Source organism: Petromyzon marinus, chromosome 35 (assembly GCF_048934315.1).
Source record: "Petromyzon marinus isolate PM22_M1 ecotype Great Lakes invasive population chromosome 35, UKy_Petmar_22M1.pri1.0, whole genome shotgun sequence".
Lineage (NCBI taxonomy): Eukaryota > Metazoa > Chordata > Hyperoartia > Petromyzontiformes > Petromyzontidae > Petromyzon > Petromyzon marinus.
Window position 1 is genome coordinate 9,805,934 of NC_133701.1, and position 115,584 is coordinate 9,921,517.

General features: G+C 48.7%; 1 protein-coding gene and 1 pseudogene across 1 annotated transcript; both read right to left on the reverse strand.

The window, feature by feature from the left end:
• Positions 1 to 2,075: 2,075 nt before the first annotated feature.
• LOC116948990 (U6 spliceosomal RNA) lies at positions 2,076 to 2,152 on the reverse strand (annotated as a pseudogene).
• A 30,707-nt stretch (positions 2,153 to 32,859) lies between these two features.
• TRABD2B (TraB domain containing 2B) lies at positions 32,860 to 99,826 on the reverse strand. Its single transcript, XM_032966245.2, has 8 exons — positions 99,338 to 99,826; positions 74,808 to 75,074; positions 72,952 to 73,305; positions 63,183 to 63,323; positions 61,994 to 62,180; positions 58,111 to 58,201; positions 39,753 to 39,950; positions 32,860 to 39,350 (listed from the first exon to the last, which is right to left on the reverse strand). Exons 1-8 carry the CDS (start codon positions 99,431 to 99,433, stop codon positions 39,101 to 39,103), a joined length of 1,584 nt encoding a protein of 527 aa, XP_032822136.1. The 5' UTR covers positions 99,434 to 99,826; the 3' UTR covers positions 32,860 to 39,100.
• Between the last annotated feature and the right edge of the window lie 15,758 nt (positions 99,827 to 115,584).

Here is a 115,584-nt window from a genome sequence, read left to right on the forward strand (position 1 = left end):
TCGGCTCTTGAATCGGGTGCAACCGCAACAAACAAAAACATGAACAAGAAAACATCTTAAAGTGACGATGCGCAACAGAAAAATCCAGGAAAAAACAGCAAAGTCTTCCAGAAAGAGCACCGTTTATCAACGCTGTGTGCAAAAATCCCAGTGGGATGCAAGTCAAACAATAACAACCATAAGACAATTTAGATTAAAGTTATCAGTCTTACTCTGTACTACAACAAACAAATATGGCTAAACCAAAACGTTTTAGATATCACCAAAATAAAGCTATAAAAACAATTAACATATTCTTGGTTCTTTCGGTAAAGTCACGTAGAAGGGAAATAATAAAATGAAACGTAATTTAATACAATTCTCACAACGTTTCGGCCACAGAGCAGTGTTCATTAGGACGCTGTCTTTCCAACAGCTCTGTTCTTCACCTGAGGACGGCTGCTTGCGTTGTGACCGAAACGTCGTGAGAATTTTATTCTATTCTGTTGAATTTTTATTATTTTATTATTTCTCTTCTACGTGACTTTACCGAAAGAACCAAGAATATGAATCCCTGCAGTCACGAAAGCTTTAAATGGAAACAATGTAACAGTGATCACATTAATAATTACCTGATCTAACCCAACAAAAATAACTTTATTATGAACAATATTTTTTCACGAAAGCCTATTCTACTAGGTGTAATGACGACTTGTTTATTCTCAAATGGACGAAAGCAAAGAATAATATTTTAGCCTCTCAACTTCACGCTCGTTTGCTGCATTGTCTCTTGAGCATCGCAGTTGCTCAAGAGACAATCGCTTCCTTGACCGAATTAATTATCTGAAATGCCACCTTCGACACGAAACTGCTGGCAAGAGCAGCTGGCGCAGCATTACAGATGCGCGTGCAGTCTGCTCGTCTGCGTTACAGCATCAGGAATTGCCTTCTTACCCCCAGTATAAGAATATTGTGTGCTGTGAAGAAGAGTCATTGCACGAAACGTCGCCAGATATATGTGTTTCCTTTCAGGCAAGTGTCATTGGGCGCCGCAGTGGCGAGGAGACGTTATCTCACTCGACTGGTAAGCAGGAAGCCGAGGGTTCGATCCTGATCTCTGATGATGGTGCCTCTTGTTGTATATTTGGAGTCTGCGTGATCTCTCTCTCCCGTCGTGGTGGTCGCTTGGATAACAACGAGGACGACGAGGACGACGATTACGCCGGACGGCACACCACAGACACGCAGAGTAAAACCCCCAAACAACAAAAAAAGTGGGAGAGCAAAAACAAAAGCCGAGAGGTCAGAAGGTCACTTCCGAGGGTTTCTACTTTGCCCCACCACCCGTGACCTCTGGGGGGCTTGACGCGCCGCTGAATCTGTATGCCGCGACACAGCGCGGTCAAGTCAACTTAACCTTCAATTAGACTAATGTTTAATGTTTAAGCGGGCTGATGCTGCCCGCACTCGCCAATTTGGGATTTACACAGCGGAGGCCCCGGCGAACGCGAGGTGGATTAGAATGAGCACACAAATAGTGACAAAGTTCCCCCGTATAGCCTTCAGCAGCCACTCGGGGCAAGTGCCGTTCGCTTCTTCTTCTTCTTCTTCTATCATATGGCTGCTGATGTCGAAGGCAGAGCAGCAGCTACAATCTCACATTCAGGTGCTCAAGCCCAGATAACCGCGTCAGGAGCAGTGGAGCGTATCGCCGCCGTGATGTCTCCTTCTTCGTGTTTGTGGATCGGGCCATTGCGTTGTTATAATGTTGTACTGTTCTAGCGAGCGGAATCTATCAACTCCGGCACGGCATACCACGGGGGTAGGCGACCAGCACCACGCCCGGCCGCCTTTGTCTCCCGCGGTGGCGAGTTTTACGCACGGCAGCAGGTGCTCATTTAAGGCCAAGTCGACCACGGGGAGGCCCAGGACCGGTTCAGATATTCGTCACTGATGTGGGCCGTTGAGCGGGGATGGAACTGGCGCGGTTTGGCCGGCGTCGTAGCGGAGTGCGCTTCCGTGTGATGTCGCCGTCGCTGTGGTTCGGGAGCGAGCTGCCAATGTCGAGGTCTGCTGCTGGCCACGACGAGAGGGCCGCGTGTCATCCTTGCGCAAGGGCCATGCTAATCTTCTCTGTATCGTTCGAATTTTAGCATATGTACTGCCGGAGCAGGGGGGAGAGAGAGAGATAGTTGGTGGAGTTCTGCCGCTCCTCCTCCGTTGAAGGATCTCAGACCACAGTGGTTTACTCGATGGTCCGTATAATACCGCGGACGATATATACTCCCACCGAAAGACCCCCCGTATAGCCTAATCAGGCTGTTGGAGCAAGTGCTTTTAGCAAATAGCACCTATGAAGGCCGGCACGGTACACGAGGGGGTGGGTGGCCAGCACCACGCACGACCGCCTTTGTCTCCCCAATGGCGATGTTCACACATCAGACCAGGTACTCATTTTGAGGCTGAGTCGACCTAGGGGAGGCCCAGGCCAGGTTCGAATATTCGCTACTGTTCTTGGTCGTGAGCGGGAATCGAACTCGTGTGGCCGGGTTCGCGGCACAGCGCGCTACGCTTACCACACCCTGGACACAAAAACAACGATCCCCAACATAGCCTTCAACAGACTGTTAGGGTAATTGCTGTGAGCGAGCACCTATGAAGGCCGGAGAACGTGGGTGACCAGCACCACGCCCGACCGTCTCTGTCTCCCCAGTGGCGATGTTTACACACCACACCAGGTACTCATTCGAGGCTGCGTCGACCTAGGGGAAGCCCAAGATCGGTCGTGAGTGGGAATCGAACTCGGCTGGCTTGGTTCGAAGCGCAGCGCGCTAAACCGCCACGCTCTGGACACGCGAACACACTCGCCTCCCTGTCTCTCGCCATCAGTTCGCCCACCCCATGACTCACTCAACCCCTTGTCCTCAACGAGCGAGCGGCGACGGCTCCTCTACCTTGACGTGGAGAAGCCCTCGCGTTAACAATCTCACCCCCCCTCGCGTCAACAATCTCACCCCCCCTCGCGTTAACAATCTCACCCCCCCTCGCGTCAACAATCTCACCCCCCCTCGCGTTAACAATCTCACCCCCCCTCGCGTTAACAATCTCACCCCCCTCGCGTCAACAATCTCACCCCCCCTCGCGTTAACAATCTCAACCCCCTCGCGTCAACAATCTCACCCCCCCTCGCGTTAACAATCTCACCCCCCCCTCGCGTTAACAATCTCACCCCCCCTCGCATTAACAATCTCCCCCCCTCGCATTAACAATCTCCCCCCCCCTCGCGTTAACAATCTCACCCTCCCTCGCATTAACAATCCCCCCCCTCTCGCGTCAACAATCTCCCCCCCACCCCCCACGCCGCTCCCCGCGTGAACAATCTCCCCCCCCCACGCCCCCCCACGCGTCAACAATCTCTCCCCCCCCCCGTCGCGTGAACAATCTCTCCCCCCCCCCGCGTTAACAATCTCTCACCCCCCCCGTCGCGTCAACAATCTCTCCCCCCCTCGCGTGAACAATCTCTCCCCCCCCCCGCGTCAACAATCTCTCCCCCCCCCTCGCGTTAGCAATCTCTCCCCAACCCCCACGCGTTAACAATCTCTCCCCCCCAACGCCGCCTCTCGCGTTAACAATCTCCCCCCCCCCACGCGTCAACAATCTCTCCCCCCCCCTCGCGTTAACAATCTCCCTCCCCCCCACGCGTCAACAATCTCTCCCCCCCACCCCCCACCCCCCAGGCCGCCCGCTCTTCCGCGAGTAAATAGCGGCCGCAGGTGTCCGCGCTCCGATGCCTTCACGAAGCGCCTCTGTAGACGCATTCAGAGTCCGTTTGCGTCGAGCCTGCTGCACCCGTGATTGCAATCGCACGGCGCGCGCACCGTGCTCACACAGCGTCCGATTGATTTCCCCTTTTTCGTATTAGCTCCGCTCCCTCCTCCTCCTCCTCCTCCCTCCTCTTCATCATCATCCCTCCGACAAAAAGACAAAGGTAAAGTTCCCCCGTAGAGTCTTAATAGCCTGTTGGGCGTGTTGAGGGCAAGTGCTGTTGGAGAGGAGCATCTAATAAGGCCGACGCGACACACCGGGAGGGTATGGGTGGACAGCAACCGCGACCGGCCGCCTTTGTCTCCAAAGTGACGATGTTTACACACAGCACCAGGTGCTCTAGGGGAGGCCCAGGACCGGTTCAGATAATCGTCGCTGGTGTTGGTGGGCGTGAGCGGGAAACCAACTCTGGTCGCCGGATTCATAACGCACTTGCCCCCATCGTTCCGTGAAGGCTACACGGGGGATTTTTGTCTTTGCTGGTGGTGGTGATACTGCTGGTAAGGGTGCATTTTGTGAGTTGAAAGTGCATTTATGTACACACACAAAACAAACTTTCAAAATAATAAATTGATAAAATAAAATAACACAATAATATTCTCACGACGTTTCGGCCACAACACAAGCGGCCTTCATCAGGTGAAGGGACGAGACTGTCTAGTAGGACAGCGCTGGAGTGAAAGAGCCACGTTCAGATCACGGCCTTTAAGCTGTGTGAGAGGAACAAAGGGCATTGACAATGGAATTAGCATATAATTTAGCATTGAAATGGCTGAATGATTAGCTTGTGACTGGTCACAGAAATAGCTATGTTAAAAGTTAAATCATACACATCCGCAGAGGCACCCCTTGATAAAGGAATTAGCATAGAATTTAGCATTGAAATAGCTTTATCAAGGGGTGCCTCTGCGGATGTGTATGCTTTAACTTTTAACATAGCTATTTCTGTGACCAGTCACAAGCTAATCATTCAGCCATTTCAATGCTAAATTATATGCTAATTCCTTTGTCAAGGCGCTTTGTTCCTCTCACACAGCTTAAAGGCCGTGATCTGAACGTGGCTTTTTCACTCCAGCGCTGTCCTACCAGACAGTCTCGTCCCTTCACCTGATGAAGGCCGCTCGTGTTGTGGCCGAAACGTCGTGAGAATATTATTGTGTTATTTTATTTTGTATCAATTTATTATTTTATTCTCATTCTACGTGACTTTACCGAAAGAACCAAAGAAGATTAATCTTTGCAGTCACGAAAGCTTTAAATCGAAATTTAAACTTTCAAAACGTTCGTCAATGATCCTGTGTGTGTGCCCCAAATGATATATAGACATACGCAATAGGCGACTTTTCGGGAATTGGCCCTTCTTCATAGCGCATGAATAAGAGAGACAAGTAGAGAGACAGAGTGGATGATAAGAATTGGAGACTGCACTTGTTAACGTTATGGGGGGTGGGGGTTGTTGAGAATAACAATTTAAAAATGTTTCTGATTCCCAGTTTTTTTTATTTGCCATTTGATCAGTTACACATTTAGAGTAGCCAATGTGTTGCTGCTAATTGTGGTTGTGCATCACTACCAACGCAGCAGCAACAGCATCGCCGAATTATTTGTTTGGAAAAACTAAAGGCGCAGCCCTGCAACTGCTCGCCTAGGTCACTGCTGGCGGAATGGGCCTCCATTGGAGGCGGAGCTCTGGGGTAGCCCCTCTAGAGGGTGTTTGGCCTACTCCTCCACGCTGACCAGGCGTCTCAGAAGAGGTGGGAGTACCCACACGTTACCCCACCACTCGCTACCTGCCACGCCACAAGCCTGTGGTGTTATCCCCGTTTTCAATTCTGGGTGGACAGTGGCATTGTTGCATCTGCCGCGCCAGGAGATCGATTAAGAACCAGCGGACATCTGGATTGCAAGTCCACAGGACGGCAGCATCCCACGTTTGTGTGTTCTTTGGAACGTTTTTATGTTAAAGTCTAGAAAAATTATTACGGAGAGAAATTGTAAGATATAATAACGTAAGCTATATAGAAATGTGGAGTAAACCCATACTTACCAAACCAGGCTCGCATTACCACCCCCGTTTCCCCACAGTTAAATCATCGCCCACGGTGGCTTGATGTGATCTCCCTCGTCTGGTATGCAGGAGATCGTGGGTTCGATCCCGACCCTGACGCCTGCTGCTGCTGCTGTATATTTGGAGTTTGCGTGTCCCTCTCATCATCATCACAGTGGCTAGGAGATGTTAACTACCTCGCCTGGTATGCAGGAGATCGTCGGTTCGATCCCGACCCTGACGCCTGCTGCTGCTGCTGTATATTTGGAGTTTGCGTGTCCCTCTCCCAGTGGTCGCGTGGATGTTTTTCTCCGGGTCCTTCGGTTTTTCCCTCCAGCTTCCACGTGATGGGCCACTTCGTTGGGCTGTCGTTTGTGGCCAGGTCGTTTCTGAAAAATGAGCTAATAGCTCATTGCGCCTTGCCAGGGGCGGAGCCAGGGGGTGACAGGGCAGACAATTGTCACCCCCGACAAAAAAAAATCGAAAATCTGAAACATTCTGCGTATAAGTGTACGACACTCGGTCTGGCGGACTCCGTGCAACTGCATTGTTAGAGTGTGTCGCCAACCGATGGCGTCTAGTTCAACAGCCTGACTCTCTAATCATTCTTGAAATTAAAATTTGTTGAATGTCACCCCGGGCTGAAAATCCTGGCTCCGCCCCTGGGCCTTACCTGGTAAAATAAAATCGTTTATATGAATTTGTAAAGTTACTTAATTATCTTTCCTATACGTTGCACTCCTATCGTGTTTTAATTTTGTTTGTTGTTCTAACGTCTTGACCTGCCCCGGCTGGACATCTGTAAAGAAGAGCTTGATACTTCATCCAATTCCTCCAGTATAAATAAATATTCCGAGTCTGTTATTAAGCAGGGACAATTATTGCAGTGATGCGTGCTGCAAACGAGTGGGTTGTTATCATTTTTTTTTTTGGGGGGGGGGTGATGAGGATGGAATCCTCAAGTTTAAGGTCCGAAGAAAAAACGGGACGTTCAAAAAAATACTAGGAACAAATCAAGAAAACCCTTGGCAAATCTTGAGACGGATTATCTTGAGACGAGCGGAAGGAAACGCACAGCCATGTAGGGGTTCATTTAAGGATGGATATTTTTTTGTTTACCAGAAACGCTTGGAGCACCGTCACGGGAGCTGATTCAGATTGCCCAGTCTCAGACTTTATTTCAGCTGGTAATTTCCCAATTTAGCTAACCAAACTCAACAACACGTTAATTTATAACATTGTGGCCTGGATAGAAAATGCAATCCTTTAGAACTGCTTTTTTTGTTGAGTTTGTTGTCCTTCCCACGCACCTCCGATTGGATTGTGTACGGTGCGAAAGAAGTTCAGCATACATAAATACATATGAATACAATATATAATAGGCGACGTTTCGGGCAATGATCCTTCGCAGCACATTATGTGGACAACCACAGATAGACAGCCCAAGACTAAACTAAACATTTTTTTTTATTTTACCATGTAAGGTCCACTGAGCTATATAGCTATTTTTCAGAAGCGACCTGGCCACAAATGATAGCTCAACGAAGTGGCTTAACATGTTGGAATTCATAGCAGCTAAACACTCTAAACGCTTGTTGATTCTAAATATGGAGAGAAAAACCGGAAGATCCTGAGAACAAAATCTACGCGACCACGGGGAGAGAGACACCACAAACTCCAAATATTCAGGCGTCAGGGTCGGGACCGGAATCGGGATCGAACCCACGACCTCCTGTATGCCAGGCGAGGTAGTTAACATCAAGCCACCGAGATGTTGACATGACATCACAACAAACAGGTCCTTGTAATTCATTGTCTCCACATGTTTTGTTTGATTCCCATATCACACACGCTATTTGCGAGGCATAGTATACAGGGCGTGGACCCCATGTGGACGAGAAGACAAACTGAGAAGTTAATTTAGAAGTCGTTCCATGACAACATTTTTCCGGCCGGTTCTTTTTGTCGTTTATTTTCTTAAAATCAATTATTACTCTACTGGAAATCAGATGAGAGAGAGAGAGAGGGAGGGAGAGAGGAGCCCATTGAGATTACAAGTGTCCATTTCAAGGGAGGCCTTGGTTTCAAAAGCGATGCCGGACGCACGAGATGAGAGATCAAAAACACCTGTGTGTTACATTCATAAAACATCCCAACGCTGAAGGACTCCAAGCAAATTACTCAATTGGGATTACACATCATAGTCAATGCCGGATTATGCTTGTAGCAATAGTAGCATATGCTACGGGCCCCACACTTTCAAGGGCCCGGCTCTAAATGCTTTCAATTCCGGTTCAGTGATTCTGCACTTTCTCTATTACTATAGTACTATACCGCGTTCAACATTTATGAACGACTGGGTGTTTAAGTTTAGCGATTTGTCGTATTATCTGGCTGTATAACAAATGAAAAAAACATAATTACTTTGCTATGCAAGTAAAAAAATTGTGTTTTAATATTTATGTGTTTTTTTTTTTATTTAGAACCCCTTTTATAACATACTAGCGGGAAGTACCTGGCGTTGACCGAGCGAAAAAGACAGACACACATCGACTTAGACACACACACAGACATCGAACCACACACACAAACACATCGACTTACACACGCATATCAAACATCCCCCATATAGCCTTAACAGACTTTAGGGGCAAGTGCTGTTAGCGAGCACCTATGAAGGCCAGAACGGTACACGAGGGGGTGGGTGGCCAGCACCACGCCCGACCGCCTTTGTCTCCCTAGTGGCAATGTTTACACACCGCGCCAGGTACTCATTTGAGGCTGAGTCGACCTAGGGGAGGTCCGGGACCGGTTCAGATAATCGTCACTGGTGTTGGTTGTGAGCGGGAATCGAACCCGGGTCGCCAGGTTCATAGCGCAGCGCGCTAACCGCTACATTTACTTTAGATACACACACATGAGTTACACACACAAATCGACGTACACACATACAACGACTCACATACACACATACGTAGACTCTCATACATACATCGACCTAAGCACACGTATGGACTTACACACATATCGACTAGGACACACACACATGGACTTACACACACTACATGGACCCACGCACACACATCGACTTACACACACACATCGACTGCCACCAGACATATAGACTTACATACACATATGGACTAACTCACATACACATATGGACTAACTCACACACACATCGACTGACACACATAGCCACACACAGAGTGGCTTACACACTCACATGGAGCCATGCACACACATCGACTAACACACACACACAGCGACTGACACACACTCTCAATGTTGGCATAATCATCGACAACACACTGGTAAAAGAGGTTGGCGCACCATAATATGTGGTTTCCTCCTCTGTCCATGATCACGAAGGAATAGAAGTTCTTTTTGAGGAGACAGTTTTGTGAGGATGTCTTTGCCCTGCAGCTTTGTAATGGTAGGAATCTTGACGTGATACCCTTCTTGGCCTTGCGACAGTAAAATGTGTTATCGTAGGGGATCGTATGCCCTGTTTGTCTCAGGAAATCGCGCGATGGTGTTTTCTTGGTATGGAAGAACAATGTCTCTATCACAATGTTCCTCACCCACCGTAAGAACAGCAACGTCAACAATATTTGGGGCATTGAACCTCCCTGCGTTCTCCCTGCTTTGGTGGAAATAAAAGGTGCGGTATGCCAAAATTTAAATGGTTGATGTTCCCACCAATGTAACTAAACGATAGACGAAATGTAATCGGCTGTAGCTAAGAAAGTCCAACGTATTTAGCAGTATAACATAGTAATCAGCATCGCAGCACTACGTATCAGTAAATAGTGTAACGTGACCAATCGAAACAATAGAAATGCATTGAAGAAATAAGCTGAAATAAGTCAACATTATAGAGCAGCAGTACGCACAGGTAAGTTGAGAAGCAGGCTGCAGTCTCAATTATAGACTGCCAGTACGCCGACTCAATGACATAAGCATTGCTACAGTCGCCATAATAAGCTGGAAATACGGTCTGCGGCTGAAAAAGCAGGATAAAGTCTACATGAATGGGTGGCAGTATACTGAGTGAGGTAAAGAAGCAGGCAACTGAGTATAGACTGGGATACTCTCATAATGCCCAAAAGCAAAATTAACAGCGTAGATAATAAGAGTGTCAGTGCACTGACGTTAATTAATCAGCAGGCAGCAGGTCACAGCACAGACTGCCAGTACACTGGCGCAACGTCATAAAAACACACCTAAATAAGTAAATATTTAGCAACCTAATATTCAAATATTTCGTTGTCTGCACACAAACATTATTATTGTAATATTTGCTAACTTGTTTGTTTCATAATAGTAAACAATCTACGTGATTTCTTTGTGAAAGAAGCAATAGAATAGTAATTTGCATTGCAGGGGTGAGGCCTAGTCCCGTGCAGAGCCCGCGGCCTCGCCTAGATTGCCCAGCCGGCAGAGGTGGCACCTTGCCAGGCTGGGGGCTGGGCTACTCCCTCCACAATAATGCTAAGCGCTATAATATTAATATCTACGGATTTTAAAGCAGTAACTGCACGCATTCAGGTGGGTGGGGGGGAAGAAGACATAACACTGAGCAGAATGAACTCCAGCGTTGTGTGTATTTTTTAAGCATTTTTAACGCGAATGAAAATTTATTGCGATCGTTTGTGCGTTGCTAGGGGCAATCCCTGTCAGCGTTTCGCGCACGCGCAAATGCGTGCTTTGTCCTGCGCCAAATGGCGAAACTAGATAAATAAAGTTTTATCGCGCTAAATCGCTAATTCAACTAATTTAAAGGTGACAGACGTGAAAAAGGAATAGCGCTTGCCAACCGCGGGTCTTATGGCGTGGTACCTGGCACATTTTTTTACGTAAACCTCACCGTTTGAGAACCAAATCCTTCGCAAGCGCGTGAACACACAGACAGACAAAAAAATGACATTTATATTTAAGATGCTGCAGGCCTCGCACTAGCTTAATCCGGTACCGATCATAGTAGGAGCAACATCGCCCCCACCGTCCACCCCTCACCCACCACCCCACGAGGGTGAAAATTAACAAACAGCGTGGGAGAATTCTCCTCCTGAAAATGAACCCCGAGACTCATTTTGAGGCTTTCGTGGACAAACAGTAAATAAATCAGGAATACTCTTGCGGATTGGGAAATGTGATCATCTGTCCAATGTTGTTGTTGTTATTGTTGTCCTCGTCGTCATGAAATCCTCCACCACCCGACACAGCCAAACAAATGATAGTGTTACGTGGTCAAGCATAATTTTTTTTCAGATTATCAGTATGGTGATATGAATAACAATTTTGTCCGATTAAATATGTAGTGATTACACTGCGTGTGTCTCTCTCTCCGTGGTCATGTGGATTGTTCTCCAGGTCCTCCGGTTTTTCCCTTCACATTTAAAATCAACATTACGCGTTTAGAGTATTTGACTGCTGCTATACATTTCAACGTGATAAGCCACTTTGATGAGCTATCATTTGTGGCCAGGCCGCTTCTGACAAAAAAAGCTATATAGCTCAGTGGGCCTTACCTGCTAAAATAAACACAATTATAAACATTACACAAAAGATGTATGCATGTTGAACTTATTTCGCACCGTACATAGCCAACCGTGCTAATATATGTAGTGACATAAATGGGGCCACTATGGCGGTTAGCGCCAGCGACTGTCACAACAGTGGAGCTGTGGGTCTTGGGCCTCTCTCGGGCACCAGAGTGGGCATGCCATGGAAGCGGGCCCTAGGGGGCTTAGTCTTGGTGACAGCGAGGTCGATTGAGGTCATGACAGTCTAGGTGACCCCGAGAGGGCACGTGACCGGACGAGGTGGCAAGGGGGGCCCAAAAGGGACACGTGATGTCGGGGCCGGAGCCTTTGGGTAGGATCTGGAAGGGGGCGTGGCCAAGGGCAGAGCCTGGCCAAGTCCTGAGCCCTGACCGAGGCTGTTCTCTGGAATCAACCCTCGGTGCTACGTCTCTCCGGTCTTCGGTCTCCGCTCGGCATCGTGGGTCAGTCAGAATGTGACTGTCTGACCCGGTTATGTAGTTAACCCTGTTGGCTGTGAAATGAACGTGTTGCCTCCAAGTCAAGTGTGTGCCTTCGTGAAGAACACTACATATATACACACGAGGGTCACCCAGAAAGTAATGCTCCACTGGAAAGGAATACACTGCTCTAGATTCTCGATCGAGTAAAGCCATTGGAGGTGGAAGGGGATTATCGTGGGAAAGTATTGAGCATGTAAGCAATACATCTGCTCATGAATATATGGGTAGGGTTTACATTTTCTGCAATACATGTTTGGCCAAGCAAACAAATACAAAGTGGGGATGCATGGCTTTCTGGGCGACCCTTGTAAAATGAGAAGCCTCCAACGCAATCTAACGAGAGCACGTGGCGAGCACGTGACAGCAACCTCTGCACGTCACAGTCCCTGTGCCACGTGCTGTTGTTAGCCCAGGGGTCGGCAAACCTGCGGCTGCGGAGGCGCATGTGGCTCTTTGGCTTCCCCCTTGTGGGCAGCCGTTTAATTTGTTTTTTTTTTTTATCTTAAACGTAATTTAACGTAACGATTATTTAACATATTCCTGCGGAGGGAGCTGGTATGAACGTTGGGTTGCTCGGTCAATGGCCAGGGTCAACGGCGGCACCACGTGGTGTATTCCGCAAATATGCCCGACTGTGAGGGCGGGCACAAGCCGGCGTGAGTAGGTTAAACGTTGAGTTTTATAAGGGCACCACGGGGTGACCAGCCCCTTTCCACCCAGCCCCACCCCTCCCACCCCCCACCCAGCCCCACCCTCCCCACCCAGCCCCACCCTCTCCTCCCCACCCAGCCCCTCCCCACCCTCCCCTCTCCACCCAGCCCCACCCCTCCCATTTTTGGATGCACGACGGACGGACACAATAATCCCCTGGGGGCTGGTGGTGTAACCAGGAGGTTCCTACCAGTATTAAATATGGTAGGGAATGGGTCTCAATGGAATGTCCTGGTGTTAACAAAATGTACAACAGTCAAACTATATCGTTAAAGAATAACTCAGGGTGGCAAAAAAAATAATAGACGCGGTTCATTCCATCACCTATTTTATTTATTTAAGTCAGAAAGTTGTTTGTCATCTTGCTGTATACCTGCTGCTGTGTCTGTGTACAAGTGAGTTGTGTGGAGCGCCGGGCGGCTAAAACACAGCAAGTTGGCACAGTAGGAGGCACAGATGGTGCATCGGCCAGCAGTCGTCTCAGTCAGTCGACCCGTGACATCTGGGTCTGCCCCGTGACCTCCTGCCCAGCGGGCGTTCGACACTTCACGTGGTCTCAACGTGCACCTAGCCTGGCACAGGCGCCGTGGTGACGTCACCGCCACTTAGTGGCGAATGGCGGTTGTTGTTGTGCGTGTGATGCGGCTCTCGAACTATTTTGGATCAAAGACAAAAACAAACTATAAAACTATATATGGCTTGTCTTCTTCTTCATCTTCTTCTTTAAACGCTTGCCCGACCGCTTGTTGTTGTTAGCCGAGGCGCGTGTAAGCTCGATGACGGGGCTCTGCCCGTGCTGGTGGACTTTGTCCGTGGCAGGGTTAGAATGTCAAGCTCCTGCTATCTTCTCCGCCAACTCCTCTGCAGAGGGTTTATTTTTTATTTCCCCCCCCCCCCCCCCGTCAATCAGTAATTGGCGTTTGTAGGAATTTCTGTCATCGAAGTGCAGCGCGTTTTTCGGAATCTTTATTGATCCTGGAGAAATCCGATGAGCTACCAAGCTCTTTTGCTCGGTCGCTCCAATAAGAGGCCGGGTCAGAAATGTTATAACGACCCGGAGTTTGGCTTCAATCGATTCGTTGCTTTGTAAATGTCAGCGATTTTGAATGTGTTTTTGTTCACTCTGTGTTTAGGTCGATTTCTTGAGCGATATTTCATCTTATTAGGTTGTGCTTATTATGAGCCAATTTGGAATATGGCAACTGTGGGGTGAAAAATTGCAACAACGAAGACGCCACCCCCGATCTTACCTTCGTTAGCGACATGCTGCTGCTGCTGTATATACAAGTACTGTACCGACCGGGAATCAAACTATAGCACGGTTGGATACGTACGGTTGCCAAAGAAATTCAACCACACACATACACACACATACGCACGCGTATGTGTCCATGCGTCTCTGCGTCAGGGGAGCGGTGGCGAAGCGGTTTCGTGCACTGCGGCGCTATGAGCCCGGCGACACGGAGTTTCGATTGACCGCTCACGGCTCACATCCGACCCGGTCCCGGGCCTCTGAACGGAGGTCGACTCCGCCTGAGTTATGATCACCTGGTGCGGTATGGGGGAGAGGTGGGGGGGGGGAGGTGCTCGCTCTTGCCCCGACAGCTTGTTCAAGGCTATTTAGGGGAAGGAAGGAGGGGTGGGGGGCGGGCAGGTAACTTTGTCATTGCATCTCTGCGCGAGTGTGTCAGTGGTGTGAATGCTTGTGCGTGTGCGCGCGCGTTTAAAAGGCGCTCGCGTCTCGCGCATGCATAAGCGGCCGCGTCAAATAATAATTAGCTGAGCCAATCAATGAGGCAATCAAGCGAGAAATCGACTGTTAAGTGGGCAAACATGCTGCGGTGTGCGGGCGTAACTCGGGTGTAAACAAACACCACCACCCCGTGTCGTCTCGACAGACCTTTTTGTGGCAAGTGCTGTAAACACAAAGATCGCCACCCTCCCTCGCATAGCCTGTAACAAGACTGTTGGGGCAAGTGCTGTTAGCGAGCAGCACCTGTGAAGGCCGGCACGGCACACGAGCGGGTGGAGTGGCCAGCGCCACGCCCGGCCGCCTTTGTCTCCCCAGTGGCGATGTTTACACACCGGATCAGGTACTCATTTGAGGCTGAGTCGACCTAGGGGAGGCCCACGACCGGTTCAGATAATCGTCAGCAGTGTGGGCCGTAAACAGGAATCGAACTCGGATGGCCGGGTTCATAGCGCAGCGCGCTAGCCGCGACGCTATCGATCCCCGCGCACACACACACGCGCACGCGCACACACACGCGCACACACACAATGAGTGTAATTAATGCGCACCGTGATTAGCCTCAGCGCGAAGAAAACCAATTAGGGGTTTGGACGACAATCCACCCGCCGCTCCACGATTCCAAATTCTCACGGATCAAGGTCACGATCCGAATGACCGGATCCGCGAATATATCGGGCGACGGCTCAATCCACTCAATTGCAGGCCACCTATCGCGGCCGTGAAGAAGAGCAGTTGCTCGAAACGTCTCTTTTGAAGCAGTGCCGTTAACAAATGTGAACTTAATCTTGATTTGAAGCTTTCGAGACTGCAGGAATCCATACTCTTTGGTTCTTTCGGTAAAGCCACGTAGGTATAAAATACAAATAAATCACGACGTTTCGGGCGCAACACAAGCGTCCATCATCAGGTGGGAAAGCGTGGTCCTGCTGCTGTGAACTTGCAAGTGGAATTTATTATTGTCCATAATAAATATCTTTTTTGGGTTGGATCGCGTAAATATAAAAGTGTCGTTAAGCCACCACCACCACCCGACACAGCCAATTAGTAAGGGCTGTCATGTGAAGAAAACGTGCCGGTTAGTTACTACTTCAGCCCACACATTTACATGTATGCGATTTGACTCCCCAGAAACTCCGTTTATTATGGATAATATTGGTCGCGAAAGCGGACGTGTTAAACTGATGTATCCTTGGTTTGTGTAATATTTAACTCTTGCTGATATTTGTAACTATATTATATGTATAACTATATTATTATTATTCGTGTGATTCCGCTGGTTCCACTGCGTCTCCAACAGCCTGAGCCGAATTTTAATCGTCGCATAAAAGCGTTCAAATCAGGGAGAAACATGAGCGGGATGAGGGCGCGACATACACAATACACACACACAAAACACACACAACACACACACAACACACAATACACACACAACACACACACACAAAAACACACACACACAACACACACTACACACACCACACACACACCACACACACACAACACACACAACACACACACACACAACACAACACACACCACACACACACAACACACACCACACACACCACACACCACACACCACACACAACACACACAACACACACAACACACACAACACACACACACTACACACACCACACACAGCACACACAACACACAAACACACACAACATACACAAGACACACAACACACACACCACACACACACAACACACAAAACACACACACAAAACACATACACCACACAAACCACACACACACAAAACACATACACCACACACAACACACACAACACACACACAACACACACAACACACACACCACACACACACAACACACACACAACACACACAACACACAACACAGACACAAAACACACACACCACACAACACACAACACACACAACACACACAACACACACCACACAACACACACCACACAACACACACCACACAACACACCACACACAACACACACCACACACACCCAATACACACAAAACACACCCACTACACACACCACACACACAACATACACACCACACAACAAACCACACACACCACACAAAACACCCACAACACACAAAACACACCCACAACACACACCACACACACAACACACACACAACACACACAACAAACTACACACACCACACAAAACAAACCATACAAAACACACACAACACACACCACAAACCACACACACCACACAAAACACACACAACACACAAAACACACCCACTACACACACCACACACAACACACACCCAATACACACACACACACACACCATACAAAACACACACAACACACAAAACACACACACCACACACAACACACACACCACACAAAACACACACAACACACAAAACACACCCACTACACACACCACACAACACACACCCAATACACACACACCATACAAAACACACACAACACACAAAACACAACCACTACACACCCCACACACACACCATACACACACACCATACACACACACACCACACACACAACACGCACAGTACACACCTAACGCACACCACTCACACCACACAACACACACCGCACACACACCACTCACACCACTCACACCACACAACACACACCACACATGACTCGCACACCACACACCACACTCCCAATACACACAACACACGACACACACACCACACAACACACACACCACACACACACCACCCACACACACGACACACACACCACACAACGCACTTAGCACGCATACAACACAACACACACAACACACACAGACCACACACACACACACCACTCATACCACACACAGACCACACACAACACACACACACCACACACAACACACACACAACACACACACACACCACACACACAACACACACCACACACACAACACACACACACCACACACACAACACACACGCGCGCGCGTGGAACAGGCACGGGCGTGCGGACGACGGCGCAGGCCCCGGGTAAATATTTGTCTCGGCGATCCAATCCCCGGTAAATATGTCGAAGGAAGGCAGGGGTCGATCCGTTTAATTCGCCCGGCAATTTACGTGTAATTGCCGAGGACGAGGCCCGCGACGGGGTGGGTGGGGACCGACAGACGGAGTGATGGGGCCGCGCCGCCTATGCCTGAGCAAAGCCGGGGAGATTGAGTCAGCGGGCGGACACCGAAGGGCAGGGCAATGGTAAGTGGGGACAGAAGGGACGATGGTGGTGATGGTGGCGGCGGCGATGGTGGTGGTGGTGGTGATGATGATGGGTTTGGTGGTGGTGCCAGTGGCAGTGATGGGTGACGGAGGTCAACGATAGATGGGGAACGGCGGCGCGTCGCTGACACCAGCGACGATTATCCGAACCGATTATGGGCCTGCCCTAGGTCGACTCGGCCTCAAATGAGTACCTGGTGCGTGTGTGCTCCTAGGTAACCCCCCCCCCCCACCCCCTTGTGTGCCATACCGGCCTTGAGAGGTGCTCGCTAACAGCACTTGCCCCAACAGTCTGTTCAGGCCGTACGGGGGATCTTTGTCTTTTTGGAGGTTAAAGCATGAGGAGGGGGTGGACCGGTGGTCGTGCAGACTGCGATACGAAACCTGTTCACCTGAGTTCAATTCCTGCTCGCGATCAATAACAGTGGCCGAATATTTGAAGCGGTCCCGTGCCAACCCTAGGTCGACTCAGCCTGAAATGAGTACCTGGTGCGGTGTGTAAACATCAGTACTGGGGTGACAAAGGCGGCCGGGCGTGGTGCTGGCCACCCACCCCCACGTGTACCGTGTTCACCAACAGCACTTGCCCCAACAGTATCTGAAGGCAATACGGGTGACCTTTACCTTCCGGAGGTTAAAGCTATCGAGGTTTGGCGGATGGCATAATTGGCCATGCGAACTCACGTCGTATTTTACAACGTGACAATGATCGCAAGTATAATTTGTCCACAACAATGCAATTGTATTTCGCATTTCCGTTGTTGTTGTGTTTCCATGTAAATCCAGTACGAATAAAATATCACTCGAGAGTGTAACCAGCTGCAGTTCACTCAACATAAACCTGCCACGAGACGTTCTAATCTTTACAACCGATAACGCTCATCATCGCCTACGCGACGTTACTTGTAATGGAAATTATTCAATGAGATACGGAGACGATGATGATGATGACGTCGTCTAATATGCAACAAACGAACCAAACTGTACATCATTTCACAAACAACAAATAAATGACCCAGTCGGCTTCATAATAATAATAACACAAAAATACAAATCACTCAACAACACGGTGGCTAGGAGATGTTATCTCCCTCGCCTGGCGTGCAGGAAGTCGTGGGTTCGATCCCAACCCTGACGCCTGCTGCTGCTGCTGTATATTCGTAGTTTGCGGTGTCTCAGTCCCCGTAGTCGCGTGGATCTTTCTCCGTATCTTCTCGGTTTTTCCCTCCACATTTACAATCAATATGAGTTATGTTTGGCTGCTACACATTTCCACGTGATAAGCCACATCATTTGCGGCCAGGTCGCTTCCGAAAAAGAGCTACATAGCTATGTGGGCCTTACCTGGTAAAATAAAATTAAAAAAAAGTTGATTTTATATGCCGCAGCTTTCCCTCGGGGATGAGCACGCTCGGCTACGTACGGTGCGAAAGAAGTTCAACAATTCGACATTTCCTCTTCCACCGTTTCAACACCAAATCGACACCGTCGTTCCTCGAACGTGACTTTGTGGAGCGTGCTTTGGCAAGGGCCCGGTGTAGTGTTAATGTCACGTCACCCCGTCCATAGGACGGAGCAGCCTCCAATGAGGACTCCACTCACTGCTGGATATAACCCGGCGTTCTTCACCAATTTTCAGAGGGCGGGGGTCGGAGGGGTTGGGGGGGGGGGACACTGTCGCCGATAAGACATCATCAGTGTGTGAGTGTCGACACACTTTTGGAGCCATTGTGGGTCTGACAGCAGCACGACGTCGACGATGATGGTGATGTGGGCGGTGTTGTCACTCTTTCTTCTATTGTCCGGGGGCCACTATAAATTGGCCACCAGGGGCTGCCCAGTGGCCCGCGGGCCTTGCAGTGAAGGAGGCTGGTGCCACACGATCTGGTGATGCTGCTGCTGCCTTGACAACGAGCAACAATAACAACAAGCCCACCCACACATTCGTGAATAGCAACACTGTGGCCTTTACAGAGAGGGGGGGATATGAGACGTTTCGAGCAACGATCCTTCTTCATAGCACATTACAGGAAGACGGGCTGCACAAGTCACACGCATTTGAGTAGCACCTATGAAGGCCGGCACGGCAAACGGGTGGGTGGGTGGCCAGCACCACGCCCGACCGCCTTCGTCTCCCTCGTAGCGATGTTTACACACCGTACCAGGTACTCATTTGAAGCTGACTCGACCTAGGGGAGGCCCAGGGCCGGTTTAGATGATCGTCACCGGTGTTGGCCATGAGCGGGAATCGAACTCGGATGGCCAGGTTCGTAGCGCAGCGCGCTAACCTCTACATATTGCAGCTGTGCATTTTTACATCTAGATTTAAAACTCATTTGTTTAAAACGTTTTTTGTTTGTTTAGTTTGTTGTCCGTCAACCGCATCTCCGATTAGCACGGTTTGCCCACGTACGGTGCGAAAGAAGTTCAACATACACACACCAAACAAACACACACACCGCAACACATATAAACAGCAGTGAAAAGCCGCGCACACAGACGCACAACACACCGCACGTCACAAGGAATAAATCGTATAAAGCCGCACAACTACCACTCGCACGCAGCCAGTCCTCGCCAACAGTTGCCTTAAACTCAGATCGTTACCCACGGCCTCAATCGCCCTCGAAATAAAACCAGTTGGGGGGTCGTGTTAAAGTCCGCAAGAGAAAACTCCCAACGTCTCAAAACCACGACAACACCATCACCACCATCAACAATGACGCGTCTCTTCGTCCACCATGCATGTACGTTGAACTTCTTTCGCACCGCACGTAGCCAACCACGCTCATCGGAGGTGACGAGCACCACCGTGCAACGGCAGTGAAGAGCCAAAATAATCTCTCACACACACACAGAGAACACAACACACACACGGAAAACAACACACACACAGAGAACACAAACAGAGAACACAACACACAGAACACAACACACACACATAGAACACACAGAGAGAACACCACACACAGAGAACACACACACAGAGAACACACACAGAGAACACAACACACACACACAGAGAACACAACACACAGAGAACACAACACACAGAGAACACAACACACAGAGAACACCACACACAGAGAACACAACACAAACATAGAACACACACACACAGAGAACACAACACACAGAGAACACACACACAGAGAACACAACACACATACACACAGAGAACACAACACACAGAGAACACACACACAGAGAACACAACACACACACACACAGAGAACACAACACACAGAGAACACAACACACACACAGAGAACACAACACACAGAGAACACAACACACAGAGAACACAGAGAACACAACACACAGAGAACACCACACACAGAGAACACAACACACACATACAGAGAGAACACAACACACACACACAGAAAACAACACACACACAGAACACAAACAGAGACCACAACACACAGAACACAACACACACACATACATAGAACACACACAAAGAACACCACACACAGAGAACACAACACACACATACAGAGAGAGCACGACACACACACATAGAACACAACACACACACAGAGAACACACACACAGAGAACACCACACACAGAGAACACAACACACAGAGAACACAACACACACACAGAACACACACACAGTGAACACAACACACACATAGAACACACAGAGAGAACACCACACACAGAGAACACAACACACACATACAGAGAGAACACAACACACACACACATAGAACACAACACACACACAGAGAACACGCACAGAGAACACCGCACACATAGAGCACGACACACAGACATAGAACACACACACAAACAGAGAGAACACAACACCCGAGCTAAGTGTTCCTCAATAATTTTTCAGAGGGGCGCCACTTTCTCCAATAAGTAATCCTCAGTGTGAGGAGTGCCACCCTCTTGGGTTCTATTCGTGACTTTACCGAATAGAACCAAAGAGTATGGATCCTTGCAGTCACGAAAGCTTCAAGTCTAGACAGGAGGGCCACCGCTCAGTTGACACCACTGGGATGTTGACAGCGGCACGGTGACGGTGATGCGGGGGTTTTCACTTGTTGCGTATCGTCAAGAGGCCGCACTAAAGGCCACAGGGGCCGTCCATAAATGACGTCACGCATTTAGAGGGGGGGGCGGGGTCAGACATTTGTGACGATTGTGACGAGGGGAGGGGTTTGAGAAATGTGACGTCACATCAAAATGCGCAACTTTAAATAAATATAGACAACACGTTCTACTTAATTAAATTGACTTTTAAATAAATGTTTTCTCCTACAACATCAGAGTGCAGCGCCACATTAAATACGCACTACAATGACAATAGTTTAAAGCGATTTGAAGCATGTTTTATTTTTTGGGGGGGGGGAGGAGCTTTGTGACGTGTAAAAGAATCGTCCAAAATCGCGTGACGTCATTTATGGACGGCCCCACACCAGGGGCCGCCAGTGGCCCACGGGGCCTTGCAATGAAGACCACGGCCCTCGTGAGTTTGGCGCCGTTCCCAAACTCCAAAACTCACGAGTTTGGTGCCATTCCCCTTACCTGTGACAGGTGACTCGCTTCCCCGGACTCCCGAGAGCCCTGAACGTTTGAAGCTGAGCTGTGTTGCCCTTCAAAAGTACCTTCTTATCTCCGTGGGTCTTCACTCGGGAAACGTGCTTCTTCTCATCGAACGCGTGCCCCCTCCGCCATTTTATTCAACGCGAGCGCCATGTTTTTGCTGACGTCATCTCACACCGCTGCCCTTGGCGTTTGCAGGCATTGAGACGATCAAATTGGGAACTTGTCAACGCATTGCAGTACAAATCCATTGGTTTAATAGACGGGGGCCCCGGTCATTGCTCAGGCGATAGATTATGGCTGTCAAAGAGACATTGAGCCGGCAATTTAAAACATGATTGGGTTTATTGGGCAACGCTGCAACAATGGGCTGAATACATTCGTCACTAACACGTGTGGCCGTTAAAAAAGGTAAAACAAATATACATAAATAGTCGACGTTTGAGACGATGACTCTTATTGATGCGATCTGAAGACAAGACAGGCCATTGCCCGAAAGAGGCAATGTCATTGACAAAAGTGGTATATTTGTTTTAGAAATTGATATAAGATTGAAGGGTCCAATGCGGGTTTCAGTCGAACGTGATTCAAATTTGATTTTCAGGTGCAGAGAGTTGATGGAGTCAGGCCTGGTTACCAATCATTGCACCAACAAAACATTCAGAACCAGTTCTCCCCAACCCAACCCAACCCCACCCACGACTAACTTTAGTCCAGCTGATCCACAGCAAAACACGCAACGCTGCTGGGCCAATGCCGACTCAACGTTCGGATGTGGCTGGAAACGTTGGCTCAACGTTGAGCCAACGTTCCATGTTTACTGGTGGGACTTGGACGGGGGGGGGGAGCTTTAAAAGATGCATTTCGTGAACGTCAACATATCCGGCAGTTGAGTGGAAAATCAGACATCCAGGTGCAACCGTCACGTGACAATGTGTCTTTGTAAGTCCGCATCGGACTATCGGGCAGTGCTTCGATGGAATTTTCAGCCACGGTGCCTCCGATGCATCTCGAGATGTCTCTCCCGACATCCTCGAAGCATTGTCCATGGTGATTCGCCTCGAGTCAATGTCTTTGTTTTGTTCAGCTGCTGCAACGGTTGAGCCTACGACAACATTACCCGGATTGCACTCGATCTGTACGATTCGTGAGAATTGGGAATCGTGGAGCGGCGCGTGGATTCTCGTCCAAACCCCTAATTGATTCTTCTTCGCGCTGAGGCTAATCACCGCGCGCATTCGTTACGCTCATTGTGTGCGCGCGCGTGCGTTTGTTTACAGCACTTGCCCCAAACAAGGTCTGTGGAGACTATACGGGGGGGGGATGTTTGTCTTTGTTTTGTGTTTCTTAAATGCCTTATTCTTATCAAAGTCTACGTCACGGACCTGTATCGACACAATAGACGAAGTTTAGGAGGTACGTTCGTTGAACTTCTTTCGTACCGTACGTAGCCAACTGCGCTATATCGGAGATGCAGGATCATAATGGCACTGTGGTTGTATGAGAACTGCGCTCGTCATATCTCAGAAGCTAAGCGGGCTTGAGCCTCGATGTTGTCAGGATTGTTATTGTCTGGTCATCACCCAACGTTGGCGCGACTTTAGCCCAACGTTGCATATGTACTGGGTGGTAACCACCGTGCACAGACAAGTTGCTATAGGGGGTTGCAGGGCAAATGCGTCGTGCGGTCACGCGCTATCCATTGTTCTGCACTGTTACGCTTGCACGCGTATGCTCCCATTAATTAACCACTCCGCAATGAACGGCCGGCGTGGTGAAGTATGGCCAATCATCTCTCGCGACCCGCCTGGCGTGAATCAAGAGGCCCTCATCCAGCAATGGACCGTGCATGTACATGCGGCGTCGACTGCTGACGATGAGTAACGCGTGCAGGAGCGTCACGTCATCCTCGTTGGGAGACAAATAGAGAGAGAGACAGCGAGAGAGAGACACACAGAGACAGAGAGCGACAGACAGAGAGAGAGAACACAGAGAGACAGACAGTGAGACACACAGAGAGACAAAGGGACAGAGAGAGAGAGAGCGAGAGAGATGCGAGAGAGACACATAGAGAGACACAGACTTTTAAACAACTTTTATTGCCGCCAGCAGCAAAAGCACTGGAGGCGATCTCGATATGAAATACACAAAGCCACCAGCAACACAAATGAAAATAAACGCTACAAAGCCACGCGCTGTGGCGCTAAAAAGCACCGCGCACAACACGAAAGAAAAGTCACGTGGTTGTGGTGGTTGTGGTGGTCATCGCGCACGCCACGGTGACGAGCGAGCGCTTCAGAAGGTGAACATGAGGGTGCCGTCCACGCTGGTACAGAGAGACACAGAGACAGATACAAAGAGAGATACAAAGAGAGAGAGACCGAGTGAGACACAGAGGCCTGTCCCTAAAACGTTGAACGAGAGAGACAGAGGCACGGTTCCCTGTCGACGTGTTCTCATATCGTACACACACACACACAATGTTGATATATTTTAGGAGGGATAAATCACTCGTTTCGCACGAGACCCTGCCTGAGCCACCCTACATAACCCGTGGAGGTGAACTCTACCTGTAGTCTTGCAATGCGTCCATTACGGCTTTTCCGTGCAATATTATCTTACTGATGAGGGCTGCTTTGATGTTGCCGTCAAATTATCTGGGTATTGTATGCGCAGCGTACGTGTGTGTGTGCATGTGCGTGTGCGCGAGTGTGAAATCTGTTCCTTTCAATTATATGGCACACGTGGTGGTGTCGGATTCTGTCTTAATTGGACCCCCCCTCCCTCCACCCCCATCACGTGCTGAGTATGCAACTCGTGCCTTTTCAGTTCAAAGACCTGCTCCGCACAAACAGATACTCGAACAAGGGATCGCTCCAATCGAGGATCCTTTTTGGGGGAAACATCTCCCTCAACAACGGAAGGGCGGAGGAGCGACGCTCAAAACAACGAGGGAAGCGCCGGGCGGATAAAACGCAGCAAGTTGGCAACAGTTGCGGGGAGTACAGCTGCTGGTGGTGGTGCATCTACCAGGCATCTCAGTCAGCCAACCCATGGCACCTGCTGGGTCTGTCCCGAGACCTCCTCCTCCTGTCAGCGAGCCTTCGACGCTTCACGTGGCCTCAAAGTGCACCTGGCCTGGCACAGGCGCTGCGGTGACGTCACCGTCCCTTCGTGACGAATGGCGGGGTATTCGTATATTGGTGTCCTGGTGTTCCTTCCTCTTCGCTCGTTTTGCTTCTCGTTGGTGAGCCGGAGTTGTTTCGAGTATCGGCAGCCTGCCGCGAAGTCGCCCGCTGCCGGTGAAGGAAGGGTCCTGGGCAGCTTCTTCCCAGGTGGCGATGGCGAGAGGGGCTTGCGGACTTGCTCGGAGACATCTTGCAAGAGCATGGAGATAATTTTGCAGCGTAGCTGTGCGCGCCCCATTGATCTCTTTAACACGTAGGCTTTCGCGACCAATATTATTCATAATAAAGGTTTTTGGGTTAGATCGCGTTATTTATAAATGTGTCGTAACCCTCCACCACCCGACACGGCCAATCAGCAAAAAAAGTGTCACGTTGACAAAAGACAAATAATTCACTACTTTAGCCCACCGGTGTGTTGAAGAGTGAATCCACAACATTTACAGTTTGAGTACGACGTTTCGCGAATTGCCCGATGATGCTGGATGTAAATACCAGCGAAACGTCGTACTTAAACTGTAAATGTTGTGGATTCACTCTTCAACACACCGGTGGGCTAAAGTAGTGAATTATTTGTCTTTTGTCAATGTGACACTTTTTTTGCTTATTGGCCGTGTCGGGTGGTGGAGGGTTACGACACATTTATAAATAACGCGATCTCACCCAAAAACCTTTATTATGAATTGATCTATTTCCGGAAGAATAATTCTGCGTAATGTCGATCATCATCGTCATCATCCCTCCAAGGTAAATTTTGTGGGAAGTCAAGTTGCATTTTTTTGCGTCGGGACTTGCCCCCCTTTTCTCGTCCCCCGGCATAGCAATGTGGCATTCCACCAACGGCTCAGGGCAGCCAACAATGCAATGCACACACCAGCATGTTCAGTGTGGACTGCGTGTGGTTTTATATTGGCTGTACACATGTGCATTGGTGCTCATGGTATTATTGGTATTTACGTTCAAGGGCTTGCCATTGCTTCCTTCCTTCTGCTACATCCCCGTTGTAAACTTTGTGGCTGTCTCCCCCCCACCCCCCACCCAGCCACCCACTATTGTGTGCCACTGCATCGCAAGGAGCGTGTGGGATGGCAGCAGCGTATGGAGATCTTCATCCAACAGTAGATTGACCATGGCCGACAGCGATAACGATCCGGACAAAACGAACCCAAGCGCTTTGTTTCGTATCAGCTTCTGCGTGGCCACCCCCACCTCTGCATCCCTCCACTCTCGTCCGTAGACCTCTATCTCTCCATCTCAATCAGCTCAAGCCTGCTGTAAGCCACCTGACTTCCGTGTGGCCGCAGCAACTCTGACACCACCCCCCCGCGCCGCCCCCTGTGAAAACAGACGCTGCTCTGCGCGGCTCGCTTCTGCTCGCTCCTTCCTTCTGTCGTCTCCGTATCTTCCCCCCTCCCCCCCCCCCCCCTCTTATGTTTGTATGTTGAACTTCTTTCGCACCGTACGTAGCCAACCGTGCTAATCTGAGGTGCGGGAGAAAGACGGCAAATTAAACACCAAAAAAGCAGTTCTAAAGTAATGTGTTCTCAATCTAGATTACTTAAAAATGCATAGCCCCCAATATGCTTAATAATATTTGGAGAAAGTGCGTTCCACACATGCGGCAGAAGAGCATCTTGAAAGAGCGCGGTGCGGTGACCGCCGTTGTTTGTTCGATGGTCAGCCACAAGCCGCTGCTGTGAGGACGACCGCGGTTCACGTGACGGTGGTTCATGCTCCTTCACGAGAAAACCACCCTCATCATCCCCGGGCCATTGCTTCTCCCCACCGGCCCTCCTCCTTCCGTCTTCCCGCTGCTCATCTTGAGCCGTGCCCGACTCTCTCGCTCTCTCCGTCTTGATTGCCCTCACGGTGGTGTGTGCCACGGGTTAACATGTGTTGTCTGTGCAACTTGAACTCAAGTCACATTCACGCTAACGCTGTACACAATTCATGATAGTTACACATCGGATTCCGCTATAATTTATTCTTGAAACGGACCGATACAATTATTTGCGATTAGTTTAATGACGACACAACTGTTCGGCATGAGCAATCGTTATGGATCGATTACATTTGTTGTAACGCTTAGACGACGTCTTCTTGCCAATTGGATGTACTGGCACCGACACGTGAATGTGGAATTTCATGAACTGGCTGGGGGCCGGCAACGGAGATGCGTCTCCCTCCGGAGTCTCCGAGATGTTTTCGCGTTGTACCGCGTGTCGTTCATTGTCCGACGTTTCGCTCCACGTTGCCGGGAGCTTCGGTATTCCGTGCCCGAAGAAGCTCCAGGAAAAACATAAAATCACCATTTAGGGTCGTCGCGGAGAAGATGAGGAGCAAAATACATGAGCGGACAACGTCTCCTTCGCATTTGTCTCTCCACCTTCAAAATAAATCAATAATGACACATCCCGTCGGCCAAGACGGCCTTCTGGGAGTGTCTGGGAGTGGTTTTCTTTTGCACAGCAGCATTGGTTTAGCACAAGCTAACATCCTGAACCGGTTTCGACATTCCGCGTCTCATCAGCGGTCAGGTTTGCCTCCACCAAATGCTGGTGAGCTGCAAGATGTCAGTGGGCATTGACCTCCCGCTCTGTCTTCTCTTAGACATAGACACAGACAACGCGTGTGTGGCTGGCACAGATGGGGAGCCACGGGGCGGCGAGACGTTTACTACCTCGCCCGGTACACAAGGAGGTTCGTGGGTTCCATTCCGACCCTGACGCCTCTTGTACATTTGGAGTTTGGGTCTCTCTCTCTCCCTCTCTCTACCCGTGGTCATCCGGGTCCTGCAGTTGAATCCCTCCACATTTGGAATCAACATCACGTGTTTAAAGTGTTCGGCTGCTATGCATGTCCACGTGACTTGCCACTTCGTTGAGATATAATTTGTGGCCATGTTGCATCTGAAAAAAAGCTATACAGCTTGGTGGGCTTGACCTGGTGAAATGACCCCAAAAAAAAAGATTGCAACCTGCTGCTGCATTCGTGCTTAGAGTGCCACCTAGCGACACGGACTACAACTTGCTCCAAACTTTCCTCCGGAAGTCCACAAGTATCCCCCTCTCCCCATCTCGCCTGTTTGCCCTTGTATCTGTTGGCGGCGCTGAGCCCATCGTGGAAATTCCACATTCCTATGTTGGCATCCAGTGAATCCCTAGAACAATAGCAAAACAAGCGCTGTGTATTCCCAGTCCACTGAAGCTGTGTAGCTTACCCGCGTGGTGTTCAGTTTACTGATGGTGATTCAATTGCTGATGATGGTGACGATGATACTATTGACGATACAACTGCCGTAGCTTACTGCTATGATGCCGCTTCTGGTTATTAAGTTGATTATACCGCTGCTGATGACATCGATGAAACTGCTGCTCCTGATGACGATGATGAAATTGCTGTTGCTAACGATACTATCCCTGCCGACCGTCACGAAAAGTTGATGATACTGCAGCTGTTGATGATGATTATGATACTGCTGTTGATGCTAATGCTGCCGCTAAATCATTGATGCAACCGCTGCTGATGCGTTGCTGTTTGCTGCTACTGCTGCTGATGATGATGCATCATCTTAAACAACCCACTGTCGACAAAACAACCTCCTCCGGCTTTGAACACTCGCCGGGAAGACACATTCACAAACACTCTGTCGCAAAGAAAGCCCCATTTCGATTTGTAACACTCTGCCGTTTAACTTTCCTTTTATGGAGCTAACAAGTAACCTGTCCCTCAATTGGAGTCTAACTTTATCTTACAAGTGCAATAATACAAGAACGTAACCAACCCACACACACACACACGCGCGCAGATGGAAAGCATTAAAACAAACGTTACTGGCACGTTGACTTTGCCTTCAAACAGAGGGGTTATTGGCAAGCCACGGCTCAAAGCTCACGCCGTATTTTAGAGAATGCCAGCAGCAATAACGGGTCTAAGACAACTTCAAACAAACGAATCTTACGACACGGAAGTATCCTAAACATTTGCGTGACAGTTCGCTAATTTCCGCAGATTTTATTGGATTGTTTGTGTGGTTTTTCTTTTGGAGGAGAGGTGGGTGGGCGAGCGGGGGGTGGGGGCGAGTTTAAAAAACACCCAGAACGTGGTCTGCGTGCAGTTACCCACAGACGTGAGAAGCTCGCCTCTCGCTGGCATTTTTAAGGCGCTACTTGTTGCTTCTGCCTTTTGCGATCAACTATTATTATTTCTTTCTGAACGTGCGCGCGCGTCCGTGTGTGTGTCCGCGCAATTGTGTCGTTAAAAAATATATACAGCGCCTCCAATGTAAAACTTCAGATGCGGCTGTTTTTTTTTCACACGGACTCGCTCTCGTAGATACACGCATAAAGTAAGACAAAGATTTCCCGCATAGCCATCAACGGACCGTCAGGGCAAGTGTTGTTTGCGAGCACCTATGAAGGGGGTGGCGTGGGTGACCAGAACCACGCCCGGCCGCCTTTGTCTCACCGATGTTTAACTACACTCCGCACCAAGTACTCATTTCAGGCTAAGTCGACCTAGAGGAGGCCCAGGACCGGTTCAAAGGCTAACCGCCGCGCCACCACTCCCCACACGAGAGTTGCACAAAGACAAAGATCCCCCGTATAGCCTAAGCAGACTGTTGGGGCAAGTGCTGTTAGCGAGCACCTGTGAAGGCCGGAACGGCACACGAGGGGGTGGGTGGCCTACCCCACGCTCGGCCGCCTTTGTCTCCCCAGTGGCGATGTTTACACACCGTTTTACTCGTTTAAGTCTGAGTCGACCTAGAGGAGGCCCAGGACCGCTTCAGATAATCGTCACTGGTGCTGGACCGTGATCGGGAATCGAGCTCGAGACTCCGGGTTCTTACCGCAGCGCGCTAACCGCTACGCTACCGCTCCACAAACAAACACACACCACAGTCACACAACTATATATCTCTTACAAATGCGATGCACACCCATAGTGAAGACATTCAAACGGGTGCGTTGATGGGTAACACAGAGATGGGGCGCGCATGAGGCTTCCGCCTGCAGGGCTAACGTGGCAGCTTGTATGAGGCAGTACAGCAAGTAGGGTATTGTGAATACGATTAAAATGAAGTTTCTGGACTGACAAAATTGGCTAAATGTTTACTTCGATTTGTTTTTGCCCTTGGATGAAAACTGCAGTGCTCACAGAAATACAAAAAAAACACGCAAGCACTTCATCATCAGCCGTGCTCAATCCGCTGCTGGATGAAAGCCTCTCCAAGACGGGAAAAAAACTATCCAACGATCCGTATAGCTCCGGCACAACATCCACATTTCTAACGCTCCATCTCCGCGATGGACGTATCTCTCTCTCTGTCTCTCTCGGGCGCGTCCCCTCGTTCCTCCCAATTGGGCAGCGGCTTGCGTATAATGAAACAAAACCAAAACATATTCCCAGGGGATCGCAGAACTTGGTGGTGGTGGTGGTGGTGGGGGTAGAGTTGAGGCATGTTCACTACGGTGCCTCTAGAGCCGTTCTCTCTGCTCGAGAGGGTCATTGTTGTTGTTGTTATTGTCACTATAACATCCTTGTTACCGGACTAGGCCATCGTCAACGTCAAGTAAAACATCCTCACGGGTTCGGGAGGGCTGGAAATGGGACCGTACCAACTGAGTCTCAACGCAGGGGGGTATTGTTGGGAGGGCTGACGCGAACATTGACCAATAAACAGTACGTTTGCCTGTTTCAGCAGCGCGGCGCTCATTTTTTTTTTATTAATAAGGCAACGTCACCCTATTTATTCGCGTACGGATATTCGCGGAACTTTGACACAAATGCGTGCGTGGTTTTGTTTCCTCCATCACGTTTGTGAGATCCAGAGCGTGACGGACAGACGCGTGCATAATCTGTGGACGTACGGACACCCCCCCCCCCCCCCGCCCTTACACGTGTCCATGGTTCCTTCCAGCACCTACCGATTAGCACGTTCGGCTTCGCATGGTGGCGAAAGAAGTTCAACATACATACAGGGGGCGCCACGGTGGCTATGAGATGTTAACTACCTCGCCTGGTGTGCAGGAGGTCGTGGGTTCAATCCCGAACCTGACGCCTGCTGCTGCTGTATATTTGGAGTTTGCGTGTCTCTCTCCCAGTGGTCCTGTGGATTGTTCCCCTGCTCCTCCAGTTTTACCCTCCTCATTTCGAATCAACATCACGCGTTTAGAGTGTTTGGCTGCTATAAACTTCCACGTGGCATTGTGGGCGTGAGGGCTGCTGCCAGCTTTCCACTCGTCACGACTCATCAAGCCCTTCGGCGGCAGTTCCTCACTGCAGTGGACTCACGACTGATGTTCAATGTTTTTATTGTTGTTCGGTCCGCATCTCTGTAATGGCTCACCGTGTTATGGCGCTGTAGACTGTCGTTATTGACTACAGATCTAAATTCGCTTAAATCACGTGACTTCTATGTGTGGGCATCCCCACTCTGAAGCCCCACCCCCTCCTCTCATCTCCACTCTGAATCCCTCCTCCCTCCCATCTCCCCCTGCCCCCTGTGACAACACACGCTGCTCCGTGTAGCAAGTAGCTTTGTCGAGGGCCTCTTCCACCCGATACTGGGTGGTGACATGTTAACTACTTCGCCTGGTATACAGGAGGTCGTGGGTTCGATCCCGACCCCGATGCCTGCTGTGCATTTGGAGTCTGCGTGTCTCTCTCCTCGTGGTCACGTGGATTTTTCTCCGGGTCCTCCGGTTTTTTTCCCCTCTGCATTGAGAATCGACATCACGCGCTCGGAGTATTTGGCTGCTGTACATTTCCACGTGATAAGCCACTTCGTTGGGCTATCGTTTGTGGCCAGGTCGCTTCTGAAAAAAGGAGATATATCTCAGTGGGCCTTTCCTGGTGAAAAAAAAAAGTTTATTTTTATAGTTCAGTTTACTCAACTTTCCTGGCCCCTGTGCTCCCGTTCCTCCATCCCATTTCCATCTTATACCTCTTCTTTATTATTCTTTCTTTGCTCTCTTCCCTCTCCGCAAATTCCTTTTTTTGTTTCCATCCATTACACCATTGACTCCCATTCACGTGGTGCGCTGCAGCTGAAAAGTTGCCAATTCTGAAATAGTTCAGCACCTACTTGTTGTACTGCCACCGACAGACCGCCGAACAAGCTGCGAGTCTCGCAATCCACCAACTCTAACCCCAAAAGCAAGCCGGATCGAAACATTCATTTTATTTTACCCGATAAGGAAGGCCCACTGAGCTATATAGCTCCTTTTCAGAAGCGACCTGGCCACAAATGATAACGAAGTGGCTTATCACGTGGAAATTTACAGCAGCCAAATACTCTAAACGCGTGTCGATTATAAATGTGGAGGGAAAACCCGGAGGACCCGGAGTGAAATTCACGCCACAACGGGGAGAGGGACACACAAACTACAAATATATAGCAGGCGTCAGGGTCAGGATCGAACCCACGACCTCCTGTATACCAGGCGAGGTAGTTAACATCTCCTGGCCACCGTGGATCACAGGCGTGAGCCAGCCACCACGCCTGCCAGAAATAAACAGTGAGAAACATTTGCAAAATATTGTTTTAAAATATATACTTATTATTATAATGTACATGTACAGAGGGATGCTTCCACGGAGGTGAAGTGTTTAGCTCCACTGGACTCGCAATCCGGAGGTCGCCAGTTCGATCTCCCCGCTTGGCAGTCAGAACAATGGGGCATGTTTCTTACATCACAATAGGCCAAGTTTCTTAACAATGGGACAAGTTTCTTACATCACAATAAGACAAGGTTCTTAACAATGGGGCAGTTTCTTACATCACAATAGGCCAAGTTTTTTAACAATGGGGCCAGTTTCTTACATCACAATAGGCCATGTTTCTTAACAATGGGGCAAGTTTCTTACATCACAATAGGCCAAGTTTCTTAACAATGGGGCAAGTTTCTTACATCACAATAGGCCAAGTTTCTTAACAATGGGGCAAGTTTCTAACATCACAATAGGCCAGGTTTCTTAACAATGGGCAAGTTTCTTACATCACAATAGGTCAAGTTTCTTAACAATGGGGCAATTTTCTTACATCACAATAGACCAGGTTTCTTAACAATGGGGCCAGTTTCTTACATCACAATAGGCCAGGTTTCTTAACAATGGGGCAAGTTTCTTACATCACAATAGGCCAAGTTTCTTAACAATTGGGCAAGTTTCTTACATCACAATAGGCCAAGTTTCTTAACAATGGGGCAAGTTTCTTACATCACAATAAGACAATGTTCTTAACAATGGGAAAAGTTTTTTTACATCACAATAGGCCAAGTTTCTTAACAATGGGCAAGTTTCTTACATCACAATAGACCAAGTTTCTTAACAATGGGGCAAGTTTCTTACATCACAATAGGCCAAGTTTCTTAACAATGGGGCCAGTTTCTTACATCCCAATAAGCCAAGGTTCTTAACAATGGGGCCAGTTTCTTACATCACAATAAGACAAGGTTCTTAACAATGGGGCCAGTTTCTTACGTAACAATAGGCCAAGTTTTTTAACAATGGGGCAAGTTTCTTACATCACAATAAGACAAGTTTCTTAACAATGGGGCAAGTTTCTTACATCACACTAGGCCAAATTTCTTAACAAGTGGGCAAGTTTCTTACATCACAATAGGCCAAGTTTCTTAACAATGGGGCTAGTTTCTTACATCACATTAGGCCAAGTTTCTTAACAATGGGGCCAGTTTCTTACATCACAATAAGATGAGGCTCTTAACAATGGGGCAAGTTTCTTATATCACACTAGGCCAGGTTTCTTAACAATGGGGCAAGTTTCTTACATCACAATAGGCCAAGTTTCTTAACAATGGGGGCAGTTTCTTACATCACAATAGGCCAAGTTTCTTAACAATGGGGCAAGTTTCTTACATCACAATAGGTCAAGTTTCTTAACAATGGGGCAAGTTTCTAACATCACAATAGGCCAGGTTTCTTAACAATGGGGCCAGTTTCTTACATCACAATAGGCCAAGTTTCTTAACAATTGGGCAAGTTTCTTACATCACAATAGGCCAAGTTTCTTAACAATGGGGCCAGTTTCTTACATCACAATAGGCCAAGTTTCTTAACAATGGGGCCAGTTTCTTACATCACAATAAGACAAGGTTCTTAACAATTGGGCAAGTTTCTTACATCACAATAGGCCAAGTTTCTTAACAATGGGGCCAGTTTCTTACATCACAATAGGCCAAGTTTCTTAACAATGGGGCAAGTTTCTTACATCACAATAGACCAAGTTTCTTAACAATGGGAAAAGTTTTTTACATCACAATAGGCCAAGTTTCTTAACAATGGGCAAGTTTCTTACATCACAATAGACCAAGTTTTTTTAAGAATGGGGCCAGTTTCTTACATCACAATAAGACAAGGTTCTTAACAATGGGGCAAGTTTCTTACATCACATTAGGCCAAGTTTCTTAACAATGGGGCAAGTATCTTACATCACAATAAGCCAAGGTTCTTAACAATTGGGCAAGTTTCTTACATCACAATAAGACAATGTTCTTAACAATCGGGCCAGTTTCTTACATCATAATAGGCCAAGTTTCTTAACAATGGGGCAAGTTTCTTACATCACAATAGGCCAAGTTTCTTAACAATTGGGCCAGTTTCTTACATCATAATAGGCCAAGTTTCTTAAGAATGGGGCAAGTTTCTTACATCACAATAGACCAAGTTTCTTAACAATGGGAAAAGTTTTTTACATCACAATAAGCCAAGGTTCTTAACAATTGGGCAAGTTTCTTACATCACAATAATACAAGGTTCTTAACAATGGGGCAAGTTTCTTACATCACAATAGACCAAGTTTCTTAACAATGGGGCAAGTTTCTTACATCACATTAGGCCAAGTTTCTTAACAATGGGAGCAGTTTCCTGCATCACAATAAGACAATGTTCTTAACAATGGGGCAAGTTTCTTACATCACAATAGGCCAAGTTTTTTAACAATGGGGCAAGTTTCTTACATCACAATAAGACAAGGTTCTTAACAATGGGGCCAGTTTCTTACATCACAATAAGACAAGTTTCTTAACAATGGAGCAAGTATCTTACATCACAATAGGCCAAGTTTCTTAACAAGTGGGCAAGTTTCTTACATCACAATAGGTTAAGTTTCTTAACAATGGGGCAAGTTTCTTACATCACAATAAGACAATGTTCTTAACAATGGGGCCAGTTTCTTACATCACAATAGGCCAAGTTTTTTAACAATGGGGCAAGTTTCTTACATCACAATAGGCCACGTTTCTTAACAATGGGGCCAGTTTCTTACATCACAATAGGTCAAGTTTCTTAACAATGGGGCAAGTTTCTTACATCACAATAAGACAATGTTCTTAACAATGGGGCAAGTTTCTTACATCACAATAGGCCAGGTTTCTTAACAATGGGGCAAGTTTCTTACATCACAATAGGCCAAGTTTCTTAACAATGGGGCAAGTTTCTTACATCACAATAGGTCAGATTTCTTAACAATGGGGCCAGTTTCTTACGTCACATTAGGCCAAGTTTCTTAACAATGGGGCCAGTTTCTTACATCACAATAGGCCAAGTTTCTTAACAATGGGGCAAGTTTCTTACATCACAATAGGTCAAGTTTCTTAACAATGGGGCACGTTTCTTACATCACAATAAGACGAGGCTCTTAACAATGAGGCAAGTTTCTTACGTCACAATAGGCCAAGTTTCTTAACAATAGGGCACGTTTCTTACATCACAATAGGCCAAGTTTCTTAACAATGGGGGCAGTTTCTTGCATCACAATAAGACGATGTTCTTAACAATGGGGCAAGTTTCTTACATCACAATAGGCCAAGTTTCTTAACAATGGGGCAAGTTTCTTACATCATAACAGGCCAAGTTTCTTAACAATGGGGCCAGTTTCTTGCATCACAATAAGACAAGGTTATTAACAATGGGGCAAGTTTCTTACATCACAATAGGCCAGGTTTCTTAACAATGGGGCAAGTTTCTTACATCACAATAGGCCAAGTTTCTTAACAATGGGGCAAGTTTCTTACATCACAATAGGTCAGATTTCTTAACAATGGGGCCAGTTTCTTACATCACATTAGGCCAAGTTTCTTAACAATTGGGCAAGTTTCTTACATCACAATAGGCCACGTTTCTTAACAATGGGGCAAGTTTCTTACATCACAATAGGTCAAGTTTCTTAACAATGGGGCAAGTTTCTTACATCACAATAAGACAATGTTCTTAACAATGGGGCAAGTTTCTTACTTCACAATAGGCCAGGTTTCTTAACAATGGGGCAAGTTTCTTACATCACAATAGGCCAAGTTTCTTAACAATGGGGCAAGTTTCTTAAATCCCCCTGCCTCCCACCTCTGTCCACTCAGCAGTATCGATGGGTTCACCACAGTGAGCTGATCGGGGTGGGGTAAAGCATGGGTACTCTCATTTCTCTCCAATACATATGGAGCAGCGTGGAGGAGTAGGCCACATACCCTCTCTAAGAGCTCCCTCTAGTGGAGGTCCTTCCGCCAGCAGTCGCCTGAGTGACCAATTGCAGGGCCACAATTTTACCCTTTTTTTGTATTCCCCCTTCATATGTACAACCAGTTTTGTGAATCCACTGCTAGATGAGTTACTCGTGAATGGCACGGGGTTTCTGCTGCAACTGCCCTCTGCTGTTCACAACGTGACACCTGCCGTAAGCCCTTCTATCAAACTACAGGCACGTGCCCGGTGGTCACCCATCCAAGCGTTGTCCAGGCTCAACCCGCAACATCCGACTGGATCGGGACCATTCGTCCAGACGATTCGGGTCATCGGCATCACCACCGTCATTTCCCCGATGTGTTTTATGGGCTTGTTTGGTACGATGTCCGACGCTTTGCTCCCACGTGGCTGGAGCTTCTTCAGAAACGGTGTATCGCAATCGCTTCGTACAAACATCAATGCAGTTATAGCCTGGCGAGAAGGTGGAAAGTTCTTGAGGCTGCTTTTGAACCCCAGCAGCTGGGTTCCAGTCGACGGAGAAGTCATGTTACCAGGTAAAGCCAACCGAGCTATTAACTTGTTGTTCATAAGCGACCTGGCCACAAATGAAAGCTCCACAAAGTGTCTGATCATCACGTGGACATTTATAAGAAGACGATTTTACCCTTTCTGCCAAAAAAGCAGGTGGAAAGATGTTAAAACACCAAACAGAATCCTTTTTCAAACAATCCTATCTGCATTAACCACACGTACTTGTGGTGAACATGCAAACACAAAAACACCCTCTGAAAATATGATGCATTGTCTTTGAAACTGATTGGTCCACACCAGAGACAGCTTTCAATTTGAGCCTCGTCTCAGTGTGTTCGACCGGAGAACACCAAAAGACCAACAGCACAAAGACAATGCCACTATCAGGGTATTTATAGTTCGGTGTGAGCAGCTACGATATAGGACCTTTCTTGCCAGTAGCAAAATATAACAATAGGTTTTTACCCTACTGTTATATTTGCAGACAGGATTCCTTGAAAATGGATTCTGTTTGGTGTTTAAACATCTTAACACCGGTTTTATTGGCAGAAAGGGTAAAACCTATTGTTGTTTTTTGTATACTGCCAATAAAGTTCCCATATTGTAGCTGCTCACCCCGAGATATAAATGCCCTGAAATTCAGTGGCGGGGCCAAGCCAGTGGGGTGGGTTGGGGGGGGGGCACGTAACCCCCAAATGATCCGATCGAAATTATGGATTTCGATCGGATAATTGAGGTTTTTTAGTAATAAATCGGCATTTTGCGACCCCCACTGCCACTGTGTGGCATATTATTATTATTACGTGACAGGAACTCTATGAGATGATAGGACAATAGTCCGAGCTCATAATTGGCAATAAGTAACGGCAAAGCGGTTACAAGTGACTCACAGATTTGTGCGCAGTTGCGTATACAGTACACGACTTCCCAGAAGGCATTCACCTTCAGCGAGCGCGATGCCGATCACACAACGCCTCGAATAAAAATCAAGGGACAAGTCCTTACTTACTAACAACTCCTCTATCATTTGTCATTGCTGGAGGGGTTGCCCCCCCTACCTGAAAATCCCGGCTCCGCCACTGCTGATATCGCATTGTCTTTGTGCGGTTCGCCTTTTAGCGTTCTGGTCTAACACTTTGCGACGAGGCTCAAAAGAAAACTGTTTCCGTTGTGGAGAAATCAGTTTCAAAGACACTGCCAGGTACTAGCAGAGCATGTTTTTGCGTTTGCATCTTCCCCACAAGTACATGTGGTTAATGCAGACAGGATTCTTTGAAAAAGGATTCTGTTTGGTGTTTTAACATCTTAACACCCATACTCTGTGGTTCCTTTGGTAAAGTCACGCAGATATAAAATTAATAGATCACGTGACGTTTCGATCGCAACACAGGCGACCGTCATCAGGTGAGACAAACACAGCAGGAGAACTGCTGACGTAGGAGAAAGAGCTGCTGCAACAACAAGAGGTTACATAGAGGCTTCTGGTGGCCCCAACCCAAGGGTAAGTGGGGGGAGCTGGAGAAGGAAATTGTACGTTAATGTCAATGTGAGAGATTAGCATGTCAATGTCAGACGGCTCCAGCAACCGGGGGCTGTGCCAATGAGAAGATTAGAATGTCAATGTCAGAGAGCCGGGAAACAGGAACAAAAAACCCGCAAGAGTAAGAGATACGCCTGTTTTAGTGCCAGAAAGGGGTCAAACCTATTGTATTTTGATACCTGGGCATTTACAGCCGGGTGGGGGCGGGGGGGGATAGTAATCTAAATAATCTCAGTGGAGGAACCACAGGAGCAGTGCCGGCCACAGCAGCCGGGGAGGCCCTCGGCTCGGACCCCCCGATGTTGTCGGCGTCGCCGTCGTCGCCGTCGTCGCCGCGGTAGAGGGTGCGGAGATCTTCCTCCTCGTCGGTGGTGGCGGCTGTGTTGACTGCTCCTCCTCCACCTCCTCCTCCTCCACCACCTCCTCCGCCGTGGCGTTCGCCGTCTGTCGCTGAGCGGCCGCTGGCGTCGTGACGCCGTCGCTAAAGCGGACGAGCCGTGGGTGGGGAGTGGCAGGCGGGGGGTGACGAAGGCATCGCACAGCGCTTCCCGGCACTGTGCCGGGCGGTCGCCTTCGGACGTGCTGCCCTGACGCCTTTGGGCTGCTCGCCGTCGAACAAAGACGGCCACCGCGCCGCGCGCACGTGCAGACAAGGTTTCTGCGGCCGTCTGGAACGCTCTTCCGATAATAGGAGGCCACTGCAGCTGTGCACTTTTAAATAATCTTAGATCTGAAACGAAGTGCTTTAGAACTTGATTCACCTGTTCTTTGGAACTTAAGTTTTGTTGTTTACTCGGTTGTGCTTAATCCCGCACCTCCAATTAGCACGGTTGGCTACGTGCGGTTAGAGAAAAAAGCTCAACGTGCACACGTACGTACGTACCTGCCCTGGAATTTGACCCACAGGTCGCTGAACTTCCTGTGCTTGCTGGAGGCACGTTCTCCGGCTCTGACGTCAGCCCAGTTAGCGAGCGCCTCTCCCATGTGGCGCTGGCTGGACATGCGGTCCGTGGTCCTGGGCTGCGTTTTCCTGGGATCTCCGGCTCCGTCGGGGACTGGAGTCACCAGGGTGAAGTTGAGACTGCGTGACGGACAGACGCACAGACAAACGGGCGCACGCGCAGACGCACGGAGGGAGGGAGATTTATAGAGGCAGACAAACACACGCAGAGAGTTGAACGGGCAGGTACAGAAGAACGCAGGCAGAGAGGCAGAAAGGGAGTGGAATAAACATCAGAATATTTATTTTAGACTGTAGAGGAATCCGATGAGCTGTGAAGCTGTTTTCCACAGGTGTCCAGTAGGGGAAGCGGGCCGGCGAGTTGCATCAACAAACAATACAAAAAAACCGATGCAAGATGAAGCGAGAGAAAAGGTGAATGAAGTCGCTATAAATTAAATACACATAAATAAAGTCTAGAAGTACAAATTCCACAAGTACATATATACCTGATGATTTGTCAACACCAAATGCAAGCTTGGGCAAGGCAGCAAAACAACAACAACAGTCCCAGACCGCCCTACACAGGGTGACAGGCATACAGGGAGATAAGGGAGCCCACGGTGGCTAGGAGATGTTAACTACTTCGCCTGGCATACAGGAGGTCGTGAGTTCGATCCCGGCCCTGACGCCTGCTGCTGCTGTATATTTGGAGTTTGCGTTTTTCTCTCCCCGTGGTCGCGTGGAGTTTTCTCCGGATCCTCCAGTTTTTTCCCTCCGCATTTAGAATCAGCACGCGATGCGAGCATTTGGCCGCTGCTATACATGTCCAAGCGATGATGATCAACTTCGATTAGCTGTCACTTGTGGCCAGGTTGCTTCTGAAAAAGAGCTACGTAGCTAAGTGGGCCTTACCTGATCAAAGACGTATACCTATAAAGAAATGGAAATTTTAAAAAAAGTCAATAATACATTGGTCGGCAGGAGTATTTCTCCACAACTCTGCCTGTCCGCCTGATCAAGCTGGTTGTAATTACTGGTGAAACGTCGTATTCAAATTGTAAATGTTGTGGGTTTACTCTCCAACACACCAGTGTGCTGAACTAGTAACGAATTGGCTACGTTCTGTTTACGTGACAAACCTGACTAATTGGCTGTGTCGGGTGGCGGCGGGTTTAACGACACATTTTTATATTTACACGATCCAACCCCAAAACACCTCCTTTATGGATAATATTGGTCGCGAAAGCTTACGTGTTAAATATCCGGACAGCTAGGCAGTGACCCAGGAAGGAAATCAAGTGGACATAACCATAGCCAGACAGACAAGCAGACACACAAATACAAGGAGGCAGATACGCACGGTCTGGCAGAGGTATCCAAAATCAAGGCCCTCTTCAAAATTTGCCTCGAGACTACAGTATGCGTCTAATACACAAAACGTCGCGGTTAATTTTCAATCAAATGAAAAAAAACCACACACAACCATATACCATAGCCAGAAAATAAAATAGTATATTTGGAGAGCGAGCCATAAGCTGAGATATTCGACAGAGGTGTTGAGAGTCGATATCGCACTCCGGCCTACTGCATACCAGCCGTCTATAGATATAAACAATTCATCGCTTTCTCACCAGAGGGCATCACAGCACAGCTATTGCACGATTCAGAAAACGATTCCGTGATTTTCCCACGGCGATACATTCGGGAGCACGAAGCCCGACGTGGAGGTCTGCTGCTGCTGTTGGCCACGACGAGAGGGCTTCCGCAGACAGAGAGAGAGAAGAGTTCGTGTCCGCTGTTCCTCCTCCTTCGTTGATGGAGCGCAGGCCAACAGTGGGTTTGGCTCCACGCTTCCAGAGTTTTGAGTTGCATGACCACAATCGCACTGCCTGTGGCTTGCACGAAGAAAATGAAACACATCGAGAGGACGCCACCCGCTTTTAATCAGCACATCAAATGTGCTTACATGTGGGGTCAGAGTAATTTATTTTCCGCTTTAGAGTGCAAATAAAAGTGTGCGCTTTGAAAAGATTGCTTTTCACCAATTTTTTTTTTTTAAGCCCACGGGGCTCCTGACGACCGCGTTGAGTTTGTTTCGTGATCCGTGTTCGTGCAGCACTGCCAACGTAACGAAACTGTGGAAAATAAAAATCGTGGTTTTTACCATTTCAGCGAATAAAACAGGCGTTAAGAAGTTCAAACGCCAAGTAGACAGTGCACGTATCGACACGTGCTCTGTCTTTGTCTGAATTGTCTTTGTATTGTTGGCCTTTTGGCGTTCTCTGGTCTGACACGGTGAGACTAGGCCCTATAAAGAAGGCTGTCTCTGGTGTAGGCCAGTCGGTTTCAAAGACAATGACATCTAATACCAGAGCGTGCTTGTTTGCGTGTTCACCACAAGCATGGGCGGTTAATGCGGACTTGATTCCTTGCAAAAGGCATCAATTGGGTGTGTGAACATTTGAACACCTGTTTAATTGCGCGGAAAGGGTAAAATCTATTTTTATTTTTCATACTTTGATACTGGCAACAAAAAAACCGGTCCCATGATAAAACGAAACTATTTTGTTATGTTACCAGGTTAGGGCCCACTGAGGTGTATAGCTCTGTTTCAGGAGCCACCTGGTCACACATCACAGCTCTACGAAGTGGCTTATCACGTGTAAATGCACAGCAGTCAAACACGCGTGATGTTCATTCTAAATACGGAGGGAGAAACCGGAGGACCCGGACGAAAATCCACGAGACCACGGGGGAGAGAGCGAGAGCACGCTGACTCCAAACATACACCAGGCGCCAGGGTCGGGATCGAACCCATGACCTCCTGTATAGCAAGCGAGGTAGTCAACATCTCGCTGCCGTAACAGCAGCAAATAGTGTGCTCGGAGTACACAAGAAAGGTCGCGTACACAGCCGTGGGTGTCGTTGTACAAAAGCCATTCGAGAGGCACTTCGCTAGGCAACAGCGGCTCGGCGCCCAGCACTCCACCGGCCTGCGCTCAGCAATGGGACCCCATCATTCCAATTTGGGACAAGTCTATTTGCAGAGGATCTCACTGGGGTAGGGTGGTGGAGTGGGCGTTGAGTTTTTGAGAGAAGAGTGTGCGTCTCTGCCTGTGTGTGTGTCTGTGCGTGTTGTGGGGAGCGGTGGTGCAGCGGTTAGCGCGCCGCGCAACGAACCCGGCGACCGGAGTTCGATTCCCGCTCACGGCCAACGCCAGTGACGATTATTTGAACCGGTCCTGGGCCTCCCCTAGGTCGACTCAGCCTCAAATGAGTACCTGGTGCGATGTGTAAACATCGCCACTGGGGAGACAAAGGCGGCCGGGCGTGGTGTTGGCCACCCACTCCCTCGTGTGCCGTGCCGGCCTGCGTAGGTGCTCGCTAACAGCACTTGCCCCTACAGTCTGTTAAGGCTACACGGGGATCTTTGTATTTTGTCTTTGTGTGTGTGCGCGTGCACGCGTTTGACAGTGGTTGCACAGTGGGAGCGCGCGCGCGTTACGAACTCGGCCACCCGAGTTTCATTCCCAGCTGTGGCTGACATCATTCGTTGTGCGGTGGTTAACGCCCGGTGCTATGAATATCCAGTGGATGTACGTACGTGTGTTGAACTTCTTTCGCACCGTACGTAGCCAGCCGTGCTGATATAAGGTGCGTGGGAAAGACAGCAAACTAAACACTAACAAAGCAGTTCTAACGAAATGAGTTTTCAATCTAGACTTAGAAGCGCATAGCTGAGTCTGAGTAGGAACTCAGTGTGAGGAGGAACTCGGTATGAGTAGGAACTCAATCAGCAACTCAGACTGAGTAGGAACTCAGTCTCAGTAGGAACTCAGTCAGGAACTCAGACTGAGTAGGAACTCAGTCTGAGTAGGAACTCAATCAGGAACTCAGACTGAGTAGGAACTCAGTCTGAGTAGGAACTCAATCAGGAACTCAGATTGAGTAGGAACTCAGTCTGAGTAGGAACTCAATCAGGAACTCAGACTGAGTAGGAACTCAATCAGGAACTCAGTCTGTGTAGGAACTCAGTCTGAGTAGGAACTTAATCAGGAACTCAGACTGAGTAGGAACTCAATCAGGAACTCAGTCTGAGTAGGAACTCAGACTGAGTAGGAACTCAGTCTGAGTAGGAACTAAATCAGGAACTCAGACTGAGTAGGAACTCAGTTCCTACTCAGACTGAGTAGGAACTCAGTCTGAGTAGGAACTCAATCAGGAACTCAGACTGAGTAGGAACTCAGTCTGAGTAGGAACTCAATCAGGAACTCAGACTGAGTAGGAACTCAATCAGGAACTCAGACTGAGTAGGAACTCAATCAGGAACTCAGACTGAGTAGGAACTCAGTCTGAGTAGGAACTCAATCAGGAACTCAGTCTGAGTAGGAACTCAATCAGGAACTCAGTCTGAGTAGGAACTCAATCAGGAACTCAGTCTGAGTAGGAACTCAATCAGGAACTCAGTCTGAGTAGGAACTCAATCAGGAACTCAGACTGAGTAGGAACTCAGTCTGCGTAGGAACTCAATCAGGAACTCAGACTGAGTAGGAACTCAATCAGGAACTCAGACTGAGTAGGAACTCAATCAGGAACTCAGTCTGAGTAGGAACTCAGTCTGAGTAGGAACTCAATCAGGAACTCAGTCTGAATAGGAACTCAATCAGGAACTCAGACTGAGTAGGAACTCAGTCTGAGTAGGAACTCAATCAGGAACTCAGTCTGAGTAGGAACTCAATCAGGAACTCAGACTGAGTAGGAACTCAATCAGGAACTCAGTCTGAGTAGGAACTCAATCAGGAACTCAGTCTGAGTAGGAACTCAATCAGAAACTCAGACTGAGTAGGAACTCAGTCTGAGTAGGAACTCAATCAGGAACTCAGTCTCAGTAGGAACTTAATCAGGAACTCAGACTGAGTAGGAACTCAATCAGGAACTCAGTCTGAGTAGGAACTCAGTCTGAGTAGGAACTCAATCAGGAACTCAGACTGAGTAGGAACTCAGACTGAGTAGGAACTCAATCAGGAACTCAGACTGAGTAGGAACTCAATCAGGAACTCAGTCTGAGTAGGAACTCAGTCTGAGTAGGAACTCAATCAGGAACTCAGTCTGAATAGGAACTCAATCAGGAACTCAGACTGAGTAGGAACTCAGTCTGAGTAGGAACTCAATCAGGAACTCAGTCTGAGTAGGAACTCAATCAGGAACTCAGACTGAGTAGGAACTCAATCAGGAACTCAGTCTGAGTAGGAACTCAATCAGGAACTCAGTCTGAGTAGGAACTCAATCAGGAACTCAGTCTGAGTAGGAACTCAATCAGGAACTCAGACTGAGTAGGAACTCAGTCTGAGTAGGAACTCAATCAGGAACTCAGTCTCAGTAGGAACTTAATCAGGAACTCAGACTGAGTAGGAACTCAATCAGGAACTCAGTCTGAGTAGGAACTCAGTCTGAGTAGGAACTCAATCAGGAACTCAGACTGAGTAGGAACTCAGACTGAGTAGGAACTCAATCAGGAACTCAGACTGAGTAGGAACTCAATCAGGAACTCAGTCTGAGTAGGAACTCAGTCTGAGTAGGAACTCAATCAGGAACTCAGTCTGAATAGGAACTCAATCAGGAACTCAGACTGAGTAGGAACTCAGTCTGAGTAGGAACTCAATCAGGAATTCAGTCTGAGTAGGAACTCAATCAGGAACTCAGACTGAGTAGGAACTCAATCAGGAACTCAGACTGAGTAGGAACTCAATCAGGAACTCAGACTGAGTAGGAACTCAATCAGGAACTCAGTCTGAGTAGGAACTCAATCAGGAACTCAGTCTGAGTAGGAACTCAATCAGGAACTCAGACTGAGTAGGAACTCAGTCTGAGTAGGAACTCAATCAGGAACTCAGTCTCAGTAGGAACTTAATCAGGAACTCAGACTGAGTAGGAACTCAATCAGGAACTCAGTCTGAGTAGGAACTCAGTCTGAGTAGGAACTCAATCAGGAACTCAGACTGAGTAGGAACTCAGACTGAGTAGGAACTCAATCAGGAACTCAGACTGAGTAGGAACTCAATCAGGAACTCAGTCTGAGTAGGAACTCAGTCTGAGTAGGAACTCAATCAGGAACTCAGTCTGAATAGGAACTCAATCAGGAACTCAGACTGAGTAGGAACTCAGTCTGAGTAGGAACTCAATCAGGAACTCAGTCTGAGTAGGAACTCAATCAGGAACTCAGACTGAGTAGGAACTCAATCAGGAACTCAGTCTGAGTAGGAACTCAATCAGGAACTCAGTCTGAGTAGGAACTCAATCAGGAACTCAGACTGAGTAGGAACTCAATCAGGAACTCAGTCTGAGTAGGAACTCAATCAGGAACTCAGACTGAGTAGGAACTCAGTCTGAGTAGGAACTCAATCAGGAACTCAGTCTCAGTAGGAACTTAATCAGGAACTCAGACTGAGTAGGAACTCAATCAGGAACTCAGTCTGAGTAGGAACTCAGTCTGAGTAGGAACTCAATCAGGAACTCAGACTGAGTAGGAACTCAGACTGAGTAGGAACTCAATCAGGAACTCAGACTGAGTAGGAACTCAATCAGGAACTCAGTCTGAGTAGGAACTCAGTCTGAGTAGGAACTCAATCAGGAACTCAGTCTGAATAGGAACTCAATCAGGAACTCAGACTGAGTAGGAACTCAGTCTGAGTAGGAACTCAATCAGGAACTCAGTCTGAGTAGGAACTCAATCAGGAACTCAGACTGAGTAGGAACTCAATCAGGAACTCAGTCTGAGTAGGAACTCAATCAGGAACTCAGTCTCAGTAGGAACTTAATCAGGAACTCAGTCTGAGTAGGAACTCAGTCTGAGTAGGAACTCAATCAGGAACTCAGACTGAGTAGGAACTCAGACTGAGTAGGAACTCAATCAGGAACTCAGACTGAGTAGGAACTCAATCAGGAACTCAGTCTGTGTAGGAACTCAGTCTGAGTAGGAACTCAATCAGGAACTCAGACTGAGTAGAAACTCAGACTGAGTAGGAACTCAGTCTGAGTAGGAACTCAATCAGGAACTCAGACTGAGTAGGAACTCAGTCTGAGTAGGAACTCAATCAGGAACTCAGACTGAGTAGGAACTCAGTCTGAGTAGGAACTCAATCAGGAACTCAGTCTGAGTAGGAACTCAATCAGGAACTCAGACTGAGTAGGAACTCAATCAGGAACTCAGTCTCAGTAGGAACTTAATCAGGAACTCAGACTGAGTAGGAACTCAGTCTGAGTAGGAACTCAATCAGGAACTCAGACTGAGTAGGAACTCAGTCTGAGTAGGAACTCAGACTGAGTAGGAACTCAGACTGAGTAGGAACTCAATCAGGAACTCAGTCTGAGTAGGAACTCAGACTGAGTAGGAACTCAGACTGAGTAGGAACTCAATCAGGAACTCAGTCTGAGTAGGAACTCAGACTGAGTAGGAACTCAGACTGAGTAGGAACTCAATCAGGAACTCAGACTGAGTAGGAACTCAATCAGGAACTCAGTCTGAGCGGGGGGAGAGGAGGCAGGGGGTGTCGCTATGGCCGTGGTGCTGGAAGGTGGCTGCGGGGGGGGGGGGGCAGAAGTGGGGTGCAGAGAGCAGACATCCACGGATGGATAGGGTGGGGGATGGGGTTGGGTGAAAGGTCGTGAAGATACCGCCTTTGTTGTTTCAGGGTTTAATAACGGCAGAGTGGTGACCACATTCATCAGCTGTCAAACGCTCCAGCCCAATGCCTTTGCGCCAGTTTGAGTGGTGGTGGTAGTAGTGGTAGTGGTGGTAGTGGTGGTAGTGGTGGTGGTGGTAGTGGTTAGTGGTAGTGGTGGTAGTGGTGGTGGTAGTGGTGGTGGTAGTGGTGGTAGTGGTGGTGGTAGTGGTGGTGGTAGTGGTGGGAGTGGTGGTAGTGGTGGTGGTAGTAGTGGTGTGGTAGTGGTGGTAGTGGTAGTGGTGGTAGTGGTGCTAGTAGTGGTGGTAGTGGTGGTAGTGGTGGTGGTAGTGGTGGTGGTAGTGGTGCTAGTGGTGGTAGTGGTGGTGGTAGTGGTGGTACTAGTGGTGGTGGTAGTGGTGGTAGTGGTGGTGGTAGTGGTGGTGGTAGTGGTGGTAGTGGTGGTAGTGGTGGTGATAGTGGTGGTGGTAGTAGTGGTGGTGGTAGTGGTGGTGGTAGTAGTGGTGTGGTAGTGGTGGTAGTGGTGGTAGTGGTGGTGGTAGTGGTGGTGATAGTGGTGGTGGTGGTGGTGGTAGTGGTGGTGGTAGTGGTGGTAGTGGTGGTGGTAGTGGTGGTAGTGGTGGTGGTAGTGGTGGTGGTAGTGGTGGTAGTGGTGGTGGTAGTGGTGGTAGTGGTGGTGATAGTGATGGTAGTGGTGGTAGTGGTGGTGATAGTGGTGGTGATAGTGGTGGTGGTGGTGGTAGTGGTGGTAGTGGTGGTGGTAGTGGTGGTGGTAGTGGTGGTGGTAGTGGTGGTAGTGGTGGTGGTAGTGGTGGTGGTAGTGGTGGTAGTGGTGGTGGTAGTGGTGGTGGTAGTGGTGGTGGTAGTGGTGGTAGTGGTAGTAGTGGTGGTGATAGTGGTGGTGGTAGTGGTGGTGGTAGTGGTGGTAGTGGTGGTGGTAGTGGTGGTAGTGGTGGTGGTAGTGGTGGTGGTAGTGGTGGTGGTAGTGGTGGTAGTGGTGGTGGTAGTGGTGGTGGTAGTGGTGGTGGTAGTGGTGGTAGTAGTGGTGGTGGTAGTGGTGGTGGTAGTGGTGGTGGTAGTGGTGGTAGTGGTAGTAGTGGTGGTGATAGTGGTGGTGGTAGTGGTGGTGGTAGTGGTGGTAGTGGTGGTGGTAGTGGTGGTAGTGGTGGTGGTAGTGGTGGTGGTAGTGGTGGTGGTAGTGGTGGTAGTGGTGGTGGTAGTGGTGGTGGTAGTGGTGGTGGTAGTGGTGGTAGTAGTGGTGGTGGTAGTGGTGGTAGTGGTGGTGGTAGTGGTGGTGGTAGTGGTGGTGGTAGTGGTGGTAGTAGTGGTGGTGGTAGTGGTGGTAGTGGTGGTGGTAGTGGTGGTGGTAGTGGTGGTGGTAGTGGTGGTAGTAGTGGTGGTGGTAGTGGTGGTAGTGGTGGTGGTAGTGGTGGTGGTAGTAGTGGTGGTGGTAGTGGTGGTGGTAGTAGTGGTGGTAGTGGTGGTAGTGGTGGTGGTAGTGGTGGTGGTAGTGGTGGTGGTAGTGGTGGTAGTGGTGGTGATAGTGGTGGTAGTGGTGGTGGTAGTGGTGGTAGTGGTGGTGATGCGGAGAGCCGTGGCGCAGCGGTTAGCGCGCTAAGCTGCGAACCCTGCATCCCGAGTTCGATTCCCGCTCGCTGCCAACACCGGCGATGAATTACATTATTTTAACCGGTCCTGGGCCTCCCCTAAGTTGACTCAGCCTCAAACGAGTACCCGGTGCGGTGTGTAAACATCGCCACTCGGGAGACAAAGGCGGCCGGGCGTGGTTGCTGGCCACCCACCCCCTCGCTTGCCGTGCCGACCCCCATAGGCGCTGCTCGCGAACGGCACTCGCTCCCCGCGAGTTTGGCAGAAGCGACGGAGACGCAGCACCACGTTAGAAGGAGGAGGAGGAGGTCCTCCCGCCCAGCAGCCGGGCGGGGGAGCAATCTCAGAGCCGCGCGACGCAGCACGCCTCCCCCCATCACGGATTCAATAACTACAATTAACAAACACAACTCGACTCAACGCCGAGATAGATCAACCTCCCCCCTCCCCCCCCCCCCCCCATTAACGTCGTGACTTTACTCCCCCCCCCTCCTACCAACCTTTCAAAAGAGGACACCCCCCACTCACACCCCCGCAGCGTAACATTTAACAAATCCCTCGCACGTCGTTCTTTCATTTCTCGCCGCGAAGCGCTCATTGTGCCGCTGCTCTACAGGCCGCGAGGCAAATGGGGCGCCCCCCCCCCCTCAGCCCCCCCTCCCCCACAGCCCCCCCCCCCCTCACCGCCCCCCCCCTCCCCCAACAAAGGGGGGAGAGAGGGACGCTGTTTTTGATTGCCGCCGATGAAATCAAAACCAATCGCGGTTCCGACACCCCCCCAACCACCACCACCACCGAAAAAAATAATAAAAGGGAAAGCGAAAAATGACCCAGCGAGCTAGTTCACAAGGGCGACACGTGCCGCGAGTTAGCCTCCCGGTAGAGTGGAGGCAGCAGCGATGGGTTGGTGGGTCACACGCACACACACACAGATGTTGTCAAAACTCCCAACCCGTAGAGCGTCGACGAGGTGCCACATTACCCCCCTGGCTTGCCACAGGACACAGGCAGCACGGCGAGTGTGGGATAATCTACCACCGCCCCCCTCCCCTGTTTTCATCCGTACGGGGATAGAGCGTTGCCCCCTCACCTGCGTGGGTTTTCTCAGGGCGCTCCAGTTTTCTCCAATTGATAGGATAAACACGACTGAGCACTGGCGCCAAATCATCTTAAAATTAAAACTCAATACGGCAGGACGCTCCTGGAAACGATTCACAGGCCTCAGCGTGGCATTTCTGGAAAAAAAAATCACTTATGTAACACAATTTTTGTTCCTGGGTAGTAAGTGTTATTTTGTAATTGCTTATGCCTAAAAAGTACAGAAAATCGCTATTATTCCCCACAAACTTTGCTTTTGTGACCAGGACAGTGATATTTTGAAATTTACATATTTTCAATGAGAAAACCGGTGAATTTGTGTCTTTTCGTTCACGTAAAGTCAGAACAAAGCAACATATGAATCAAAATTAAACTGGACTTACACGGCAAACTGGACTTGCATGGTGAACTGGACTTCCATGGTAAACTGGACTTGCATAGTAAACTGAACTTCCATGGTAAACTGGACTTGCACGGTGAACTGAACTTCCATGGTAAACTGGACTTGCACGGTGAACTGAACTTCCATGGTAAACTGGACTTGCATGGTAAACTGAACTTCCATGTTAAACTGGACTTGCACGGTGAACTGAACTTCCATAGTAAAGTGGACTTGCATGGTGAACTGAACTTCCATGGTAAACTGGACTTGCATGGTAAACTGAACTTCCATGGTAAACTGGACTTGCACGGTGAACTGAACTTCCATGGTAAACTGGACTTGCACGGTGAACTGAACTTCCATGGTAAACTGGACTTGCACGGTGAACTGAACTTCCATGGTAAACTGAACTTCCATGGTCAACTGGACTTGCACAGTGAACTGGACTTCCATGGTAAAGTGGACTTGCACGGTGAACTGAACTTCCATGGTAAACTGGACTTGCATGGTGAACTGAACTTCCATGGTAAACTGGACTTGCATGGTGAACTGAACTTCCATAGTAAAGTGGACTTGCACGGTGAACTGAACTTCCATGGTCAGGGGTCGGAAATCAAAATAACAAAAAGGGCCATTCATCACTTTTCTATTAAACTGGAGTCCTTGCAGAGCCGCTACACGCGGCTCCAGAGCCGCGTGTCGCCGACCCCGCTCTGGCAACTGTGATGCAGCAATACGTGGGCGGGGGGGGCATGGGCGGCACCTTCTCCTCGCCACTGCGGTCAACTTTCGTTTGAAGGGAAGCCCGTGCCAGTAGCCCGGTGTTCAGCCTCGGCGCCGCACGCTTGCCCAGAGCTGCCAAGGGCTGCCTCCCGAGTCAAGGACCCCCCCCCACCACCCCCGGCTAACAACGTCCGCATCACCTGCACACTCCAGAGTCTCTCCGCTCTAAATGAAGTACGTACGTTGAACTTCTTTCCCACCGTACGTAGCCCAACCGTGCTAATCGGCGGTGGGGGGGTGGGGGGGGGGGTGGTGATGCGCGGTTGTTCCGCCACCGTCTCCACCGCTGTCCGTGGTGCTAGCGAGCCGCGTGAGTGAAGGACAACAACGGACAAGGGGTCGGTGACAAAATTCACGCCGCTGCCAAACCCGCGTTGTCAGCCCCAACAACCCACGCTGACATTTCTCCTTCCAGCCACACGCACAAGCCTGCAAGCGCAGTCCGCTTGCAAGCAGTTCGCAAAGCAAATGCATTGCACAACGTTTCCCCCTATTCGTCAGCCTGCCGGTAGCGTGATTGACACGCGGTGGGTTTTCGCGACCAACTTTATTCACAATAAATGTGTTCTCTGGGTTAGATCGTGTGAACGTAAATGCGTCGTGAAACCCGCCACCACCATACACTGCCAGTCAGTCAGGCGCGTCGTGTAAACAAATTAGTTACTCGTTCAGCCCACCGATGTGTTGGAGAGTGAACCCACAACATTTACAATTTGAATACGACGTTTCGCTCGTAATTACGTCCAGCTTAATCGGGCGATAGTCCCATATGGCGTAATTACCAGCGAAATGTGACCAGTACTCAAATTGTAAATGTGTGTGGCTCTACTCTCCAACACAACGGGGTGTGCTGAAGCAGTCGCCAATTGTCACGTTCAGTTTGCGTCACAAATCTAACTAATTGGCTGTGTCGGCTGGTGGCGGGTTTCACGACACATTCATATTTATGCGATCTAACCCCCTCGAAAAAAGCATTCATGATCAGTAACAGTTTGATCGCTACGGCACCTTCCTGCTCTCGATATATATTTTTTATTAATCTAATTCAGGGAAACCTTTTTTGCAAACACCTTCCACCGGCATGCTTAGTTCACGTACTTCCTTCTCCATGACTCCAGACTCTTCCCTAGCAGTGCCCCCCACCAACCCCTCTTCACGCAACCGGTAAGATGATGGCCTCTTCCCAGCCCTGCTGCAACCGCTCCCCGTTCCTGCTGCGGCTGCGTTGATCTTACGCAACCGCGCCAGCATCTGTCAGCCACCTCCCCCCCCCATCGCCCCACGCCTGCACGCACCTTGTACCCAGTCGCAGCTGTTTCACGGCTGCGTCGACCTCTGCCCATGAACATTACGTCTCTCTCCATCCCCGCGGTGTGTTCACCACCTGTTGCGCATTGCCTACCCCCCCCCCACCCCCCGCTGTCTGTGCAAGGCACGTCTATTCACGGTCGCCTTCCGATGAAATCTAAAATAAAATAAAAACAGCGTTTCTTTACGTGTTATTTATGTATGTACTACTTACCCTTTACTTGTGCTTTTCGTTGCGCGCGGGTGCAATTTATTTCGCGCGCGGTTGCAATTTGCTTTGCCCGGAAAGAGAATCCGAATATTTATTTGCACTGCAGGAGGAATCCGATGAGCTATAAAGCTCTTTTTCACAGATGTCCAGCAGGCGCACGGGGTCAGAACGGTACGACAAACAAACAATACAAAAACAAAGTCTGGGAAAGGTAAACAAATAACTTAAAAAAACATATATCCGAAAAGAAGTAAACTATTATTTTTATCTTACCAGGTAAAGCCCACCGGGCTTTCAGCTTATTTTCAGAAGTCACCTGGCTTCAAATGATAGCTCGACCAATTGGCTTGTCACATGGATATTTATAGCAGCCAAATAAAATGTGATTGGCGTTAGCCCCTGCGGTCGTGACGCGTTTTTTTTCACATTCCCGTTGCTCTACGCACCACCCCCGCTGCACCGTTACCCGTCCGGCTGTAACGCTCACCGATGTCTACTGTATCGAGGGCGACATTGCCACGAAAGAACCAAAGAGTATGGATTCCTGCAGTCACGAAAGCTTCAAAATCAAGATAGAAGGTCCATCGATCGATTTGACTGCGCGGCCCCGGCGCCTCTCTAACGCCGTCTCAGCCGCAGTCATGTTTGCATCTTTCCTCTGTACCGCCATCTCAACCGCAGTCATGTTTGCATCTTTCCTCTGTACCACCGTCTCAGCCGCAGTCATGTTTACATCTTTCCTCTGTACCGCCATCTCAGCCGTAGTCATGTTTACATCTTTCCTCTGTACCGCCGTCTCAGCCGTAGTCATGTTTACATCTTTCATCTGTACCGCCATCTCAGCCGCAGTTATGTTTACATCTTTCCTCTGCACCGCCATCTCAGCCGCAGTCATGTTTACATCTTTCCTCTCTACCGCTGTCTCAGCCGCAGTCATGTTTACATCTTTCCTCTGTACCGCTGTCTTAGCCGCAGTCATGTTTACATCTTTCCTCTGTACCGCCATCTCAGCCGCAGTCATGTTTACATCTTTCCTCTGTACCGCCATCTCAGCCGCAGTCATGTTTACATCTTTCCTCTGTACCGCCGTCTCAGCCGTAGTCATGTTTACATCTTTCCTCTGTACCACCGTCTCAGCCGCAGTCATGTTTACATCTTTCATCTGTTCCGCCATCTCAGCCACAGTCATGTTTACATCTTTCCTCTGCACCGCCGTCTCAGCCGCAGTCATGTTTACATCTTTCCTCTGCACCGCCGTCTCAGCCGCAGTCATGTTTACATCTTTCCTCTGTACCGCCGTCTCAGCCGTAGTCATGTTTACATCTTTCCTCTGTACCGCAGTCTCAGCCGCAGTCATGTTTACATCTTTCCTCTCTACCGCCGTCTCAGCCGTAGTCATGTTTACATCTTTCATCTGTACCACCGTCTCAGCCGTCGTCATGTTTACATCTTTCCTCTGTACCGCCGTCTCAGCCGCAGTCATGTTTACATCTTTCCTCTGTACCGCCGTCTCAGCCGTAGTCATGTTTACATCTTTCATCTGTACCGCCATCTCAGCCGCAGTTATGTTTACATCTTTCCTCTCTACCGCTGTCTCAGCCGCAGTCATGTTTACATCTTTCATCTGTACCGCTGTCTCAGCCGCAGTCATGTTTACATCTTTCCTCTGTAGCGCTGTCTCAGCCGCAGTCATGTTTACATCTTTCATCTGTACCGCCATCTCAGCCGCAGTCATGTTTACATCTTTCCTCTGTACCGCTGTCTCAGCCGCAGTCATGTTTACATCTTTCCTCTGTACCGCCATCTCAGCCGCAGTCATGTTTACATCTTTCCTCTGTACCGCCGTCTCAGCCGTAGTCATGTTTACATCTTTCCTCTGTACCACCGTCTCAGCCGCAGTCATGTTTACATCTTTCATCTGTTCCGCCATCTCAGCCACAGTCATGTTTACATCTTTCCTCTGTACCGCCATCTCAGCCGTAGTCATGTTTACATCTTTCCTCTGTACCGCCGTCTCAGCCGTAGTCATGTTTACATCTTTCATCTGTACCGCCATCTCAGCCGCAGTTATGTTTACATCTTTCCTCTGCACCGCCATCTCAGCCGCAGTCATGTTTACATCTTTCCTCTGTACCGCTGTCTTAGCCGCAGTCATGTTTACATCTTTCCTCTGTACCGCCATCTCAGCCGCAGTCATGTTTACATCTTTCCTCTGTACCGCCATCTCAGCCGCAGTCATGTTTACATCTTTCCTCTGTACCGCCGTCTCAGCCGTAGTCATGTTTACATCTTTCCTCTGTACCACCGTCTCAGCCGCAGTCATGTTTACATCTTTCATCTGTTCCGCCATCTCAGCCACAGTCATGTTTACATCTTTCCTCTGCACCGCCGTCTCAGCCGCAGTCATGTTTACATCTTTCCTCTGCACCGCCGTCTCAGCCGCAGTCATGTTTACATCTTTCCTCTGTACCGCCGTCTCAGCCGTAGTCATGTTTACATCTTTCCTCTGTACCACAGTCTCAGCCGCAGTCATGTTTACATCTTTCCTCTCTACCGCCGTCTCAGCCGTAGTCATGTTTACATCTTTCATCTGTACCACCGTCTCAGCCGTCGTCATGTTTACATCTTTCCTCTGTACCGCCGTCTCAGCCGCAGTCATGTTTACATCTTTCCTCTGTACCGCCGTCTCAGCCGTAGTCATGTTTACATCTTTCATCTGTACCGCCATCTCAGCCGCAGTTATGTTTACATCTTTCCTCTCTACCGCTGTCTCAGCCGCAGTCATGTTTACATCTTTCATCTGTACCGCTGTCTCAGCCGCAGTCATGTTTACATCTTTCCTCTGTAGCGCTGTCTCAGCCGCAGTCATGTTTACATCTTTCATCTGTACCGCCATCTCAGCCGCAGTCATGTTTACATCTTTCCTCTGTACCGCTGTCTCAGCCGCAGTCATGTTTACATCTTTCCTCTGTACCGCCATCTCAGCCGCAGTCATGTTTACATCTTTCCTCTGTACCGCCGTCTCAGCCGTAGTCATGTTTACATCTTTCCTCTGTACCACCGTCTCAGCCGCAGTCATGTTTACATCTTTCATCTGTTCCGCCATCTCAGCCACAGTCATGTTTACATCTTTCCTCTGCACCGCCGTCTCAGCCGCAGTCATGTTTACATCTTTCCTCTGTACCGCCGTCTCAGCCATAGTCATGTGTACATCTTTCATCTGTTCCGCCATCTCAGCCGCAGTCATGTTTACATCTTTCCTCTGTACCGCCGTCTCAGCCGCAGTCATGTTTACATCTTTCCTCTGCACCGCCGTCTCAGCCGCAGTCATGTTTACATCTTTCCTCTGTACCGCCGTCTCAGCCGCAGTCATGTTTACATCTTTCCTTTCTACCGCCATCTCAGCCACAGTCATGTTTACATCTTTCCTCTCTACCGCCGTCTCAGCCGCAGTCATGTTTACATCTTTCCTCTCTACCGCCATCTCAGCCACAGTCATGTTTACATCTTTCCTCTCTACCGCCGTCTCAGCCGCAGTCATGTTTACATCTTTCCTCTGTACCGCCGTCTCAGCCGCAGTCATGTTTATATCTTTCATCTGTACCACCGTCTCAGTCGCAGTCATGTTTACATCTTTCATCTGTACCACCGTCTCAGCCGTCGTCATGTTTACATCTTTCCTCTGTACCGCCGTCTCAGCCGCAGTCATGTTTACATCTTTCCTCTGTACCGCCGTTTCAGCCGCAGTCATGTTTACATCTTTCCTCTGTACCGCCGTTTCAGCCGCAGTCATGTTTACATCTTTCCTCTGTACCGCCGTTTCAGCCGCAGTCATGTTTACATCTTTCCTCTGTACCGCCGTTTCAGCCGCAGTCATGTTTACATCTTTCCTCTGTACCGCCGTCTCAGCCGCAGTCATGTTTACATCTTTCCTCTGTACCGCCGTTTCAGCCGCAGTCATGTTTACATCTTTCCTCTGTACCGCCGTCTCAGTCGCAGTCATGTTTACATCTTTCCTCTGTACCGCCGTTTCAGCCGCAGTCATGTTTACATCTTTCCTCTGTACCGCCGTCTCAGTCGCAGTCATGTATACATCTTTCCCCTGAAGCGTAAAGCCGCCGTGCTTGCGGACTCAGGGGCTGCCCCCTCGCCTCCCAGGATCTGCTGCTGCTGCTGCACCGTTGGTATCCGCACGCTTTGTCCACGACTGGTGTGTTGGTTAAACTGATTTTTGTGTCGTTTGTTGCCCTTCTCCTCCGCACCTCCGATTAGCACGGTTGGCTGCATATGGTGCGAAAGAAGTTCAACATATATAACATAAACTACGCCCCACCACCACCTCCTGGAACCTCCCCCCAACAGGCAAATCCATCCCACCCTTCGCTCTTTCACTCTGCTTCAAGCCTCTCCTACAAACGTTTTAATTCCGTGCCATCGATCCTCCTTCATTTCTTCTTTTCGCTCCTTCTCTCTCATTTCCTCCTCCTTTGTTTCCCCGCGGTCCGAAACATTTTGGACAGCATACGCATTGTAAAACATACGTATGTTGTTGTTTTGTACATAGGTACATACGTTTAACTTATTTCGCACCATACGTAGCCAACCGTGCAAGGGGAAGACCACCAAACTGGACACAACCTTTGTGTATCCGTTTCGTCTTTCCGCTGCAAGGTTTATCGGATCCTCTTCCCTCCCCCGGTGCCTCTTTTTCTTCCGAGCGCCGATAATCAATTCCCCTCCCTCCATTCAATAAACGCGTCAACTCTTATAGTTTACAACTTCGATAAGTGCTGCTTGTTTATTGCCAGCCACTTAACCCCTTTACCGTTTCGAGACGACTGCAAGTTCCAGGGTGGGGTGGGGGGGGGTTCCCGTTCACCGCCGAATCTCGGGACATGCGCGAGCGAGTTCAGCGTTAACTTTATTTAGAGAGGCATAGCACCGCTGTTGTTAAGTATATTCTTACTCGCCACAAAGAACCGTTGCGACACGGCTCTACGCACTCTACAATAGCTGGAACCAAACTGTGCCACGCGCCCTCCCGCATGGCCTTGTGGGAGCCTCGGTACCGATAAGGTTTATTTTATTTCTTCTTCCGAAGAAAACTGATGACATGCACGTTCGGGAAAGGGTTAACCTAATTGGCCATTTAGGCCTGCGCTGGGCAACTGTGCTTTGGGCCCTCGCTGGGCCAACTGGGCCAGTGCGTGCAAAACGCGCGCTCACCTGTCGATGTTTCCATCGGGGGGCACGTGATGGATGCGGAACCCCTGCTGCCGTAGAACGTCGATCACCGAGCCGTTGCCCAGAAAGTGTCCTGCGCACCAACACGCCGTCGCCATCGCATCAGCACGTGGGCATGGCATCGTCGACAGCGGACGCGTCTCTTCTTTCGGTTGAAATATCCGGCCCGGGTAATCCCTCGATATGAAACCGCTCGTGGGCAAGAGTGCCCAGGGATCGGCAATGGAATGGCTGACAAATGCATCATCATCATCACCAACGTTATCATCCAACAGCAGCAGGAGCATCGTCCGCATCGTTATCATCCAACAGCAGCAGCAGCATCATCAGCATCGCTGAAATGTACGACGAGCGTCATCTTCGTTATGGGGCGGCGGCGCAGCCTGGCGGTAGCGCGTTCGCCGCTTGTCGCGTCAAGGGGTTCGTGGTTTGAATCCAGCGGCTCTCCCTGATTAACACTGCGGGCGAATATTAACCGTGAAGGATCCCGTGACGCCATCCGCAAGAGCAGGCCGTTGATACCTGATGCACTGATGTCGTGCAAGCCCCGGGAATCCCCGGTTGTCTTTCCCGTGGTTACGCATCCACGTGATAGGGTGTCGACGTCGGGGGGGGGGGGGCGGGTGGGGGGGGAGAAATGAGAGGGAGGGCCAAGGGAGGGCCGGGATGGAAGTCCCCGAGACGGACAACGAGGGGGGCACGGCTCTCAAGATGAGCAGCGGTGAGCAGGGAGGAGGAGTGCGAGGTGGGAGGGGGAGAAGGAGGGGTAGAATAAAATACCGGGCAATGATGTCGGGGATGATGAGAGGGTGGTGGTGATGATGATGATGATGAGAGGGTGGTGGTGATGATGATGATGAGAGGAGAGGGATGAGAGGGAGAAGAGAGAAGGAGCAAACAGAAGTGAGCTGCACGGAGCGCCGTCAGTTTTCACAGGGGGAGGGAAGAGGGGAGGGATTCAGAGTTGGGGTGGCCACACAGAAGTCACGTGGTTTACGGGAGGCTCGCGCTGATTTACACGTGTATATGTACAGCCCTTTTGTCAATCCACTGCTGGATGACGGCCTCCCCAAGCAGAGCTGGTCGTGGGGGTTGTTTGACCATACTTCACCACGATGAGCAGTGCGTGTTGGGGTGAAGGCGGGAAGCATAGATCTGGATGCAAAGAAGTTCGGAGCAACAATGGATTGTGCTGCCCTGACATCCCCTGCCCACCACGTTGCCCAGCGGGCCTATAGCCCAATGGTCCAATGACCCAGCAGTCCTATAGCCCCACAATCCTATAGCCCCGTGGTCCTATAACCCCGTGGTCCTATAACCCAGTTGTCCTGTAGCCTTGCGGTCCGGTAGCTTTGCGGTCCTATAGTCCCGTGGTCCTAACTGTAGACAGAGTACGTGCGTGTATGGGCTTCGGTGCATGTGTGTGATTTAATGTGGGTGTGTGTTTTGATGTGGAGATGCGTGCGCGTGTGTCTATGACCTGAGTGTGCGTGTATATATTTGGGTGTCTGTACATATGAGGGTGTAAGGGTGTGTGGGGAGCGGTGGTTGTAGCGGTGAGCTCACCGCACCACAAACCCGGCCACCCGAGTTCCATTCCCGCTCACGGCCAACACCGCTGACGATTATCTGAACCGGTCATGGGCCTCCCCTAAGTCGACTCAGCCACAAATGAGTACCTGGTGTGGTGAGTAAACATCGCCACTGGGGAGACAAAGGCGACCGGGCTTGGTGTTGACCCTGGTGTGGCGTCCCAGCCCTCATAGGTGCTCGCTAACAGCACTTGCCCCAACAGTATGTTAAGACTATACGTGGGATCTTTGTATGTGGCCTGTATGCTGGGTGTGTGTATGGGTGTGAGAGTGTGTAGGTGTGTGTGTGTATCTGGTGACTATATGTGGGCTGTATGCTGGGTGTGTGTATGGGTGTGAGAGTGTGTAGGTGTGTGTGTGTGTGTATCTGGTGTCTACAGTGAGGGAAAAAAGTATTTGATCCCCTGCTGATTTTGTACTGACAAATAAATTATCAGTCCGTAAATTTAATGGTAGGTTTATTTGAACAGTGTCAAAAATGTTATAAATTGATTTGTATTTTAATGAGGGAAATAAGTATTTGACCCCCTCTCAATTAGAAAGATTACTGGCTCCCAGGTGTCTTTTATACAGGTAACGAGCTGAGATTAGGAGCACACTCTTAAAGGGAGTGCTCCTAATCTCAGCTTGTTACCTGTATAAAAGACACCTGTCCACAGAAGCAATCAATCAATCAGATTCCAAACTCTCCACCATGGCCAAGACCAAAGAGCTCTCCAAGGATGTCAGGGACAAGATTGTAGACCTTCACAAGGCTGGAATGGGCTACAAGACCATTGCCAAGCAGCTTGGTGAGAAGATGACAACAGTTGGTGCGATTATTCGCAAATGGAAGAAACACAAAAGAACTGTCAATCTCCCTCGGCCTGGGGCTCCATGCAAGATCCCACCTCGTGGAGTTGCAATGATCATGAGAACGGTGAGGAATCAGCCCAGAACTACACGGGGGGATCTTGTCAATGATCTGAAGGCAGCTGGGACTATAGTCACCAAGAAAACAATTGGTAACAGACAATTGGTAACAGACTACGCCGTGAAGGACTGAAATCCTGCAGCGTCCGCAAGGTCCCCCTGCTCAAGAAAGCACATATACATGCCCGTCTGAAGTTTGCCAATGAACATCTGAATGATTCAGAGGACAACTGGTTGAAAGTGTTGTGGTCAGATGAGACCAAAATGGAGCTCTTTGGCATCAACTCAACTCTCCGTGTTTGGAGGAGGAGGAATGCTGCCTATGACCCCAAGAACACCATCCCCACCGTCAAACACGGAGGTGGAAACATTATGCTTTGGGGATGTTTTTTCTGCTAAGGGGACAAGACAACTTCAATGCATTAAAGGGACGATGGACGGGGCCATGTACCATCAAATCTTGGGTGAGAACCTCCTTCCCTCAGCCAGGGCATTGAAAATGGGTCGTGGATGGGTATTCCAGCATGACAATGACCCAAAATACACGGCCAAGGCAACAAAGGAGTGGCTCAAGAAGAAGCACATTAAGGTCCTGGAGTGGCTTAGCCAGTCTCCAGACCTTAATCCCATAGAAAATCTGTGGAAGGAGCTGTAGGTTCGAGTTGCCAAATGTCAGCCTCGAAAGCTTAATGACTTGGAGAAGAGCTGCAAAGAGTAGTGGTACAAAATCCCTCCTGAGATGTGTGCAAACCTGGTGGCCAACTACAAGAAACGTCTGACCTCTGTGATTGCCAACAAGGGTTTTGCCACCAAGTACTAAGTCATGTTTTGCAGAGGAGTCAAATACTTATTTCCCTCATTAAAATGCAAATAAATTTATAACATTTTTGACATGCGTTTTTCTGGATATATTTGTTGTTATTCTGTCTCTCACTGTTCAAATAAACCTACCATTAAAATTATAGACTGATCATTTCTTTGTCAGTGGCCAAACGTACAAAATCAGCAGGGGATTAAATACTTTTTTCCCTCACTGTATATGTGGGCTGTATGCTTTATACTCAGATGGTAAATGTTGTGGATTTGCTCTCCAACACACCGGTGTGCTGTACTCGTAACGAATTGGCACGTTCTGTCTACGTGACAACCCTTACTAGTTGGCTGTGTCGGGTGGTGGCAGGTTGAACGACACATTTATATATTTACGTGATCTAACCCCAAAAAACCTATATTCTGTATGCCTTATGCTGTGTGTGTGTGTCTTTGTGTGTATCTGGCATCTGTGTGTGGCGCTGTATGCTGGGTGTGTGTGCGCGCGTGTGCGTGCGTGCGTGACACACACGCACGCGCGTATCCAACACCTGCTCCGAACGCGAAAAAGAAGCTCCTGTCGGGATGGCGGACGAGCAGCGAGTGGACGCGCCGGGCCATTCGCGCGTTCCGCTTGTCGACGAGCTCCTTGCGGAAATACTTCTCCAGCTCCCACATGAGGGCCTGCCCGGCCATGCCCTCCGTGCCGACGGCCCTCTGCCAGCCTTGCCCGGGACCCTGGGAATGTTTAAAGCGCGCCGGCCGACAATGCACGTGGTGTGTGTGTGTGTGCGTGTCACGCACGCGTGCGAGCGTGTGCGTGCGGTGAACCTGCCGACCCGAGTTCGATTCGCGCCCTCCCTTAGGTCGACTCGGCCTTAAAATAGTACGTGGTGTGGTGTAAAAAAAAAAAACGTCGCCCCTGTGGAGACAAAGGCGGCCGGGCGCGGCGCTGGCCACTCACCCCCTCGTGTGCCGCGCCGGCCTTCATAGGTGCTGCTCGCTAACAGCACTTTCCCTAACGGTCTGATGAGGCTACACGGGGGATCTTTGTCTATGCGGTCCGTGCAAGGAGCTTAGGATACATGTGCGTCTCCTTAAGGCAACACCTGCGTCAGCTTGAGAAATTAATGCTGGCGGACCCGTCCTGTGTTTAACCAGGCCCAGACTCTGCTGTGAAGCCCAAACGTAATCCACACAACAGTCCCACCAGTGAGCTCCATCGGCAGGCGAGGGAGGATGCGTCGGCCGGATCGTGCAGCCACGCGTTTCCCGGCGACCGCATTCCCGAAACAGCTCCCTGTTGGCCTCATGGCGAGGGCGAAACAGGTGTCAGCACTGGCTGCGACAATGGATGGGTTACAGAACACACGTGGTGTGGTGGAGCAGCAGAGAGCCATGCCTCGTTTCAGCGTCCTGTTGTATCTGTGTGAGCACGTGTGACAGCCGGCACGGCACACGAGGTCGGGGCAAGGTGGCTATCAACCCAGTGCTGATGTTTACACACTGGGGCATACGCACCAGGTGCTCGTTTGAGGCCGAGTCGACCCAGGGGAGGCCCACGACCAGTTCGGAAATTCATCGCCGACGTTGACCGTGAGCGGGAATCGAAGTCGGGTGGCCGGGTTCCCTAGCGCAGCGCAGCTGAGCGTCTGCACTGCCGCACCCCCGCGGAGGCTCAGCCTTCATCAGAGTGTCGGGACGGGTGCGCTTCAGCGAGGAGCGTGCGCTGGAGCTCACCTCTGGCCTCAGTATGAGCGACGCGAGGTCCCCGCAGTTGTACTGCAGGATGAGCTCCTCGGTGGGCGTGGAGCGCTCGCGGGCAGTGCCGGCGCGGAGGCGCTCGAGGCGCGTCAGCGTCTCCTCCAGCGCCGCCACCACCTGCGCGGCGACACGCCGGCGACAGCGCGACGGGACGGCAGCTTTTGGGTGCGGTGCAGGCGGTGCAACTGCACGCGGGGCCCCATGGGGCCTCCATGGGGCTCGTGGGGTTCGCTAGAGTCAGACTGCGGAGGTGGGAAGGGCGGGGTGGTGGACGGGGGGTGGGGCCCATTTAATTAGTGCGCCACGGTGGCTAGGAGATGTTCATTAGCTCGCCCGGTATGCAGGAGGTCGTGGGCTCGAACCCGACCCTGACGCCTGCTGTATATTTGGAGTTTGCATGGCTCTCTCCCCGTGGTCGCGTGGATTTTTCTCCGGATCCTTTAGTTTTTTTTCCCTCCACATTCAGCATTTGGCTGCTGCTATACATTCCCAGCTATCATTCGTGTAAGCCAGGTCGCTTCTGAAAAAAAAGAGCTGTATAGCTCAGAGGGCCTTACCTGGTAAAATAATAAAAACGCGTTTTTACGTTTTGTTTTTATTCCTAGTACCAGGACCCTTCACTCTACGCCACTGGTACCTATCTGAGTTGTTGGCGCCTCGATGCGTGTCTATGGGAATGGTGTCAGTCGAGTGTGAAGGCGGTGCAACTGCACCGGGGTCTGGTTGCTCAGGTATCAGACTGTGCAGAGAGGAAGTGAAGGGGGGGGGGTTGGATGAGGAGGAGGGGGGGGGCAGGTGGGGGCACCCATATAATTCCTTGCACGGTGGGGTGCAATGCCACGGGGAGACGGAGGCACGGACGCAGGGCAGTGGCAGCCCCCTGGGCCTCGTTTTACGGCGACTCCAAAGCTGATAACGCCGGGCAACAGCGGGTGACTTCGTTTCGCTTAAAATGAGTCGACTGCTCTGTAAGGGAAGAATGGCGAGACGACTCCCAGACAGCAGCTGGCTACAACTTGAAACTCCACCCCCACCCCCCCCCCCCCGTATTTTTTCTCTGAATCTGGGAGCCCCATTGAGCTTCCTGGAAGCCAAAGATGTTTGCTTCATTCTGCTCACGCCCAGTGCCGTCCCTGACTCGGGGACACGGAAACGGATTTGGCGTTGTAAATTACAGCAGTGGATGGCGACCAAAACATAATGATGATGATTACTAAACGACAAACTTGATTTGATCAGGTAAGGCCCACTGACCTGTATAGCTCTTTTTCAGAAGCGACCTGCCTAACACAAATGATGGCTAGACGAAGTGGCTTCAGGTGTGGACATTTAAAGCAGCCGAATAATCTGAACGCGTGATGTTGATTCTAAATGTGGAGGGAAAAACTGGAGGACCCGGAGAAAAATCCACGCGACCACAGGGAGAGAGACACGCAAACTTCAAATACACAACAGGCGTCTAGGTCGGGATCGAACCCACGGCCTGCATACCTGGCGAGGTAGTTAACATCTTGCCAAGGTGGCGAGATGTTAATTGCGTCAATGTTAACTATTAACGATGACAATAGGTACATGGGCCACATGCTACGTGGACACGGGAAGATGGGGATCCCGGGGACATGGCGATAGAGAGATCTGACAATATGGGGACGTGGAGACACGTGGTCATGAGTACACCAGGCACACAACGACCTGTGAAGGTGGCGCAGATGTCCCCACTGGACATCTGTGAAAAAGAGCTTCATAGCTCATCGAATTCCTCCAGTATATGAATAAAATTATTCTGATTGCGGGGTATGGGTTATGGTTAAGAGTAGGACACATACCCTCTAGAGAGTCCAGTGCCGTGAGCAGTTGCAGGTCTGCGCTTTTACCTAATTTATTCAAGGAAACAATTGCAACCCCCACACGCCCCGCCACTGGAAGTTATAGCTGGGTGCACCTGCATAGGGAGAGCGGACATTACACACAAAGTTGCTCGCCACAAATGAACCCCAATCCCTCGCTGATCTCGTCAAGGGGCATAACCCACCATCACGCGAACTCCGTGCATCCTCGCAGCGGCAGCGGTGGCCGTCGAACAAAGACTGTGGTCACCGCATCGCGCGGCGCTTTCAGATGCGATTCTGCGGCCGTCTGGAACGCTCTTGTTAGGAAGCCACCGATGTTAGGAAGCCACTGGAGCTATGCACTTTTAAATTATCTAGATTGAAAACAAACTTCTTTAGAACATATTTTTGTGTTTAGATTGTTGTCTTTCCCCTGCACCTCTGATTCGCGCGGTCGCCTACGTACGGTGCGTAAGAAGTTCAACACGCATACAAACAGGGGCATAGGCAAAGAGACGTAATGAGACTCGACCTTGTAAAAATCACGTTTGCTATTATTGACAATAACAAATTGCAGGCCTTTGTCAATCCACTGCTGGATAAAGACCTCATCAAGATGTGTCGGTCACGGGGGTTGTTGTAGACCATACTTCACCACGTTTGTCAATGGCGGGCCGGTTATTGGGAGCGCCCAGGACCGGGTCCGGATGTCACTCTTCGCTGGTGTGAATCGAGGCCGGGAATCAAACTCAGATGGCCGTGTTCATAAGGCCACCCGTTGCGCACCCAAATTCCTTACCAATATTTACAACTCATAACAAAGACAAATATCCCCCGAATAGCTTCAAACGTACTGTTGGGGCAAGTGCTGTTAGCGAGTAGCAGCACCTATGAGGGCGTGGGTGATCAGAACCACACCCCGGCCGCCTTTGTCTCCCCGATGTTTACACACCGCACCCGAGTGCCAGGAGATAACCAACGCAACACGAGGGGGCACCACTCAATCATCTGCTATACAGGTAGCCAGGCAACCTACTTGCTGTACAGCCATCTACAATGTAGCCACCTCGAAGGCCTAAATGTTGAGTTTCACTCGCTCAATAATCTCTGCAGTGAGCCACAGACCCCGGATCACTGCCATGGCAAGATGCTCGAGGAGAATGTGACATGCATCCTGTGAAAGCTTGTGTGTGCAAGCTTTCAACGCAGCTTTAAATGAGCACCAGGTACTGCTCATTTAAGGCTGAGTCGACCTCGGGGAGGCCCTGGGCCGGTTCAGATAACCATCACTGGTGCTGGGCCCCTGAGCGGGAACTGAACTCGAGTCTCCGGACTCGTAGCGCGGCGCGCTAACCGCTGCGCCACCGCTCCCCACACAACAACTCAAGACACTTGTGCTTGGTAGCCAATCGCGTGGAACGGTCAAAAGACGCAGACCCCGTTACAAGCGCGTCTGGGTTCAATTCCCCGTACGCGGAAACTCAAAACACTTTATCGCCGTTGTTAGTTTAAACACCCGCGTCCATTCGACGGAACAAATTGTCCGGCACATGTCACGCGCGCACGAGAGAAAAAAGGTGCCTTTAATCAGCGGGCACGGCGCGCGGAAGGGGAGGGGCCCCTCTCGCGTCCGCCGTTATCGGCGCCACGTGGCGCGCGCACGAGTAACACGTGGGGGGGGGCCCACGCAGGAATGTGATGGGTCTCTGTGATCCTCGCGCGCGCGCACCGCCCCCACGTCTGGCTCGCGTTACCGCCGCCGCTTTACCATCATGTCCACAATTTCAGTTGGGGGGGGGGGGGGGGGAGGTTCGATCGCGTAAATATAAATGCGTCGTCGGTAAAGCCGCCACCACCACCCGACACAGCCAACTAGCAAGGCTTGTCACTCTTTGGTGGTGGTTGTAGCGTCGCTCCGATGCACGACCCTGCCAGTTGGAACCTGGCCATGAAACACGGTTGTTTATGGATTGTTTCTTTGCGAGTGTTTTTGTTGTTGTTGTTGTTGTGCTGTAACCAGGTTTCTACAGTGTAACCAGGTCCCCCATCGAAAATGGGTATCCATTGCCCAATGGGTCTACACCTGTGCCAAAATGACCCCAAATTGAATATGGATGAACTATCTGGCATCGTGGTGAAGCATGTCATACTCCCGCTCTGCCTACGACTGATCGTCCATTCATTTCTTCTTGTTCGTATGGCTGATATCGATGTAGTCGACCAGTGGTTCTCAATTTTATTTTTTTATTTTTTATCAGAGAAAGAGAGAGAACTGTTTTAAAGTTGTAGGCTTTCGCGACCAATATTATCCAAAAGAGACGTTTTTGGGTTCGATCGCTTAAATATAAATGCGTTGTTAAACCTGACACCACCCGACAAAGCCAATTAGTAAGGTTCTGTTTACATGTCAAACTTTATTTATTGGCTGTGTCGGGTGGTGGCGGGTTTTAACGACACATTTATATATTCACGCGATCTAACCCAAAAAAACCTCTGTTATGGATGATATTAGTCGCGAAAGCCTACGTGTTAAACATTATACACCTGATGACGATTGCTTGTGTTGCGATCGAAACGTCGTGATCTATTATTTATTTATTATTTCTCTACCTACCACGTGACTTTACCGAAAGAACCAAAGAGTATGGATTCCTGCAGTCACGAAAGCTTTAAATCAAGATTATACATATTACCGGAAAGTAAACACATGTTTTTAAACTCAGCTATTGAACTTTTTTTTAGGTTGGGGGCGACATTTAGATCTTATAGTTAGGGTAGTTTCATCAGAGTAGGTTTACGTTAACTTCATTTAAAAATAAAATCTCACTAAACATGAATTAATGTCCGAAACAAAAGGTATAATAAACATTGTTATTATTGTCCCGACCAAAGTGCGTTCGCATCGCAGCCACCGCGGACGATCTCCTCGAGGACCGTCGTGGACCACTGCTGGACTGGGGACCGCACTCTAAGAACCACCGCTGTAGAGCGACAGCTGTCATTTCCATTGCAGTGGTTGAGCCAGATAATTGAAATCAGGAGTAGCGGAATGGCTGCATTACTGCTACTGCTGCTGCTGTGTACGTATGTTGAACTAATTTCACACCGTACGTAGCCAACAGCGCTTATTGGAGGTGCGTGGGAAGGACGACAAACTACACACAATAAAGCAATCCTAAAGAAATTCGTTTTAAATCTAGATTTTAAATTGCAAAGCTCCAGTAGCTTTTGAATATCGAAAGAGTATTCCAGACGGTCCGCAGGAGGCGCATCTGAAAGCGCGCGATGCAGTGACCGCCTTTGTTCGATGGCAAGTCACAAGCCGCCGTGAGCAAGAGCGGACTTGGCGTGGTGGTTTATGCTCCTAGCCAAGATCAGCGAGGCACTGCGGTTCATGCCCCCTTCCGTGTTTGTGTATCGCGCATTGGGCCATCACGCAGTTCCACGGGGCTGTCCAGCGTGACCGCAGTTGCCCGCTGACCGGTAGAGATTCCCGTCTCCCATCTGTGCATCGTCAGCTGTCGGCATCTGCTACTACTTGCCACGGTTGGTGTGCGGATGCGGTTTGAGGGTTGTGGCCCACAAGCAAATGCTAGATGAGGGTTCACATTTGAAAAAGTGAAATACTTCTTTGGGAAGCAATCGTCACTCCTTCCTCTGAGCACTTTGCAGGACCCTCCTGAAAACGGTTGATACTCGGCAAGGCTTTCCTGGGTAAACAAGCATCATAATTTTGATTTTAAGCTTCCGTGACTGCAGGGATTCATATTCTTGGTTCTTTCGGTAAAGTCACGTAGAAGGGAAACAATAAAATAATACAGAATATAAAACAATAAAATTCTCACGACGTTTCGACTGCAACACAAGCAATCATCATCAGGTGTGAAACCCACAGCAAAAAAATGTTCTTGCTGTGGTTTTCACACCTGATGATAATTACTTGTGTTGCAGTCGAAACGTCGTGAGAATTATATATTTTTTATTATTATTTTACTTATTTTATTGTTTCCCTTCTACGTGACTTTACCGAAAGAACCAAGAATAAGCATAATAATAATCATACGATCGACCATGCTCACTCCCCGAGCCACCGCTCACGATCATGCAATGTAATAATCCGTGTAGCACCTGCACGCAAATTGATGTCATTGTTGCACTTCATAGTGGTACGTATTGCATATACAGTACTGTACACAAAATGCGTGCACAATTCTCATCGAGCATTTTGCCACAGCAGTCATGCAGGGATCCTTGGGCAAGTGAGACTCTTAACTTTTATGCCACTGAAGTGGTTAAATTTTAGATGGCTGTACAACAAGTAGGTTGCTTAGCGACCTGTACAACAGATGGTCTGAATGGTGTCCCCTCGTGTAGCGTTGGTGATGTCCTGGCGCTCCGTTTACTTCAAAAAATTCACTAACTACCCAACGAAGAATTGGCTAAACAACCTCGGTGAGTCATGGAAAGGTGCAAACACTACTTGGCGTTAAAATGTAACCATGGCCCAGAATCAAACTCAGACAAATGGCGTCGTAGCACAGGGTGCAAACAACAGGGCCCCACCATTCCCTCCGTACACACGCACGGGAAAACATCAAGTGGGCCCACTTCCTGCGATCAAATTGAACATTTGAATCCTCACCGAGCCACAGAAGGGTCCCGCGCGCGAAGCGGCCGATATTTCGACCGAACACATTTTTTTTTAACGGGCGCTTCGCATGCCGGGGGAAATATAGAATACCCGGAAAGAACCCTTAACTCAAGCACAAAGTGAGACACCGCGGCCAACGCACAGGGGGAGGGAATGAGGTGAGACGACAGCGGGACACGGGAGATGAGAGAGTGAACGGCGAGGAAGACGGGAGACACGTGTGTGTCGTCGTCCCCCCCCCCCCAAATTCAAAGCACATGCCGAGCCACAAATGCCCTCTGCCTCCCAATTGGCATGGCTTCCGAGCGGGCTGCGACCACTTAGGGCGAGGCTGCTTGTGATTTGTGTTTGTGTTGGGTCAACGTGCGTCGCTCCGCGGTCGGAACACGTGCTGCGCGCCCGTGTCGCGACAAGCGGGCAACAATCTCACAGCTCGATTAGAAACGCGCCCTCAATCCGCCCCGCTCACCACCCCCACCACCACCACCCCTGTCACATTGCCATACACGAAGCGTGGGGCGGGGGTGAGCTGCGACCGGGTCCACGGGGGCCAGACGCGGCCCGGTAATTCGCTTCAACTTCACCACGGTCACACGAGACCAACCGCCACTTTGAAACGGCTCGGCAAGCGACGTGTCACAACACTCATAACAGAGGTCGCGTGAATATATAAATGTGTCGTTAAACCCGCCACCACCCGACACAGCCAATTATTAGTAAGGTTTGTCACGTGAACAGAACGTAGCCAATTCGTTACGAGTACAGCACACCGGTTGTGTGTTGGAGAATAAATCCACAACATTTACAATCTGAGCACAGAAAATCCATGGAAAAAAAAACAGCTAAAATATTCCTGAAAAAAGCACCGTACACCAACGCTTGTGCAAAATATCCAAGTGAGATGCAAGTCAAACAACAACAACCACAAAAACTTAGATTAAGGCCATCAGTCTAACTCCGTACTACAACAAAACAAACATGTCCAAACCAAAAAACGTTTAGAAATCACCAAAAAATAAAGCCATAATTGCAACGTAACAGCGATCATGTTGAGATGAGCATCAGCCATCACGCAAACGCCGGCCATCCTCACAACAGCGGCCTTTTTTTTTCTCACCACCGAACAAGGACCGAGGTCACCGCAACGCGCGGCGCTTTCAGGCACGCTTCTGCGGCCGTCTGGAACGCTCTTCCTTCCGGGATTAAGAAGCCACTGGTAGCCGTGCACCTTTTAAATCATCTCGATTGACGAACCCATTCCTTCAGAACTTCGTTTTGTCGTTTAGTTTGTTGCCCTTCGCCCTGCAGCACCGATGAGCGTGGTCGGCTACGTACGTTGCCGAGAAAAGTTCAACGTACGTAGGTTCATGGTAAAGAGTGGGGTTCTTGTTACAAAGCGGTGGGCTTGCCCAATCCTCACCCCCCCCCCCCCCTTCGTTTAGCCCTGCTATAAATTTCCACGTGACAAGCCACTTTGGTGAGCTATCATTCGTGACCAGGTTGCTTCGAAAAATGAGTTAACACCTCAGTGAGCTTTGCCTGGTAGGATAGGGATGGTTCAGTTTCATTTGTATGTTTTTGGGTGATTTGTTTACCGTTCCTGTACTCTGCGCTACAATCGTGTTTGTGGACTGTTTGTTGTAGTAATATTCTTACCCGCCCCTACTGGTCATCTGTGAAGAAGAGCTGTATAGTTAATCGGAATTCTCCAGTATAAATACACATTCTGAGTCTGATTCACTAACCTGCTTCTGTTCCTCCCTTAAAACAACCCAAGTCTTTTCTCGTAGCCCAGCATCATCATGCTTCTACTGCTACTCTCTGCCCCCACCTCCAGCTACGACAAGGCCTAGCCCAATCTCTATCACTACCCTACCCCTATAACTACCCCTATCCCTATAACTACCCCTATCCCTATCACTACCCCAACACCAATCATCGTCGCTTTGGGATGTTCTGTGTTAAAATTTTGTTTGTTGCGGTTGCACCCGACTTAAGAGCCGCATGGCTCACAGGGCTATACCTTTTCTAGATTTGAAGCTTTCGTGACTGCAAGGATCTATACTCTTTGGTTCTATTCGGTAAAGTCACGTGACTTTACCGAATAGAACCAAAGAGTAGGGCTATACCTAATAAATGAAACTTGAAAACCACCCCTATCCAAACCCCTCGCAAACCTCTCCCGCCTGTCCTCCAAAGTGTCACCCTAACTACACCACCACCACTTTTCACAACGACAACAACAACAACCCCACTCTCTATTTCAACCGCTGCCGTCTCACGTGCATTTTTTTTTATTGATTTTGCCCGTGACATTCTGATTGTTGTTTTCCCCCACCCCCTTCCCAACCGCGATCGGGGATAGCGTCGATTTGTTAAAACGATAATCATAATTATTATTCACACGTGTTTTTATATATATGTAGTGGTTGAACTTTACACGAACAACTTTTGTCTTTCTTCAACCACTTATTAATTTTCATCGTTAACACGTTCTCCACACTCCACCGTATCCTGGACACCGCGGCTCGCTCGCCATGCTTCGCCCGTCTCGCTCACCACCTTGGTTCCCAGTATCACGTCGCTCTGCTCCGCACACACACGTCTTCAACTCTACTCCTACGCTCTCTCCACTGCTGGCTGTCCTCCTCAGCTCCTCCGCTATACAGCGTCGTCGCACACAGCGAAACCCAATCTCACTTCTCTGTCTCCACACGCCTCGTCTCCAGCTCCTCTATCACTACGCTCTCTCCACTGCTAACTGCTTCGTCTTGCTTCGGCTTCGCTATCACCATGATCCAACTCTCTTCTAAACTCTGTTTCCGAACTCCACGTCTTCACCGCACAGCTCCCAACTCCAATCTTCCCCTTCTCTCTCTGTCTCCCCCCAATTTATCCCCATTCTCATTATCGCTAATTAATTGGTCCGCGTGCCTCCGCACGCCTCGCGTCTTCAACCACCTGCCCCTTTTTCCAGACACCTGGACGCCTCCTCGGGCCCCAGCAACAGCACCAACCAATCACAGCAACTTCTGGCTTAATTGGCCCGACCGTTACGTCATCACCCCAGCCTCTTCACCTGGCTGTCCTAACACGACCCCACTGTTTCCGCAGTCTCCTCAAGCTGACCCCAGATAAACCCCACACTGTACCGTGTGATCAATACAATCGCGCAGTTTCCCCAGCACACCTTCCTACTCCACTACATATATAACCCGCCCCCCCGTTAAAGCTGGCGGCTGCCCCCAGCCGGCCGTGACTTCACCTGCGTGCCGTTGATGGCGTTGAGCGGCGCGCACTGCTCGTGGACCCGCTCGACGGCGCCGCTCCTCTTGCGCAGCCGCCGCGCGAGCCGCGCGAGGTGCGCGTCCAGTGAGGGCACCCGCCGCCCTCGCACGTCGCCCTCCGTCAGCGACGCCGCCAGCAGCAGCAGCCACACGGGACGCTTGCGCTCCCAGTCGCCCGCCAGAGCACGGAACAGCAGCTCGGCTGACGCGGCGCCGTTCGGGCCGCCGCCGCCGCCGCCGCCGCCGGCATCGGCGTCGTGGAACCGAGACGCCGGTGCCGGCTTGGAGCTCAGCCACACGGGCATCATGCCCCGCACGTACTCCAGGTGATGCTGCGCGCGTTGGGGAGGGAGGAGAGAGCGGTCGGCGGTGGTGGTGGTGGTGGCGATGAGGAGGGTGCGGAAGAGGTGTAACAGGAGGGAAGGTTTCGGGGATCCGTTGAGCATTTCGTGCGCAACGCTCCATCTTCCTCGAATGAACGTCAAGATTGAAAACCTGTTTCTTTAGAACTGCTTTGTGTGTGTTAGTTTGGTGTCCCTCCCCCCACACCTCCGATGGGCACGGTTGGCTACGTACGGTACGAAAGAAGTTCAGCATACATACAAGATGCAGCTCGCCATCTTCACGATCCTTCATAGACTCATCACTGCCTATCTCTCCCCTCTTATCTCCCTCTATTGCCATCCACGCACTCTCCTTCCTCTCCCCTCTTATCTCACTCTTCTGCCCTCAACGCCTCTACCCTCTCATCTGTGCGACCCTCTCCATCCATTTGGCTCTCGAATGTATATTAAATATATAATTGTATTATGCTGGATCAGCAATTCATAACAAAAAAATATAGATACTTTGGAAGATTCCGAAACCAGTAAGCGTTACCGTTGATACAAAACCTGACGTCACAGAAAGTGATGTCAATCCCACACCATCACTTCTGTCATTCTGACGGCACCAGGCGTTTGTGTGACATCACTATCCCTAGCACGAATGCATTTGAAGGTCAGTACAGCGTGGCAAACGATCTGCAAAATCGAAAATAAAAAAGCATATCCAAAACTTTCCATAAGAACCCAAATCTACGAAATCGATTATTTATTTTAAAACCGAAGCTATTTTTGTTTTGTTATTTTACCAGCTAAGGTCCACTGAACTATACAGCTCTCTTTCAGAAGCGACCTGGTCACAGATGATAGCTAAAGGAAGTGGCTTATTGCGTGGAAAATTATAGCAGCCAAATACTCTGAACGCGCGACGTTAATTCGAAATGTGGAAGGAAAAACCGGGAGGAGTCGGAGTAAATTTGACGTCACCACGGGGAGAGAGAGAACACACATCCTCCAAATATACATGTGTCAGGGTCAAACCCACGACCTCCAGTATGCCAGGCGAGGTAATTCACATTTTGCCACCGTGGCACCCATATACATAGCTTAGAGAGGAAACGTAAGGCTCGTTATGTTTCAGAATCAACCTGGTCACATAGGGTAGCTCAACGAAGGGGCTTATCACGTGGAAATGTATAGTAGCCATATACTTTAAACGCGTGATGTTAATTCTAAATATGGAGGGAAAAACCGGAGGACCTGGAAAAAAATCCACGCGACCACGGGGAGAGAGAGAGAATATGCAAAACTCCAAATTTACAGTTGCAAATACGGTGGAGATCGAATCGACGACCTCCTGTATTCCGGGCGATGTTGTTAACATCTCCTAACCACCGCCGCGGTTCAAATACAAAACTCAAAACAACGGAAACAGCTTGAGGCTGGGGTGGGTGGGTGTGTGGTGGTGGGGGGGGGGGCCCGCCGTGCTGCCCCCCCCCCCACCCCCGTACCTTGAGCCGCGAGTAGAGGGCCACCGGCAGCGCCTCGCCCGGCAGCGTCTCGCCGTGTGGCAGCCTCTGGCAGGCCGAGAGGGCCTCCAGGGTCCGCGGCTCCGACACGTCGAGCTCGAAGTAGACGCTGTGCGAGAGCGCGAACGCTCGCTTCGCGTTGCCCGGCACGAACGGCCACACGCGTTCGTAGGGCACGTGCACGGTGCCGAAGAGGAAGGCCGGCGGGGAGCGCTCGACGCGCCACAGGAACGAGTTGAGGTCGCCCTGCTGCGCCGTGCGGTGGGGGACGATGGGACGGGAGCGGCGCGACCATTAACAGTTGTTGTTGTTGTTGTTAGGGGCCGTCCATAAATGACGTCACGCGATTTTGGACGATTTTTGAACCCCCCTCGTCACACGGTGGCACAAAAAGTCAGACCCCCCCCCCCCCTCAAATATGACGTCACAAAGCTCTGCCCCCCCCCCCCCCCAAATATATAAAACATGCTTCAAATCGCTTTAAACTATTGTCATTGTAGTGCGTATTTAATGTGGCGCCGCACTCTGATGTTGTAGGAGATAACATTTATTTAAAAGTCTATTTAATTGAGTAGAACGTGTTGTCTATATTTATTTAAAGTTGCGCATTTTGATGTGACGTCACATTTCTCAAACCCCTCCCCCCTCCTCCCTCGTCACACATCGTCACAAATGTCTGACCCCCCCCCCCCCCCCCAGGTGCGTGACGTCATTTATGGACGGCCCCTGATGATTTTTTGTTATTGTTGTTATTTTTTTGCTGTTGTTGTTTGTGTTGCTATTATTGTTGTGTTCAGTCTAACACGTAGGCTTTCGCGACCAATATTATTCATAATAAAGGTTTTTGGGTTAGATCGCGTTATTTATAAATGTGTCGTAACCCTCCACCACCCGACACGGCCAAACAGTAAAAAATGTGTCCCGTTGACAAAAGACAAAATAGTTCACTACTTTAGCCCACCGGTGTGTTGAAGAGTGAATCAACATCATTTAAAATTAGAGTATTGAGATGATTTAAGACCGGGAGCAAGTGAGGGCTTTACCATTCTGGCGAATTGCCCGATGATGCTGGATGTAATTACCAGCGAAACGTTGTACTCAAATTTTAAACGATGTTGATTCACTCTTCAACACATACCATTTGTCCTTTGTAAACGTGACACATGTTTTACTGTTTGGCCGTGTCGGGTGGTGGAGGGTTACGACACATTTATAAATAACGCGATATAATCCAAAAACCTTTATTATGAATAATATTGGTCGCGAAAGCCTACGTGTTACACTGACTAACCTCTATGGGGAGGATACTTTTCTTAAAACCAGAAAGTTGGAGAAGCTCCGCATTAAGCAGATGAAATTGATATCTTCACTGGCGTTCCTCAAAAGGTACAGAGATTCAAAGGTAATACCAAACGTAGTTAAAATAACACATCACATACAGTCTTCTAAAGCTAACCAAATACTACACAAAGCTAGCGAATTTTTTATTAATAGAGAGAATACAGCACAACAGGAGTGAATTATCTTACATTTCGGAATCGCTAAAGCAGTTACACTTAGATATAAGCAATGGTGTATCCATGCATTATTGGAATATAATCGATACCATAACACAACAATCGGCTGATAATGTGTTTAATCTAACAAAAACTAACCAAATGGAGAAATTTTCTAGACTTCATAATAAACAAATCCCTACTAAAAACGAACAATTTAAAAACAAAACCGTAATGAACGTCTTCTTTGGTTCTTTCGGTAAAGTCACGTAGAATGAGAATAAAATAATAAAATAAAAAATATGACAATAAAATTATCACGACGTGACTTTACCGAAAGAACCAAAGAAGATGCTTCCCTGCAGTCACGAAAGCTTTAAATCGAAACGTAATGAACTTGACTAACACTGTTTTAACCAGTGACATGATCTCTGTCCTTTCTAAAGGTCTTAACTTTGCCGTTACCCCATGCACAATTCCAGTGGATGAGATAATTGCTGAGGTAGAATCAGCAGTAAGACTCCTTCCACATAATGAGGCAGAGATGACTAGACACGAGGTTGCCAAAATAATTGAGAATAGCAAAGTTCCAAAAGTAAATATTAGCTCTAACGAAGCAAAATCCTTAAGGGAGCTCCGTGTAAATAAAGATATCCAAATCCTGGCAGCTGATAAAGGCCGCGCTACTGTAGTGATGTCACACGCCGATTATGATAATTAAATTAGAAATTTCCTAGAGGAAAGTACCTACATTAAAATTAAACGAGATCCAACTAATACTTTAGAACGTAAGACTACTGCATTAATTGCAAATTCATTAATCCCTAAGAATGAGCAATACCAAATTAAGCCAAGGGCCTCAAAACCACCTAGACCAGTGGTTCTTAACCTGGGTTCGATCGAACCCCAGGGGTTCGGTGAGTCGATCTCAGGGGTTCGGCAGAGCCCCCGCCACGGAGGTCCGGACACACTTGAATTATTGTGTAAATTTGTGATGACACACACGGCCCGCTTGGCCATCACTGGCTGCAGATGATCATGCTACACTGCTTGGCCAATCAGCGCTGCGGGGAATTTAGTGCGTACTCAGTAGTCAACGTGTGACTGTTGTTGTCGTACGTCGTGTGATTTCTTTAATATTTTATCCATACTATGTCGGGCAAAAGAAGAAAGTGGTCGGACGAATATGTACAACATGGATTCTCATGTATCACGGAACGTGATGGGAGTGAGCGTCCTATCTGCATGATTTGCAACGCCAAGTTGAGCAACTCTAGTCTTGCACCGGCAAAACTAAAGGAACACTTCTTGAAGCTGCATGGAGACGGGGAATACAAGAACACAACACTTGCTGAATTCAGGGTGAAGAGAGCCAGATTCGATGAAAGGGCCACTCTGCCTGCTCTTGGATTTGTACCTGTTAACAAACCGATCCTGACAGCATCGTACGAAGTTGCTTACCTGATCGCAAAGCAGGGCAAGCCACACACCATTGGTGAAACACTTGTGAAACCAGCTGCATTAAAGATGGCGAATCTGATACTCGGAACAGCGGCCGAAGGTAAATTATCCCAAATTCCCCTTTCAAATGACACCGTCAGTGACAGAATAGAAGACATGAGTAAAGACATCTTGGCTCAAGTAGTCGCGGATCTGATTTCAAGCCCGGCAAAATTCAGTCTTCAACTCGACGAAACCACAGACGTTTCTGATCTAAGCCAGCTTGCTGTTTTTGTACGCTATGTGAAAGACGACATGATAAAAGAAGAGTTTTTATTTTGTAAGCCTCTTACAACAACAACGAAGGCAGCCGATGTGAAGAAGCTTGTGGATGACTTCTTCAGAGACAACAATCTTTCATGGGATATGGTTTCTGCAGTTTGTACGGACGGAGCTCCAGTCATGCTGGGAAGAAAGTCTGGTTTTGGTGCGCTAGTAAAGGCCGATGCACCACACATCATTGTGACGCATTGTATTCTGCACAGGCATGCGTTGGCAACAAAACCTTACCTCCAAAAATGACAGAAGTATTAAAAACTGTGGTGGAATGTGTGAACTATGTGCGAAAAAGTGCTCTGAGGCACCGCATCTTCAGTGAGCTGTGTAAAGAAATGGGCTCTGAATTTGAGGTACTTCTGCTCCATTCTAATATTCGGTGGTTATCCCGGGGACAGGTGCTGAATCGTGTTTTTGCCATGCGTGTGGAATTAGCCCTGTTTTTGCAAGAGCACCAACACTGCCATGCAGATTGCTTCAAAAATCCTGAGTTCATTCTCATTTTAGCGTACATGGCTGATATATTCGCAGCTCTCAATCATCTCAATCAGCAGATGCAGGGTGGTGGAGTCAATATCATGGAAGCGGAAGAACACCTGAAGGCTTTTCAAAAAAAGCTACCGTTATGGAAACGACGAACAGAGAACAATAACTTCGCAAACTTCCCGCTTCTGGACGACTGTGCAAGTAAGATCGAAGATGTGTCTGGAATCGGAGATATTTCTGTATCCACGGAACTGAAGCAAACAATTGCCACGCACTTAGATGAGCTTGCAAAGTCTCTCGACGGATATTTCCCTACAAGAGAGTCATATCCAGCATGGGTGAGACAGCCGTTCACGTTTGCTGTTGAAACAGCAGATGTCAATGATGAATTCCTCGACGAAATCATTGAAATTCAGCAGAGCCAGGTTCAACAGCAACTCTTCAGAACAACAACGCTCTCAACGTTTTGGTGTCGACAAATGAACAAGTATCCAGTTATTGCTAAGAAAGCCCTGGATTTTTTAATACCATTTGTTACAACATATCTTTGTGAGCAATCCTTTTCGAGGATGCTGGACATAAAAACGAAGAAAAGGAACAGACTTTGCTGTGAAAATGACATGAGAGTGGCACTTGCCAAGGTGAAGCCATGCATATCTGAACTGATCTCTCAAAGGCAACAGCAGAAGTCACATTGATTTCCAGGTATGTAATTTGTTGTGAGTTTATGCATTGTGTTGGTTTTATTCTTTGAACAAGGTAATGTTCATGCACGGCTCATTTTGTGTACCAGTAAAAAACATATCTACGTCTTGAATTTGAAAAAAATCACATTTTATTTTTCACTAAAGAGGGGTTTGGTGAATGCGCATATGAAACTGGTGGGGTACGGTACCTCCAACAAGGTTAAGAACCACTGACCTAGACTGTATGGGCTACCAAAGATTCATAAAATCGGCATCCCATTACGACTCATAGTCAGTACAATTGGCTCTGCCACATATAAATTAGCAAAATATATAACTAAACAAATACAGCCCTACATCGGTAGGACATCTTCATTCATAAGATATTCAGAACATCTTGTGAATGTTAGTAAAGATATTAAACTTAATCCTAATGATATTTTGGTAAATTTTGATGTGATTTCTCTATTCACTAAGGTTCCAGTGAACGAATCGCTTAGATTACTTGATACACTAGTAAAAAATACAGGTTTACCAAAATATATTCCGAAACTTGCTGACCATTGTTTAAATAATACTTCTTATGGAGAGGGGATTTCTTTAAACAAAAGGAGCAGCAATGGGCTCTCCTTTATCTCCTGCTATAGCAAATCTGTACATGGAAAACTTTGAAATAAGAGCACTTGCCTCGAGTACATTAAAACCATCTTTTTGGTTTAGATATGTGGATGACACTTTGGTTGTCTGGCCACATGGTATAGATATACTTAATGATTTTATAAGTCATCTCAATGCACAAAACCCGGCCATCCAGTTCACCATGGAAATGTAGGTGAATAACACACTCCCGTTCCTAGATATTTTGCTTGGACATGGCCTAAACGGTGACATAACACACAACGTTTACAGAAAGCAAACGCACACTGATGCCTATCTGAATGCAGATTCACATCATCATCCAGCTCAGAAATCCTCTCTTATCAAGACGCTCATACATCGGGCTAAAACAGTGTCAGATTGTGAAAGTCTAGTGAGAGAGATCAAACACGTTAAAGAAGCATTACGACAGAATGGCTACAATAATACTCAAAATAACAGAGCACTGAATGCCAAATCACGATCGCAAAGCAACACTGCTGAAAGAGATCAGATTGTTAAAACAATTAAAATTCCATATTTCTCAGGAGCAACTGACAAATTAGCCCGTGTTTTGCAAAAACAAAACATTACAGTAAGATTTGATACAGTACACAAAATTAAAAAACTGGTATCTTGCACTAAAAACGAATTACCTAAATTATCAATAGGTGTATATTGGATTAATTGTTTGTGGCAGATGCTATATTTGACATACGGGATGTAATATCACCCTAAGACTAAAAGAACACCAAAGAAATATTAAATTATCTCAAACACAACTGTCGGCAGTGGCAGAACATGCTTGTCAACAAGTACACTCAATTGATTTGATAACGTTGAAGTGTTGTGTAAAACTAATTATTACTGGCAAAGACTAATTAGGGAATCCATTGAAATTGAGAGAAACAGAAATAACTTTAATCGCTCTGACAGTTACAGGCTAAGTGTGGCTTGGAAGCGTATTATTAAATAATACATATTACAATTCCTTATAGGGGAAACACATACTAATTAACGGATTACTAACGTAGCATATAATCACAACACACATTACAACTAATTACTAATCTACAACTCATTACTAATCATAACCATTGACTGATTACCAATCGATTACATAATTACAATACCCCCCCTCCGCCTCAAATCACTGCATCTGAATGAGTTAAATGATGACGTCACCCTGCTGCTCTATTTAAGACCGGGAGCAAGCGAGGGCTTTACCATTCTGGCGAATTGCCCGATGATGCTGGATGTAATTACCAGAGAAACGTCGTACTCAAACTGTAAATTATGTTGATTCACTCTTCAACACACCGGTGGGCTAAAGTAGTGAACTATTTGTCCTTTGTAAACGTGACACATTTTTTACTGTTTGGCCGTGTCGGGTGGTGGAGGGTTACGACACATTTATAAATAACGCGATCTAACCCAAAAACCTTTATTATGAATTGTTGTTGTTTGTGTTGCTGCTGTTATTGTTGTTGACATTGTTGTTATTGCTATCGCTACTGTTGACATTGATGGCAACTTTTCGGATCCCCTTGGGGGGGTTCGGCAAGGAGACATTTGGGGAGGCCACAGGGAAAGAGTGGTCGCAGTGGTCTCATCGCGATGTCATGCAGGCACAGATAACGGTCGGCCACGGTCTATATCCACTGCTGGATGAAAGTCTCCCTACACCGTCACCGTTCCTTACGTCTTACGATGCCATGACCCTTTACATTTTGCTCCGTCATCTCACCGCAGCACGTGGAGATGATCTCACCGCACCGCCAATGCCGTGATCATCCTCGAGGGTGGAGTCCCCCCCCCACACACACGCCCCTTAGGCTGACATTCTGTCACCAGGCTTGTCCATCGGACGTCATCCCCTCCTCGCCGTCAAGCGTTTAGCCCGATACGTGTGCTCCGCTGCTTAACGTCAGACAACGTGTCCAGCATTGTGGCCCTGACATCAACAACAACAACAAGTTACCTTACCACCCTCAAGGTGTACTTTGGGGGGACCGCAGCGGGGAGCGGGGTCGTAGGGGTCTCATCGGGATGTGACGAAGGCATGGATTAGGGTCTCGGCAGCGGCTTATCGTAGTCCACCACGGTCTATCCACTCACCGTGCTTTTGTTACTCAGGTGTCCAGTGATCAAGATGTTAAAGCTCGTCTCAATGGGTTCTCACTCCACTGTCAAGATGTCTGTTCATTGTCACCGCGACCCATTGTCACCGCGACCCATTGTCACCGCGACCCATTGTCACTGCGACCCATTGTCACCGTAACCCATTGTCACCGCGACCCATTGTCACCGCGACCCATTGTCACCACGATCCATTGTCACCGCGACCCATTGTCACCGCGACCCATTGTCACCGCGACCCATTGTCACCGCGACCCATTGTCACCGCGACCCATTGTCACCGCGACCCATTGTCACCGCGATCCATTGTCACCGCGACCCATTGTCACCGCGACCCATTGTCACCGCGACCCATTGTCACCGCGACCCATTGTCACCGTGACCCATTGTCACCGCGACCTAATTGTCACCGCGATCCATTGTCACCGTGATGCGTATCAGCAGTAGTTATGGGCGACATCACGGCCATCGAAACTAAATGATGATCATGATGGAAATTGCAACAACGAAAACTCACCACAATTGTCAATAACGCTGTGTCCCTTTAAAAGTTGACATGTGTATAACAGGCAATGTTTTGCACAGTGGCCCTCTTGCTATGAAGAAGGACCATTGCTAAATATTGAAAACGTAATAATATTAAGATAAAAATTGTAAAGCATTTCCTTATTTGCCCAGGAGAGCCACACGAATGATCAGGACTCACTTTCAGGAGGGTTCTTGCATTTGTTTTTTTACTTGTAAGATGTTTACAAGCATTCGACGAGTTGTATGTATTATTATCATATACGTGGGGAGAAAACCAGAGCACCCAGAGAAAACCCACGCAGTGCGAGGGGGCAGCGCTCGATTCCCGTACAGATGGAAACGTCCGTCAATGAGTCCACTCACTGCACCGCCTTCTGCGGAATACGTCACCTCCACGACAACATCTGTGCGTGGTCCACCAACCCTCGCTGCTGCTGCTGCTGTCTCCACAGTGCTGGGTTACAGGCAGCCCACGTGCTGCAGCGAAGTCACCACCGCTAATCGACTGTGATGTTTCAGGCATTGGTCCTTCTGCTATGAGGAAGGGCCATTGACCAATACGTCACCGATTATACTGTACGAGGGGGTGGGTGGCCAGCACCACGCCCGCCCGCCTTTGTCTCCCCAGTGGCGATGTTCACACACGGCACACCAGTTACTCGTTTGAGGCTGAGTCGACCTAGGGGAGGCCCAGGACCGGTTGAAAAAATCGTCACTTGTGGTAAACGTGAGCGGGAATCGAACTCGGGTCGCCGGGTTCGTAGCACGGCGTAGCGCTAACCGCTACACTACAATGCGTTACGCTTCCACACACACACAGGTTACACATACACAGATTACACACACACAGCGCGCTAACCACTACACTACAATGCGTTACTCTTCCACATTCGCGGGTCACGTGACAGATTTGACGTCACAGCTCACTTGCCGTGCAAAAAATAAATGCATTGAGCTCCCCCCCCCCCCCCAAAAAGTATTTTTATAATTTTTGCATAGTGTACAGTCTGGAAAGTACCCACATGGCAAATTTGCAGTTTGTTGCATGTCGGGAAGTACGCTAAACATTTTGAACAGACACACAATCACAACTTTGCGTTTTATATATATGGAGATATATTTTTTTTTAAGGCCACACAGTGCTATTGACGAATGTTCCGAGTTGTTGTTGTTGGTTAGTTCTGATCGTGCACCGCTGCCAACGCAGCACCATCAGCAAATACCGTGTACAGTAATCACCTAGTTGACACTGTCGATTCATTTGCAATATAACAGCAGCCACGCCGTTGTCATTGTCACCATCGTCATTGTTACCATCGTCATTGTTACCATCGTCATTGTCACCATCGTCATTGTCACCATCACCATCGTCATTGTCACCATCGTCATTGTTACCATCGTCATTGTCACCATCGTCATTGTCACCATCACCATCGTCATTGTCACCATCGTCATTGTCACCATCGTCATTGTCACTGTCGTCATTGTCACCATCGTCATTGTCACCATCGTCATTGTCACCATCACCATCGTCATTGTTACCATGCGTCATTGTCACCATCGTCATTGTCACCATCGTCATTGTCACCACCATCGTCATTGTCACCATCGTCATTGTCACCATCGTCATTGTCACCATCGTCATTGTTACCATCGTCAATGTCACCATCACCATCGTCATTGTCACCATCACCATCGTAATTGTCACCATCGTCATTGTCACCATCGTCATTGTCACCGTCATCATTGTCACCATCGTCATTGTCACCATCGTCATTGTCACCATCGTCATTGTCACCATCGTTATTGTCACCATCGTCATTGTCACCATCGTCATTGTCACCATCGTCATTGTCACCGTCATCATTGTCACCATCGTCATTGTCACCGTCATCATTGTCACCATCGTCATTGTCACCATCGTCATTGTTACCATCGTCATTGTCACCATCGTCATTGTCACCATCACCATTGTCACCATCGTCATTGTCACCATCGTCATTGTTACCATCGTCATTGTCACCATCGTCATTGTTACCATCACCATCGTCATTGTCACCATCGTCATTGTCACCATCGTCATTGTCACCATCGTCATTGTCACCGTCATCATTGTCACCATCACCATCGTCATTGTCACCATCGTCATTGTCGTCATCGTCATTGTCACCATCGTCATTGTCACCATCGTCATTGTTACCATTACCATCGTCATTGTCACCATCGTCATTGTCATCATCGTCATTGTCATCATCGTCATTGTCACCATCGTCATTGTCACCATCGTTATTGTCACCGTCACCATCGTCATTGTCACCATCGTCATTGTCACCATCACCATCGTCATTGTCACCATCACCATTGTCATTGTCACCATCGTCATTGTCACCATCGTTATTGTCACCGTCATCATTGTCACCATCGTCATTGTCAACACCATTGTCATTATCACCATCGTCATTGTCACCATCGTCATTGTCACCATCATCATTGTCACTGTCACCATCGTCATTGTCACCGTCATCATTGTCACCATCACCATCGTCATTGTCACCATCGTCATTGTCACCATCGTCATTGTCACCATCGTCATCGTTTTTCCATCTTCTTCTGCCATCGACGCGGTCCACTGTCGCCATCGCCCGCGCCGAGCGCGCTGCAACAACGATCGCCATCGCGATCGCGTCTCGTTGAGTCAAATCAAATCGACGCCACCGATGCCGACTCGCGCGAGGCCCGCCCACGCCTTGGTAGGCAGTGTTGTGTCTCCCGGCAAAGCGACGTGGAATGTTTCGTTCACAGTCGGCTGTGCCCCCCCCCCCCCAAAGAGAGCGCATCGCCGTCACAGCGCTGGTTTGAGCAGCGAAACGTCTACACTTTCCGAAAGGAAACGCTCGGAGTAACCGACATCGGCTCCTGCCACCGCGGCCCCCTTACATGCAGACGCCTGCTGCAGCGTCATCCACACAACACCTGCCCCCTGCCACGAACACAATGTGCGCGTGTCTGCATCATCCAGTCACAGCCCATCGCATACCGCCACGAGGGACAGCGAGACGGAAGATGCGACGGGAGGCACAGGCGGAGCGAGGGGTGTACGAGTGGAGACGTGTTTTTGTCTCCCGTGCCCAGACAACAACAATCACGATTGTGTGTTGCCTGTGCGGGGAGTTGGAGGCGCGGTGCTGAACGCCACCATCCCCCCCCTCCGAGATCGATCCCCGCTCGCGACAGACAAGGGTACGATATATCTGGCGCGGTTCTGGGTGTCCGCTAGGTCTACGCAGCCTCAAATGAGTACCAGATGCAAAAAAGGTCGGCATCGGGGAGACAAAGGCGGTCGGGCGTGGCAATTTGGCCAATCATTCCTTCTCGTGTGCCGTGCTGGTCCTTCATAGGTGCTCGCAAACAGCACGTGCCCCAACAGTCTGTTAAGGTTACACGGTGGTGATGGAGGGTGGGGTCATTGTGTGGTGAGAGAGAGAATGTGCACGTATATTGAGCAAACGCACGTGAGTGTTTGTGTGTGATGGGGAGCGGTAGTGTAGCGGTTAGCGCGCTGCGCTACGAACCCGGCGACCCCAGTTAGATTTACATTCACGGCAAAACCAGTGACGATTATCTGAACCGGTCCTGGGCCTCCCTTAGGTCGACTCAGCCTCAAATGAGTACCTGGTGCGATGTGTAAAAACATCGCCACTGTGGACACAAAGGCGGCCGGGCGTGGTGTTGGCCACCCTCTCCCTCGTGTGCCGTGCCGACCTTCATAGGTGCTCGCTAACAGCACGTGCCCCAACAGTCTGTTCAGGCCAAACGAGGCATCTTCGTGTGTGCATGTGGAAAGCGGTTAGCACGATGCACTCTGAACCCGGCCGATCTGGTTGCAGTAAAAACAATATCGCTCTGAGTTTTTTTTCCGCGGAGAAAACGATCATAACTGACCTGGTCTTGTCTCGGCTGGCTGTGAGAGGATTCTACTTCACAATCGTCCCACGATTCTCGTTCGATTCGTTCCATCGCTTTCGTAGCCCAACTCTTAAAATCCGTCTTCTCCCAAGAAGCTCCCCCCGCTACACGCAAGTTCTCCTGCGATCACGGCTACGCTGGCGTCCCAGATGTTATCTCCCTCGCCCGTTATGCAGGAGGTAGTGGGTTCGCTCTCACGCCTGTTGTGTCTCTCTCTTTCCCAGTGGTCGCGTGAATTTTTCTCCGGGTCCTCCGTTTCTTTTTTCTACTTCTCCTTGCCGCCTCCGCATTTAGAATCAACATCACGCGTTTGGATTATCCGGCTGCTAGAAATGTCCACGCGGTTCGCTACTTCGTCGGGGCTATCGTTTGTGACCAGGTCGCCTCTGTAAAAAAAAAAGAGCTATACAGCTCAGTGGGCCTCACCTGGTAAAATGAGAAAAAAAATGGTTTAGAGCTTCGTTTTACTGCTCGAAGGATCGTGAACCACCCCCTCACCCCCCTTTGACGCCAACAGCCCCGCACGTGTCCGGTAATCTTTCCCCCCGCGTCTCGTTCTGTGCAACAAGTCGGGCGTTCGCCCGGAATCAGTGCAGCGGCACAGCCCTGGAACACGACCGGATCCGGTTGGCGACCCGGCGCGCACCACGACACCGCGACAACTACAATCTCCGTCACCGCCGCCGCCGCTCCAAACCTCTCCGGGCCAAGTGACACACTCGCTCAGGCCCCCCTGAGATGAGCGAAGAGCAAACCGTAGTGGTGAGTGTAGAGCAAGCCTAGAGGTGAGCGTAGAGCAACCGTAGTGGTGAACGTAGAGCAACCGTAGTGGTGAGTGTAGAGCAACCGTAGAGGTGAGCGTAGAGCAACCGTAGTGGTGAGTGTAGAGCAACCGTAGTGGTGAGTGTAGAGCAATCGTAGTGGTGAGCGTAGAGCAACCGTAGTGGTGAGTGTAGAGCAATCGTAGTGGTGAGCGTAGAGCAACCGTAGTGGTGAGTGTAGAGCAACCATAGTGGTGAGTGTAGAGCAAGCCTAGAGGTGAGTGTAGAGCAACCGTAGTGGTGAGTGTAGAGCAACCGTAGAGGTGAGCGTAGAGCAACCGTAGTGGTGAGTGTAGAGCAACCGTAGTGGTGAGTGTAGAGCAATCGTAGTGGTGAGCGTAGAGCAACCGTAGTGGTGAGTGTAGAGCAATCGTAGTGGTGAGCGTAGAGCAACCGTAGTGGTGAGTGTAGAGCAACCATAGTGGTGAGTGTAGAGCAAGCCTAGAGGTGAGTGTAGAGCAACCATAGTGGTGAGTGTAGAGCAAGCCTAGAGGTGAGCGTAGAGCAACCGTAGTGGTGAGCGTAGAGCAATCGTAGAGGTGAGCGTAGCGCAACCGTAGAGGTGAGTGTAGAGCAACCATAGTGGTGAGTGTAGAGCAATCGTAGTGAGGAGTGTAGAGCAATCGTAGTGGTGAGTGTAGAGCAATCGTAGTGGTGAGTGTAGAGCAACCATAGCGGTGAGCATAGAGCAATCGTAGTGGTGAGTGTAGAGCAACCGTAGCGGTGAGCGCAGAGGTGAGCAGAGAGATAACGTTGTTGTTGTCGTTGTTGTTGCCGTTGTTGTCTTTGTTGTTGTCGCCGTTGTGGCGTTGCTGGGTGCGATGCCGGACGCTTCACTCCACGTGCCGGGAGCTTCTTCAGGGATTAAATTGAAGGTTGCTCTGGAATTCAGTGTGTCGTAACAACCCTCCTCCGCCCGACGCAGAACAACTGACAACGTTGGTCACGTGATGGAACGAACGTGCGTGGATCGCTCTCGGGCAGGAGTCGGCAAAAACCTGCGGCTCCCGGAGCCACGTGCGACTCTTCAAAGACCTTTTTGTCACGTTATCGATTGAGGACCACCGTCTCGTATTCACCGCAGTGCATTGCACCTCTTGAACATTTGAGGATTTATTTTCTCCACAATAGACGTTTTTTTTGTAATTTAGATCGCGTAAATATAAATGTACCGTTAACACGGCCAATCAGTAAGGTTTGTCACGTAAACAGAACGTGGCCAATTCGTTACTAGTGTAGTGGAGTAACACGCGCATAAGGGGAAAATGGCAAAGACGCGCGAGTGATGGACAGTGGGGTCATGTCGGGCCGGCCAGGTGCTGCAGCAGGGAATGGTGAGGTAATGATGGGCCAATTAAGCTGGAGAGCGATGGACGGCTGTGATTGGCTGGGGTTGTTGTCAAGGGCAAGGTGGCGCCGGAATGTCTGGGAATAGAGGAGGCAGGCAACAGGTGCAGGAGGACGCGGGGCGTCGGGGGGCACGTGGCTAATTAATTGGTGAGTAATGAGACCGGGGATATAAGGGGGAGACAGGAAGACAGAGGAGTTGTGATTAGGGCCGGAACGACGCAGGTGGGAGAGAACGGGTAGAAGACATAGGAGACGGAGCAGCCAGCAGTGGAGAGAGACAAGCAGAGACAAGCGGAGACAAGCAGAGACAAGCAGAGACAAGCAGAGACGAGCAGAGATAAGCAGAGACGAGATACAAAGAGAGAGTACAGAGGGAAGCGGAGACACAGAGAGAGACAGGGAGAGATAGACGGAGAAAGACAGAGAGAGACAAGGACGGCGAGTGAGACAGAGGGAGATAAGCGGGGTGAGACAGAGAGAGACAGAGAGACGGAGAAAGAGTACAGAGGGAAGCGGAGACACAGAGAGAGACAGGGGGAGATAGACGGAGTGAGACGGAGAGAGACAGAGATGGCAAGTGAGACAGAGAGAGACAGGGAGAGATAACCAGAGTGAGACGTAGTGAGACAGAGAGAGACGGAGAATGTGAGAGATGGAGAGAGACGGAGACAGCGAGAGATGGAGAGAGACAGAGACATCGAGTGACGGAGAGAGAGACAGAGACAGCGAGTGACGGAGAGAGACAGGGAGAGATAACCAGAGTGAGACGTAGAGAGACGGAGAGGGACGGAGACAGCGAGAGACGGAGAGAGGGACAGAGACAGAGACAGCGAGCGATGTAGGGAGACAGAGAAAGACGGGAGGAAGCGGAGCGAGCGAGATGGGCAGAGCGCGGCGAGCGAGCCGTGGCAATCAGAGAAACTGTGGAGTTATCGACGGAATGTGGAGAGTTGTAAATAAAGTGGTGTCCGAGAAAAGAACAAAGTTGGCTGAGTGAAGTCTACCACTACACTAGTACAACACAACGGTGGGTCGGAGAGCAAATCCACAACATTTACCATACGAGTACGACGTTTCGCCAGTAATTACAACCAGCTTCATCAGGCAGACAGCCAGAGTTGTGGAGAAATCCTCCTGCTTCGGTCTTAAATAGCGGGATAAATGTGATGTCGTCACTTGTGAGCCAAATCAGGTGTATGTCTACGTGCCTGTCTCTACACCATCGTTCTGCCTACCAATCTATTGTTTACTATATATATTTTTAGATATTGCGCTACGAAAGATAGCAGTTGGCTATCTCAGTCAGCGCCATCAGTGTTAGACAGCTCGTGTTGTGTACAGGCTAGGCTGAGCTCCTGTGGAGAGTGTGTGGACGAGACCGTGGAAGTTGTAAATGAAGAAGGTGCCTCCTAGAAGCTCTGTCTCTGAATAGATGCGTAAAAAAAATGCGGCATGCAAAAAATGCCTACTTTTCCTCCACTCTCCTGGAATCGCATGGAAATGCCAGGATTTTCTGGAAAAAAATCAAATGTATCGAAAAGGCATCCAAAACAGACAATCTGCCCGTTGAGCTCAACCGAAATGGGGAATATTTTTCAGATCCCAAAAAAAGTTGACAATTTTAACCTTCATTTTTCTGAAGCTGGTAATCTTTTTGATAATGTATTGGGAATCACCCCTGCTCATGCAAATTTCTACACCCCTGTCCAAACATTAAACGAATTTAGTTTCCAGCCAATCCACGAAAGTAATGTTCTGAAACAACTGTACTACCTCAAATGGTCCTCCTCTACCAGAGCAGATAGTATTCCCGTCTTTGCTCTACTAACTAATATACAAACCTATAGCCCATATTTTCAACCTGTCCATCAAAGAAGCATCAGTTCCTTTTGAATGGAAACATTCCTATGTCCGTCCACTTCACAAAGGGGGCCCTAAAGATGATCCAGATAACTACCGACCTATCTCAATTTTATCCCCGTTGATGAAAATTTTTGAAAAATTATTGAACTACCAAATTAGCAGTTTACTGTCCACCAACAATCTACTGCATCTAAAACAATCTGGGTTTCGAAAAAAATACAGCACCACATCTGCTGCATTAGACTCTCTGAATCACATTTACAGTAGCCTTGATAATGAGCAGTACTGTGCCTGTCTTTTTCTAGACCTGTCCAAAGCTTTTGATACAGTAGACCACAACAAACTGCTTAGTAAACTAAGTTGCCTCGGTTTTTCCGAAAACTCAGTAAAATGGTTACAAAATTACCTCTTTTCTCGCACCCAAACTGTATTCACAGATGGTTGGAGGTCAAACAGTGTTAAGATAACAAAAGGGGTTCCACAGGGTCCCATCCTCGGCCCCTTTTTGTTCTCTCTTTATGTCAATGACTTGGGCACTGACCTGGATCATTCCAGGGTAAATCTTTTTGCAGATGACACGATACTGATTACTGCTGGCCGCTCTCCATATGACGTGATTGCTAAGCTACAGGGTGATTTCAACAAACTACAACATCAGCTGGTTGCTCTTAAACTAGTCCTGAATACCTCCAAAACCAAGGTGCTATGCTTCCCACCAGGACTAAAGCAGGAAGTTATTTTTCCCCAATTACTTTCCTTAAATAATTATCAAATAGAGCAAGTCAAGATCTGTAAGTATATTGGGGTCATCCTGGATTCAAAACTGAATTTTGAAGATCACATTGATTATATTGGTAAAAAGACAAAAATAAAAATTGTTTTTCTGTATCGACACAAGCACTGCTTCCCCCCTATGTTCCGTTTGGAATTGATAAAAGCTACCATACTGCCTCTACTTGATTACTGTGACATTGTGTATAAATCAGCCCCAAGTACTGTACTGAAGAAGCTTGAGTCCATCTATCACTCGGCCTTAAGATTTACATTGAACTGCCCATATAGGACTCACCACTGTGATCTCTACATTGGGTCAAACTTAACATCTCTTAATGTTCGACGGCTTGTGTACCAGACCTTATTTATTCACGATGTACTTACAAAAAATCCGCAGACTACCTGCTGGATCTCCTCTCTGTTTCAAAGAACAAATTTGACCTCAGGTCTTCGCTCATTTACCAGCTTCACATTCCCTATTACCGTACAAACACTGGAGGAAGGGCCTTTGCTATTGATACCCCCAGGGTCTGGAATGCTATTGCCAATAAACTGCAACTTGAATCACTACCAATGAGATCTTCTCTCAAAACTGCTCTAGAGGAGTTGTACACCCCTAGCTGCCACTACTATTCATTGGCGTAAAATAAAATAAAATGGTTTGCTCCGGATGACGCTGCAAAGTATTATCTGTATTTTGATTTAGCGTGCTGATCTTAAAGGTGCATTGAAAAATTTGATACTCCGACTGATGCTTTTGTTGTTGTGGAGTAACTCATGCAACCAGCTATGGCTCTAGGACAGTGGTTCTTAACCTTGTTGGAGGTACCGAACCCCACCAGTTTCATATGCGCATTCACCGAACCCCTCTTTAGTGAAAAATAAAATGTGATTTTTTTCAAATTCAAGACATAGATATGTTTTTTACTGGTACACAAAATGAGCCGTGCATGAACATTACCTTGTTCAAAGAATAAAACCAACACAATGCATAAACTCACAACAAATTACATACCTGGAAATCAATGTGACTTCTGCTGTTGCCTTTGAGAGATCAGTTCAGATATGCGTGGCTTCACCTTGGCAAGTGCCACTCTCATGTCATTTTCACAGCAAAGTCTGTTCCTTTTCTTCGTTTTTATGTCCAGCATCCTCGAAAAGGATTGCTCACAAAGATATGTTGTAACAAATGGTATAAAAAAAATCCAGGGCTTTCTTAGCAATAACTGGATACTTGTTCATTTGTCGACACCAAAACGTTCAGAGCGTTGTTGTTCTGAAGAGTTGCTGTTGAACCTGGCTCTGCTGAATTTCAATGATTTCGTCGAGGAATTCATCATTGACATCTGCTGTTTCAACAGCAAACGTGAACGGCTGTCTCACCCATGCTGGATATGACTCTCTTGTAGGGAAATATCCGTCGAGAGACTTTGCAAGCTCATCTAAGTGCGTGGCAATTGTTTGCTTCAGTTCCGTGGATACAGAAATATCTCCGATTCCAGACACATCTTCGATCTTACTTGCACAGTCGTCCAGAAGTGGGAAGTTTGCGAAGTTATTGTTCTCTGTTCGTCGTTTCCATAACGGTAGCTTTTTTTGAAAAGCCTTCAGGTGTTCTTCCGCTTCCATGATATTGACTCCACCACCCTGCATCTGCTGATTGAGATGATTGAGAGCTGCGAATATATCAGCCATGTACGCTAAAATGAGAATGAACTCAGGATTTTTGAAGCAATCTGCATGGCAGTGTTGGTGCTCTTGCAAAAACAGGGCTAATTCCAGCACCTGTCCCCGGGATAACCACCGAATATTAGAATGGAGCAGAAGTACCTCAAATTCAGAGCCCATTTCTTTACACAGCTCACTGAAGATGCGGTGCTTCAGAGCACTTTTTCGCACATAGTTCACACATTCCACCACAGTTTTTAATACTTCTGCCATTTTTGGAGGTAAGGTTTTTGTTGCCAACGCATGCCTGTGCAGAATACAATGCGTCACAATGATGTGTGGTGCATCGGCCTTTACTAGCGCACCAAAACCAGACTTTCTTCCCAGCATGACTGGAGCTCCGTCCGTACAAACTGCAGAAACCATATCCCATGAAAGATTGTTGTCTCTGAAGAAGTCATCCACAAGCTTCACATCGGCTGCCTTCGTTGTTGTAAGAGGCTTACAAAATAAAAACTCTTCTTTTATCATGTCGTCTTTCACATAGCGTACAAAAACAGCAAGCTGGCTTAGATCAGAAACGTCTGTGGTTTCGTCGAGTTGAAGGCTGAATTTTGCCGGGCTTGAAATCAGATCCGCGACTACTTGAGCCAAGATGTCTTTACTCATGTCTTCTATTCTGTCACTGACGGTGTCATTTGAAAGGGGAATTTGGGATAATTTACCTTCGGCCGCTGTTCCGAGCATCAGATTCGCCATCTTTAATGCAGCTGGTTTCACAAGTGTTTCACCAATGGTGTGTGGCTTGCCCTGCTTTGCGATCAGGTAAGCAACTTTGTACGATGCTGTCAGGATCGGTTTGTTAACAGGTACAAATCCAAGAGCAGGCAGAGTGGCCCTTTCATCGAATCTGGCTCTCTTCACCCTGAATTCAGCAAGTGTTGTGTTCTTGTATTCCCCGTCTCCATGCAGCTTCAAGAAGTGTTCCTTTAGTTTTGCCGGTGCAAGACTAGAGTTGCTCAACTTGGCGTTGCAAATCATGCAGATAGGACGCTCACTCCCATCACGTTCCGTGATACATGAGAATCCATGTTGTACATATTCGTCCGACCACTTTCTTCTTTTGCCCGACATAGTTAGTATGGATAAAATATTAAAGAAATCACACGACGTACGACAACAACAGTCACACGTTGACTACTGAGTACGCACTAAATTCCCCGCAGCGCTGATTGGCCAAGCAGTGTAGCATGATCATCTGCAGCCAGTGATGGCCAAGCGGGCCGTGTGTGTCATCACAAATTTACACAATAATTCAAGTGTGTCCGGACCTCCGTGGCGGGGGCTCTGCCGAACCCCTGAGATCGACTCACCGAACCCCTGGGGTTCGATCGAACCCAGGTTAAGAACCACTGCTCTAGGATTTGGTGTTACATGTTATTTATGTAGTTTGATGTAAAAATTCGGTCAGAGTCCCTATGATCACTGTTACGTTGCAATTATGGCTTTATTTTTTGGTGATTTCGAAAAGTTTTTTGGTTTGGACATGTTTGTTTTGTTGTAGTACGGAGTTAGACTGATGGCCTTAATCTAAGTTGTCTCATGGTTGTTGTTGTTGCTTGACTTGCATCCCACTGGGATTTTTTGCACACAGCGTTGGTGTACGGTGCTTTTTTCAGAAACATTTTTGCTGGTTTTTTTCCATGGATTTTCTGTTTGCACAGTCACACATAGTCACTTTAAGATGTTTTCTTGTTCATGTTTTTGTTTGTTTGTTTGTTGTGGTTGCACCCAATTCAAGAGCCGAATGGCTCACAGGGCTATACCAAAATAAAGAAACTGAACTGAATTGAACTGAACTACACGTGCACTGTTTTGTTCAGCTGGGCGATCCTCCGCGAAATGTTAATGAGGCAGCCTCGTGCTGGGAGTGTGTGTGTGTGAGTGTTTGTGTGTGAGTGTTTGTGTGAGTAAGTGAGTGTGAGTGTTTGTGTGTGAGTGAGTGTTTGTGGAGACCTACATCTCTGCTTTATTGACCTGGTCAAGGCCTATGATACCATCAGTAGGCCTGGGCTCTGGGTTGTTCTTCGTGCTTTTGGAGTACCTGACCCTCTGCTCACGATCATTAAGGACCTTCATGATGGTGAGCAGGCCCGGGTAAAACTACGTGGCCGGGAGTCAGAGCCATTCCCTGTACACCTTGGGGTGCGACAGGGATGTCCTCTGGCTCCCACATTATTTAATATCTATTTTGACCACGTAGTTCGTGAAGCCTTCAATAGCTGTACCGGGGGAATCTCCATATGGTACAGATATAATGGGAGGCTGATCGACGCCCGGGTGCGGTAAAGGGATGGCTCCCTATTGCTCAACCACGTTATGTATGCTGATGATTTGGTAATGGCTGCTCATTCAGAGGAGGAGTTGGAGACGCTGCTGCTGAGACTGGAGCGTGCCACTAAGAGGTGGGGCCTTACCATCAGCCCCACCAAAACTAAGCACCTGCCTGGGTATTTTGAACCATCGGACACTCCACCCCCACAACTCCCAATCGGTGATGGGGCATTTGTGGAGCGAGTAGAGAGTTTCCCATACCTGGGCAGTGTGCTTATGACTGGCGTAACGCTGTGTGGAAGCTACCTGGTCTGTCGCTCCGCACTAAGCTTCAGGTCTTCTCGGCCACGGTCATTCCCTCCCTTCTCTACGCTTGCGAAACGTGGACCCCCCTAATGGAACATCTTCGCCGGTTAGAAACATTTAGGCTGGCCTGCCTACGATCCATCCTGGGTTTAACCAGACTGGATTGTGTGAGGAGCTCACAAATCCTTGAAAGATCTGGGCAAGGTCCCATCGGTGAGCTCCTCCGGCGGGCAAGGCTGCGATGGCTGGGTCATGTAGCCCACATGCCCAGCCACCGCATGCCGAAACAGCTTTTGTTCGGCCGGATTGAGGGGGCTAAGCGGGCGCGGCACGGGCTAGAGAAGAGATGGAGTGATGTGGTACAGGAGGACGTGGAGCTGAGTGGACTTGCCGATGACTGGTACCAGCGGTGTCAAGATCGGCCTCCTTGGAGGAGGCTCTTGAAGGATGCTACTGGGCAGTTGGAGGCAGTCGCCCTCCAACAACAACGGAGGGCGGAGGAGCGACGCTCAGAACAACGAGCGGAGCGCCGGGTGGCTAAAGCACAGCAGGTTGGCACAGTAGGGGGCACAGGTGGTGCATCAGCCAGTCATCGCAGTCAGTCGACCCGTGACACCTGGGTCTGCCCCGTGACCTCCTGCCAGCGGGCGTTCGACACTTCACGTGGCCTCAGGGTGCACATAGCCTGGCACAAGCGTCGTGGTGACGTCACCGCCACTTAGTGGCGAATGGCGGTTGTTGTTGTTGAATGTGTTTGTGTGTGAGAGAGTGTGCGTGAATGAGTGTTTGTGCATCTATTTGTGTGTGTGAGTGTATGTTTGTGTGAGTGTGTGTGATAGTGTGGGGAGCGGTAGTGTAGTGGTTAGCGGTCTGCGCTACAAACCCGGCCCCCCGGGTTCGATTCCTGCTCACAGCCAACACCAGTGACCATTATCTGAACCAGTCCTGGGCCTCCGCTAGGTCGACTCAGCCTCAAGTGAGTACCTGGTGTGATGTGTGAGCATCGCCACTAGGGAGACAAAGGCGGCCGGGCGTGGTGTTGGCCACCCACCCCCTCGTGTGCCGTGCCGGCCTTCATAGGTGCTCGCTAACAGCACTTGCTCCTACAGTCTGTTAAGGCTATACGGGGGATCTTTTGTGAGTGAGCGTTTGTGCGTGTGAGAGTGAGTCTTTATGTGTGTGAGTGTTTGTGTGTGTGGGTGTTTGTGTGCGTGAGTGTATGTATGTGTGTGAGTGTTTGTGTGTGTGAGTGTTTGTGTGCGTGTGTGTTTGTGTGTGTGTGTGAGTGTTTACGTGTGTGAGTGTTTGTGTGCGTGAGTGTTTGTGTGAGTGTTTACGTGTGTGAGTGTTTGTGTGCCTGAGTGTTTGTGTGTGTGTTTACGTGTGTGAGTGTTTGTGTGCGTGAGTGTTTGTGTATGTATGTGTGTGAGTGTTTGTGTGTGTGAGTGTGTGAGTGTTCGTGTGCGTGAGTGTTTGTGTGTGTGTGTTTGTGTGTGTGTTTGTGTGTGTGTGTGAGTGTGTGAGTGTTTACGTGTGAGTGTTTGTGTGCGTGAGTGTTTGTGTGTGTATGTATGTGTGTGAGTGTGTGTGCGTGAGTGTTTGTGTGTGTATGTATGTGTGTGAGTGTTTGTGTGTGTGAGTGTGTGTGTGAGTGTTTACGTGTGTGAGTGTTTGTGTGCCTGAGTGTTTGTGTGTGTGAGTGTTTACGTGTGTGAGTGTGTGAGTGTTTACGTGTGTGAGTGTTTGTGTGCCTGAGTGTTTGTGAGTGTTTGTGTGTGTATGTATGTGAGTGTTTGTGTGTGTGAGTGTTTGTGTGTGTTTGTGTGTGAGTGTGTGCCTGAGTGTTTGTGTGAGTGAGTGTTTGTGTGTGTATGTATGTGTGTGAGTATTTGTGTGTGTGAGTGTTTACGTGTGTGAGTGTTTGTGTGCCTGAGTGTTTGTGTGTGTATGTACGTGTGTGAGTGTGTGTGAGTGTGTGTGTGAGTGTTTACGTGTGTGAGTGTGTGTGTGAGTGTTTGTGTGTGTGTTTGTGTGTGTGTGTGTTTATGTATGAGTGTTTGTGTGTGTGAGTGTGTGTGAGTGTTTGTGTGCCTGAGTGTTTGTGTGTGTATGTATGTGTGTGAGTGTTTGTGTGCCTGAGTGTTTGTGTGAGTGAGTGTTTGTGTGTGTGAGTGTTTACGTGTGTGAGTGTTTGTGTGCCTGAGTGTTTTGTGTGTACAGTTGTGGTCACTCGTTGCGCCCCTTCCGAATAGCAAGCCAGGACTCAAGGTAAGTGAAAATAAAAGTGTGTTTTTTCTACTTTATTTTATGTTTTACTTACTATACAGTATTTATGTACAGTGTTACATGCAAATGTACAATGCATCTTATTCATGAGTTGAACAATGCTTCCCTTTCGTTGAACATTCAGAACAATGACCGCATGTACATTTAAATACAATTCATTGTTCTGCTCCGACTTACGGAACCCTTCGACTTACGAACGCGGGTCGGGAACTCACGGTGCTCGTAAGTCGGGGACTGCCCGCAAACCTTCTGAGAACGAGTTTCAGGGAATTCGCAATAACCGGACGGGCCGTTTAACAAACGAGCCTTCCACTGCACGTTTCCTGAATCACATCAGACCGTGAAATTGTTTTTTTCCTCCCATATTTGTTCCTCTTCTTTGGACATTCGGTTGTAAATGCCAACGGCTCCGCACAGCCAAACAAAAACAGCTGTTCTATTCTCGCGAGTGACGACGATGATGATGATGGCAGCAGCAGCAGCAGACATGTTCAGGAGCTAAATGCGCAATGTCAGAGGTCCGCTGCTACCACTGGCCACTGTCGAGAGGGCTTTAGCAGAGAGAGTTCGTGTTGCTGTTCCTACTCCTTTGAAGGGGCGCAGACTACAGTGGGGGTTACTAATATGGTCCATAGTTTAGAGTTGCACGATTACAATCGCCCTACTGTGGCTTGTCTTTAATGTATCTGCGTGTCTTCGTGGGTCTCTACTTATCTCTATGGGTGTCTCTGTATCTCCATCAGTCCCTATATATCTCTATGAGTCGCTATGTACAGTGTCTCTACGGGTTTGTTATGTGGTCCATAGCTCGGGTTGCACGATTATAATCGCACCGCTGTTGCTTGTCTTTGATGTATCTACGTGTCTTCATGGGTCCCTATGTATAGCTATGTGTCTCTACGTACCTCTATGTATGTATATGTGTCTCTGAGTCTCTGTGTATCTCTATGAGTCGCTATGTACGGTATCTCTATGTGTCTCTTATATGGGCCATAGTTTGGGTTGTATGGCCATAACCTCACTACCTGTGGCTCGTCTTGAATGCATCTCTATAAGGTCTATGTATCCGTGCGTGTCTCTAACCAATCTCCACTAGTATATGCCTCGATGTATCTCCACGAGTCTCCGTGAATCTTTACGCATCTCTGTCTGCCAACTTGCCCAGCGCAGGGCTCAAAACTTTCAGCACATATCATGCACTCATTTATATTTTAACCAGAGGCACACCACACACACACAACACACGCAAAAAAAAAACCCGCACGCACGCAAAACCGCGAACGGCACACTCATGCGTTGACCAAGCAGCTGCCCCGACACGAATAACAACCAACACCGCGGCAGAAGATAAACACGAGGAAATGAAATCGAGCGGGCGGAGAACGTTAGGCGCTTACTTTCTTTGGCAGTGGGCAGCGAACATCATCCTCGTGCCCGTTTCCTCCGGCGACGACAGACAGCGCCGCGAACACGGTGGCAAATGCGCGACGCATCTTTACCCACGCCCGCCTTTGTGACGACGGTGATGATGATGATGACGACGACGAGGTTGTTGTTGACCGAAGACGACCACGATGATGAGATGAAGTCACCGCGAAGGCGCGTGCTATCGCACGCCGTGCCTCAATTCTGCTCGCACCAGTTGGATTCCCCGCTGTGGCATTTTTGAGAAAATGTAGGAATCGGGGGAGCAGGGTGGAGGGGTGGGGGGCCGCACTGGGGAGTTTTATAGCCGGGTGGGGGGACCTTGTGTGTGATGCGAGTGAGCGCTGTGTGAAGTTGCTGCCGGTCTGGTTAAACAGCCGTGTGTCTCTGTGTTGGGTCAGATACTCCACAGCCACGCCCCCACCCCATGAACACACGTGCACGCACGGACACACGCACACGTTCACGCACGGAACACACGGACACGTTCACACACGGACACACCCACACGTTCACGCACGGAACACACGCACACGTTCACGCACGGAACATACGCACACGTGCACGCACGGACACACGCACACGTTCACGCACAGACACACGCACACGTGCACGCACGGAACACACGCACACGTGCACGCACGGACACACGCACACGTTCACGCACGGAACACACGCACACGTGCACGCACGGAACATACGCACACGTGCATGCACGGACGCACGCGCGCTCAAGGCAACATACAGACCCACATTGACACCAGACACACATGTATGCATGCACACACACGCGCACACCCAGATACATACCCTTGCATACGTACGTAAGTTGAACTTCTTTCGCACCGTACGTAGACAACCGCACTCGTCGGATGTGCGGGGGGGGGGGGCGAGACAACAAACTAAGCATACAAATCTGTTCTAAAGAAATTAGTTTTCAATATAAGATTGTTTGAAAGTGCATAGCTCCAGTGGCGTTCTAATATTGGAAGGAAGAGCGTTCCAGACGGCCGCAGAAGCGCATCTGAAAGCGCGCGGTGCAGTGCCCGTCTTTTTATTACAGCAAACATACAAACCCAGATACATATACACAACGGACGCACACCCATACGCACACACATAGACCTAAAAACACATCTGCAAACACATACAAAAACAAATATCCCCGCATAGCCCTAACAGCCTTTTTGAGGCAAGTGCTGTTAGCGAGTAGCACGTACGAAGGCCGGCACGGCACACGAGGGGGTGGGTGGCCAGCAACCACGCCCGACCGCCTTTGTCCGAAAATAGCTGCACATGGACACAGACACACAGACACACAGACGCACAGACACACAGACACACAGACGCACAGACACACTCGAACGCGTACGCACACCAACAGATTCATCCAAACACCCTTTGGTACACAACACTGCAGTGCTCACAGACACATGCACGAGACAAAGATCTCCCATAAAGCCACAGGAGCTGTGGGCGCGCCAAGTGCTGTTCGCGAGCACCTATTAAGGCTGGATTTTACGGACAGATGCCGGGGTGATGGGGCTACCATCGTCAGTGCTGATATCCACACATCGTACCAGGTGCCGGTTTGAAGCTGAGTCAATATTGGTGAGACAATTGTAGATGGTACCACCGATATTAGCCCTGGCTGGGAATTCAATTCGGGTCGCTGGGTTCTAACACGCGTGCAAATAGACTGCTAGGGCATGCGCTGGTAGCGATCACGTACACAAAACAAAGACGAAGATCACCCGTATAGCCTTTAACATGCTTTTGGGAAAAGTGCTGTTAGCGAGCACCTATGAAGGATGGCACAGCAGACGAGGGCGTGGGTGGTCACTGACCACGCCCGGCTGCCTTTGTCTCCCCAGTGGTGATGTCTACACACTACACCAGGTACTCATTGAAGGCCGAGTAGACCTAGGGTAGACCCAGGACCGGTTCAAATAATCGTCACTGGTGTTGGCCGTGAGCGGGAATCGAACCCGGGTCGCCGGGTACGTAGCACAAGCGCGTTAACCACTTTAATACCGCTCCCCACAAGACAAAAGACAAAGATCCTCCGTATAGCCTTGACAGACTGTTGGGGCAAGTGCTGTCAGCGAGCACATTTGAAGGCCGGAACGGCACACGAGGGGGTGGGTGGCCAGCACCACGCCCGGTCGGCTTTGTCTCCCCAGTGGCGATGTTTACACACCGCACCAGTTACTCAGTTGAGGCTGAGTTGACACTACCGCTCCCGACCTACACACACACACACGTGCACGCACATACACGCGTAACCCACGCTATCCACATATTCCGCACGCAGTTTTCCACGCTGCCTCATCCACGAGACGTCAACACCCAAACTAAATTCACGTGCCACATCAGAGGGCTTGTATTTGTCTTTTACCTCCAGACAGACCCAGCGTACGCAGCTTTAATAGTCAAGGGAGTGGGTGGGTGGGTGGGGGTTATCCGATTGATACACTACGTGTTGTATAAGATGTCAGGCAAGGTGTTTTTTGTTTCCAATCTTTCTTACCGTTGGAGCAATCGCTGCGTTGAACTCACAACATTGATTGATTCCGTTAATGCAATGGTACCAGCGCCACGTTCGAATTTAACTTCTCAATGAAATTAAAGTAACTCTTGACTGCAGGAATTCATACTCTTTTGGGTCTTTCGGTTAAGTCACGTAGATAGAAAATCTTTTTTTTTTAAATCACCACGTACCGATCGCAACGCAAGCAATCGTTTTCACGTGAAAAAAAACAAAGTGAGAGAGCTGCTGAAACAGGAAGCACCCAAAGAAGAATGAAAGTAACACTTTACTCATTGGGTTTTTTTTGTTCGGTAAAGTCACGTATGTAGAAAATTATATTAAAATAAATTAACACTTGTTATTATTGCAGGGGGTTGTCGAGTCCTATGCCAATGAAAATAAAACTGCCATCATAAAAGATGTTGTACATATAATTGTCATCAGGGCCTCAGTGCAGTCTCCAGCTCTTATCATTCACCCTGTCCCTCTAGTGGCTTCTCTGTTTATGTACTGTGGAGAAGGGTAATTACCCGAAACGTCGCCGATTACAAATTTGACCTTTTGAAGGCTAAACTGTTCTCTTGATGAATGCATGTTGAACTTATTTCGCACCGTGCGTAAATAAGGTGCGGGGGGAAAGACAATAAACTAAACACAAAAAGGTGTTCCAATTAAATTATTTTCAATCTATTTGAATTAAAAGTGCCGTAGCTACAGTGGCTTCCTAATATCGAAAAGAAGAACGTTCCGGACGACTGCAAGAAGCGCTGACCGTCTATGTTCGATGGCTCACCAAAATAAAGTGTTTAGTGTTCTTGTTATTTGTGGTTATGCACCGCTGCCAACACACCATCACCATTGCTGGGTTGCCTAATGCCTTCTGCTGAAAAAAAAAGACGGAATGTTATTGTTGGTATATTAATAATGACATGTAATTAATACTGTATCAATATGATTGCTTTATTTAAAATGCACGTGTATATTTAACGCACACTGTACATTAAAAACTTATGACATGGCCAAACTTTGCAAGGCGGAAAAAAAACACTTTAAGTAAAGTCCGTGGGGCTTTTATGGAGAGAGAGAACTCCAGTGTGGCTTATATAAGTTTTAAGAGGAAATACTGCCCCTATTATAAGAGGAAATGCTGCCCCGTATTTTAAGAGGAAATACTGCCCCGTATTTTAAGAGGAAATGCTGCCCCGTATTTTAAAAGGAAATACTGCCCCGTATTTTAAGAGGAAATGCTGCCCTGTATTTTAAGAGGAAATACTGCCCCCTATTTTAATAGGAAATGCTGCCCCGTATTTTAACAGGAAATACTGCCCTATATTCTAAGAGGAAATTCTGCCCCGTATTTTAAGAGGAAATGCTGCCCCGTATTTTAACAGGAAATTCTGCCCCGTATTTTAAAAGAAAATTCTGCCCTGTATTTTTAAGAGGAAATACTGCCCCGTATTTTAACAGGAAATGCTGCCCCGTATTTTAAGAGGAAATGCTGCCCCGTATTTTAAGAGGAAATACTGCCCCGTATTTTAAGAGGAAATGCTGCCCCGTATTTCAAGAGGAAATACTGCCCCGTATTTTAAGAGGAAATACTGCCCCGTATTTTAAGAGGAAATACTGCCCCGTGTTTTAAGAGGAAATACTGCCCCGTATTTTAAGAGGAAATTATGCCCTATATTCTAAGAGGAAATGCTGCCCCGTATTTTAAGAGGAAATGCTGCCCCGTATTGTAAGAGGAAATGCTGCCCCGTATTTTAACAGGAAATTATGCCCCGTATTTTAAGCGAAAATGCTGCCCTGTATTTTTTAGAGGAAATACTGCCCCGTATTTTAACAGGAAATGTTGTCCCATATTTTAAGAGGAAATGCTGCCCCGTATTTTAGAGACGAAATGCTGCCCCGTATTTCAAAATGAATTTCTGCCCCGTATTTCAAGAGACAATGCTGCCCCGTAAATTAAGAGGAAATGTCGATTTAAAGCTTTCGTGACTGCAAAGATTCATCTTCTTTGGTTCATTCGGTAAAGTCACGTAGAATGAGAATAAAATAATAAATTGATAAAATAAAATAACACAATAATATTCTCACGACGTTTCGGCGCTGTCCTCCAGACAGTCTCGTCCCCTTCACCTGATGAAGGCCGCTTGTGTTGTGGCCGAAACGTCGTGAGAATATTATTGTGTTATTTTATTTTATCAATTAATTATTTTATTCTCATTCTACGTGACTTTACCGAAAGAACAAAAGAAGATAAGAGGAAATGCTGCCCCGTATTTCATGAGGAAATGCTGCAACGAATTTTCTCATGACGTGGTCACTCCCCGGCTGCCCCTCACCCAAACTTCCTTACGCAGAATTTAATTCCTCCGCTACGACGTAAAAACCACAGCCACCTCCGCGTTACGTTTCGTTCGTGCCACTTTTCCCAGCGGTCAGCGCCTAGAGTCGGCGGCGTTTAGACGCATACCTCAAACAAGTGCGGCACATAGAGATGATCTCATCACGCCAAATTCACCGTCGTCATCCTCTGGATCGAACCCACGACCTCCTCGTATACACGATGTCGGGATTTCGATTCTAACCCTGACGCCTGCTGTATATTTGGGGTTTGCGTGTCTCTCTCCCCATGGTCGCGTGGATTTTTCTCCGGGTCCTCTGCTTTTTATCCCCTCCACATTTAGAATGAACATCGCGCGTTTGGAGTATTCTGGCTGCTATAGATTTCCACGTGGCGAGCCAGTTTGTTGAGCGATCATTTGTGGCCAGGTCGCCTCTGAAAAAGAGCGACATACTGTAGCTCAGTGAGCTTTACCTGGTAAAATAAAAACTAGTTGCACGTTTGGTGCAACGGTCCTTTGCTGACCATGCGTGATGAATTAATGATGATGAATGAACCCCCCAGGTGATCAAAATGTGTCAAGTTGCCAAACTTCTCGCCTGCTATTCGTAAACGTGACCAACATCACTCCAATTAATTCGATCCCTCCACACTCGCTTGCTTCTGACCCATCCTGAGTACATTGCAATGTGGAAATCACCATCCTCAATCCTTTATAGACTTACCATGCCCAACTGTCAACTCACTACACTCCCAAACATCAACCCTCCGCTCCAGCACCTGAGGTTGTCTGTTTTAGGCCCCAGTATCAGAATATTAAAGGTTAATAACACAATTAAAGGCTTTACCCTTACTGGAATAAATACAGGTGTAACGATGTTCAAACACCAAATAGACACCTGGTACAAGGCATAAAGTCTGTATTAACCACAAATCCTTATGTTAAAAAATCTGATAAATGTTTTGACTTAAAACTTCCGTGACTACAGGCATTCATATTATTTGGTTCTTTCGGTAAAGTCACGTAGATAAAACAAAGTGAGCGTACTGGCAGTCTATAATTGTAGACTGTAGCCTGGTAGACTGTAGCCTGGTTTTTAAGCTGGTAAGCGTATTGGCAGTCTATAATGTAGACTGTAGCAATGGTTATTAAATTGAACCTGAGTGAGTGTACTGGCAGTCTATATTTATAAACAGTTTGCCTTTAGAGGCTAACCCCTCCCCACCTTCCCTGATGACGACCGCTTGTGTTGCGATCGAAACGTCGTGGTTTTTGTGTTTATTTCTATTTTATTTTTTATTACTGAAAGAACCAGAATAAGTCTAAATTATAGACTGCCAATACGCTCACCAGCTTAAAAAACAGGCTACAGTCTACCAGGCTACAATCTACATCATGGACTGCCAGTACGCTCACTTTATAAAATATTTGTAATATTTTTTTCTATCTACGTGACTTTACCGAAAGAACCAAAGAATACAGATAAATATGCTTTGATAATGTAAGCACTGTCCTTGAAACTGCATTGTCTCCGTACTAATAGGGTTTTTCCCCTTTTTTTCTGGCAACAAAACTGAAACCTTTTTACAAGGATTCATGTCTGCATTAACCACAATACCTGCAGTCAAAATGCAAACAAAAAACATACTATGATAATATATGATGCATTGTCCTTGAAACTGATTGGTCAACACCAAGGGACGGCTTTCTTTTGAGCCTCGACCCAATTAGTGTTCGACCAGATGACGCCAAAAGGCGTACAGCTCAAAGACAATGCACTATCAAAGTAATGAGGGCTCGGGGTGAGCATCTACATCATTAGACCTCCTTTGCCAGTACCAAAATGTAATAATAGGGGTTTTCCCCTTTTTTCTGGCAACAAAACTGAAACCTTTTTTTTACAAGGATTCATGTCTGCATTAACCACAATACCTGCAGTCAAAATGCAAACAAAAAAACATTTTGACTGCAGGTATTGTAGGTATTGTGACTGCAGGTATTGTGGTTAATGCAGACATGAATCCTTGTAAAAAAAGTTTTCAGTTTTGTTGCCAGAAAAAAGGGGAAAAACCCCTATTATTATATTTTGGTACTGGCAAAGGAGGTCTAATGATGTCTCCGTACTGTTTAACTTTTGGCAGCCTTTGCGGTCTATAGCAGTGGAGAAACAAAGTGATAACAGAAGTTGTCTCTGATATAGGCCACCATCATCATCATCATAGCAGAATAATAGTGCAGGCTGGAAAAAAAACACACGTGTCAACCAACACACGTGAGATGTGTGTTAATAGCACACAGCCTATGTGCATTATGCAAACAAATACTGTATTAGCAGCTCCTGAAGAACTGCATTGTGGTCCTATTGTCTTCGGTCACTGTCACAACGGACTTTAACTAAATATGACCGACTGACTGACAACAGCAGTGATGGACAAACAGTGGCCCGGCTTCGTGATCATTCAGACTCATCAGCAAGGCATGGCCACCAAAACTCACCGCTGCAAATTCTGCCCCTGGAGACCGACAACAAACTGAATATCAACTCCCCACCACCACCACACGATACGGTGGGGCCCATTTAGTTTCTCCGATGGCAACAATCGTCGCATCTTTATTGACGACCCCCCCCCCGTCCCGCATGGCAGCAGGATAACAGTGCGAGCTGGAACAAACTTACGAGCTTTAACAAAAGCTGGCACACTTGTGTAATATAGCACGCTTTTAGGCCTGACGTGTTTTCAGGAACTGCAGTACTGCGTTCACGAGGCTGTGCCGTGTGTCTGTGTTTTTACGCGTTTGTCTGTTTTGTTTGAAGCACATTCTGGGGGCCTCAAATGAAAACTCGTGGGGATTTCTTGTTGTTGTTGTTATTGTTGCAGTAATAGAGGCGAATATAGTATCACTGAGCGTTCGCGTTTTCAGTCCTTCTCGAGCTGTGGTTCGTAACCAACGGTGCGAGATGCCCTTTCTGGGGGTGCGAGAAGTGGCCAGACTTTATAAAATGTAAATAATCGAAATCACAAATGAATCACCGGTACGTAAGTACAATTTACGTTGTTTAATCAAACACCTATGGGATTGCAATTCTGCAGTAACGGTTACGAACCCCTGGTCTAGATTCTAGACCAGCGGTCGGCAAACCTGCAGCTCCGGAGTGGAATGCGTGCGGCTCTTTAAGGGACTGCTTCGTGACAGTTATTTATTAAGGACGCAGCATCGTCTCGTATTCACCACCACCACAGTGCATTGTGCAGCCTCTTGAAATATAAAAAAACGAATTTATCTTCTTCTTATTATTTTGTATTTTTGTTTTTGCCGATTCCCCCGTTCTCGAAAATGAAACACAATGTGCAAAAGTCACGAGGCCTCCCGCTGTTGGCAATATCGGCTTAGGAAGGGCGACACTGACGACATGCTGTAGCGGTGAACTTGGACATGGGTGGCGCTGTGGACACGCGCAGCGAAATCGCGGAAGATCAACGGTTGCCTGGTGTGGATGGGCTGGCCTCTGCCATGGGAATGTCGAGTTTCCACACATGTCTCCGGACTGCCAGTTGGAAATGAACGTCGTACCGTTTTGAATAACTTAAACGGCGTGAAGGTGCGTAAATGGCGAGTATTTGCATATGTAATGCAGTACTCGAGGCAAAAATACAATAAAATACCACGCAGTATCAGGGGTCGCATGCGGCTGTGTAAGGCGCTGCTTCGTGGCTCCAAGACACTATAATTACAAAGTTGTAACAACAACAACAACAAAAAAAGACGCTAATAATGATTTCCGATAAACGGCGGACGTCTGAAAGGCCCGACAATGATTTGTAGTAGCGGAAGTACAAATCGTGGTGCGAATGCTGTTCTAAAAAAAAAAAGTGCGATAACCAAAAAAAAAATGGTTTGACTTTATGCATTAAGGTACCGTCTTGAATTCACACGCGTGTTTTTTTTTTAAATGAAATTCAAATAAAATGTGTCTTTTGTTTTTTTGGTGTACCGGCCCTCTCTGTACTATACCGCATTACGAAGAGGGCAACACCGTCCTACGGATGGACAGCCGTGCCGCGTGAAACTGAACTTGACCTCCGCCAGACATCTCTCACCACTCCCGTTCGTCGCCCTTTCCCCCTGCGCCTCCGATTGGTCGCGGTTGGCCACGTACGGTGCGAAAGAAGTCCGACGTACACGTACGGACAATACACTCACACCAGTCGTCCTCGCCTCGATACCACTCGCCGGATACTACTCACGAGACACTACGGGTCACACCTTAGGGGGGGGGTTGCCACCTCGAAGCTACACAAATCTCGGCACGCACGGCAAGAAGATTATTACACGACCCGGTATTGTACTGTGAGAGGTGACAACTAGAAGTGCAGTACAACAATGCATGTAAATCTGTTTTTAGCCAAGTTCTCTCACCAAGTTGATTGCTTAGCGTCCCATTATACTGGTAGGAACCTCCTGGTTACTACACCACCAGCCCACAGGGGATTATTGTGTCCGTCCGTCCGTCGTGCATCCAAACATGGGAGGGGTGGGGCTGGGTGGGGAGGGTGGGGAGGGGCTGGGTGGGGAGGGAGGGGCTGGGTGGGGAGGGGAGGGTGGGGAGGGTGGGGAGGGGATGGGTGGGGAGGGGAGGGTGGGGAGGGTGGGGAGGGGATGGGTGGGGGGTGGGAGGGGTGGGGCTGGGTGGGGAGGGTGGGGAGGGTGGGGCTGGGTGGGGAGGGGAGGGTGGGGAGGGGCTGGGTGGGGAGGGAGGGGCTGGGTGGGGAGGGGAGGGTGGGGAGGAGCTGGGTGGGGAGGGTGGGGAGGGTGGGGAGGGGATGGATGGGGGTGGGAGGGGTGGGGCTGGGTGGGGAGGGGCTGGTCACCCCGTGGTGCCCTTATAAAACTCAACGTTTAACCTACTCACGCCCTCATAGTCGGGCATATTGTGCGGAATACACCACGTGGTGCCGCCGTTGACCCTGGCCATTGACCGAGCAACCCAACGTTCCTACCAGCTCCCTCCGCAGGAATGTGTTTAATGTTTCCCCCTAAGCCGTTTCAGCTTGCCGCAGTGCAAACACGATTTGCAATCCATACGAACGTGCTGTCTAGAGGCGGTGGATAATTATTACGTGTTGTCTAGAGGCGGTGGATAATTATTACGTGTTGTCTAGAGGCGGTGGATAAGTATTACGTGTTGTCTAGAGGCGGTGGATAATTATTACGTGTTGTCTAGAGGCGGTGGATAATTATTACGTGTTGTCTAGAGGCGGTGGATAATTATTACGTGTTGTCTAGAGGCGGTGGATAATTATTACGTGTTGTCTAGAGGCGGTGGATAATTATTACGTGTTGTCTAGAGGCGGTGGATAATTATTACGTGTTGTCTAGAGGCGGTGGATAATAATTATTACGTGTTGTCTAGAGGCGGTGGATAATTATTACGTGTTGTCTAGAGGCGGTGGATAATTATTACGTGTTGTCTAGAGGCGGTGGATAATTATTACGTGTTGTCTAGAGGCGGTGGATAATAATTATTACGTGTTGTCTAGAGGCGGTGGATAATAATTATTACGTGTTGTCTAGAGGCGGTGGATAATAATTATTACGTATGCATTCATTTAGTAGTCGATGTACAACCTTCTTCTGCTTCTTCTTCTGCTTCTTTCGAACGGCTGCTGATGTAGATGCAGAGCAACAACAACAACAACAACTTCACATTCAGGTGCTCAAGCCCAGATAACGGCGTCAGGAGCAGTGAAGCGTATCGCCGCCGCGATGTCTCCTTCGTGTTTGTGGACCGGGGCATTGCTCCCTTATGCGTCGACCTACAGTCTCTTCCTGGACGACCACAATCGCACGCTACCACCGCAGAGAGTTTATTTTCTTGATTTTACACTTGTGCATCGGGTATCCCCAACACCGTGAACATTTTACCCGAAGCCGCGTGTGCGTCGTTTCGTACGGCAAGTTGCATTTTTTTGGTTCTATTGGGTAAAGTCACGTAGGTGAAAATAAAATAACAAAAAATCACGACGTTTCGGCCACAACACAAGCGGCCTTCATCAGGTGAAGGGACGAGACTGTCTGGAGGACAGCGCTGGAGTTCAGACAGTCTCGTCCCTTCACCTGATGAAGGCCGCTTGTGTTGTGGCCGAAACGTCGTGATTTTTTGTTATTTTATTTTCACCTACGTGACTTTACCCAATAGAACCAAAGAGTATGGATCCTAGCAGTCACGAAAGCGTTAAATCTAGAAGTTGCATTTTTATTTTGTTTGGCGAGCGTCACCAATGGGTTGGGCGACGGCGCCACCTGTCGGTGACAGTCCGTCCTCTCCACGGCGTTGCAAACGATCGGCGAGGAAAGGCCAACGACGACATGGGGGGGGAGGGGGGGGGCACCATCGTCACGACTCACGATCGACGTCTCTGATGCCAACCGGTGGCGTCGTGACCCCGACGTTACCCGCTCAGGGGGTGCGGCAATCGGTCAGGTGGGGGGCCCCCCCGACATCGCGATTTGTCTCGCACGGTGGCACCCCCAGAGGCCATCACGTACCGCGGACTCCTCTCTTGCCCGAGCCGCATCGTCGCCACGCTCACGGTCTCGAACATTTAACGCTGCAGGGGCGCTCCGTCTACCAGCTCCGTAGCGGTGCCTCTTTGCAATAAAATGCACGCCTATCTCGTGATGTAAATATCCCAGAAACGGAGTTCTGTGTCCAATTCTCTTTTACTCAAGTTCCCGTCGTTCAAAGCAAATCACGTGACATTGCGTTCCTTCACAACGGTATCACTTGCAATGCTAAACTGTTGAGAACATATCTCGTGGTAATTGTCAAAGGGGCCCCAACTCGTAGCTTTGGCCACCGGGTAAGGGCCAAGGCAGCCGCTGCCTGCCCTACGCCCGTTACGCTACCGATGCCAACACAAAACCCCATCGCGTCCTTCTGCCGTATATCAACCCAGCTGTTACACCCAGAGGAGGAGCCAGGGGGGGTGACAGGGGTGACATTCTGCTGTATAAGTGTACGACACTCGGTCTGGCGGACTCCGTGCAACTGCATTGTCAGAGCGTGTCCGCCAACCGATGGCGTCTGGTTCAACATCCTGACTCTCTAATCATTCTTGAAATAAAAATTAGTTGAATGTCACCCCGGCCTGAAATCCTGGCTCCGCCCCTGGTTACACCTAACCTTCACTGCACGCTCTTACAGCAGTCTCATCATCATCATCATCACCACCACCACCTTGTTGCTTGAGATCTTCCGTTTGGTCACCAGCCATTTGTTTCTTTTATTTTACCAGGCAAGGCCCACTGAGCTATACAGCTCTTTTTTTTCAGAAGCGATCTGGCCGCAAATGACAGCGCAACGAAGTGGCTTACCATGTGAAAAATGTGTATATATATATCTCAGCCAAATACTCTAAACGCGTGTTGCTAAATGTGGAGGTAAAAAACCGGATGACCCAGAGAAAAATCCACGCGACCACGGGGAGAACATGCAAACTCCAAATGTACAGGCGTCAGGATCAGGATCGAATTCACGACCTCCTGCATACCAAGAGAGGTGATTAACATCTCCCCACCGCGGTGCTCTCTAGATGTCCGTCTCTGGGTAACCCCCATGCCTCCCACCCTGCATCACCTGTACCACCCAAACCATCACAACTTCCCCTTCCCGGTGACATCTCTCGCGACATTCTGTTCCAGACTTTCGTGTTGCTTACCCCGTTACTGCTGGATATCTGTGCAAAGGAGCTTCGTGGGTCATCGGATTCCTCCTCCAATCTTCATAAAGATTCTGATTCCTGACCAAGCACTGGGATCAAACTGCGGCAGTGACGCGGCTCAGCGGTAGCGATGTAGCCGAGGTTCTTGGCCTAGATTGCGTAAACATACATGTGTCGTTAACCCCTCCGCCATCCCGCACGGCCAATTAGTAATATTTGTCACGTAAACAAAAAATGCCAATTCGTTACGAGTACAGCACACCGGTGTGTTGGAGAGTAAACCCACAGTGGTAAATGTCGTGGGTTTCCTCTCCAACACACAGAAACGTTACTAATTTACTGTGGTGGTGGGTTTGACGACACATTTATATTTGCACGACCTAACCCCAAAACCTTTATTATGGATAATATTGGTCGTGGAAGCCTACGCGTTAAACCGGCGGTAGAGCGTTCACCGCTCGTTGTTGCAGAGGTTCGCGGTTCGATCCGGCGGGCAGCCCTGGTTAATGCTGCGGGGATATTAACCGTAAAATAAACAGTCCGCTTCGTAGCGGACGTTAAAAGTTCCCCTCCGACGTCATTTTAAAGAGAGCGAGGCGACCGCGTGCCGCCGTCGTGGTCCAAAGTTGTCACGTGTGAAAAATTACAGCGCTCGCAAATCGATTAATTGGGAAACACGTACAAACGCACTGCCAATATTTAGCATGAGAATCCAGGAAGCTGCCTGCGATTACACTGGGTTCTCAAGTTTAGTGAGTTGATCGTCTTCATCTGGTCACCAATGACTTTACACAAACAAAAACAATCACATTCACATTTGTTATATTCACTAAATGCCAGCGATGATAATTAAATATATATTGGTTTTCATGTTATAAATACACTTCCCTATGGCAGGGTAAGTGGGAAAGTATTGCTTCTGTACTGAGTAGACCAGAGGTCAATTGAAGGAATATAAGAAGTAGTTATCCTCCTCCACGGTCCATTCTCTTAGCACGAAGGGTTGGGAATTTCTGCTCGATATCCAAATTGGGTCTTCGACGGACATTATTCCGATAGCACAAGCAGCCTTAAAAAGACAAAAAACCTTTCTTTAAGGTCAACCATAAGCATTTTATTTCATAATTGTATACATTCATTGAGATCAGCTGCAAAATACCTGTAATCGTAAATAAAAGTAACAATCATCATAACATGAATCAATTGGAACGAATAACTTAATAATCAAACGCTATATAATTAAGCATTTTGGGAGCAACTGCATATATTTCATATCATTTAACTACTGTATCGTTATAATCCATCTCGAGCAGGGTAAATTACACACACATACACAAACGTACAGAGACAGTCTTTAAATCGTTTTCTTTTTTAAATAAAAGTATTTGAGAGAATAACGTACCACGAAACGTGAATTTACCACTGCCACGAAATAGACCAGCAAAGTCTAAGGTCGGGGCTCTGACCGCGGTCCAAAGCAACCGATCACCTTCTGGACTTTCAATGCAAGTTCATACAGCGGACGCTCAGCACGTCACGGCGGAGGATGTAGGGGCGGGGGGGGGTTAAGCAGCTTGTACATTCCAATTATCGACGCGGCAAAAACACGCTACACGGCTGCTGCGATGAGGAACGAGAAACTCCTGACGTATCCCCTGATACGCGGGTGGAGCGGCGAGGCGTGGCAGGTCAGCAGTGGTCCCATATCGCAACAACAGTGGCATCTAGTGGAAGGAAACTGTCATCCACTCCGTCTCTCTGTCTCTCTGACGGAGTGGAAGTGCTATGAAGAAGGGCCATTGCCCGAAACGTCGCCTATATTACACACATGTTTTCCCCCTGTTAAGGCCGCAGTGCTATTGACAAATGTATTGAACCGTGTTATAAATAAATACGTGAAAGCACATGCAAGGTTATCCCAAAACTCATACTAAAATTATCCCAAAACTGTCTGTTATTGTCCTGTCAAACGTGCTGTGGTCTATTCTGACTTTTGAATAATTCCATAACTTCGCCGCAATATTTGCTTAATTCGGAAGGAAAAAAATGCAGTCGGCTAGCGATGGCCAATACGTGGGCCGCGATGTATGTTACCTTGAACTTTTTTCGCACCGTACGCAGCCAACCGTGCTCATCGGAGGTGCGATTAATCGTTGTAGATGTCAGGACAAATCAGAACAAAACCCCGGGCAGAAGGAGACAGCAATTCTTGTTGCGGCTGATGGCAAGCAAACAAATCCCCCGACTAAGGATTCAAACATTAAAAACCTAATAACGTCCACCCGTAGATCGTGCGGGTCCTATGTATGTCTTCTACAGCAGCGCTTCCTAACCTGTGGTCCGCAAAGACTGCAGGGGGGTCAGCGGAAGAGAACAATAAAATAATAACATCCTCGTGAAGCAAATGGACAATTTCAGCGAGCAGTGTGTGGCGGTCTGCGGAATGTTTGGAGGTTCGGAAAGGGGTCCGCACATTCGAGAACAGTTGGGAACCGCTGGTCTATAGGATATTGTTTTACTATAGGCCAGAGTGTCGCGGTTACCGGGCGGTGCTGCGAACCTGGCCACCTGAGTTCCATTCTCGCTCACGGCCAACACCAGTGATGAATATCTCAACCGGGCCTGGGCCTCCCCTTGTATTGTGGGGTTAAATCCATCCATGTAAATGCTGGTCATGTTTGTTGGTCATGGCTTTCTGGTGGACTGTGGGGTGCCCCTAAGGTCCACGAGAACGGGATCGTCACAGTGCTTGCGTGGATTGACCATCGCTTTCAACAGTGCATTGAGCAGTTGAGAATGGCGCCTCGAAGCTATGGAGTGTGTGGGAGCACCTAGTGGTGGTTGAACTCCCTGTAGACCATATCATGGGACCTTTTTTTGTCAATATTAATGTATGAAAAATAGGAATAGGTTTTATCTTTTCTGCCTATAAAACAGGTGTTAAGATGTTAAAACACCAACTAGATACCTTTTGCAAGGAATCAAGTCCCTGGTCTGACACTGATGAGACTAAAGAAGGCTGTCTCTGGTGTAGGCCAATCAGTTGCAAAGACAATGCATATGTAGTGACATAAATGGGGTCACTATGGCGGTTAGCGCCAGCGACCGTCACAACAGTGGAGCTGTGGGTCTTGGGCCTCTCTCGGGCACCAGAGTGGGTATGCCATGGAAGCGGGCCCTAGGGGGCTTAGTCCTGGTGACAGTGAGAGAGAGTTCGAGTGAGGTCATGACAGTCTGGGTGACCCCGAGAGGACACGTGACCGGACGAGGTGGCAAGGGGGGCCCAAAAGGGGGAGAGAGGGACACGTGATGTCGGGGCCAGAGCCTTCGGGAAGAATCCGGAAGGGGGCGTGGTCAAGGGTGGAGCCCAGCCACGTCGCGGCCGATAAAAGCCGAGCCCCGATCAGGGCTGTTCTCTGGAATCAACCCTCGGTGCTACGTCTCTCTGATCTTCGGTCTCCGCTCGGCATCGTGGGTCAGTCAGAATGTTACTGACTGAGCCGCTGTGGTCTAGATAACCAGTGTTACGTTCATGTATTTATTCTGTTGGGGTGTGAGAATAAACGTGTTGCCTCCAAGTCAAGTGTGTGCCTCCGTGAAGAACACTACACATATATTAT

Coding starts and splice junctions, on each gene's coding strand:
- TRABD2B (XM_032966245.2), bottom strand. CDS start 99,433: ATGCGTCGCGCATTTGCCACCGTGTTCGCGGCGCTGTCTGTCGTCGCC. Junction 58,202..61,993: donor CTTTTTCGCGTTCGGAGCAG/GTGTTGGATACG, acceptor GTTGGTGCGCAG/GACACTTTCTGGGCAACGGC. Junction 39,951..58,110: donor CCCGATGGAAACATCGACAG/GTGAGCGCGCGT, acceptor TCCGTCACGCAG/TCTCAACTTCACCCTGGTGA.